The 144179-nt window shown below is 38.9% G+C and overlaps 6 protein-coding genes across 13 annotated transcripts in view; 4 read left to right on the top strand and 2 right to left on the bottom strand.

Annotated features, from left to right (window-relative positions):
- The window catches only part of TRIM67 (tripartite motif containing 67), a 33881-nt gene extending 16765 nt beyond the window's left edge, over positions 1-17116 (top strand). The window contains exons 2-10 of the mRNA XM_032216986.1: positions 1198-1293; positions 2832-2954; positions 4136-4246; positions 5008-5167; positions 7327-7484; positions 8639-8777; positions 13497-13800; positions 16035-16197; positions 17051-17116. Of these exons, the coding sequence (XP_032072877.1) occupies positions 1198-1293; positions 2832-2954; positions 4136-4246; positions 5008-5167; positions 7327-7484; positions 8639-8777; positions 13497-13800; positions 16035-16197; positions 17051-17116 (1320 nt within the window). The remainder of the gene's footprint in view (positions 1-1197; positions 1294-2831; positions 2955-4135; positions 4247-5007; positions 5168-7326; positions 7485-8638; positions 8778-13496; positions 13801-16034; positions 16198-17050) is intronic.
- Positions 17117-29670: 12554 nt separating this feature from the next.
- On the bottom strand, positions 29671-47466 carry C4H1orf131 (chromosome 4 C1orf131 homolog). Its single transcript, XM_032215245.1, has 7 exons — positions 47254-47466; positions 45068-45408; positions 36267-36323; positions 31807-31902; positions 30762-30848; positions 30491-30543; positions 29671-29905 (listed from the first exon to the last, which is right to left on the bottom strand). Exons 1-7 carry the CDS (start codon positions 47363-47365, stop codon positions 29779-29781), a joined length of 873 nt encoding a protein of 290 aa, XP_032071136.1. The 5' UTR covers positions 47366-47466; the 3' UTR covers positions 29671-29778.
- A 50-nt stretch (positions 47467-47516) lies between these two features.
- GNPAT (glyceronephosphate O-acyltransferase) lies at positions 47517-79699 on the top strand. Of its 4 annotated transcripts, none has more exons than XM_032215242.1 (16): positions 47517-47707; positions 54161-54349; positions 55948-56124; positions 60516-60645; positions 61569-61696; positions 61989-62064; positions 64440-64591; positions 66205-66335; positions 66755-66978; positions 68500-68745; positions 70120-70199; positions 73629-73769; positions 75017-75116; positions 75207-75300; positions 77029-77090; positions 79125-79699. In XM_032215242.1, the coding sequence occupies exons 1-16, from the start codon at positions 47657-47659 to the stop codon at positions 79166-79168; spliced, it is 2025 nt and encodes a 674-aa protein (XP_032071133.1). In that variant the 5' UTR covers positions 47517-47656; the 3' UTR covers positions 79169-79699. The 4 variants fall into 4 exon arrangements, with proteins under 4 accessions (XP_032071133.1, XP_032071132.1, XP_032071135.1 ...); XM_032215241.1 differs by having other exon boundaries at positions 54158-54349; XM_032215244.1 differs by lacking the exon at positions 47517-47707 and adding an exon at positions 49141-49248.
- Positions 79700-85947: 6248 nt separating this feature from the next.
- Positions 85948-91941, top strand: PDCD2 (programmed cell death 2). Its single transcript, XM_032215629.1, has 6 exons — positions 85948-86418; positions 87885-88127; positions 89743-89871; positions 90443-90558; positions 91296-91412; positions 91597-91941. The coding sequence occupies exons 1-6, from the start codon at positions 86124-86126 to the stop codon at positions 91753-91755; spliced, it is 1059 nt and encodes a 352-aa protein (XP_032071520.1). The 5' UTR covers positions 85948-86123; the 3' UTR covers positions 91756-91941.
- Positions 91942-93963: 2022 nt separating this feature from the next.
- Positions 93964-110184, bottom strand: TBP (TATA-box binding protein). 5 transcript variants are annotated; one of them, XM_032215634.1, is made up of 9 exons: positions 108535-109025; positions 101998-102229; positions 99373-99701; positions 98522-98609; positions 97487-97578; positions 97138-97305; positions 94955-95049; positions 94560-94683; positions 93964-94225 (listed from the first exon to the last, which is right to left on the bottom strand). In XM_032215634.1, the coding sequence occupies exons 2-8, from the start codon at positions 102049-102051 to the stop codon at positions 94604-94606; spliced, it is 906 nt and encodes a 301-aa protein (XP_032071525.1). In that variant the 5' UTR covers positions 102052-102229; positions 108535-109025; the 3' UTR covers positions 93964-94225; positions 94560-94603. The 5 variants fall into 5 exon arrangements, with proteins under 5 accessions (XP_032071525.1, XP_032071523.1, XP_032071524.1 ...); XM_032215632.1 differs by adding an exon at positions 104588-104700 and having other exon boundaries at positions 93964-94683; positions 108535-108552; XM_032215633.1 differs by lacking the exon at positions 108535-109025 and adding an exon at positions 109896-110184 and having other exon boundaries at positions 93964-94683.
- A 66-nt stretch (positions 110185-110250) lies between these two features.
- Positions 110251-116765, top strand: PSMB1 (proteasome 20S subunit beta 1). The gene is made up of 6 exons (XM_032215635.1): positions 110251-110438; positions 112138-112245; positions 113052-113133; positions 114088-114217; positions 115817-115923; positions 116452-116765. The coding sequence occupies exons 1-6, from the start codon at positions 110332-110334 to the stop codon at positions 116635-116637; spliced, it is 720 nt and encodes a 239-aa protein (XP_032071526.1). The 5' UTR covers positions 110251-110331; the 3' UTR covers positions 116638-116765.
- Positions 116766-144179: the final 27414 nt, after the last annotated feature.

The following is a 144179-nucleotide window of genomic DNA, read 5'->3' as shown; positions in this document are numbered from 1 at the left end:
CAGTAGCATTTAGCATGGAAATTACAAGAATGGCTAGTGAGCGAAAACTATTCTAGGCCAGGAACAGGTGGCTTTAGATCTGTCCATTCCATATGAAATTACATTCATGTCATTTGAAAAATACATTGAAGGCACATTTTCCATTATGTGGTCTTTAAATCAGCATTTGGTTTAATTTGGGGGGCCCTTGTATTGGAAAAACAGGGATTGTGTTATTGATTGGCCAATTGCTGTTGTTTATTCAGAAATCGTACAACTATTCCAAAACACCCGAGGGCAGGATAAGAAGCAATGGGTGGAAACTAATCAAGGAGAGAAGCAATTTAGAACTACGGATACATTTCCTGACAGTCAGAACAATTAATCAGTGGAACAACCTGCCTCCAGAAGTTGTGAAAGCTCCAACACTGAAAGTTTTAAAGAAGAGACTGGACAACTATTTGTTTGAAATTGTGTCGGGCAGTGATGGTTAACCTTTTTGGTGCCAAGTGCCCAAAGTGTGCACCTGGAACCCCAAAATGCAATGCGAACACCTCCTTGTACATGCGTCCCCCACATGCTCCCTGCCCCCCAACATGCCCGGCAGAAACTCAAAGACCAGCTGGCCTGTGGAAGGCGAACCTGAATGCTTGGTGGAGCTGGGCTGGGGTGACGGCTAGTGTGCCCACAGAAAGGGCTCTGTGTGCCACCTGTGGCACACGTGCCATAGGTTTGCCATCATGGGTGTAGGGTATCCTGGCTAATCAGGGGGTTGGACTAGAAGTCCTCCAAGGTCCCTTCCAATTCTGTTGTTCCGTTCTGTTCTATTCTATTCTATAGGGTTCGCAAAGCAGTATATCAGTAAATACATAAAGGAAATGCTGCTTTTTATTAATTTATTTGATTTGCTACCTTTTCTCCAGAAGCTTGAGGGGGCATACACAGTTTTGCTTTCTCCCATTTTATCCCACAAAACGCCGATGAGATGTATTGGACGGAGAGAACAAGTAGCTGAAATTATTCACTGAGCTTCCATGGTTGAAGGCGGACTTGAATCCTGGTCTCCATGATCAGGTTGAACACCCAGTCTTCATCCCCCCCATATGCCTTTTAAGTAAAATCTCAGTCTTTTTATGTACAATTACCAGGGCTTGTAATAGAAAGGCAGGCAGGAAGACATGAATAGTGGTAGCTAATTTCATCTTTTATTCCTTCCAGGCACAACTGTCCCAGGCTTTGAACGGCATTTCAGACAAAGCAAAGGAAGCAAAAGAATTTTTGGTGCAACTGAAAAATATTTTACAGCAGATACAGGTAATGTAGATAGAATTTGAGCTTTTATGTACATTGTTTTGAGTGGCCATAACAAAACTGTACAACGGCAAGTCTGCTGGGCAATTTTCTGTATAATTGCAGTGATGCTGTTTAGGAGGCTAAACCAAGTCAATAAAAGCTCAGTACAGTCCAATCCAACACTTGGAATCACAGATCATAATGGGGAATTTACCTTCAACCCCATTCTTCAACCCACTGGTTTTTCACAGTGGTCTTCAGGTTAATTTGCTGGGAGGGAGAATCTTCATTACTTCTCTTTTATTCAGCAATCTTGCTTCCTCCCTACTTTCAGGGATCACGTTCAGTTATGCAAGACATTGGCATCAAGTGTACCTATGTCAGCTTGTATATTAGAAAGAGATAAATGAATATGTATGAGCGGTAGTATGGCGTGAGAATATGCAGACATGTTTGTGTCTAATTGAACACAATTGTAAAACCTGCAGCTTTATGGTATTTTCAACTCAAAGCCTTCACTGCCTTACAAGTCTAGAACCCATGTACCAGGGGTGAGTTCCTGTCAGTTCTAACCTCTTCTATAGAAGAGGTTCTACAAATCTACAGTGCCGTTTAGAACCGGTTCCAGCTCCCTTTCCCCGCCTGTCCGCACATCATCAAGATGAAGAGTGAGAGGAGGAATTCTGGGAATTGAAGTCCACAAGTCTTAAAGCTGTCAAGTTTGAACACCCCTGGGGGGGTTTTTCCTAAAGGATTAGGGGTGCAAGGGTCTTGTACCTTGACAGTTTTGAGACTTGCGTGCTTCAAATGCCAGAGTTTTTGAGCCAACAGTTTGGTTGCTAAGCAAAAGCGTTGTTAAGTGAGTCTCACCACATTTTACAAGTTGTCTATGCCCACCCAGTCACATGGCTGGCAAGCCACTCCCATCCAGTCACATGGTTGGTAAACCACTCCCACAAAGCAGGTCACCCCTACAGAAGAGGTTGTAAAAAATTTTGAAACGCATCACTGCCATGTACCAACAATCCACAATATCCTGTATGAATTCCATTCAGATGAACAGGATCTCTGCATTATCATGGATATGATTCCAACAACTGAGCTTCTCAATCAGGAGCAAGATTTGCACAGGAAAATAAGGGAGATGGGCAATTTAGAAATGGATGGATGGATGGATGGATGGATGGACGGACGGACGGACGGAAGGAAGGAAGGAAGGAAGGAAGGAAGGAAGGAAGGAAGGAAACAATCCTGATTAATAACACCCAAGAATTTATACAAACATCACCCTAACAAAGCATGGAGGATGTTAAAATTTTAATGGTGCCAAAGTAGGAAAGGATATTTTTATCTTCTGCCAAAATCATCCTCTTAGTAGTATACTTACAGACATTTTATAGCAATAGGAAACTGGTTTCAGGACACTAATTAGTTATTAAAAATAACTGCATGATTCCAAAGTGTTTAGAAAAGAGCAGAAAAATAACTGTTGGCTACACACACTAATTCTGGTGCTCTCAGAATATAAAGGTAAAGGTTGTTCCCACATCTTTTTTCAGGAAAATGGCTTGGATTATGAAGCTTGTCTGGTTGCTCAGTGTGATGCTTTAGTTGATGCTTTGACTCGCCAAAAGGCCAAATTGCTCACCAAAGTTACCAAAGAGCGTGAGCACAAGCTAAAGGTGAGTGAAAACTTTATTCATACCTGCTGAATAGAAGAACCTGATCATTTTTTAAAACCATGTTCTTGAATGTGTAGTTCTAAAGCTTTACATTAATTATTTAGCATTATTACCGAAGTTTATAAGAAAAAAGGATACAAGAACATGCAAAAAATCCTTTGTAATCCTAGGTCCCAATTTGCCGTATTCAATCCATACAAGTGAAGCCACAAGTACACACCTCTGAGATTCAAATATGTCAGCCATAAATATAAATGGACCCTGAACCTTTTTAGAATCTTCCCCTGCAAGCTGAATTTGCCTTATATGCCATTGGCCTCCCTAATATCAGAACCTATGTAGAGCCTATAGTTGAAAAGAGATGATATCAATATGTTTGAGTCAATCTGAAGTGAACCTGGCTGAAGCCATCTTGTGCTGTCTCACAGTTGCCATGAGACCAGAGAGGGAAAGAGAAGCGGGGTGGGGGGAGTAGATAGCGCAGCTAACAGTCAAAATAAAAAGTTTTCTTGTGGGAACCAAGGTCATCGTAACGGGTGGCTGGTGAAGGAGAAGAGGAGCCTGCTAACTATATTCATTGGACAATGTCACTGATGACACTGGGGAGACGGGGAGTTTTGCTCTTTTAATTAGGTGAAAACCATGGGAACCTTTAGAGTTGGTTTTCACTGGCTGTGCCTATACGATGTATCCAATAAACATTTACTTTGAGAAATATACCTGCCTCAGATTTCTGCTTTCAATGGGTACATTACTCGGAACGCTGACAATTTGTCTAAGCAAATATTATTCCATGAAATTCTTTTCTCTTCTGCAAGTGTTTTGAAAAATATTTCCTCAGTTCAGTGAATGCTGGAGAGATCGACAGGCATTTTGTCAGGGTTTGTTGCAGAAATCACATCCAGAAAGCACACACAGATAACTGATTCAGCAGGAGTCATTAACTTCTTTATGTACATAATAACACATGAGTAAATGTACAAAGCAATAGTGGATTCTCCAACATGGTAGTAGTTACAGGCAACTACCATGGTTGGTTTCAGTTCAGAGTTCAGAGCTTAATAAAGAAAAAGACACACCCAGGCTCCTAGCTGTCTCAGCTCCCAAACAGCCTTCTTTGGCCGATTTGTTACCAGGTCTCTGCCAGTTTATGAATATTCTGACACATTTTCCCTCCATAGGTTGTATGGGACCAGATAAACCACTGCACTCTGAAACTGCGACAGTCAACAGGACTTATGGAATATTGCCTAGAAGTAATCAAAGAAAATGATCCTTCCGGTTTCTTACAGGTAAGTTATCATTTGTCTTAGGGATAAATGACCAACCTCTTATAAAGGATTCTAGTCTGGAAGTGATCAATGCTGTCATACCAGCCTCATATATTTTTATATGGCTTATTCCATCCAGTTTAGTGACAAAGATGGAGAAAGATAGATTCTTGTAAGCCTCATTTAAAATTGATTTGTTTATATAATGACATATTAGCGTTGGCTATGCATTCCACTTTCAGAAGCTAGCTGAAAATATTTGCTACTTAATTTAAAAGTCTTCAAGGGACGCCCATGGCTCAATGACTAAGACTCTGAGCTTGTCAATCAGAAAAGTTGGCAGTTCGGCGGTTCAAATCCCTAGCGCCACGTAACAGAGTGAGCTCCCGTTACTTGCCCCAGCTTCTGTCAACCTAGCAGTTGGAAAGCATGTAAAAATGCAAGTAGAAAAATAGGGACCATCTTTGGTGAGAAGGTAACAGCATTCTGTGGGCCTTCGGTGTTTAGTCATGCCGACCACATGACCATTGAGACGTCTTCAGACAGCGCTGGCTCTTTGGCTTTGAAACGGAGATGAGCACCATCCCCTAGAGTCGGGAACGACTAGCACATATGTGCGAGGGGAACCTTTACTTTTACCTTAAAAGTCTTCAGACCTAAATCTCTGAAAATTGACTCACCTGCCTCCCTGAGTGATTGGGATCACAAACCCTTGCCTTCCAGTAGATGAACTGGTTCTTCAATAGCTTTGTCTAGTCTGCAAAAAAGTGTTCTTTTTTCAGATTTCAGATGCTTTAATCAAACGTGTTCAAGTATCTCAGGAGCAGTGGGTCAAAGGAGCGCTGGAACCAAAAGTATCTGCTGAATTCGATCTAACATTGGATAGTGAACCGTTACTGCAGTCAATCCATCAGCTGGACTTCATTCAGATGAAATGTAGGGGTGAGCTTTTGTAGGCTGATTTTCCTTCCCTTTTGTATGCGATTGCAAAGAATGGCTGTGAAAGGGAGAGTTGTATAGACCAAGAGCTAGGGCTCAGTTCTCTAGATGAAAGTCACTTTTACTTAGAGGCTGAATAATTTCCATTTCTCTTTCTGTGATTCTAAGAAGCACAAGTAACAATCTCAATCAATGCTGGATATGTTAGTTAATATTTGATACCTTTCTATTTCCTGGTAGAAAGCTTCAATTAGGAACTAATATACTTTTTAAAAGTAAAAAACTGCTAACTAAGTTATAATTTTCTCAAAAGCTTTCCTTTGTAGAAAAGCATATCAAATACAACAATAAATACCAACCAATTACATATGAAGACCATCATGTTTACTCATGTTCTTAGGCAGCATGATAGGGGTAGACAAACTAACGCTTCTAGGTGTTTTGGGTAACAAATCCCCTAATCTCTTGGCAAGGACCAAGCAGTTTTGGAATTGATAGATGTAGACTCCAAAGCATCTTACTTATGACATAAGAGCCCATTTTCTGAACTGTGATGTTTTTCTAGCTTTTGTGCTTTAATTGTACAAGAGTTTTCTGAACGGACAGTTGATAGGCTCTCGTTGGATCAGTGTGAAAATAATTAACCACCAGAAATGTACTGGCAATTTTTCTGCTCATTTTTCTTTGTGTGGGTCTGTTTGCAGCTGGGAAAACAGCAGGAAACTAGCACATTTCCTGAATTCCCAGCCTTCTCAGACCTGGCTCTTAAAATGTCAGTAACCTGAAAAAAAATGTTTAATGTTTTCAATATCTGCTTTCTGTTATGTACAGCTATGGACAACTGTGCAATTAAAAATATACATCAGTTAGTTGCAGAGTTGTGCATAGCTTTATAGAAGGTTTCAAGAATATTAACAAAGGACAAGGTATGTGATAAAGATTACAATTCCCTTGGCACTGAGAAATGTAGGTGAATAGGAAAAGTAGGAAGTTTGCTAATAATATATAGCAGTTTCAGTCATAAACAAAATTAAATCTCAGGCCAAAATTGAAGAAAAGCCATTTGCATGTGTGCTTAAGAACAACTCTTATGATCTAAGAATCATAATCATCCACTCCTAACAATACTATGTGACATAGATCATATGGAACAGCAATTCATTTTGGAATTGCTCAGAAATTAATGTGCTTACAATGATTTACTAAAAATGATGTTAAATGTGTTACTGTTCTTTTTTTTCCCCTTTCCCTTTTTAAAAACTTAATAGCTACTGCAGGGAACCTGATACAAGAAAAGGGAAATTCGCTAAAATTTAGTGCACAGGGAGAATTTTAATATGAGTTCATAGAGAGATTACCTGACATGAAGGGCGCAAAAGATAAAATAAGAGATTTTGAGTTTTTAGCAGATCATTGCACCTGTGCAATTTTCAAGAAGCTTTAAAAATGAAACCAAGCAATGGAACTTTTGCAAAAATAAGCTTTCCCTCACAGCAGTTGCTCCATGGATTTTGCAAATGACCAAACAAAGACCCTCTTCACCCATAGAAAATATTGGGGAAAGTACAAGAAGCCTCTTCTGAACACTGCAATTGTTGTACAAGGCCTTGATATGGCACACACATTGCAATCACATTGCTTCTCCATCCTGACTGGGTGAATTGCATTGGGCAGCATTGCAGAGCAGCTTCTCAAGAAACGCAGCTCCCATTCCCAGGCCCATTAAATCCACTGACAGGTTGACTACTTAAAGAACAGCACTGAACGTAAACCAAAACTATTGTCTAGCTCAGTGTTTCTCAACCTTGACAATTTTTAGATGTGTGGAGTCACCTCCCAGTATTCCTTAGAGTATTGAAATCACACCTTAATGTTGTCAAGAAACACTGAGCTAGCTGAGTCATCATATGCCGAGATGACCTTTGCAAGATGGCACAATGGTGACTTTCTCAATGTTTGATCGCTCAACTCTTTCCACATTAGTTTAAGGGGAATTTTGAGGTAGTCGTGATGAGATTGTGGGTGTCAGGATTGCCATTTCAGACTGCAAGTTGGGTAGTCTAAGAGGGTCAATTATGCTTTTCTTGTGACGTGAATGTTGTGTGGCTCACTATATGCCCAGCCCGAAAGGTAAGGGCAGAGTTGCACTAATCTGTGCTCAGTTCCTCTTTCAGTACCCCCAGTGCCACTCCTGCAGTTGGAGAAATGCTGTACTCGAAACAACAGTGTGACACTTGCCTGGCGGATGCCACCCTTTAGCCACAACCCAGTGGAGGGATACATCTTGGAGCTTGATGATGGAGATGGTGGCCAGTTTCGAGTGAGTTTTTGTTCCTCTTATATTTATGTTTGGCTTTCTTGGGCAAATGCTGGTGTGCTTGCCCTATGATGGGCAAGCTTAGTATCAGAAGTGGGAGCCCAATGCTTCTTCCTTTTGCAGTCAAGGGAGATCCAAATAAGATCTGAAGGGAAGAAGGGAGGATTCTAAATTAAAGGGTCCCTCTGCAGGTCTTAGCCAATGCAACTGCTATGGTTTTTGTGCATCCTGCTCAGTGGTGGGTTTCAAAAATTGTTGGAACCTACTCTGTGGGTGTGGCCTCCTTTGTGGGAGTGGCTTGCCACCCATGTGACCTGATGGGAATGGTTTGCTGCCCATGTGACTGGATGGGAGTCGCTTGCCGCCCATGTGACTGGATATGAAATTATGAATTAGTACTTAGGTCGGTCCAAGTAGCTATTCAGAAGTTAGTGGTTAGAAGCAATCGTAAAGCAAGATATGGAATTAAAACCAGAAATATTTTGTTGGCTGTTTGAAAGGGATTATAATGTATATTTAATTTTACACATGTTAGCAGCTGCTGGAATTGTGTTTGCACAACAGTGGAAAAACAGAGATATGTAAATGAATAAATATTACAATGTGCAGGAATAAATAAATTGACAATTAAAATCAAGAAGGCTTTGAATATTTTTTCATGTGGGATTGGTTTTAGCAATTGCCAACTAACGGAAACAGAAATTAGAAATCCAAAAGTATGAAAGAAAACACCAATTATGTAAGGAAAGGTCCCTAAAATGTATAAGGAAATATTACTAGATCATTATTAATGTGTAGATAACTGCGGGACATTACACACCCACCACTGGTGTGTTTCAAAAATTTTTGGAACCGGTTCTACCGAATAGGTGCGAACTGGTAGGAACCCACCTCTGATCCTGCTGGAGCCTTTCCATTTTCCTCCTACATGCCTATACTTTGACAGCCCTTACAGGATCTAGCCAGACACCAATGAATCTCTCTTCTTAGAAAATAATTGCTTTAAAAAATAATGAAATCATACTCTTCAAGCTTTTTCTAATTATGTATAACTTTTTAGCATCATTTCTTCTTCACTGGGTCTTACAGTGATAATGGTCCAAAAGCAATTGACGGTCTTTTCATGGACATTTGTATCTTTTGTTGTTGTTGTTTAGGAAGTATATGTGGGCAAGGAAACCTTGTGTACAATTGATGGTCTTCATTTCAATAGTACCTACAATGCAAGAGTGAAAGCCTTTAATTCATCCGGAGTAGGCCCTTATAGCAAGACGGTTGTTTTACAAACTTCTGATGGTGAGTCTTTAAAAAAACAGATACTTTCCCTTCCTAAAATTTCTTTATATTTGGGAACAGATGAACTTTAAGAAAACTGTATTTGCTACAAAAGTAGTTTTGAGTTTTTAGATCAGGCTTCTGAAATTGAATGAGGAATAAATATCTGAATCATTTAACACCAACTCTCTTTAACATACAGTATATATGCTTCCTTCTTGAACAGCGACCTATACAATTAGGATATACTAGATTTTCCAGATTTTGTTGGTTTCCAGAATATTTCAGGATCAAAAACAATTCCTTTCCTCATAACTTTTGAGAGGACTCCCTTTCAGATAGAATTCAGATCCATCTGAACAAGCTTGATTCATTTGGGGATTATATATATAATCATAATGCACCAGTGATATATATATATATCATAATGCACCAGTGGTTTTTGTCACTTTCCATGGCAGAATCTGTCAAGTTTTGAAAACATTTCAGAACATGCTAGATTTTCTGATGGATTCTGAGTAGATAGACAGACAGAAGACAGATGATAGATAGATAGATAGATAGATAGATAGATAGATGGATGGATGGATGGATGGATGGATGGATGGATGGATGGATGGACGGACGGCAGGCAGGCATTCTACAAGAACTGCAGATGTTTTTGAAGTTAATTAATATGACTGATAATAATGTTCCTCATTGAGCTTCAGTGTATCTGAAGTTCCTACCTCCATTTTATTCAGGTGAGGAATTGCAGAATTTAATTGTCTTTCAACTCACTTCAAGGAAATTATTTTCTATAACGTCTTATAACATATGCATGCGAATTTAAGCTTCAGTTTCATATAATTAAATATAAAATTAATATTGATTAATGATACATAACCTTTATGAATCATAAAACATTTCTCTCTCTTCTTTTCTTTCTTACATTAACACTGCCAGATTGGATTAGGAGGGGAAAAAACATTTGTTCTCAAAGATCCTTTCTTTAAAAATCTACAGAGAATATTAGACTTTTGTAACAGACCTACCCACAGATAAAGAAGTATATTTAAAACCAATGTGCCAATTTGATAAAATAAATAATTTATTTCTATATTCTTAGTAGTTGTAAATTGGCACTGTGTAAGATAATGTTTGGTCTCCACACATAAATATTTCTATGTATTATTTACAGTATCTTGCACATCTCGATTTGATGCAAATCACACTAAAATATTAACTGCTGTATCCATAATTCATTTTTTCATTAGGTGTGTAGATATTGTTAAAAAGAGTCAGGCTTTCTCATAAAATATAGTGGATGTTTTCTAAACATGGAATTCTATAGTCTCTTAGATGTTGACTATTATAAACGTGGGTCAGCAGACAGAATGGCTAAGAGGATCATGGGTTTTGAAGTTTCATTTCATTTTTTCATTTCATTTTAATTTATTTGTATTCCTACAAATAAAGTCCTACAAATTTGGAGGAAACACCATTGGGAAAATTTGGTTTACTGATACAAATTGAAGTCATGTAAGGACGCGGTGGCTCAGTGGCTAAGACATTGAGCTTGTCAATCAGAAAGATTGGCAGTTTGGTGGTTCAAATCTCTAGCTCATTGTAATGGAGTGGGCTCCTGTTACTTGTCCCAGCTTCTGCGAACCTAGCAGTTCAAAAGCATGTAAAAATGCAAGAAGAAAAATAGGAACCATCTTTGGTGGGAAGATAACAGCGTTCCGTGTGCCTTTGGTGTTTAGTCATGCTGGCCACATGACCACGGAGACATCTTCCGACAGTGCTGGCTCTTTGGCTTTGAAACGGAGATGAGAATTGCAATGTTCCCTCTAATTTTTTTTCAGTGTGTGCGGAAAAGTATAGTATTTGAGCAGCACATTTTCATGCCTGAGCACCTGAATTTTTTTCACAGATGTTTCACAGAGCAATTGATTTATAGGGTCCGAATTGGAATGGAGAAAATGGTTTGTGCGTGAGTGTGTGTATGTGTTTGAGTGAGCGAGGGATCCAGTAAGGGAACTGCGCCTATTTAGGAAAGAAGGAAATTATTGCAAACGTGATCAGTCGAAGATAAGTATGGGGACAGGTTGGGCAGTAGAGAGAAAGTGATAAAAAAATGGGAGAGAGGAAGAAAAAAAGAGAGAAGAGAGACAGAGAAGGACAGAGAAAGAGACAGAAGAGTGGGAAAGAAGGAGAGAGAAAGAGAGACAAAGAGAAAGAGAGTGAAAGAGCCTGAAAGAGACAAAGAGGAGAGAGAAGGGAGAAGGAGAAAGTGACAGAAGAATGAAAAAGAGGGAGAGAGAAAAAGAAGAGAGACAAAGAGAAAGAGGATGAGAGAGACAGAGAGAGAAGAGAGGAAGAGGAAAGAGTAAGAGAGAACATCTCATTTCAACCCTGAGGTGCAAATATTCTCTTTGATTGGTAATTTTATTTGTCCATTTACTATCCAATACTCTCATTTCTCCTTAAATTCATCAAGAATTCCCTTCTTTTTATTGAATTTATCACAATACCATGAGAACAACTTTTTCAGCATAGCTTTACAGCTATTTAAAATATATAGTAATTTAGGTCAGGTTTTCAGAACATTAGTCTATTTATAAGTCACTAAGTGCAAAGAAACAGATTCAGAAAGTTGGCCTCCCTTTTTGTAATTGTCTATTGCCTGCTTAATTTTCTACCTACATTTTTGATAACTGATATTCAGTTGACCCAAAAAGCCCATCATAGAAAGAAACGCTCCCTATGAACTTCGTTGGGTTTCCATGGAATGAAGTTTGATCTTTTTCTCAACCATACAGTAGCATATTCTTTCTAAGGAGGATATAATCAAGATAGTCCATAATTGCCTATCAATCTAACAGTATGGCGATTAACAATCTCTTTATATTTCAACTCTAACTCTTTCAGTCTTAAAGGTTTGGTGAGGAGAAATCCAAAAATTCTTTTCAAGAGGAAAAAAGTGCTTGCACAATTGCACCCATTGAGACATGTATATACACAACACACAGAGAAACAAACGAGAGAGGGAGGGAGGGAGGGAGAGAGAGAGAGAGAGAGAGAGAGGAATCCCTCCTTCCTTCAGCCCAACACTGTTGCTGGCATCCTGGACGGATGAGAGGGACTGCAGAGGGTCTAGGGCAGCGAGTCATTCGATGGGAAAGTTGCCTCTTGGAAGGAATGACCCGGATTGGCTCTCGCTTCATCTCTCCTGCTTTGTCTCTCCTGCCTCTTTGCTTCTCCGTTCAGTCTTTGGGCGGCAGATCGAAAGCGGAAGCTCACGCTCTCCCTCCCTCCCCTCCTCCTCCTCCCTCCCTTCCTCTCTCTCTCAAATGGCAAATCCGAGCAGCCGCTGCTGGAAGCCGGTCCCATGCCTTCTCCCAACCCCCACACCCCTTCTCTCAGCTACTTCCTGCCGTGTTTGCTGTCTCCAGGCTGGCTCTCCCCTCCTATTATCGTCTCACAAAAACCACTGGGCGGCAGTTGGAAACTGCTGCGCGGTGTTTTGTTGCCACGTGCGCGGCCGCTCACTCTCGCACCTTAGAGGGAACAGTGGAGAATTGCCCCCTAGATTGGGAACGACTAGCACATATGTGCGAGGGGAACCTTTACCTTTACTTTTAAGGAAATCTACAGAAAGATCAATGGGATAAATTATGTGAGAGAAACTACAAACTAACAATGTCAGCTGCTTATAAGGAGAATCTCTATAAAATGTTCTACCGGTGGCATCTACCACCTACCAGATTGGTCATTAGATGTTCTTAAACTGATCTCCAGAGTGCTGGAGATGTGGGTATAAGCAAGGAACATTCTACCATATGTGGTGGACCTGTCCCAAGGTTAGAAAATATTGGTGTAAGATAAGAAAGTGCCTGAAAGAGATACCTGAACAGAGGATAGAGTTGAGGCTGGAATTGTTCCTCCTGGGTACTTTTGATGGGAAAATGGGGAAAAACTACAATATATAACATTACATATATTAACCGCAAGTAGAATCATCTTAGCACAGAATTGGAAACAAACAGATACTCCTGCAGACCCAATTATAAGAAGGAAAATCTATGAATGTGCAGAAATGGATAGACCACCTATGGAGATGAAGGAGAGGGAAGAAACCGAGTACTATCAAATTTGGGATAGATGGTACTCCTGGCTTGAGAGGAAACGTAAAACCTAACATATAAAATGTAAAAGTATAATATATAGAATGCAAAATTTATAAGAAATATATGATATCGATGTATGAGTGGATGTTATTATAATTTAAGTAAGGATATAATTTAGGATAGTAATATAGAGTTAGAATGTTTCTAAATAGGATTGTGTTTTCGGGGAAGTCTTATTATTTTTGAGGTACAGGAGGCAGCGAGCGTGGACACCTCATAGCTGCTGCTGTTTTGCAATATTTTCAGGGAGAGCTTATTTTGGGGGGAGGGCTTATTTTAGCAAATGTGCTCAAAATCCCGATTGGGCTTATTATCCGGGGAGGTCTTATTTTCAGGGAAACAGGGTGTATGTTTATATATATTCATATTATGGTATTTCTATGTGGTAATAATCACAACACTTTAAAAAGTTGATTGAGGTGAGCTGTCTGTAGGGGTTCCTAGATTTCAAAGAACTGTATCCTGTATCCTGAATAATCTTCATTTATTAATACAGTGCTACTGCTCATCACAATTCAGTTAGTTGTTGCACTGTTCTAATATACTCACCTCTTTTCTTTTTTAATAGTGGCTTGGTTTACATTTGATCCCTGTTCAGCCCATAGAGACATAGTCCTTTCAAATGACAACCAGACTGCTACCTGCAGTAGCTATGATGATCGTGTGGTTCTGGGCACTGCAGCTTTCTCAAAGGGAGTCCACTATTGGGAGCTGCACGTGGACCGTTATGATAACCATCCAGATCCAGCCTTTGGGGTTGCTAGAATCAATGTGGTCAAGGATATGATGCTGGGGAAGGATGACAAAGCCTGGGCGATGTATGTTGACAACAATCGCAGTTGGTTCATGCATTGCAACTCCCACACTAATCGGTAAGCATTCAAGAAGCTACTTTCTGGCTTAAACCAGGTTTCCTTCTTGTTCTTCAAGAGCTGTGCAGTGAATGTCCTGCCACCCCATCATTTCAGAAACATTTATCATACATCCCAATTCCTGCTGACATAGCTCATAAATTTGTGTTACCATACATAACTGTCCTGGCATTTGTCAGCATTAGGCTTATGGACCAAATATGATATGGCATTTAGCAGATTCTTGGTTTTAACCTGGCCCTGCTCCCATCACTTATAATGTAAATGACTGAAGAGGAAAAAAGGCCATTAAATGGAGTTTGCTAAATCAATCAGATATATATATATATATATATATATATATATATATATATATATATATATATATATATATATATATATATATATATATATATAATCTGAAATGAAGTTGGATGGCCTGCTTCTGAATCCGTCTCCTATTTTTAACTTCTTCATGTCAAATGGTTCATTCATTTGCTTGTTGGCTTCTGCTTTGCTTCCAAGAATTTAAAGCAGAATGTGTACTGCAACCTCATCCAACTCTCCCACACACACACACATAACAGGTTAATTAGGTGATTTTAGGATAACAAATGGCAATTGACCTTAGTCACTTCTATGGCTTCTAGGTATAGACCTTAATCACATGTGGCCATGAATCTGTTCTAAAATACTCTATGGAATTTTCTCAAATCTATTCAGAGATGTTTTAAAATATGTCAGTGAAGTAACAGTAAACTGTTCATCATTATATTAGGGAGGGCTTAATGATCATTTATGTAATCGGAAGAAATAAGGAATTAATAAGTATGCCTGTTGATTAAAAATACCCAATGAAAGTGTTCCCTTACCTGACTGTAAACCTTACAGCAACCGTGTAAGTTGTAAGTTAGTATTTCTCCTTAATATTGCAGGTCCTTGCCTTAAACCTAATAGATTCTGTATGATTCATTTGTAATCCATTTTAAACAATATTGGTAGTCCTTGATGTATGACCACAATTGAGCCCAAAATTGATGTTGCTAAGTGAGAGGTTTGTTAAGTGAATTTTACTCCATTTTATGACCTTTCTTGCCACATTTGTTAAGTGAACCACTTACGTTGTCAACTTAGTAACACTGTTTTTAAGTGAATCTGGCTTCCCCAATGACTTTGTTTGTCAAAACGTCACATGACCCCGGGACACTGCAACTGTCATAAATATGAGTCAGGTGCCAAGCCTCTGAATTTTGATCATGTGATCATGGGAATGCCACAACAGTCATAAGTGTGAAAATGGTCATAACTCATTTTTTTCAGTGCCATTATAACTTTGAACAGCCACTAAATCACTGTTTCTCAGCCTTGTCAACTTGAAGATGTCTGGACTTCAACTACCAGAATTCCCCAGCCAGCGAATTCTGGGAGTTGAAATCCGAACATCTTCAAGTTGACAAGGTTGAGAAACACTGCACTAAATGAACTGTTGCAAGTCACGGATTACCTGTATATGTTTTACCTTGGTATAATTGGATGATAAACAATGTAGCATGCATATTATTAAAAAAAAAACCTTATAAATTTCGCATTTTGTTTGGCTATAGCTGCCCTATCTGGATAGCAAACTCCTGGCCAACTTTTTCAGGCAATGAATAAAAGATTGCTATTAGCTAATTTTCTATTATTTTTGTACCACTATTCAGTTGGATGTTTTCACTAAACTTGCATAACTGAATTGTTCTCTAAACTGTGGTTATGTTAAAAGTAATCTTTCAACATAATTTTCTGCCAATGCAAAAGAAAGGGTTGGTAGGTAGCAAGGGATGATCTTCTCCCCTTCTCCTTATCTTCTTGTATAGTTGTGTAATCAACACTGTCTCTTTTAGAAGTCATTGTTTCCATTTCCTTATTCTGATTAATTTTTTCCCTAGAGTCAGGCAAATAAATTGCTAATATTTATTGGCATCTTTTTAAAGCAGCTGCAGCTTTTCTGGGGATCTATTGTCTGCACAAAAGCTATCACGTATCCTGAGAAAAGACATAACTGCTTTAAACAGGTACAAACAGGTTCTACACACATAAGACAAATTCTTTCCTATGCACTCTAAATTACATTTTTGGAATCTAATCTGAAGCCCAGCAGAGACCCAGCGATGAGTTACTTAGCATCTTGCACTTTTCTAAGAGCATTAAGAAAATTAAAATATGGCAGAGTCTAATGTTGTTAACATCATTATTGTCTCTTTGTTTTTTAGGACAGAAGGAGGTGTTTCAAAAGGTGCAACTGTAGGTGTTCTTCTGGACCTCAACAAGCACTCCTTAACCTTTTACATAAATGGGCAGCAGCAGGGCCCTCCGGCATTTGAGAACGTGGAGGGTGTTTTCATGCCTGCATTAAGTCTCAACCGAAATGTTCAGGTAAAAATTTTGTCCTACTGGATTAGGTCAGTTCAAAGTAATAGTTGAATAAATTGCACTGTGTGGTGTCCTTGTGGCTCTCTGAACCTGATTGCAGGCATTACCCAACTAGGGAACACCATCAATGCTAGTGAGTGTGAGGATTGCATTGCATTGCTCCCTATTGATATATGGTGGCTTGGCCTGCCAATATTGGTGACAGTGTAGTGTTCTCTGTGGGTAATTCCTTCAGGTTTTGTTTTCTGCTTGATTGTTTTTGTGGTGTTAATCTCTGCTTATCTGAATGTTGGTTGCTGGAGATGATGCATTTTAGACTTTTTGTTTCTTCTTAGCTTTATTTTTTAAATTGTCTCTTTTCAATGATGTGTAAATATTCATCTTGAAGTGTCTATTAATGCCAAACTTCCAGAAATTTCCTAAAGTTCCTGGATTTAGGTTGGGTCTGTTCAAGTTCAGGGAACAATCTGGACACTTGGCAACAGATTCATACTTATGACTAATTGCAGTGATCTGCAATCATATGATCACCATTTGTAACCTTCCCTGTTGGTTTCCCTAAGAAAGTCAGTAAGGATAGAACACAAGTCGCTTGGGTAGGTTTCCCCATCTGCACATTCTCTTTCAGCCCCTCTATACCCTGTGCTACCCTTGCAACTCTCACACACAGACACACCATGCACTCTGTACCATCATTTAGTGAATGCTGGGAAAGTTATGTCTATATTTTATGCTCTAAGGTCCTAGAAAAACGTTTGGTTTCAATGGGTTCCTGCAAAACTTGCCATAGCTAACAATCCCCTACTTTGTACATATATTTTTAGTTCTAAATTCTTGCTTTTTTCCCCTTTTGCAGGTGACTCTACACACAGGTCTGGAAGTACCTCAGACAGTAAGACCACCAAAGCTGCCAAGCAACTGAGTTCCTGCTACTTGTATCTCAGCTAGATTTTATAATCTTTCTAAATGATCAGTTTTAAAATAACACACTCATAGTTGAAATCAAAATAATGATGGTTAGATTTAGGGATGTTTGCTGGGAGATTAAAACAGCCAAGATGGCCTCTGTGACCCACTTCTTTTTTACATGCTTTATACACATAAAAAGGAGTGGGTTTCAAATCCACCGTTCCAGATGCCCTCTTGACTTTATTTTAACCTATCCTGTGGATACCCCGGTTTAAATAACTCAATAATTTCTTTCTTAGTTCTACATGCCTTTTAAACTTTTATATTGTTTCAAGAGTGCTTATACCACCGAACTGCCTGTGCATTTTGGCTTTATCCTTGTGTGAAAGCTTACCATCTGCCCTTTGAAGGTATCACATGCTAAAGTTTCATTTTCTTTTCACACATCGATTCTGTTTTCGTACAGCAAAAAAGAGAGAAATCAACAATATACAAATGCTGTTGATTATAGTGGGAATTAATCATCTTTAATCTTCTCTGGAACATATTTGTTCTGGGCACATTTTGCTTGATCCCGATCTGTGACTATGATATATTGACATAGAGGATTATAGCTATATCCTTTATGGCCTAATTGCTTGAAGGAGTTTCAGTATGGTAGAGGCTGCTGTCCTTGCGCAGATGTTTGGATTAAGTGCTATCTAGACCACTTTTATTCCAAAGATTTGGGCATAGCAGAATAAAAATAAAGTGGATTGGGTTCAGTAGCATCATTATCATTCCTTCTACTGTAAGGATTAAACTTCTAACGCAATATATACAGTACTGCAAATCTCCAAATGTTTAATCCAGATTATTGTAGCTTTCTCTTTGAATATCTGTTCTGATAACTCTGCCTTCAACACAAAGCTCATACTGTGCTGCTGTATTTGTGTGTGTTGACTTTGCGCTGACTTTGAGTGCCATATTGTAATCACATAATTTTTAGAGCAGATGTTTAGAAGAAACCAAAGATCCAGGATATGAAGCAAAGGAAGCTCAGAATCCATATCTATACAAAGATGACTCATTAATGTTTTGATGAATTCTATACTCCCATTTTCCTTCTTTGTCTTGTCATTATTCCACATGGATTCAGCTGGCAAAAGGAACTTTAGCTTGTATTCGTATATACTTCTACTAGTCTTTGTGGATGCAAATCTTACACTTGCAAGATCAAGGGTAATTAATCTCTTCTTTCCAGAAAACAAGTTGTTAATACACCCCTAACAAGAATCTTAGCTCTTTCACCAATTTACCAATTATTTCATTCTAAACTTGCCAATTTTAATTATTTCTCCCAAGATCTACGTCCAAAGCAGTTGTTGGGACTATACTTAATGTTCAGAAATGAACAGCACTTAATCAAATAGAAAATTTTACATTTGCTTTAGCTCTGTATTCAACAGTATTAAGTTAAAAGTTAAGCATGTGTTTAAATATTTGTTAGCTTTTCTTTATGCCAGCCAAATGAATTTTTGTAATAGATTTTAGCAAGCCAACAGCATGAGGAGAAAATAAATCAAATCTCTCTGAGCTGGTTTGAAATATCTTTCCTAGCAGAAGTGAGAAATTAGCCCAGGCTGACCAGTGTACAATTTCTGGTTTCCCGTTCATCCTCAATTAAAGCAAAGCAAAGTCAGGATTTTCATTAACTGATTTGGTTTCCCAATCTGGAAATTAACAAGTTCATGGATCTTATTAGCGTATTAATAATTATCCTTCAAATAATTCTATTTAGATCTGTTTCTCATTATGAAGATACAAGCGCACAGCTAATTTGTCAAACAGTATATCAAGTATGAAAAAGCTCTAGATGGCTGAATTTGTACTATTTCAAACAGTGAGTGGACAAAATAACCCTAAAGAATGCTTCCCCACATAATATATTCCTCATACACAGAAAGACAGCAGAATTAATTAAAAAGTTGGTTTAGCTAGAATCTTTTTCCTTAGCTGCTGTTTCATAAAATGTATATAAGGAATATTCTCTGTAGAGAATCATTTTCTTATCTGCACCTGAGTGGTGTGGCCCAAATTACAGCATAAGGGGATTCTACTTAACTGATTTGGAACCAATACGTTTTCAAAGTCCACATAAAATGCTTTGTCTTGTTTAAAATTTTAATAATGGGGCAGATCTTACCATATGACATTTGAGATTGTGTTGTTATGATAACCTATTGTAAAGTTTGAAGTGTTTCAGCGCATCTAGATCAACTTTTCAGAATCAAAGAAATTAGGGAGATCATCCAAGTTCTACATATTTGGCTCCTAATTGTTATTCTTAATTCAGTCCATGTTGCTGAAATTATGTCTGTGTTTCTTCATTTTGAGGTGGAGGCTGTTATCTGATCTACTTTATGATCATCATGCGTACATCAGCAATAGGTTCTGAAGGCTAGGTGCCATACTTCTGTTATAATGCTTTTTATGTGAATTAATCAAAATTCTTCCATAATATAAAACTTGGCAGTTGGAATTCAAGCATTCCTTCTGCCTATATCCTGGGGAATTGCTTTGGCAGTGATAAATACTTGGAAAACGATATATAAAAAGAGGGAGGATATTAGGATAATTATGCAATATCTGTACTATTTTTTTCCAGCTTGTTTCCAATAAGTCAAGAAACACTAGACAAAGATAATTTTTATACGGGGAAGGGCAAATGAAATTGGAATGGTTTTTCCCCCTTTTAATTCCAAAACTCTTTTAGAGAAAATGCTTTCTATTGCAGGAAAGAATATTCAAATTAATCTGTATTGCTTGGGCTGGAGATACCGTACTTTCTTGAAAAGTACAGAAATGGTTTTCTGAGTGTTTTAATTGTTAAATATTGATATGATGAGGCATTTAAAGTAGCAAATGTCATTGCTCTGATTTTTTTTCATGCTTAAAATGTGTTCCATCTTTGTCCAGGATTTTAAAATTATTAATATTTAGTAGAGTCAGCTTCAGGCCTACCTCAACAACTTCACATATTATGGACCTTGTTCACTGTGAACATGCCTTGTATAAACCTAGGCTTGGTAGTAAGAACAGTGATATTTGAAGTAGTTTTCTGTAGGCAGGGAACCCATTCTGCCTCTATGAGCCCCAAATCATTCATTGAAATTCCGAGACATATTTTTATCTAAACCATTTTACTAACAACTTCTCAGATGCTGTATGTATGTTCACCCAATGACATATAGCAATTCTCTGGTGACATGCTGCTTTCAAATATCAGTTGACTTATTCTTATTTTATATTGTGTAGAGGAGGTCTACCGTAATCTTAGATGGCTCTAAAACAACATAGGAAGAAATCCTTAAAACAGAACAGTTAGAACAAAGCAGCCTGTGATTACCAGATAACACATGTTACCTTGAATGCTTTAAACATTATACAAATCTCAATTATGATTGTTGATGTTTTTATTAAATCTACCTCTTCCAGCTATATCCAGATACCTTTCAGCAGAATAGGAAACAGCTGATTTATGTAGCTAATAAAACTTTAAAGTTTTCTTCTCTTAAAACAATCAATATCTTGTGGTATGTACACAAAGTAATACAGATTTGTTTTTAAAAAAATTAATAGTGATTCCTGCCCTAGATGGTTAATATGTTTGGATATACACATTCAGGAGGTGTTGCAAAACCATAAAAGTGATGAAAAAAGAAACTATTAAAGAGGAATAAATTAGCCGTTCTTGAAGATCCGGTGGATTTTTCTCTCAATATCTTTTTTTAAACCCTCATTAGTTTAGTAGAAATATTACATTTTAGTGGAAAGTCATTGTATAGTACAGTAATGCTAAAAACAAATTGTGGGATGCAATAATCTTTTTTTGTTTTATTGTTTTAGTCCACACTGCCTGGGTGGTTGGTTTTTTTTTTTGCGGGTGGGGGTGAGGGGGTTAATTGATTTAATTGTTTCACTGTTTTTTGGATTTTTTTTTGAGATCTAGATGGATCCAGGTAAAAATAAGTCTTTTATTACTTCTACAAAATATTTGTCACTAATGAAACAGATTAAGGAATATAGTTTGCAAAAATGGACTAAGTTATTCTAGCAAAATAAATGAAGTTTGATGTCTTTGGGCCTATTTTTTTTAATGAAGATAAAGCTCTGCTTTATGTATTTTCCATGTGTTTCAGTAAACATTAGTAACAAACTCAGATATATCTATGAACAAAACTAATATTCCCTGAATGAGTTTGGGGCCAATCTGTTTGACAGAACAAAGACAGTCCAGAGACCTTATGAATAAAACAACATGTTTTTGTTGTTTTGATTATTCATTTGGTTATGGAATTACTTTTTTTAACCTAACAATGCCAGGAAGAACAAACATTCATGCAACATGTTAATTATGAGTCTAGATCTCTTATAAGAATATTTTACAAGTCTCCTCCCTTGAATGTCATCTGAAAATGAATACATAAAATTCAGTAAGATTGCCACCTTCAAATTTATCCAGCTGTGAGGAATTATGGTAGTAGATTGGACAAGTTTGGACTCAATATCAGTTGTTTTATGTTTACTTCTATGATGAGTTTGCATGTGGCCCGCCCGAGTTCCGTTTTCGCTGGCAGAGGATTGCAGGAGGCCGTCCCAGTTGAAAATGGAGATTGGGAGCCTGTTTTCACTAGCAAAGCACTCGGGCTGCCACAGGTGCCCGACACAAGTGACATCAAGCAGACCATGCCCACCCCAGACCCCCGAGGTCAAACACCATCCTGATGTGGCCCTCAGTGAAATCGAGTTTGACATCCCTGCTGTAGGTGGTTCAGGCCAAAAGATATTTTTGTTTGAAGTGGTGTAGGATTTTCTGCCTATGCCGGGGGTTGGACTAGAAGACCCCCAAGGTCCCTTCCAACTCTGTTATTCTGTAATTTATATTTGTCAATATGGTTTTAGAGAAACAATAGCATTGGGCAGTAGAATGGTATGAGAATTACTCTCTTGATAATCTCAGAGAAAAGAGTTAATTTTTCTGTTCTGTTGAGTTCCTCTATAAGCATGCTATTCCCCTATCGATGTGATCTTGCTATGTGATCAAACATAGCAAGAAGAAAATCTATGTATTTTTTTAGGATTACACAAACATTACAGAGGATTTAGTGGTAAATGAGAAGGGGCTTGAAGACCAAAGCCACTTTTTAGTGCTTTTTTAAAAAAAGCCTTAAACCCTAAAACCACAACTTTAGATTCTCTTTTTCATTAAGAGAAAGATGAACTGACATCCTTAAGTCATAACATACCACTATTAAGTATGATCGTTTGTCATTCTTTCTTTAGCTCGTTCCGTTCCATGACAAACTTGTTTCCTGTAATATTTTTGCAACTAACTTGGAATATAATTATGACATAACATGTCAGAGAACTATGCAGTTGCTCAGTGGTTTTTCTATTCAAAGATTAAAACAGAAAACCCTGAAGTTTTGTTGATGTAATTTTGTCTGACAGTCTTTCATTTAGTCTGATGTTGAAAGTGAGGGGGGAAAAGATCCTTTTTTAGGGCAAAAGAACAATGGTGTTGCTGGTTTTATTCTGTTCTGCATGAAAATTGAGCTGGCCAGGTGAAAACAGAATAAAGAACATGCCAACACCCACTGTAAACTGAAAAATAAAAAATAGAAAGGCCATGATCCCTCAAACAGGTATACTGAAGACTATAGATTTCAGTAAGTGTGCCTAATTTTGTGTAGGGTTGTAGCTATTAAGCTATTTACAGAGTTTAAGAAGAGACATTGATATTTCATATTACACATGTAATGTAGTAATGTATGCATACCTATCATCTTAGTGTAAATAATGCATTGTAATGTAGTTAAGTTGTCTGTTATTGATCAGTGGTCAAGTTCCATTGTAGTGTTGTAGATTTTTTAAATGTCTTCAGCAAAAAAGAAAAGGAGTACTTGGTTTTCAAGCTACTTAGATGTGTAGAGCATGAGGAAATGCGCTATTCTGACTTTTTCCATCTGCTTTTAATATGGCCGCTATTTAGAGAGATGGGAGTCATGCACTGCAATTCAAGACACTGCACTGTGGTTACTGTTGCAATCAGACTGATTCAGTTGTACACAAACACAGCTGTTTTGCCTGTAGCAGGCCTGGACCATGCATGTCTCGGTCTAGTGGTCCTCTTTGTGTGATGGATGCCTATAAATTTTCCATTCCACTTGCACGCTCCATGCTGAGGCCTTTACACACAAAAGTTCATTGCAGATCCTCTTCAGGGGAGAGAGGGTCAGGAACCATAAAAAAATGGACCTCCTCATGAAGTAGAAAATTCCATCATGATGATGACCCATAATTTATTGTGTAAATAGAGGAAGCTTGAATAGCCTTGGAACCAATGAAGATGTGGAGAGTGGTTTGTTGGTTTATTTGTTTGTTAGTTCTTTCCTCTTTCTTAGACATAGCTATCCTGAAAAGGCTTCTAATATTTTTGAGGGCACTTCAGTAGCCCTGATGAGTGTGCAGAAACAGAAGCTCCAGGACTGTCATTTTGATTTCAGTCATGATGAAGAAGGAAGGAGTTATATCCTCCCCCCACCTTCATAATCCCAAACTTACAAAATTCATATGTGTAACAAATGACGTATATATTAATTGCATTCTTGCAATTCTGCACTTCTAGTTTTGCTCGTAATGTTCAAAGTGTGGAACGGAAATAAACAAAAATCCAATTTAGGATTTTTGTAGTTTGATTGTGAAGTTGATGATAGCTGATAGGAGAAAGTTTTGGTCCAGCTTGAAGAAGCTTTATTATGGCTTTCTCTTAACTTTCTAAAACTCTGAATAAAAAGTGGTGGTATTAATATATGAAAAAGAAACAAAGCATAGTATTAAAAGAACTTCATAATCTGTTTTTCCCATTTAAGAGAGTGGATCAATTTGAAAAAACAACAGAAAATGTGGCTCATTATTGGTGTTGTTTTAAGCAATTTCCTATTTTTATTGACAATATTGGAAATAAGAGAACAGTGAAGTGATGTAGAAATGTAGGGTGAAATAATCCTATCAGGGCTTCTTCAAAATTCTAGAGAACATTTTTATTCCAAAATTTGAATGAATGTAATTATGTGTTTCATTTATTAGTACTCTCTTGTTCCTCTTTTGACCACCCCAAGTGTTAAAATGTGCTATTCAAAATGCTTTGCTCACCATAGATATAACTGATTGCTGTTATATCCTTTTTTTAATAAAGAATTTTTTTTATTTTTGAATAAACACAAATAGACAAAACACAACCCCCCCCACACACACAACCATCTTACATTACAAATTGTCGAAAGTGTGTCGATTGGTTACAAAAACATCCGTGCATCCCTTCCACAGTCATCACTGACAATTCATATCAAATCATATATTTTAAATCAAATATATTTCTATATATTACTATCATCATACCTCAACCTTCATTTGACTATAATTGTTTTTACATCCTTTTATATAAAATATTCCAGATTTAAAGCAAAACCACATAATGGCATTCAATTAGTTCTTCCCAATATCATCCAGTAACATTACATCTTTATAATATGTTCTACATAAAATTGGTTATATTTAATAACAGAGTTTCTAAACCTCCTTTCGTAGTCACCATTTGCAATTTATATCAAATTTCCTCTTATCAAACCAATACATATATATGCATTATTATCATTATCAATCAATTATTTAACTGTATCCATTATCACTTCATTTATACATAATGCTCTAAATTTAACTAAATTTCACTTAATTTTTTATTATAAGCTTTCATTACATCAACCTGTGTCTTTCCAGTAATAGTGCAGTCTTATGTCTCTTGCCATTTGTGGCATTAGTATTCTGGTTATTTCCTTAGTAAGTTTTGTATGGACTTCTCTTTGCAACATATTGCTTATTGCATATCTTGTATAAGCTCGAAACCCTCCATCTGCTTCTTCAATCAGCTTATCTTTGGTTATCACTAGTGCTTCTGACAAAATTTCTTTCCTTAGTTCCATCAATTCTTCTCTCTTTTCTTCTTCTATACTTTGAAATCTGGGGTAGAGCTCCAGTCCATCTATCTCCCCTTTCCATATTCCACTCTTTCCATTTCCAACCACACTCAATTCACTGTCACTATTGCTGTGATATCTTTCTTGTGATTGCAGCATACATAAATTTGCAGAGGTCAACCATCAGTTGATAAGCCTAATCATAAAGTTTTTGTGAAAAAAGTGCAAGAGCTGGAATAAGCAGATGGAATCAATTCCCTCCCCCCACAAAATTCATTGATGGGCAAAAATGGTTTCAGTGGGTAAAGGAGGAATCATGCTTGCAACCAGGATTTAATTACAGTGGACTGTATGAACTCTCCACATTTACATTACAAAACATTTTTTTAAACTCTCATATAGATATAGGTTCTCATGTACTCATGATCAGCATCATGTAATAAGAGAGGGCCAATCAAGTACACATAAGTCAGTCATGATCAGCCAATGTAGCACTAGAATAAGAGTGGTGCTAGGATCAAATACTGGTATCATTGTCTAAAAACAGTTCAATTGGCAAAATCTGATTTAGAGAAAAGTATCTCTTAAAATGCTCTGATTTCAGGATTTATCATCCATTTCTTTTCACTCAGGAAGGAAGTCAATCCCTGATTGGGTTTCCACGTTCCATTAAGTCAAACCATAGCTTGTTTAGTTTTGACTCAATGTGTTGCATGGACCCAGCCAATTATGTTTCATTGAGCTGACCCCCACTGTTTTGAAAAGTTCATCCATGGGATGCCAAGCATTTGTTCCTGATCTGTCAAACTCTTGCTTGGATGACTGCACTCACCTAATCTGTCTCAGGGAAGTACAATGGGAAGTGACCAGGTGGGAAGATTCCACCTTACAGAATTATTCATTCTCTCCCCCCCCCCCCATACACCAGAGATTCACTGGTTTGATAGAAAGAACTACTTAGAAAGTAGCATCAATAGCTGGTTTTCAAGGGTAACCGGGGTTTTGATCGTAAATGGCAGAAAGCCATAGAGTGGGCTTTGTTCTTATAAATGGTTTTGTTGGAAGATGGTCAATCTAAAGGATGTCCTTTTATTTTCAATATTAAAAATGCAGGATTCCTCTTGGAGTTTCACAAGTGTTCCTAACCCTGTGTTACATAAATACAGTCAATAAAAATATAATGTTGTAAAAAAATAGTGAACGGAAGCACAGCCCAGAGACATGGTATGATGACAATGTTCTAGAATTAATGCATGAGGTAGAAATGCTGTTTTTTCTCAAGTTATAAAAGCATGGAAGATGTTAACTTAAATGTTGGCAAAAAAAAAAAAAAAGAAAAGAAAGTCACGTTATGTTAAAGTCTGGTTAAGTAAGCAAAACATTGTTTGCACTAGTTGTCACCCCTAATCACAACATGTTTTGTTTATATCCTTCGATTTGGTGGAATGTACATCTTCTATGACACCAGATCAAGAAAGGAGTTTAGAAACAAAAATAATAATTTTTTTCTAATTTTTTACCTGTAGCAAAGTTTGTATTTTTTGAATTGGAAGCAAAACGTTTTTGTCTTATTGTCTCAAATGTTTATGTACTACCTTTTTGAAAACATGGAAGTATAAGTTTATGCTGTTTTACAGATTTAAAATAAATTCTTACTACACTGCCAACAAATCCAAAGACATTGTCTCCCTTATTTTCTTTTGCTTAAATAGAATTGCAATTGTGTACTCTTCCCTAAACATCTGGATCAGTATTTCTCACTTTTGGCAATTTTAAGGTGCATGGGCCTCACATCCTAGAATTCCCCTGCCAGCAGGAAGGAAGCAGAAGCAATTAGATCATATATTTCTCTATTAAGCGGATTATTTACTTGACCAGCAATGGCTCCACCCAGGGTCCTTTTCCATGGAGGGATAAAGAATAAAACATGGGATCATTCCCATTTAAAGCACATGCTGTACTACTGAGACATGTCCCATATAATTTTACACTGTGAGCAGATTTCATGTCCTAGAACCATGATGGAGAACCTATGGCATGCCTACCACAAGTGACATGCAGAGGCCTCTCTGCAGACACACAAGCCGTCGCCCCAGCTCAGCTCCACTGCGCATGCGTGTGCCCACCTCCCACCAGCCAGCTGATTTTCGGGTCTCGGTCACACATGCAGGAGACACGTGCAAATGTATGGGGAAAGTCGTGTCCCCCCGGCCCATTTTTGGTCCCAGGAGGCTTCAGGGAGGCCTGTTAAGCCCAAAGCAAGGTGCAGGGGGGGGGGGGTTTCATGCACGAATTCATGGGGGCATAAGGAGGTTTGCACACACATGCGCAAGGGACGGGGCGCACGGAAAGGTGTTGTGCACACATTGCATTATGGGTGTGGGCACACATGCATCTGCTATCACGTGTGCACACATACACTTTTGGCACACAAAGACAAAAGGGTTAGCCATTACTGCCGTAGAACAAACACTCCAGAGAGAATAAGTCAACTGAGAGTGGACAGGTCTCCTAAGAAGCTTCAAAGAGCAATACAAGCGCACTTCCTATGAAATCTTGAAAACCACTAAGTTGGATTTTTGTTTCATTCCACTTTTTAGTCACAAGAGAATGCCAGAAAGGAGGGAGGGATGAACATATCTGTGAAGGCTACTAAATTTGAGCTGTGACAAACAACCACTAGATGGCCACAAAGAGATACAAAAAGTTCAAATTTCTTAGCAGCCATCTAGTAGTCTTGTTCTTGCAGCCCAAACCAATTACCTGTAAAGCACCTGGTATGATTCCATAAAAAAGTATTTACACTCTGAAAAGCCAGCAGTGATCATAATTTTGATTTTGAGAAAAGGCAAAAAAATGGTCATTTCCTGCCCAAATTCCTGGAATCGGGATACAAAACCTATATATAATGTTATATTTAGAATAGAATAGAGCTGGAAGGGACCTTGGAGGTCTTCTAGTCCAGTCCCTTGCTCAAGCAGGACACCCTATACCTGTGATGGTGAACCTTTTTCTTATAGCGTGCTATTGCGCATGGCCACATGCCCACACCAATTCAATCCTCTCTGCCCACCTGTGCATGCACGCATGACACCTCCCACATCAGGCTCTCTGCCCACCTGTGCATGCACGCATGACACCTCCCACATCAGGCTCTCTGCCCACCTGTGCATGCACGCATGACACCCCCCACATCAGGCTCCGGAGGCTTTCCTGAAGCCCGGGGTGGGCGAGAACAGCTCTCCGGAAGCTGGAAACGATCTTTGGGGCTGTTTTTTGCCTTCCCCAGAATTCAGGAAAGCCTCCGGAGCTTGGGGAGGGTGAAAAACAAACCCAACGAGCAAACTGGAAGTTTGGGAATGAACGTGCCAGAAAACATGGCTCTGCATGCCACCTGCGACACACATGCCATAGATTCGCCATCATGACCCTATACTATTTCAGACAAGTGACTGTCCAGTCTCCTCTTAAAAACCTCCAGTGATGAAGCGCCCACAACTTTCAAAGGCAAGCTGTCCCACTGGTTAATTGTCCTCACTGTTAGGAAGTTTCTCCTTAATTCTAGGTTGCCTCTCTCTTGATTAGTTTCCAACCATTGTTTCTTGTCCTGCCCTCTGGTGCTTTGGAGAATAATTTGACCCCCTCTTCTTTGTGGCAGCCCTTGGAATACTGCTATCATGTCATTTAAAAAAAAACACTGAATAGTTTCCCAAATTACAAGTCTGAAATGATGAAATATTTCTGAGAGTTATACAAATCATGGAGAAGTTCTATACCTTCAGGTCAGTGGTGGGATTCAAAAAATTTTGGAACCTCTTCTGTATGTATGGCCTGCTTTCCGGGTCCACTGGTGGAACCTCTTCTAACCGGTTCGGTAGATTTGATGAACCGGTTCTACCGAATAGGTGCAAACTGGTAGGAACCCACCTCTGCTTCAGGTCCAGTGTGGAGCACAGATTACATTGAAGATTATGTACCTTTTCTACGGAAAACTAACATATTTTACTCTTTGGCAGATAAGTTAAGCAGGCTACTTTTAAACCCCAACTGCAGAAAAGTTTGGCATACAGAAATAGAAAACAATGTTTCTTAAAAACCTTATTCTCTAAAGGTAAAGGTTCCCCTTGCACATATGTGCTAGTCGTTCCTGACTCTAGGAGGTGGTGCTCATCTCCGTTTCAAAGCCAAAGAGCCAGCGCTGTCTGAAGATGACTCCATGGTTATGTGGCCAGCATGACTAAATGCCGAAGGCGCACGGAACGCTGTTAGCTTCCATCAAAGGTGGTTCCTATTTTTTCTACTTGCATTTTTACATGCTTTCAAACTGCTAGGTTGGCAGAAGCTGGGACAAGTAACGGGAGCTCATATTCAATTCAGTATAAAACTTTCTGACGAATTCTTATAAATTCATATATGTTGGTAACCAGTTCAATCAATTCAGCGGTAAATAATTATGCAATTCAGTTGACATTTGCAAAATTTAGCTTTCAGATGTATTTCTTCTTATTGCACACTAATCAATAATACACTATCAAATTCCGATTACAAATGGAATCTTTAAATGAGTTTTTATTTTTTTTTAAAGGAACAATTAGATTTTTTTAAAAAGTAATTTTTTTACCCAGTTTCTTCATCCTATTCTGTTTTCAATATAAGTTCATTTATTCAACTTAGAAGATTTGATCCTCCTTATGTCACAACGTTGAAGAATCAATGTTCCGTTTTTAAATTTTCCCAACCGTCCTGTTGGCAAGGTGTTCTGTTTCGTTGTCTTCTTGGATTTTCTGATTTTAAAAAGAAAACATATTTGGGTATAAATGCATGTTAATATACTGACTGGTTTTTATTACAGTGCCGATCTTTGTGACCACATGGATTGATTCTCGTGATGTTTTTATATATACATACAAATCTATACCTGCTTCTACAGTTTGGCAAATATATATGTATGTATGTATGTATGTATGTATGTACGTACGTACGTACGTACGTACGTACGTACTCTCTATCTATCTATCTATCTATCTATCTATCTATCTATCTATCTATCTATCTATCTATCTCATAACAATTGTTTCAACATTTTATCCTGAAAGTTTCAAACTATCAAGAGATTCCTATTGCTTCTGAAACTGAACCACTGTTTTATATTTGCCCAGTCCCATTCAATAACAAACACTAATTATTTCTCTGTACACTTCATAAAGAAGAAATAAAACAGAGGCTAAAGGCTCAGTCATTTAATGCCAAAACTACATTATTGTTTACCACTAGCTGTGAAAAAAACTTAATTAGTACAACCAAAACAAATACAAAAATAAATCTAATTTATTACACCTTGTTTATATAAGATTGTAATCTTGGCTCACCTTTCTTCATGCCCTCTCTTTTTTCTCCTCTTCAGAGAATCAGATTTATTTTCCTGTTAATCAAAATAGGAATAGGAGCATGAATATTCTAAATGGTCATTTACCACATTTCCATAAATCAGATATGGTTCCCAAATGCAATGGGAACTGACTTCAATTTGTTGTTAGAATTATGCTAAATGCATAGCCCAGGTCTTATTGGAAACCATTATACTAGAGTTTTCTTACTTGATTTTACGTTTTGTTTTTATATAAAATATTTCACACAAACCATCATATTTTCTTTCTTCTTTGCTGCTTGTTTTTCTTTGATTTGCTCTTGAAGTATTTTGTAGTTTACATATTCCTTTTTTGGAGGCTGCAATAAGATTTTAATCACACTATTTCAGTATTTTGTAAAAAAAAATACACAAAAAAAGAGAGAGAAAAAAGTTCATAGTGATTATACAATAATGTATAATGATGGTTCTTTAAATGCTAACATGATTTAATTTGATGCTTTCAATAGATATGTGGCTATTTATGAAATGATTAGCGACTCATAATCACTGTTCTCATTTCTTTCAGAAGATGGGATGCTTTGAGACATTTATGTAGATAATGTTTGACAGAAATGCAAATACCACCTTCCCTATTTCTTAAGTCTTGATGTGAATGCATTGCTGGCAGTACAAATTCATGAGGCAAAAAGCTGAATTACAGTAAGATTTCTAAATATGTTCAATACTAAGGCAACATTTTAAAATAGTTATGCAACCACTCACATTTACGTATTAAGAACTCCCATATATATTAGTGAATAAGCCAAACATTTCAAGTGCAATATACCTCCAAACTTCAGGTTTGACATCTGTGGATGGGCTAATCCTTAAGTATATATGATAATACTTTTAAAAGTATTTTAATGTACCATATTTCTTATATATATTTGTGGATAAGTCCATCCACAGATAAGCTAATCTTTGGGTTTTTAAGTAAAATATCACAAAAATGTATGTTGGGTTTACCTATGGGTAGTACATTTTTCATACTTTGATTAAAAATTCAAGAGTTGGCTTATACCCAAGTATATTCGGTAGTACTAGTTTTAAATTTTTAAAAGGAATTTAATGCAGAAACTCTGTCTGAAGAGTGCTACATTGCTCATCCGCAATTTATTTTTGAAATCTCAAACCTCTACCATACTTTGACCCTGCCATTTCACCTCCAGTTGGGAAAAAAAACAAACCACCCAAAGGCTTTTGCAATGGGAAAGCTTTAAGGATAAAATCTCCTCTTCTGTAAATCATCTCTCGACTCACAAGGAAGTGTCATACCTTTGCTCCCAACATGACAGCACGTTCTTGCTCCAATTCCCTCTGTTCTTTCTTTGTAAATCCTGTAATTCCAAGGCGGTGTACTTCCAAGCGGGCCTAAAGCATTGCAAACACAACTGATTTTTTTTTTCCTTTGGTCTTTTGCAATTCTGCTTTCCATGAAGCATAAGCATACAAGCTGAAGTTTCATAAGAAACGCATTTGAAGAATTGCGTAACACATCATGCCACCATGTGGCATAAGCAGAAGAAATGTTCTGTAGCTGTTTTCACAGAATATAAAAACTTGAGGATTTTTTTTTTGAGTCAACAATCGTCAGATTCATATGTTAACTGCAAAATGTTATTTCAGATTGCGGTCCTGGACAATTGATAAATTGATACAATATGGAATAGAGTGTAATCTGCAGCATAGTAGATCTTTTTACATTCTTTAAGTCATTTAGATCACTATCTAAAAAAGGTAACACTCTGTAATGGTTTGTGAGAATGTCCTTGAGAGATAGGAAGTGGAACCAGAGACTAGGCAGATAAGCAGTATCTTAGGGGGATGTGTGTGAAATAGAATAGAATAGAACAGAAGAGAATTCTTTATTGGTCAAGTGTGATTGGATACATAACGAATTTGTCTTTGGTGCACATACTCTCAGTGTACATAAAAGAAAAGATACATTCATCACGAATCATAATCATAATAAATCCAAATTCCAGCAGTTGAATATAACTTAGATAATTTGTGTTATTGTCTTATTATAATAGTCTGTGAGAATGTCCTTCAGAGAAACTGGAGGAGAAAGAATAGCAGGCTAGGTCAAGTAAGGGGCAGTTTAGTCTCATAAACCAGACTTTCCACAACTATTTAGACAGGTCTGCAATATTTGAGGCCTGAAAATAGAGCCATATGCTCAGAGATTCTTTGTTAAATGCTTGACATTAGAGAGTTTCCCAGTGGTAAATCTATCACATCCTTTTAGTTTCTTAACATGGCCAAAATGAACAGAGATAGAGATAGCAATCTGTATCTGAAATGAATGAACTGTCATATAAAAAAATCTGGATGAAAACCTGAAATCTAGCATAGAATACGCCAGAAAAAGGAATTCCGATCCCTGCTGGACTTCCAAATGGCCTATCCTCACATCCAATATCTACACAAGCACACAGAAAGTTCCTGAGCTTCAACTATTAGGATGTCCAGTAGTACAATGACCTTCCATTCACCCTGTCTTCCCCTCTCAGAATGCTCAGGTGATGATTGCCATGATTTTATAAATAATGAAAGCTCAATTTGGATTTCGGTGGGGGAGTGAGGTGGATGTGAATTACATCCAAATTCAAGCAGTTGATATAACTTACAGCATTTGTATCATTGTCTAATAGTAATAGTAATAATCTATGAGAATGTTCTTGAGAAAAGTGGGAGAAATAGCAGGCTAGGTCAAGTAAGAGGGAGCTTCGTCTGCAGAAGGAATTGGGGTGCAGCAACCCGCTCAGAAAGACCCTCCCTAGTTTCTTGGACTATAGGTGGAGGAAGAGATGTACTTTCAGACCTGCAAGACTGATGTCAGTCCTTTGAGGTAATCCAGACAAGAAGCACCAATCATGAGCAGGTATCCTTGAATTACAACAACAATTGGCAACAGGATCCCATCACTAAGTGATATAGTTGCAAAACAGAATGTCTTGTGAGTGCATCAGTTTTTAACGGCAATCCAAGAAGTCCTGCTTGCTGTTGTAACCCTGAGATGCACAGGTTGGTGAGCAGTTAAGGTGTTGCAGGAGTGCTGTAGAGAGATTGGGGGGGGAGGCCTGAGGGAGGCTTGGGAAGGAGTTCATGGAGTGCATGTGAGTGCTGAGATATGTTAATGATGCATACAAAGGGGTGAAGGAGAACATAAAGCAAGGTTCACAGAGGGAAGAAACAAAGAGGATATAGGATATATGTGAGCAAAGGTAGGAATGAGGGTTCAATACGTGTGAATGAGGCAAGCAAAGTGAGCTAGAAGAGCACAGTGTATGGAAACAAAGAAAGGCCAGAGTAGGTGGGGAAGACTTACCCAAGTAACTTGCAACCTTCCATGCTGGCTTCCCCATTGATTTTCCTTGTGAGAAGCCAGTAGGGAAGGTCACACATGGTGATCATGTGAACATGGAATGCTGTAAATGTGGTTGGTTGCCAGACGCCCAAATTTTGTTCACACAACCGCGGAAGTCTTGCGACAGCTGGAGCTTCGAGGATCAGTCCTAACTCCCTTTGTTCGGCACCATTCCCACTGAACAAATGGTTGATGCTTGGAACTGTATCTTTATTGTAAGCTTACAGTAACAGAATCTTGCAAGTCTGAAAATGCATCCTCTCCTCTCCCCACCTTTACAGTTAAAGAAAATAGAGGGTCTCTTCTGAGACATTTACCACACCTCCATTTCCTCTACAGACTAAGCTCCCTCTTATTGGCCTAGCCTGCTATTCTTTTTCCTCTTGCTTCACACAAGGACATTCCCACAGACAATTGCAATTAGACAATGACACAAACAATGCAAGTTATATCAACTGCTTGACTTTGGATTTCATACACATTCACCTCGCCCCCACTTCCTAAACCCCACAAATTGAGCTTTCATTATTTATAAAACTATGGCAATCATCACCTGAACACTCTGGGAGGGAATGACAGGCTGAATCAAAGGTCCTTCTACTAGAGCAGTGTTTTTCAACCACTGTGCCGCGGCACACTAGTGTGCCGTGACATAGTGTAAAGTGTGCCGTGGGAAAAACACTTTATATATAGTCAATATAGGCACAGAGTTAAATTTTTTTAACATTTTCTAATGGTGGTGTGCCTTGTGATTTTTTCATGAAAAAAGTGTGCCTTTGCACAAAAAAGGTTGAAAAACACTGTACTAGAGGGCATTCTGACAGTTGAAGCTCAGGAACTATAACTGGATAGATGTTGGATGTGAGGATAGCAGTGGTGGGTTCCTAACCGGTTTACTACCAGTTCGCTGAGCACATGCTCAGAACTGGTTCTCTCCCTGTTGGAAGGCAGCACTACCTGTTCAGGAGAACTGGACCGAACGAGTAGGAACCCACCTCTGGAGGACAGGCCACCTGGAGATCCAGCAGGGCTTGGAATTCCTTTTTCTTGAGTATTCTCTGCAGGATTCCAGATTTCCATCCAGATTTTTTGGTATGACAGTTCATCCATTTCAGATACAGATACGCCCTCTGGAGTGGCCCAGTCAGAGTCCTGACCTCAACCCGATTGAAATGCTGTGGCATGACCTTAAGAGAGCGATTCACACCAGACATCCCAAGAATATTGCTACACTGAAACATTTTTGTGAAGAGGAGTGGTCCAAAATTACTCCAGATCGTTGAGCAGGTCTGATCTGCAACTACAAGAAACGTTTGGTTGAGGTTATTGCTGCCAAAGGAGGGTCAACCAGTTATTAAGTCCAAGGATTCACATACTTTTTCCTCCCTGCACTGTGAATGTTTACATGTTATGTGCAATTAAACCATGTCAACATCTAATGTTTGTATAGTATTATTTTCAGCAGACTGTGTTTTTCTATTGTTGTGACTTAGATGAAGTTCAGAGCACATTTTATGACCAATTCATGCAAAACTCCACGTAATCCCAAGGGGTTCACATACTTTTTCTTGCAACTGTAATTCTGATTTCAGGCCTAAAATATTGCGGACCTTCCTAAATAGTTGTAGAAAGTCTGGTTTATGGGGGAAAAAACTGGTAGGTTTGGGGCCTGGTTAATGATCTATGGACAATTCTATCTTTTCTCCATCAGACTCCATGCTGTGTGTTTACCTTTAAACAGGGTAGATAATAATCGATGGTTTTTTAAAAAAACAATAGATTTTTTTAAAAAATTATCTAATTTATTTTAACAAAATGCTTTTGGAGTAAAAATCTATCTAAAGATAGTTTTCTAGTTAAGATAATAATTTAGTTTATTGAGAATGAAATGCAGTTTGTTATGTAGCATAAGGCTGAATATTCTGCAATATTTACATTTTGGTAAACACATTCAATGACTCCAAACTCTACAAGCTAAATAGGAAACCTTCACTTTATTTGCAAATAATAATATTAAAGATTCTAACTATCAGCAAGAACGAGTCCTTACATTTAAAGAGCACCTGTCATTTCAGATCCGTCATGGCAGTGCCTGTTAGTGGGCATCCACCCACCTGTTGCCTATCACATCCCTCACTTTGTTGTGTCACTGCCACATCACCAGCCATCCCATTAAAGTGAATGGGACTGTCGGTGAGTCAACAGCAGGTCAGAGGAGCCGCTGCAGGACATAAATGACAGTTGCTCTTTAAAAATTATGATTTAAATCAAGTTGATTTAAATCAAGCCTTTTTACTAGTGATTCAAATTGACTTGATTTAAATCAAACCCACCCTGCCTTTAAACATACATCAAATTAACTTACTTTTTCCAAGTGAAATTCTTGGTTGTCCATACATGGTTGTTCAGCAGCCATTTTTGCCTAGATACAATTTAAAACATAAAATAGTATGTTTTGCTATTAAATAAGATTTTTGAAATCCATTAACAGAGCATCAATCTAAAGGAAATCTCAAGTATACAAATAGCTGGTACAAAGCCTGTACCAAATCTGATCAGAAAGTGGCAAGTTGTTTAATAATTATGATGTAACACCAAACAGGATGAGAACACAGATGCTGGCCCTAAGTACATCCAGCAATCCGGTATTAGCATTTAAAGTATTAGTATTTCACCACTTTAATAGCATTAACAATGAAATATTTATTAGCACATTGTCAGGGTTCCAAGTAATGTCCCCAATGAAAGAAGACTCCGAGGCTTGAAGTTCCTGAAAGTTCCATTTTATTAGAGATGTCAAATTGGCACATCTTGGAAAACCTAAATCTGAAAGCTTCCTTTTTCCCACCCAAATGAAAGTCCAAGTCCCTGCCCAGCAACCACATGTCCATCACATGGTCCAATCAAACCACTGTCCCAACTCGAGATGCCTTCTAGTCACACCCTTCCAGGTGCAGGGCAAGACGTCCTTGACTCTCTGAGAAAGGAATGTTATTTTGACTACTGTATATATCTCACATACTCCATATAATTCCCCCCTCCCATTTTCCCACAGCAGTAAATGTGGCAGGCCGGAAGACCCAATGCAAAAGATGGCTTCCAAGCCTAACACACATGCTCATTTCCCTTCCTCAGGGACACTGTGAGGAAACATACCTTTTTGTTTCCAATTTCTTTTAGACACAAGTTATTATGCAATCCAATTCCTTGACCATAACTAATCTTGTGGGATCCAATCTGGATCGGACATTGGAACCAGAGGTTTACTCTTCCGAGTAAATAACTAATCTTGACTTTGTCAGTATTATGCTATAATACAAGCTGGTTCTAGAATAAACCTTCTTAGAGAAAACTGCAGGAAAACTTCCAATATAGTAGGCTGTTTCTGCTGGTAGAACAGAGAAAAAGAAAGAAAAAAATACCTCAGGATCAGTTCCCTCTCCAATACATGGGAGATATACAACTAAAAAGAAAAATCTGTGAAAAATGGCTTTTCCAGGATGGGAACATTTTGACTGAACTGAGCTCTTTTTGCAGGGTGAACTATTAGAACAACAAAAATTCAATCAACTGGGGTTTCTCCCCCAAACCAAGCCATTTTTTAAATATTTTTTTAAAAAAACCTGCAAGTAGTCCTCAAGTTAGGACCACAATTGAGACTAGAATTTTGATTGCTAAGCAAGAGTGGTTAAGTGAGTCACCCCCACCCCCACAGCTTTACAGTTGTAAAGAGAATTACTGCAGTTAAGTGAATCATGTAGGTTGTTAAGCGAGTCTGGCTTCACTCATGGATTTTGCTTGTCAGGATGGTGATCACATGACCCTGGGAGGCTGCAACCATCGTAAATACATGCTGGTTGTCACTACCCCAACTTTGATCACATGATCATGGGGATGCTCTGCCGATCGTAAGTGCAAGGAACAGTTGCAAGTCACTTTTTTGAGTGCCATTGTAACTTCAAATGGTCACTAAATGAACGGTGATAAGTTGAGAACTACCTGCAATTGCACTAATGACAAACTGTTGCTCTATATTTGGACATAACAAGGAAACAGAGTTAAACTAAAAAGGAAGACAAGCTTCTGAATCTCCTTCTTATGAACATACCTAAATATTAGAGGGGAAGGAGATGCCCATAGCTCAGAACACGGAGCTTAAATATCAGGTTGTTTCACATGATTGGAGTGGCTTATAGTGGTTTACTTGTTTTTAAGTTCTCTAAGCCACAAAGTGTTAAGCAATGAAACACGCAATAATTTCAATCTTTTTATTATTAACCAAATGGCACTCAAAACAAGAGAAAGCTGGGGAGTGTTAGAGCAAGTAAGAGCAAGTAAGTAAGGCTGATAATAATTTTGAATTGAAGAAGAAAACTATTTCTTTTCGGTTTAATAGATTGACATGTTGGTATATTTAAACTGTATTTCTTGGGTGCTACTGAAAAAACTGTAATCATGTTGCACTCCGTTACCAAAAAATTGCCAAATGCAAAAGTGTGCAGGAGGTTTGTTTGTTTTTGTTGCTGTTATTGTATTGTTGATGTGAACAATACAATAACAGCATTCAGGAAGTGAAATGTGTTGCTGTTTATGTAAGCTATGTATTTAAGTGTTCCTAATTGGCGTTTCTTGTTAGCCACAGAAGTGTATTTATTTCTAAACAACAGTAATTACCTTGATCACGTTTAAATCAGGATAGGTAGCAGATCATACTCATCATAAACACCTACTTACTGCTATGGTCTTAAGATAGGAAAAAATTTTTAATCTGTGTAATTCAATGTAAAATTCTTAATGAATCTAATTTTAAAAACTTGCCTGAACCTCAGAAGCTGATGATAAAACTCTAGTAATTAAAGTTATTTGACTCTTGCTTAATTCTTTTGAAATACTGGTATTTGGTAATAACAGCAACCATGGAATTCTACTGAACTACCTGTTTGTGAGTCAATCCTAAACCAGTTTTGTAACAAGTGGATCCTATCTGTTAGTTTTAGATTTAAAATAGATACTGGAAAGAATAGGCTAGAAACACTTTGAAATGAACCAGTACCACATTACCTTGACTCAATTACAATTCTCATTGTCTCAATAAGGTTTGCAAGATTGTTGAAAGAAAAAAAAATCCTGTCAATAGATTAGATTGGACATTGGACCAAAAAAGCCAGGACAGATATCATAAAATATATTTAAAAAAATATTACAGAATTCCATTTTATCTCTGTTTGCCATAACTGCTAATTTCCGTGGAAGTCCAGTAAGTGAGTGATCTGATTTGGTCTGGTTTCAACAAATTTTGCCTTGACTTAAGAAGCTGAAATTTAAGTATGGCTAAGTGGATGTCCACTTAAGCATCTTATTTGAAAGCACAAACTACTCAGTCTCCTATTTTGTTTAATACAGAAAATTATGACTAGTAGTTGAGCTTTTCTAAAGAAAATTATGTAGTTACCAGATCTAGGCTGAAAAAAGCCATTTAGTCAAGAGATGGTAGCAAAAAGATAAATATTTTAATTTTGTATGGGTGGTTATGTGAATTTCCACAGACCAGACTGGGTAGGTCAATTCAAAGTTGAATTAATATATGGACCTCTTTTGTACCTGGTATAACATCTTAAACTCAAAGAAAATGAGAAGCTATGAATCAATCAGAAGTATCCTGATAGCGGGACTGTGTGATGGCTCAGTGGTTAAAGATGCTGAACTGACAGCTCAGGTTTGAGACCCAAGTGCCACACAATGGTGTAAGCTCCCTTTACTTGCCCCAGCTCCTACCTATCTAGCAGTTCGAAAGCATGCAAACGTGAGTAGATAAATAGGTACCACTTCGATGGGAAGGTAACAATGTTCCAGATACCTCAGCAGACAGTCATGCTAGCCACATGACCACGTAAATGTCTTTGGACAACGCTGGCTCCTTCAGCTAAGAAACAGAGAATACCACCCCCTAGAGTCAGACACAGCTGGACAGGGGAAACCTTTACCTATTCTGATATCACTACTCATCTTGCAAAGAGAAGAGCAAAGAAGCTTTGTGTTGTGGCAAAATACTTATTCCCATCTCACCTTGCAATTAAACGTGGTATAGCTTTAATACTGAATGTATTTACGAACATTGTATTATGAAGAATTTGTATACAGTAAAAGAGGCTTGCAAATATTAATTTACTTAGCCAACTAAATTATTCCTAAATGACCAGAGTAAATTCATAAAATGAAAAGTCTTTTCTTTCTCTTTAGTCATATGGTGATAATATAGGTAGGCAGACCAATAATGTTTTCAAGGTGACTTGCAATTATTTTTGACAAGTCCCTTTTATAAACTGAATGTTCTGTTTCCAAACATGAGGGAATTAATGCGCATGTGCGGGTTTGGAATGGCGGCCGGGCTTTTTCGCTCTTTGTAATCTGGCGAAAAAGTACTGGGTAGCCTTCCAAACGAGCCGCAAAGTTTCCAGAAAGAGCCTGGGTGAGATTAAGATCTTCAGAATCTCCAAGACCGGACGAAATTTCAAAAAACATCGCTCCCGAAGGCTTATTTCAGCCTCTATCGCGCCTAACAGCTGAGCAGCCTAACAGCTGATCCATCGAGCAAGGGCGGCGGCGGCGGCGACACGCGGACGATCGGCGTCTTTTAACATCCTGGATACCTGGGTGCCTTAGATGCCCCTGGTGGTCGCCTGCCTGCCCGATCGGGTGAGCCCTGGTCTTGGAAGGTGCCCTAGAGCAGCGGAATGGTGGCAGCGGGAATTGGACGGAAAACGGCTGCCTGAGCTTTTCGCTCTCACGATTGGGTTCCCCCCCACTGTTCTTCCTAGATCTAAACAGCGTGGGGCTTGGAGAGGAACCCTGGTCTTTTCACCTACAGCCAGAAAAAAAAGGAACGGTGAGCTTGGGGGATTTGAAATTGGCTATTACCACCTTCATTATTACCACCACCATTGCGGTAAAGAGGAGGAAATTATCGTGGCTTGAGCGAGCGAATTAAGTGGCGATTTAGCCACTACCATCACAGCTCGCCTGAACGCCCGCCCCTCCCCTATCCTGTATTTTGGTGCCTACCTCTCTCATCGTTGGAGCCTCTCCTTTTACCCCTCTCGTGTCTTGGACAATCTCTTTCCCTGTCTGCCCCCTGCTGCTGCGGAGCCATGCTTGCCTGCCTATTTGTTCTTATCTAACACGAGCTTTACTGCCTGGCCTGCGACCATCGGCATTGGCCCGGAACAACTGCCCTTCTCCACCACTTGCTACCACTGCTACTTTGGAACACCTAATATGAACAACGACCATCTGTTTAATATTTGACATCTTGTGGTATATATACTTATGGTGCATTTGGTTTGGGGAAAGGAGCGATAGAGGATGGCAGCTTCAGGGACAGGAACTTGGCATTTTAAAAACTGGGCACTAAGCTGGCACCCCCCCCTTCCCCCTTCTAACTGGTTCCAGTCATCTGTAGACTTTGGACATTTAGACTCTGGCCGTTCCAGGACTTCAGGAGAGGGGGAGGATAAGATACCCCCCTGTATACTACCGTTTTATCTCCTATGGACCGGTATTGTTTATTATTCCACGCTTTATCTGGACTTGGAGGGTGTGAGATTGCAAAGCTGGAGCTGGCTGATACCTGGGGCCTGTGCTTTGCCCCCCCTCCATCTACAACTATTTTACAGAATACGGATCTTGGACTTTGGCCTCGGATTTCTCTGGAACTGGAGGAAGGGAGGCTGGCTCTTCTGGAACTTATAATTTTTAAATTCTGTGTTGCGCAATTTTAAGCGGGTATGTTGGGTGCGTGGGATTGAATGTGTTAGTATGAAAGACCCACTTTTAATATTATTATTGCTGTATTCTTTTCGTGTTTTAACTATATTGTGGGGACTGTTAGTGTGAGTGTTTGAGTATGTTTGATTCGGAGGACCTGGCGGGGCAAGCGGGGGCCATTGGGGTGGTTGGGGGAATTATGCCCACGGGAGAGAGTCGGAGCATTGCGGTCATAACAGGGAGAGGCAGATATGGCGGGGACTTTAGGGCTGGCCATTACCGGGGAAGGAGGGTTCGCTATATCGCAGAGATCCCTCCTTCCGGCCCTATGAGTCCCACTCCAAGGTCAGATGGCGTGAGCAATCAGGACCCTGGTCTCAGGCTGCTGTCGCTAAATGCCAGGTCTGTTATTCATAAGGCTCCCCTCGTCCGGGACTTGATTGTAGACGAGGGGGCAGACCTGGCATGTATTACTGAGACATGGCTGGGCACGGAGGGAGGAGTCCCCCTCGTAGAGCTGTGCCCAGACGGGTTTCAGGTGCTTCATCAGCCGAGAGCCCAGGGAAGGGGTGGCGGTGTGGCTATTGTAGTCCGGGAGTCTTTAGCTCCTCGTAGGATCCCTGCTCCGGAGCTTGCCGGGTGTGAGTCCCTACTAGTGAAGTTGGACCTCAAGGGTCAAGCGGGTTTGCTGCTAACGTACCTGCCTCCCAACTGCGTTGCAGCGGCCCTCCCTGCGCTCCTCGAGTCAGTAGCCGAGCTAGCAATTGAGTTCCCTAGACTAATGGTTCTGGGGGACTTCAATCTGCCTTCGCTCGGTGAACACTCTGACGGAGCGCAGGAGTTCATGGCTTCCATGACAGCCATGGGCCTGACCCAGGTAATTCGAGGCCCTACCCACTCAGCGGGGCACACACTCGACCTCGTATTCCTCTCAGAGCAGTGGAGTTATGATCTTGGTCTGAGGGGAAATGAGATCATTCCCCTGTCGTGGTCAGACCACTACCTACTGAGGCTAGACTTCCGGAGGCCAAACCCCCACCGTGGGGAGGAGGAACCGACCAGGTGGTTCCGCCCCAGGCGACTGATGGACCCTGTTAGGTTCCAGACGGAGCTTGGGGTCATTCCAGATGCTCTCGCCCACAGTTCGGCGGAGACTATTGCTGCGGCCTGGCACTCGGCGGCATCGGAGTCTCTGGACCGAATTGCGCCACTACGGCCCCTCCGGGTCAGCGGCTCGCGGAGGCCCCCTTGGTTCACCGAGGAGCTCCGCGAGATAAAGCGCCGGAGGAGACGCCTAGAGCACCTGTGGAGGTCCGACAGGTCCGTATCGAACCGGGCACTGTTGACAGCTTGCACCAAGGAGTATATTTGGGCATTGAGAACCGCCAAAAGATCACACATTGCCTCCTTGGTAGCGTCCGCCGAGTCTCGCCCGGCCGCCCTGTTCAGGATAACCCGCTCCCTCCTAAATAGGAGGGAGACGGGGAACCCCCTGCAGGGTAAGGCTGAGGAGTATAGTCAGTTCTTGGCGGACAAAGTTGCTCGGTTTCGATCGGAACTGGACTCCACCCCCGCAGATCCAGCCGAGACACAGGGGAATAACTTGGTAGACCATCTCTGGGTTGAGTTCCAGGATGTTGCCTCCGGGGATGTGGACAAGGCTATGCGAGCTGTGAGTTCCTCCACCTGCATACTGGACCCGTGTCCCTCTTGGCTGACTGCCAACAGCAGAGAGGTGACACGAGGCTGGATCCAGGCGGTTGTTACCGCCTCTCTTCGGGAGGGACACCTCCCCACCGCGCTTAAGGCGGCGGTGGTGAGGCCCCTCCTGAAGAAACCGTCTTTGGATCCAGCAGTTCTTAATAACTATCATCCAGTCTCCAACCTCCCCTTTGTGGGGAAGGTTGTTGAGAAGGTGGTGGCCTTACAGCTTCAGCGTACCTTGGAGGAAGCTAACTATCTTGACCCCTTCCAGTCTGGCTTCAGGCCCGGTTACAGCACTGAAACCGCTTTGGTCGCATTGACCGATGATCTCTGGAGAGCCAGAGATGGAGGCCACGCGTCCATCCTGGTTCTCCTTGACCTCTCAGCGGCTTTCGATACCATCGACCATGGTATCCTTCTGCGACGACTGCGGGAGGTGGGGGTGGGTGGCACTGTTTTACAGTGGTTCTCCTCCTACCTCTCGGACAGGTCGCAGTCGGTGTTGGTGGGGAGGGAGAGATCGTCCCCGAGGCCCCTAACCTATGGGGTGCCGCAGGGCTCGGTTCTGTCCCCCCTGCTATTTAACATATACATGAAACCGCTGGGCGAGATCATTCGGAGGCACGGGATTAAGTACCACCAATATGCGGACGATACGCAGTTGTATCTGTCCGCCCCGTGCCAACTCAATGAAGCGGTGGACGTGATGAACCGGGGCCTTGAGGCTGTTAAAGACTGGATGAGAGCTAACAAACTGGTGCTCAACCCGGAAAAGACCGAGTGGCTGTTGTGTTTTCCTCCCAAAAATTCGGCCAGCGTTCCATCAATCAGGCTGGGGGGACAAAATTTATACCCCTCAGACAGGGTCCGCAACTTGGGAGTCCTCCTGGATCCACAGCTGAGTTTTGACCACCATTTGTCGGCTGTGACCAGGGGGGCATTTGCCCAGGTTCGCCTGGTGCGCCAGTTGCGGCCCTACCTGAACCGGGAGGCTCTCACAACAGTCACTCGAGCCCTTGTGATCTCTAGGCTGGAATACTGCAATGTGCTCTACATGGGGCTGCCCTTGAAGAGCATCCGACGACTTCAGCTAGTTCAGAACGCGGCCGCGCGAGTGATCATGGGCGCACCACGGTTCGCCCATATAACACCGATCCTCCGTGAGCTGCGCTGGCTACCTGTCGATCGTCGGGTGCACTTCAAGGTTTTACTTACCACCTATAAAGCGCTCCATGGTAGTGGATCTGGCTATCTGAGAGACCACCTCCTGCCAATTACCTCCCTGCGTCCCATCAGATCGCACAGAGTAGGCCTCCTCCGAATTCCATCCGCCAGTCAGTGCCGACTGGCGACTACGCGGAGGAGAGCCTTCTCAGTTGCAGCTCCGACACTATGGAACAACCTCCCCGTGGAGATCCGTACCCTCACCACAGTCCAGGCCTTCTGCACAGCCCTCAAGATCTGGCTATCCCGTCAGGCCTGGGGATAGGATTACTCTCACCCCGCCCGAATGTTGAGTGAATGTTGTGTTTTTATGGTTAATTTCTTTTATTCACGTTTCTTTTTCTTTTTAAGTCTTGTCTTGCACTCCCTTCCCTCCATTGTTGTAAGCCGCCCTGAGTCCCCTCAGGGAAAAGGGCGGCATATAAATGTTTAATAAAATCCAAATCCAAATCCAATTAAATATGAATGCCTTACCTTTGAATCATTACTTCCAGGAATTTCTAGTTTAGCCTTCTTTTTGTGTCGACTCTGGAATGTCACAACTTCAACATGTGTTGCCTTTTCTTCTTGGGCACTTTTGAATGGGAGTGGATGAGGGGAACTCGAACCCAAGACACATTTTTTCTCATTAACACTTGCCAATTCATCTTTCAAATTGTCAAAGAAATTGGGCACACTTTTCCTCTTGTCTGAAGAAGATGTACCATGTTCAGGATTGACAAATGATGTAGTAGGGCTGGCCACTGTTGCTGTTATCTGTTGAGAGTGTCTTTTCTTATTCCTTTTCTTTTTGCATTTCCCTGGTGGTGATTCACCTATAGTTTAAAAGCAAACATGTCCATCCCCTTGTTCCATTCAACCCAGAAAAATCAAAATAGCCCTTTTTCTGCAAATTTAAATTATACTGATATTTTACTTTGAACAAATAAAAATCAAGCAAAACCACTTAAATGGGTAGCAATGTACACACTTTATCATGCTCAGAACTCAGAATTCACTGTTCATATTCACAAATTGCAGTATTAAGTGTTACCAGTATAGCCTCAAGTTTAGCAACCATATAGGTAATCTCCAGAATGATCTGTCCTCAATCAAGCCTGTTATATCTTTCAATGGTGCATTTTCTTTGCTGTTGTAATCAAATCCATTATCTTGTTGCTTGTCTGCCTCTTTTTTTTTCTTTCCATTTTTCCCAGCGTTATAGGCTTCTCAGGGGAACTGAGTCTTCACATAATGTGCCCAGAGAATTATAGTTCGAGCCTCAACATTTGTACATTAAATAAGAATTTGGGACTGATTTGTTCTATGACTTAATTGTTTATTTTCTTGACTATTTTTGGTGTTTTCCGAATAGAAGCATTTTTGTACACTTGCTAGGAACTGATATATTGGGAATCTGTATTTACATTAATTCTTGTAATTTTAATTGCTCTTTATATTTATGTTTTCAAATTTCTATTTTTATTACATTATAAGCCGCCGATAGGCATTTCAAATATTGAATTGGGAGGCATATAAACTAAATAAATAAAATAAAAATGAAGCTCAATGCGACCTTATTTATTTATTTATTTAATTTATTTATTTATACATACATACTTAGATAGATAGAAATTCATATTTCTGTTATTGTATTTAAATTTTAGCTAAATTTGGCCAAATTTAAATGCTAAAGTTAAACTGTAGAGTAAGTAAAAACTTATTCTACAGTTCAGCGTTTTCATTTGTGCTATCGTATTCAGAACCTAGATGTAATAGCAATATAGCAATAGCAGTAGACTTATATACCGCTTCATAGGCCTTTCAGGCCTCTCTAAGCGGTTTACAGAGAGTCAGCATATTGCCCCCAACAATCTGGGTCCTCATTTTACCCACCTCGGAAGGATGGAAGGCTGAGTCAACCCTGAGCCGGTGAGATTTGAACCGCTGACCTGCTGATCTAGCAGTAGCCTGCAGTGCTGCATTTAACCACTGCGCCACCTTGGCTCATGTAGACACTTGGAATAATAAAGAACACAAAACTTTCTGTAAGAACTTAAAGGGGATCTATACATAGTATATGCAGAATAATGTACCTATTGTATCTCCTTATTATCAACAGATCATTGAGCAAAACAATATACCAAATATGAAAACAGAAATGATATTCAGTAATTCAAAAATAATTTTTGCAGATGTGGAATTGGCAATAAACCGAAATTAGGACCTTGGGTAAGTATTCGAACAGGGTTTCTGGCCGGAATGAACAACAGATAGATCCCATCGAGTATCTGTTACCTTGTTGCTTGAAAGCCCTCTAGGATTAATGGGTCTAATCAAGACTGGTTGGTTTCAATGGCCGGAAAGTGGGGGTTTCGGATCATTTCGCCTTCACTTAAAGAAACAGTGAAACATCAATACAACTATATAACACGTGAAGGCTTCTCAGTTCTGCAAGATTTCACTTCCGCCAGCTCCTCTTGTTTCCAGCATCCGTTTCATTGCGCCAGCCCCTTGCCCGCAGAAATATTGTTAGTACACTATTGAGAGCAGGAGATGGCTAGGAATCCGGAAAGGGGAAGAAAAAAGGGGAGCAGGCAGGGGGTCCCATGATAAGAATAGGGGGAAGCAACAGCGAAACCCATAGTCGCTGGGAAAAATCGGATTCGAGATCAACCCACCGAAGTCATACAGGGAACCGAGAACGGTGTCCAGAAGCCCTTCTGCAAAAGCGAAGTCCTCCTTCTCGTCCTCTTTGGGCGACGGGCTCGAACCGCCCGCGATTCCCACCATGCCGCTTCTTTTCCCTGCCCTTCCCCCAAAGGCGATCACACGCCCCAGAGGAGGTTTGGCCCCGCGCGAATACCGTCGCGGACAAGATGGCGGCGCCCGTCGGCTACTTCCGCCCTTCTTCCCCGAGTGACAGATTCCCTCCTTCGGCTGGCTTCGCAGAGCACGGTGGCGAGGGCGTCGGCGGCGAGCAGGGGCGGGTGGATGGGTGCTACCGGTAACCGGCGGGGGAGGGAGCCAGCCAGCCAGGAGTGAGTGCAGCCGGGCACCCCGACAGGAGAAAGCAGCCTGGCGATGGCCGCAGCGGTCGGGGCAGCCGCTCGGCGTGGCCCTCCTGTATACTCGGTAAGTAGCTGCCTCCCGTTTTGGGAATGGCGGAGGGGGGGGGGCAGCAGCCGAGGCGGGATTGCTTCATGCAGGCTGAATTGGGGGACGGGGAAAAGGGAGAGGCTAGGCGTGCTTGGAAGCCCTGCAGCGCCGTCGGCCAAAGGCCTCGCTCCCCCCCCCCCCCACAAAAAATCCCTTCCTGGGCATCCTTGCACTTGTGGTAACGGGACAGCCGCTTCTTTTGGGGGGCTAGAAGAAGCGGGTACTGCAATGGTTGCCTGACGCTCAGCAGGTTAACAGCAGCAGCGGCCTCCATTGTTCCCTGCCAGCATTTAAAGCATGTTCTGACAACCTTTCTGTTGTAGCTGTGTTGAACCACACTTTTTGCACCCTGGCTGGTGGGTGGGATGGTGGGACTTGTGGTTCCCCACTGCGGATCACCATCGGGCTGGGGAAGGCTGCCACATGCACCCGTGTGCTCTGTGTGGTGAGTTGCTTTTCACATGCCTGGATTCAAGGACCAGACCGCCTTGTAATCTTGTTCCAGGCATAAATTTGAACAATTTAGATACAGTTGATTCGACTAATGCTTTAATCTCAGATATTATGGTGATTGATAAAATGGTCATCCAGATTTATGTTCAAAATACATAATATGCTGAATATATTTTTTAAGGCATATAGGAAATAAATAGAATGCAATCATGTAGATTGTGGTGGTTTAAGATGTTAGACAGGAAGATCAGGCTAAAATCTACCCATGGCCATGAAAGATCAGCCACTATTCCTTAGACCAATTATTTCACAGAGCTATTGGTATGCTGTTTTCAACTACCGAAGAAAAGGTGAAAAATAAATCTAACAAATACATTAGTAAACTTTTATGTTGTACTTCTTTATATTGCCACCAAAAACAAACCATTAAGGTAGAGAGTATTGTTTTGTAAAGTCTGTTTTCTATTCATCATTTCAATATGTGTGATCTCGTTGGAATAATATGAGATTTATTAAATTGCTTAACTTATCAAAAGGTAATGACTCAATTATAATGTAGGATGGGTTCGTATCTGTAAATACTGATTCTTATGATCAGGAAATAATTTAAATAACATTTAATAACCACATCTCAAAAATAATTACAATAAGAGTAAGGAATGACATCACAAAACTGATGTATCCATATGGTCTTGGAACAATCTCTAGCAACCAAAAAGTCCTGACAATTGCTTCAGTGTCTTTAGAGGTATTTTTTAAATTATATAATAAGTTTATCAAGAGTATCTTTAATAATTTGGTATAAGATAGAGAGAGAAAGCAGTTTGGTGTGGTTAAGGCATCAACCAAGTTCTAGTCCTACTTTAGGTATAAAACTAACTGGGTCATCTTGGGCATTTTCTCTTACTCCTTGGAAGAAGGCAGTGGCAAACTACTTCTAAAAAACCTTGGCAACAAAACTACAGGGACTTGTCCAGGCAGCCTCTGAGAATTGGGTATGATTGAACAGAAGAAAAAATATATATCTTATTGTCCCTGTGGAAAAGGGAAGCTAAATACATATGGTAAGTGTCATACTGCTGGAAACTGGAAAATGTGTAAATACTTCTGGGGCCTTTTGCTCTTCTCAATGCTAAAGGGAATATGATTGTTCTTTAACTGATTGGTTTTTCAAGACTGACTTGTGCAATCCTTAATTCTCACATATTATCAATATGTATCGTATCCTTCCCTTCCCAAGAAGTGAATGCTGTAATATAGCATACAGATAGTCCTCGACTTACAACTGCAATTGAGCCCAAAATTTCTATTGCTAAGTGAGATAGGTGTTGAGTGAATTTTGCCCCATTTTACGACCTTTCTTAACACAGTTGTTAAGTGAATTACTAAAGTTGTTACTAACACAGTTATAAGTGAATCTGGTTTCCCCATTGACTTTGCTTGTCAGAAGGTTGTAAAAGAGGATCAAATGACCCTGAGACACTGCAATCATCATAAATATGAACCAGTTGCCAAGCATTTGAATTTTGATCACATGACCATGGGGATGCTGCAACGGTTGTAAATGTGAAAAATGGTCATAAGTCCTTTTTTCAGTTCTGTTGTAACTTTGAACGGTCACTAAATGAATTATTGCAAGTCAAGGACTACCTGTATTACACCCTCCCGGTTTCTTGTAAAAGGACAAGAAGATTTTAATAGTGCCACTGAAGGAAGCAGAACCATGCACCTCTTTGGGTATTCAATAATACAAAACTAAATTTTCTCTGGGCAGAGCAGTACAGTGACAAATGCAGATTATGCATCTCATTTGTGGGAAAATATATCTCAGGAACTTATCAAGACTTTTTTTATATGGAGTTGCAGTATTACATCATCTTGCAATCCTGTTTATTCTGATTAAGAACGGCTCTTCAAAGTTTTGGGCAGCAGTTCTTTCTTACCTTTTCTGTCTGTGATATTTGAAACTGGGAATGTCAAGGTTTGAACAAAAATACTTTCCATAACTTCTTGTGTATTCTATAACCAAAGTTGCAGAAAAAAGGTCTGAACCAGTGGTGGGTTCTAACCAGTTCGGCCAAACTGGTAGTGGTTTGGCGGCCTGGGTCACTGGAACCGGCAGTGACCCAGGCATGCCACGCCCCCCCTCAGCCTGTCAGGCCCCAAACCAGTTCACCATCTTGTTTTTCAGTTCTGCACATGCACAGAACAATTTTAATTGCACTGTGCATGCGCGCACAGCAGACATCAATGGTACACACGAGCGAACCAACAGTAGTGCCTGCCGGAACTCACCTCTAGTCTGAACAACGGATTAAAAGGGCCAGTTACATAATAGCACAAATGATGTGTTATGTCAACCACAGATATTTGAATCTTGCAATTGTTTAATAGATACCCATTCTTTCCAATGGACAGTTAAAGCTATATTTCATTGTGTCAGTATGCCATTAAACTCTGTGATGCCCAGAAACAATCTGGTATATCAATTTGTTATATTCAATCCAGCTTTGGGATTATTTTTATTGAAATAAGATTTTAAATCTGTTAGAAGTATAGATAGTCCTCTGAATTATGTGTGCAATTGAGCTCACAATTATGGTCTTGAGTAGTGATGGTTGCAAAGCCATGCGACCAGACCTGATTTTGTCAGCTTATTTATGGCCGTCATAAAGCAAACACTGCGGTTGTTAAATGCTATGGAGTGGAGTTTGCTAGTAACCAGAAAAATGCTGATTGCCAGCAAAAATGTTGTAAATCATAATCATGTCACCACAGAGAGCTTCTGTAAATTTGAGCTGGTTGCCCAACACCCAAAATGTAGTCAAGTGGTCAGAGGGTGGGGAGAGGGGTGATGTTGTTACTTCAAAACCAGGTTATAAGACCCATTTTTGGGATACATTGTAAATTTGTTATAGTGGGGCAAAAAAGTATTTAGTCAGCCAACAGTTGTGCAAGTTCTTCCACTTAAAAAGATGAGAGAGGCCTGTAATTGACATCATAGGTAGACCTCACCTATGAGAGACAAAATGAGAAAACAAATCCAGACAATCACATTGTCTGATTTGGAAAGAATTTATTTGCAAATTATGCTGGAAAATAAGTATTTGGTCAATATCAAAAGTTCATCTCAATACTTTGTTATATATCCTTTGTCGCAATGACAGAGGTCAAACATTTTCTGTAAGTCTTCACAAGGTTGGCACACACTGTTGCTGGTATGTTGGCCCATTCCTCCATGCAGATCTCCTCTAGAGCAGTGATGTTTTGGGGCTGTTGCTGGGCAACACGGACTTTCAACTCCCTCCAAAGGTTTTCTCTGGGGTTGAGATCTGGAGACTGGCTAGGCCACTCCAGGACCTTGAAATGCTTCTTACGAAGCCACTCCTTCGTTGCCCGGGCGGTGTGTTTGGGATCATTGTCCTGGTGAAAGACCCAGCACCGTTTCATCTTCAATGCCCTTGCTGATGGAAGGAGGTTTGCACTCCAAATCTCACAATACATGGCCCCATTCATTCTTTCCTGTACACGGATCAGTCGTACTTGTCCCTTTGCAGAGAAACAGCCCCAAAGCATGATGTTGCCACCCCCGTGCTTCACAGTAGGTATGGTGTTCTTTGGATGCAACTCAGCATTCTCTCTCTTCCAAACACGACGAGTTGTGTTTGTACCAAACAGTTCTACTTTGGTTTCATCTGACCATATGACATTCTCCCAATCCTCTTCTGGATCATCCAAATTCTCTATAGCAAACTTCAGATGGGCCCAGACATGCACTGGCTTAAGCAGGGGGTCTGACACTGCAGGATCTGAATCTGATGGTAGCCTTTGTTACGTTGGTCCCAGCTCTCTGCAGGTCATTCACGAGGTCCCCCTGAATGGTTCTGGGATATTTGCTCACCGTTCTTGTGATCATTTTGACCCCACGGGGTGAGATCTTGCGTGGAGCCCTAGATCAAGGGAGATTATCAGTGATCTTGTATGTCTTCCATTTTCTAATTATTGCTCCCACAGTTTATTTCTTCACACCAAGCTGCTTGCCTGTTGCAGATTCAGTCTTCCCAGCCTGTGCAGGTCTACAATTTTGTTTCTGGTGTCCTTCGACAGCTCTTTGGTCTTCACCATAGTGGAGTTTGGAGTGTGACTGAGGTTGTGTACAGGTGTCTTTTATACTGCTAACAAGTTCAAAAAGGTGCCATTAATACAGGTAATGAGTGGAGGACAGAGGAGCCTCTAAAAGAAGGTTACAGGTCTGTGAGAGCCAGAAATCTTGCTTGTTTGTAGGTGACAAAATACTTATTTTCCACCATAATTTGCAAAAAAGTTCTTTCCAAATCAGACAATGTGATTGTCTGGATTTGTTTTCTCATTTTGTCTCTCATAGTTGAAGTCTACCTATGATTTCTATTACAGGCCTCTCTCATCTTTTTAAGTGGGAGAACTTGCACAATTGGTGGCTGACTAAATACTTTTTTGCCCCACTGTATGTTGAGGACAAATTGTAAAGGCAGTACAGTAAGATGATCCTTTGATTTTTTTGTTTGGAGCTTGCCTTAGGCTTTTAAAAGCAAAAAAAATAGAAGACGCACAAACACTTAAGCTTATGTAAAAACCAAACATCTTCTTACCCCTCCTTTAAACCTTTAGAAACTAATCTCTAAATTCAGTTCTTTCATGTGTCATGTCAGATTATATTGTGAGTGTGTTCCATCTCTTTGTTAACCCATTTAGGAGGCAGTGATTGTTTGAAACAGATACATTAAATAAATTCTAGTAAAATTGGGTAATCATTTCTGAATCCTCTTTCACATGTTTATCATCTTTGTTCATATTTTAAGATTTTTAAGGAACTCTGCTAATGGTAGGGATTTTACCTAGACTCTACCAATGCAATCCTTTATGTACACTTACTTCTATGTACATAAATATATGTATAAGTTCCATTAAGTTCAATGCTACCTACCATCAGTAAATATTTACAGATAAGTTTATGATCCCAGAAACATTTGGTCCGAGTGTAATTTATGTCAGATCCTGTGCCCCCCCTCCCCGCAATGATTCTCTGAGTGTAATTGTGTTCTTCAGAGCACAGAGTTCTTCAGAGTTCTTCCAGTATGCAAGTAGGATGCAAGTAGGAATCTATTGCTACAAAACTAGCTAGGTTTAATGTTGTAGCTTCAGATGAAGGAAGGAGGACAATGGCAGTATCAGTAAGATATGTTTTGTAGAACATGTAGATACCAGTAATAATCCCTTGTGGCTCATTGGTGTGGGCTGATTGCATCTTACAAATTGACAGCAAATATTACAAAAGTATTACATAACATTTATCACTACAAATCTTAAAAGCTTAACAAAATAGTTAAAATGGCCATACCTACCTGAAAATAAATCTGTTGTGGTTTCTAGGACTTATTTGATGTGCCTAACTGACTTAAAACTTGGTTTCTGTTTGCTTGCCTTCTTGAATGTAGGGTAATTCTGTAAACCCAAATTTTTCAGATCCTGGTTTCCGGAGAGATACAATAAACCACAACTCTCTATTAGAACAGAAGGGCCAGTTTAGTGTAATGGTTTGAGGTACCATGTTAGAAACTAAGACACTCTGTGTTTTAGTCCCTTAGTCCCTCCTTTGGCACAAATACCTGCTGGCTAACTTGTGGCCAGTCACTCTCTCAATCCTAGGAAGAAGGCAGGGGTCAAACCAATTCCAAAAATGATGGCAAGGAAACTACGGGACATGTCCAGGCTGTCATCAACAATCAACACAGACTTGAAGGCAAGGAAGGAAGGAAACAAAACAAAACATAATGTTTACTTCTCTATCTTTATTTTGTTGCATACTCCTGCAGGTGGGAATGCAAAAGCTGGAACAATGCATTTTTATGTATAGAAGTGTAATGAGCTAGATAGTTTTACTTAAAACTCTGCTAATGTGGCCAGTGTCTAATTCTCCATTTGTATTATTCCCAGCAGAAAAATCTCACATCAAAGAAAAAATATGAATTTGAAGATATTTTGGAAGAGCGGCGGCAGTCCAGTGACCTCAGATATGCAATGAAATGTTATACTCCTGTTGTTTATAAAGAACTTTCTCCCTGTAAGCCAAGTGCCATTAAAAGTATTGTTCTACAGTCTGAACAGGTTCAGTATGTCATCAGTCAGGTGTGTCAACTTTTTATCTGCTCTTCTTTCAGTTGTTTATTTGTCAGCTGCTGTTTATAATGATTTGGCCAGTAACTTTATTACCCACCAATATCCTAATTATCCTGGCTCCCTAGTTTTTTTTTCCTCTTCAAGATTTGTGATAGAACTCTTCTGTGAAATAATTGTGCTTTTTCATTATAGTTTTGAAGCTCCCTAAAGACATATTTCCAAATCAGGGATATTTATTCAATTTGTGCTGAATGTAATTTATTAATTTTGTTAAAAGTTGATTGGAAATATACCACTCAAAGACATATAATTCTAATGTCTTGGTAATGTCTAATGAGGCTTGTCCCAATTCTTCTCTTGGATGGGATACATCCATCCATTCAGCTGCTTCTGTTTAATAAAAAGAGAGCATGTTTTGTACATGAGTGCTGTTTAGACCCAAATGCCAGAAATTTACTGCAATTATATATCATGATTCGTATATATGATTGAATTTTATAGTTGTTTTTTCATAAACTGTAGCTTATATACTCTATTTAGAGCTGTTTAAAGGTAAAGGTAAAGGTTCCCCTTGAACATATGTGCTAGTCGTTCTCGACTCCAGGGGTGGTGGTGCTCATTTCCATTTCAAAGCTAAAGAGCCAGCGCTGTCCAAAGATGTCTCTGTGGTCATGTGGCTGGCATGAGTAAATGGCAAAGGTGCACAGAATACTGTTACCTTCCCACCAAAAGTGGTCCCTATTTTTCTATTTGCATTTTTTACATGCTTTCAAACTGCTAGGTTGGTAGAAGCTGGGACAAGTAACGGGAGCTCATTCTGTTATGCGGCACTAGGGATTCAAACCGCCAAACTGCTGACCTTTCTGATTGTCAAGCTTAGTATCTTAACCACTGAGCCATTGCGTCCCTACAGTTTATACATTCATAAATAAATGCATTAAAAAGGCCTTACCGTTTAATCAACTACAGATAGTCCTTGACTTATGAACACAATTGAGCCCAGAACTTGTGTTGCTAAGTGAGAAATTTGTTAAGTGACTTTTGTCCCATTTTACAACTTTCCTTGTCACATTTGTTAAGTGAGTCACTGCAGTTGTTAAATTAGTAGGAATTGCTAAATGAATCTGGCTGCCCCATTGACTTTGCTTGTCAGAATGTCGCAAAATATGGACTCCCAGACACTGCAACCATCATAAATATGAACCTGTTTTCAAGCATCCGAATATAAATCACTTGACCATGGGGATGATGCAGTGGTCATAACTGCGAATAATTGTCATAAGTCACTTTTTTCAGTGCTGTTATAACTTCGAACAGTCACTAAAGGAACTGTTGTAAGTCGAGCACTACCTGTAATGAAAGTTAAGCTTATTCATGGCTGCTTTTATGGTGATTATGTATCTATTCATCCAGTACTAGTTGTTGGGGAAAATGAGCAGAAAGCACTGTTATCTCTGATGTCCTTTTTATGGGTTTTAATAGACATTTGGTGGGTCTCCGTAGCAGAAGTCTAGGTTTCAAAGTTTTGCTCTGGTTCAGAAAGTCCAGAAATTCAGAATATCTGAGGGATGTCTTTATTAATTAAAGCTCTTGATTTCTGTGCTTAGCTATCAAAAGAGACTGGTGAATCCCTTGATATTATACAAGAAGAGGCAGCAGAAATTCTGGATGAGATGGGACACAGCATGCATATGGGAGCTATTCGTTTTTTTGCTTTTACTCTAAGCAAAATCTTAAAATGCCTTTTCAAGAGCGTGTACATAAATGAAGATGGCATGCAAAAAGTAAGTATGTATGAATACTTCCTGATAAAATAGCATTTTATGCAAATGCAATCAGGATGAATTAATGCAAGAATCTCTAGTTAACAGTAAGCTTTCCAAATTCCTTGGGTTGTGCATTCGTTATCCCATTAACATACTCTTCACTGAAAATTCTTAATTGTTGAGGATTGTCATACCAAAATGCAGAACAAGAAACTGAAAGAAAAGTGACTGCAGGTGTCCATATGCAACAATAAATAAATATTAATGTTTGCAAAAATTATATGCAGTTCTTAATATGGGATTGGAGTAAACTGCAAAATAATTCCAAGGGTCTGTTTTGTTTTAAAATGTGTACCTTGCTACTGACAACTATAAAGGCATCAAAAGTAGTAACCTGTCTAAAATCCAGAAAGAGATGGTAAACCACTTATTTGTTGTGCCAGAAAATGGTGTAGATGAGACTGTATAAGTTACTAGAAATCAAGTTATTTCTTTTCCTACCTTCAGAAATGATAGTTGTGAGGTGAAACAGTGAATTCATTTTTACTCCAGCACATTTCCACTTAGTGCAGTATATAGTCTCTGCCCGTAACAGATGCCTTAGCACAGATGATTCTTTAAAAGGATTTCTTTATCCCAAACAGGGAAAGTCTCAAGGTATAAACAAAGCAGACTCCCACAGCCAAGTATAATAACTTCTGGGAGGTAGATCTTTGTTTGCTCAGTGTAACTAGTTGGTAAGTACTTGGAAGATTTACTCAGCTGGTAGAATATTAACTGAATGAGAGAAAATCTCAGTAACTAATTATGTGACTCAATCCTTTGTTGAAAAGCTGTAATTTTTCACTATGCTAGATATATTAGTAGTATCACAATTGGGCTTAGCATTGAGGGACTGAAGATTACTTTGTGGGGCATATAGAAATAGGTATAGTGGGTGAAGAACAAGTACGATAACAATTATGCAAACAAATTTTTTCTTGTATTATACTGCTTTCGATAGATGGTATCAAAGTTCCTACAGTTTTTCTCTATATGCAGAGCAACAACAAAACAAAAGGTATTTTAAGGTAGAAAAAACTTTAAAAAGCAAGAATTAGATTGGCAAATGAAGACAACTGTAAAGGTGGGATAACTCTGTCACCTTACAAATGGATGGATCTATTCTGGAAGTATGTAATTATGCCATGTTTTCATCATAAGCTATATGACTGAAGCAATACTAATATGGAAATCTGTTTTAACATAAAAATTGATACTTCAGGAAGATTTTTTCTAACAGTCATCTTTTTCATAGAAAAGGTTTTTTGCTTTCTTCAGTCACATGTTGAAACTGATTTCATTTTCTCTGGGTTTTTTGCTTTATCTTTGCTGTTTTCTAAAATAAACTTTTCAGCACTATGTGGGTAAATTGGTTTGTCATAGTATCAGGTGTATTAGTAAGAAAATGATCAGATGTGCCTGTTCTATTTAACCACACCTAGCCTATCAAAAGATAAATCTAGAATTAACCAAATTCATAGTTAGAAATATGTGACGAGGATTTCTTCTTAGAAGTATTACAAAACTTGGTTGCAATTGGAGCAGCCTGTAAAGTGAGGGGGTATTTATGCAAGAGGGCTTAATTTTGGAATGCTGTAGGCTTATGTCTGTAATAGAACTGCCCCATTTCTCAACTTCTTATTCCCTCCGCACTTTCATCACAAAATTTGTTGGGGACGATTTGAGTATTTGTGGAAGATTAATCGATAGATGATACGGGGTTTGAAGATGGAAACCATTGTGTTTTGCCGAATGGATCCTTTTTCAAGCGCATTTATTTACCTGATCTTGTATTTTTTTTTGTCAAAATAAGTTGGGATACAAAACTGATTGGTTTCATATTTCATATTGGCTCATATGCATATTTTTACAGGAATATTTAAAGATGGGAATAAGGGACAGATTGGTAACATTTTAGAAGTATGGCAATCGCTGTAATCAAAGATTTTGGTTGAAATTGTCACTTTTATAGGTAAAACTTTGACATATTCTCAAATAAGGGTAACAAATAGATTGGATTTTTAACGTATTTCAATTGTTAATTGATAAGGTACTTGTGTCTCTCACATGTAACCTTCATCTCTATAATCATCCCATGTTCCCTTCCCTTTTGCCTACCTCGTTCCATTGTACATCCTACATCAGCTTAACCTCTTCATGGATCTGATGAAGTGAGTCTTAGCTTATAAATTTCATAAATTTTGTTAGTCTGATAAGGTGCTACCAAACTCATTCTGAAAAATGGTCAGAGTAGACCATTTTTAATTATATATTAAAGTATTTGTAGATACTCTTGACCGTCCAGTTTTCTTGAATTCTGAACCAGAGTGATGAGACAAACTTTGCTTTGCTTATGCTGGGAGTGCATGGGGATGCTTAAGTTTACTATCTATCTATCTATCTATCTATCTATCTATCTATCTATCTATCTATCTATCTATCTATCTATCTATCTATCATCTATTTATCTATTTATCTATTTATCTATCTATCATCTATTTATCTATCATCTATCTGTCTATCTATCTGTCTGTCTGTCTGTCTATCTATCATCTACCTACCTACTTACCTACCTACCTACCTACCTACTCACTCATCCATCCGTCCATCCATCTGTCACATTTTGGAACCACCCATCTTCCCACAGAGGGACTCCTTGTGACTCCCTGTATTTTCTTACCACATTACCACATTTAGTGGTTAAAAGTCCATATTGTTGAGTAGCGTGATTTTTACAACTAATATAAGCAAACAAATTACTCAAGTTAGTACTCAGATCATTACCAACAAATGTCTTGTAGCTCCTTGATTTTAAGAAATATATCTGAATATGAAAACTATACCCAGAGAAATAGGTAAAAAGCAGCAAATAAAATAGTTAGCTATAGAATGGCAAAGCTTTTACAGACATATAGATGCACTTCATTCAGAACATAGCCTAAATTTTAAAAGCATTGGACTTTGATCACTCCGTTTCTATCAATCTTTGTCATGGAATACGATTACAATTTAGAAAACTATTTGGGAAAGGGTCTGGCTATTCTTATACAAAACAACCTCTGACCCATTGGATCATTCTTTCAGATATGCAGGTAGTTCTTGACTTATATACAGATAGTTCATTTAGTGACCGCTTGAAGTTATAACGGCCCTGGAAAAAGTGACTTATGACCATTTTTCACACGTAACCACCATTGCGGCATCCCCATGGCCATTTGATGAACATTCAGATGCTTGGCAACTGACTCATATTTGTGATACATGCAATGTCCCAGGGTCATGTGAACACCTTTTGCGACTTTCTGACAAACAAAGTCAACAGGGAAGGCTTCCCATTGACTTTCTTCCTGTAAGCTTCCCAGGAAGGAAGTTGCAAGTCCAGACCTGCCACTGTGCGCAGCCAATGATCACATGATCCCCATTGAGTTTTTCCCTTCAAGCTTCTCAAGCTTTCCCATTAATTTGTGCGAAGGTGTTAGACAACATTGTAAATGAGGGTCATGTGATCCCAGCAGCATGGCGGCAGCAAGGAAATGGCAAGAACTTTTCAAAATTTTATTTCCACGGGAGTCACAGGTGCCAACATTAGCTTATTTGAGGTGCCTTGTTTGAAAATGTTTTGCCCTGTGTTGCACCATTTTGCTCAGTAAAGATTACAGACACAAGAGTTTGAGCAGTATATAGATGACAGACTGGTACTAAGCACTGTTCTATACTTCAACTGAAGACTCAGTGAACTAATTTGAACTTTGGACAATGCAACTTGAGTTCCCCACCATTTTTTTCCAGATAGAAATTATTGGGAATTACCTAGTGCAAAATATGTTGGATGCTGGTTTGGGGGGAAAGCAAATTTTTTTTTAAAATCCAATCAAAGGAATTGTTATAGTGAAATATGGGAGAAAAGAGTTGTGAATTATAAACACCCCATAACTGTTGTCCTGTCAAAGTATAGGGCTAAATCCTAATTTTTGCAGGCATGTTTTTGTACATTTAGTCCCTATATAGTTGTTGGTTGTAAACTGCCCAGAGATCACTATGGCCAATAAATTTTATAAATAAATAAATAACTTAAGCAAATATGCCTTCTGAATTCTAGTCTTCCGGATTACATTTTAAGTTAAAGGGAAAGTCACATGTGAGTCATGGGAAATATAATTTGTGGCCATCATTAATGGTAGAGGGGTTACAGATAGATGTAATCCATGGATTTCAATGCAAAATGTGCATCTCTTGATAAAATTAGCATTTTAGCTTGTAGAAAACAAATGGCGTAGTAGAATGTGTTTTAGTAAAACATTGCCTTTTAAAACAAACAGTAATTCACAGCATCTCTTAAACTTAAATAACATGTTGTGTCCTCATAGTTACAACAGGCAATCCAAGAACATCCAGTTGTCCTGTTGCCCAGCCATCGAAGCTACATGGATTTTCTCTTACTGTCCTATGTGTTATATAACTATGACTTGACTTTGCCAGTCATTGCAGCAGGAATAGGTAAACATTTTAATTTTCTTAGCATTTGCTTTTAGTTCCCAGAATTTTATGTTAGTTGAAGGTGGCTTGATCTGTTATAAAACTGGATTGAAATATTTCTTCTTTATTTATGATCTCTCTGTGTTAAACCTCTGGGCAAAAAAACCCCCAACAACATTCAAAAAGGATGAATTCACAGTTTTCCCTGTAACTTGTTTTAAGGTAATTCAAATTTATGACTGCAAGTAATCCATATTCAGAAATTACTTTGAACTTCAACTTCTAATATATGTAAACTTGTAAACTTTAATAAACATGAGCTGCAAATGATCACATAATGCCACAAATAGATATAGAAACTGGAGCTCTTCAATAACTTTTTCAGTACTTTGTAAAGGTATATAAATTGAATATGTTAAAAAATTTAGCATGTTCTGTATACATACATTTTAGCTTTTTAATGAAAATCTGAATTGAAATTAACTTTGATTTAGAAACATTTAATGGCAGTTCAGACTTTATTTTAATATAATCAATTGAAGAAGCAGAAGCTATTAACTAAGCAGGGTTTAATTAATAGCCAGCTTCTCAAGGCAGAGATGTTAGTTAGGTCAACAACCATCACCCATGTTCAAAGTCAAAACACATAGCCCAAAAGTCAGTTGAACAGTCAGATAAGTAAGAAAAAAAAGGGCGGGGGACTATAATGGCTATAAAAGGGGGATTTTTATTAGCCAGGCTGTGTCTTATATATGTGTCTAATTAAGCCATGCAAAGTTTCCAGGAAACTGTACTAAGATCTAGTGAATCTAACAGACTTTCCTTGTTGGCCACATTCTATTAATGTAATTTTACAATAATGCTAGAGCTTCTGGACTTATTGGACTATCTTACAAGACTGACCACGACTGACTTCTTTCATCTATCTTCTGTCCTTTTGCTAGATTTCCTTGGAATGAAAATAGTTGGTGAGTTGCTTCGAAAATCAGGTGCCTTTTTTATGCGACGTACATTTGGTGGAAACAAGCTTTATTGGGCAGTGTTTGCTGAATATGTCAAGTGTATTTTAAAGGTGAATAACTTTAAAATAGCCAGTAATATTGTGTTGGTTTTTGCTCATGGTAGATAGTTCATCGGCAATATGTAAATATATATCTGTCTTGAGGAACAAGAGATTCCTTTTAAGTTTAGATGTTGAAAATCAGAGTTACATGTTTTCCTCTTAATTAAATTTTATAGTTATTTGCTGCTTCTTTTCCCCCCACAATTTTATGGATTGCTCGTCTGAAAAATGTATATATCTCACTTGCTTTGCTAATTGTTGACTTTTCTCTCTCTTTCTTTCTCTTTTCCCCTCTCTCAAGAATGGACATGCCCCTGTTGAGTTTTACCTTGAAGGTACTAGAAGCCGGACTGCAAAGACATTGTCTCCAAAGTTTGGTATGTAGGTCAAAAAGCTATAGCTGCTGCAGGCACAGATGATTTATTTTTGGTACAATGTGACTATGAATGCTTAAATTGATACTAGAAATCTGATAGGAGCATCTAGTGCAGGAGCATCTAGTCCCGTGGGCCAGATGTCTCATGCGCTGGTCAAGCCCACCTCCATTTAAGCAAAGGAAAAAAGTTGCAATATGTCACATGATGACATCGTGATGGCCCGAGTTTGACACCCCTGAACTAGAGGCTGGAAGATTCCATAAGATTATAGGGCCAGAATGTGTGCATATTCCTTCCATATCGGGGAAGTAAGTTGCAATCTCTCCCTTCTTCAAGAGGCAATTGGCATTACAAGCAATGGACCCTTACAATAATGAATATAGTGATAAGTGACATGCTAAAGAACATTTAATTTTCAAATTTCTGTAACTTCAGACTATAGTAACTCTGACTTATAAATTTTAAGAGAATCCAATCTTATTTCTGAACAGCTACTAGGGACTGATACATGTGCTTGAAATGAAAGATGTACTAAGTTATTTGCATGGTATAAACACATTGTGGCTTGGACATTTAGCCAGACCATTCCAGTGTAGGTGGCTGTCGAGCCAAACTGAAAACCAGTAAATATTGCTTCCTGATTTGAATCAAGCCATATCTGGTAGGGACATCTGGATGAGTAAAGCTAGGCTTGTGCATCTCATCCTCCCCACCTTTCTTCAGCAAGTGCCCACCTCCTCTCAAACTTTCCCCTTCTCTATCATTTGCTGTCATCCCACCACATATAGTGATTATGACGTTATCCATTCAGTTATGTCCAATTCATGATAATTCTGTGGACCAGATCTCCCCAGTCGGAAGTCTTCCGATCTCCCACTATTCTGAGGAGTTCTTTGCTCTGGCTGATGTCAGCTTTGATGGTGTCCATCCACCGTGTTCTTTGGTGGCCTGGTTTCCTTTTACCATTAACTCTTCCAAGCATAATTGCTTTTTCCAGGGAATTCTCTTGCATTACATCAGGGGTAGTCAACCTTTTTATACCTACCGCTCACTTTTGTATCTCTGTTAGTAGTAAAATTTTCTAACCGCCCACCGGTTCCACAGTAATGGTGATTTATAAAGTAGGGAAGTAACTTTACTTTATAAAATTTATAAAGCAGAGTTACAGCAAACCCCTACCGCCCACCATGAAAGCTGGAACGCCCACTAGTGGGCGGTAGGGACCAGGTTGACTACCACTGCATTACATAGTCAAAATAAGTGAGATACAGTTTTGTGATTTTGCCTTCCAGTTATATGTCTGGTGTTATGTGCTCCAGTACTTCCCGGTTAGTCACCTTTGCACAGGGGTGGGTTCCGACAGTCACTACTGCCAGTTTGCTTGTGGCTGCACTGCGCGTGCATCAGGGGTGGGTTTCAACCGGTTCGTGGCGGTCCCTGCGAACCGGTTGGTCGGCGAACCCGGAAGTAAGTAACTTCCGGGAACGGCGAAGGGTGCGCCCGCCCGCCCGCGGTCCTTACCCGGTTTTGACGAGTTCTGCGCTTCCACGCATGCGCAGGATGCATACAGCGCCTGTGCGATCCTCCAGGAGCAGCTGGAGCATCGCGCAGACGCTAGTACGCATGCGTGCACCACGCGCGTGCACGAGGACGCCGCTGGCCCCGTTCCAACCAAACCGGTTGGAACGGGGCGAGAAACCCACCCCTGGCGTGCATGCACAGAATCACAAAACAAGATGGCATTGTCTATGGCGCCACCCGGAGAATCAGTTTGGGGTGTGGCAGGCCTGGGTCGCTGCCGGTTCCAGCGACCAGGGCTGCCAAACCACTACCACTTTAACCAAACCTGTCCGAACTGGTAGGAACCCACCACTGCATTTGCTGTCCAAGGACCCACTGCATATGGTAACTGCCAATTACCTGCCTCAATTTTCCCAAGCTTCTTTTGCCTTATTTCCTTTTAGTTGGGAACTATATTTACCCCTGCTCCAGATACTCAGATGATAATAGCCCCTCCCTGGCTCTTCCCACTTCTTCCTTTCCCCTTCCCTTGTTTTAACCTCTCGCCTACATCCTGGGTAGCACTTGCTGTTTTGTCTGTTCTGGAACACCTTGTCCAACGTGTATATTCCAGTTCTGTGCCTGGATCAAACATATATATTTTGGATCTGTGTTTTAAAAAAAAGATTTACGGTATCTGAACGTGGACTGATAAGAACTTCCTGTTCTATGCATGAAATGGTTCATATGCAGAATTTTTTGCACAGCCTTAAAATCTAGGGTTGAATTCCTACAGAAAGATTAGGTATTAACTTAGACGTCTTTTAAAAAGGTTTTTTGTGCTTTATTTTTGAAGGTGTTCTTTGTATCTGCAGGTCTTCTCAATATTGTGATGGATCCTTTTCTTAAAAGGGAGGTTTTTGATATATATCTTGTCCCAATCAGTATCAGTTATGAGAGGGTGTTGGAAGAATTTCTTTATGCATATGAACTTTTGGGAGTCCCTAAACCAAAAGAGTCTACATCGGTAAGGAATCAAATTGGTGTATTTGTTCCCCTTGCACGTATCTGCTAGTCATTCCCGACTCTAGGTGGCGGTGCTCATCTCCGTTTCAAAGCCAAAGAGCCAGCGCTATCCAAAGATGTCTCCGTGGTCATGTGGCCAGCATGACTAAACATCGAAGGTCCATGTAACACAGTTACCTTCCCACCAAAGTGGTCCCTATTTTTCTACTTGCATTTTTACATGCTTTTGAACTGCTAGGTCAGCAAAAGCTGGGACAAGTAACAGGAGCTCACTCCATTACGAGGCACTAGGGATTATAATACTAAACTGTAAATGAGCATTATGAAAATAAAATAAGCTGGAGTGAGTTTAGGTGTCACCACACTTTCCCTTTTCTCTGTCCAATGCAGCTGCAAGAGGAAACCAGACATTTAGATTAATCACATTTAGATTAAACCATAGTTTATGATACTGCTTTATTTCAACTTCTTATAATTAGGAGACTGAACAATATACAAAACTGGTTAATCTAAAGTGAAGGCAAAAGATTCCCAATTCCTCACAGTTACACCTAAGAAGAAGAAAAAGAGAAAGCATTGCTTTCTGTTTTAATTCCTATTATGAAATATTATAGTGGTTACTCCCTTTAGGGTTCCCTTCTTCTTTTTGGGCCACTTCAGCTTTACTTCTGTTAAATAATTAAAATAATAGCATTATACCTCATAAACTTTTCGCGAGGATAAAAGCAGTAGGAATCATAATGCTGGACAAATTCAGAAGCAATATAGATAATTCTTGACTTACGACCACAATTGAGCCCAAAACCTCTGTTGCTAAGCAGGGAAGTTGTTAAATGAGTTGTGCCTCCTGTTATAACCTTTTTTTACCACAATTGTTAAACGAATCGCTGCAATTAAATGAATCACGTGGTCATTAAGCGAATCTGCCTTCCCCCATTGACTTTACTTGTTGGACCCGGTGAGCAGGTCAAAGGTAATCATATAACCTTGGAATAGTGTAACTCTCATAAATGCATGCCAGTTGCCAAGTGCCCAAATTTTGATCATGTCACCATAGGGATGTTGCAGTCGTCGTAAATGGGAAAAACGGTCATGTCACTTTTTTTCAGTGCCATTGTAACTTTGAATGGTCATTAAATGAAAAGTTGTAAGTCAAGGACTACCTCTACTGCAGAAATTCTGAGAAGATAAATAATACTTTATTATTAATAATATAATAAATGTAGCTATATGTATTATATTACATATAATTGTGTATGTAGTATACATATTACATATCATTATGTATTACATATAATTATGTATTTGATTACAGACATAATTATATTACAGATTTTCTATCTGTATATCTTAGGATGTGCTTTTTTCAGCAGGCCTAAGGATCCCTTGGAAACGGAGCCTGCAAGGTGACTTTATTATGGATGGATTTTTAAACACTCTTCCATGATTCTTCTCATATGTCTGTTTCTTGCTTTTTTATGGCTATTTTAAGATATGGTTTTTTTCTTCTTTTTCTTTTATTGCATGTTGTCAGGACTCACATTTGTGAAATCGGCTGCTGTGTAAAATCAGCCGCCCTTCAACATTTATTTTCATTTCATTTTTATTCTTCAGGGACTCTTGAAAGCCAGAAAAATTCTGAATGAAGATTTTGGATGCATACATATGTATTTTGGGCAGCCTGTGTCACTCAGAACATTGGAAGCTGGAAGAATGAATAAATATCCATTTAATTTAGTTCCAAGGTATACATTTAATGATTCAGTATTTTTAACAGTTTGCAAGGGGGAAAAAAAGGCTTTGGCACTTGTCTTTCATAGAGCTCTTATATTATCTGCAAAATTAACCACTGAATGTCAATGAAGAGAAACTCTTTTCTCTTCATTTGTTTCTAGTAATTGTTCAGATGTCTGTAACCAGATCTGGTAGCTCTGTTTTGTTGCATTTTGAAATCATTGGATAACTGGAACGTAAGGTGTGTGTTGTGTGTGTAATAGAAACTTGGAAAAGGCTTTGTTTATTAAGAGATAAGTTGCTTTTGAGCTGAAAGATTCTTTGAAAAAAAAAGCAAACCCAAGGACTCTTCTATGCTTCAATTAAAGCTGAAAAGGGATTGCAAGATAGCCATTATTAGTGCTTTGCTCATTGTACGTTTTCTTCTTAGGCACATTCCCCAAAAGCCATCTGAGGAAATACAGAAATTTGTCACTGATGTAGCCTACCAAATAGAGCTCTTGCAAATAGAAAACATGGTTCTGAATCCATGGATGTTGATTTGTACTATCCTGCTCCAGAATTTACCCGCCATAGATTTTGAACTTCTGGTGGAAAAGACACTTTGGTTGAAAAATTTAACTCAGCTATTTGGAGGATTCCTAGACTGGCCTGGTATGCAAGCACACTTGTACATCTTTTCCTTTTCTGAAAGCAGTATAGTTTGTATTATTCTTTGCTTCTATTTTAGGATAGTCAAAAACTAGAATTACTGCTGAAGAATATTTCTTTAGAAAGCTAAAGCTCTTCAGATTTTCTGATTATAATGGAGAATAAGGAACGTTTTGTATTTAAAAAAAAGAATTAGTAGAGTTAAATCCTATCTTTATATGGTTTAGTTTGAGGCAATGTTAATTATGTACCCACCTCTTATTTTCCCCACAACCCCGTTCAGTGGGTTGAGCTGAGAGAAAAGGACTTGCCTAAGGTCACCTAGAGAGTTTCTGTGCCTAAGGAGGAACTAGAATTCATGATCTCCTAGTTTCTGATCTAGTACCTTAACCAATGCACCAAAATTGAGTTGTGTCCTAGTGAAAATCCCAATAGAGATAGGTTTTGATTAATTTATCCAACCCTTGTCCAGTAGCTGATTTGACTTTCAATTATGTGTAAAATATTATCATTTAAAAGTAGAAGACACATTATAAATCAGTTTTTAAAATGTTTTATAAATCATGTTTTTTAAAAAGTATTTTGCCAAATTTAAGGAAAATCCTTCCCCCCAATAAGCCCATTTCAGTTTGTCATTACAATAAGGTTCTGAAAGTCAGAATTAATATTACTTGGGAAGAGGACAAATCTTCCTCAATTCCTGTTTTTCCTGATGCTTAACTGCAGTTCTTTTGGGTTTTTTTTGTTCTTTTTCACTAGTTTGCCATTAAATATTGTAAATATTTTTGATAGCTGCTGAGGGCAGGAAATAGAATGTTGTTGTACTTGCTGGTTGTTTGGACTGGTAAGGGGAAATCATTATTATTTTATGAGCAAGTTCCCAGTTCAGATATCTTTCTCCCATGTACAAAAATGTGGTGGTTCTTTCTAGTTTTGCCTGTATTTGTTAGAGGTTTTCTCCTATGTTTGCTTTTGATTTTCCTCCTTGCACTTTTGTAGATTTCACAAGAGGTGATTTAGCTGCTTCCAAAATGTATTAACTAATATAAAGTCTGGGAAGCTTTTCTTTAAAAAAAAAACATCTCCTTGCGCATTAATCACTTGAGCTGAAAATGTATTCCCCAGTATGCCAACAACAGCAAAGAATGTTTGTTTTGGATAAATCCTCATTTTTAAAGTTTGGAAACTTGAGGAAAAAACTTAGCCAGAAGTCTTGGCTGCTGTTTTCCCTTTAGTTCTTCGTTCTTTGGTAAGTTTAGGACGTTTTTTTTTTAAGGCTATTAACAACAGAGTAGCTCCTTCAAGCTGGGTCTTTTGGACATTTTTTTTCAACCCCCCCCCCCCCGAACTTCCCGAAAAGGTTCAGAAAGGCCCAGTCCATTCTGAATGCAAGACTGACCATTGTGAAAATACGTTAATTGCGAGACACCTCCTCCCACCAATTTATTTTCATAGTAAAGCAGAAAGCTAAAAGCATACCTTTGTAGGTACTGATACTCCTTTGCATTTGTTTATTGTTGTTAGATAATCTTTGTGCCAGCAAAGCTGTAAAATCTGCCTTGGCGCTGCATTCCAACATTGCCAGCTTGGTCAATGGGGAAGTGATCCTCAATGACAAAGAAATGGGATTTGTTACTACAGAGGACCCTGTGTTTCGGCGGGCCTTTTCCATCCTCCTGTGTGGGTCCTATAGGAATCAGTTGCTTAATATCTTTGTGCGACCAGCTCTTGTAGCAATTGCATTGGAAATCACACACAGTTCCAGAAAAGGTAATTTCATTTCTCTATTTTAATTACAAAGCTGCCACTAAACCACAGATAAACTCCATTGCTCAATTGCATAAGTTACTAAGTAAATGAACATTGAATTTTAATACTGTCCTCGGGCCCAAGAGCTCAAAGCATGGAGAGAATGTAGGTGCACCTAGATAAGCATGTTTTGTGAATAACTATAAAGAAGCTTTTCCACATAGAAATTTTCCTTGGGTTAGGTTTTAAGCCTATGAGCTAACCAACACTTTGTGAATAGATTTGAGCTCAGTTACTTTCTGAGCAAATCTATTGTCTTTCACTCTAGACCAGTGATGGTGAATCTTTTCGCCACCGAGTTCTCAAACCGGAACACATATGCATGTGTGCTCGCCGGAGCACCAAAAACCCAAAAACCAGCTGGCTGATACGCCATGCCTGCTTTTGGGGCATTTTTCGGGCTGTTTCCAAGCCAAAAATGGCCTTGAAAAAGGGCCTGTATTTTGGCCATTTTGGGGGGCATTTCCGGACTGTTTTCAGGCGCTCCAGTGCACACGAAGGCCCCTACGGACTGGAAACCAGAAGAGCAACTGGCAACAGCACGTGTGCCCACATAGAAGGCTCTGCATGCCACTTCTGGCACACGTGCCATAAGTTCGCCATCACGGCTCTAGACCTTCTTTGGTGGTTAAAACCTCTGTAGCAGATGTGAGTTTTGCAGGAAGAGGGGGAAATAAATAAATCTGTTGGGGTATTAATTCCAATAGTAGGAGAATACAGTGAGACACAATCATCTTTTTTTTCTTTCGGCTTTTTTGTTGTCTTTATTCTGCATGTGAATAAATTGTATCAAATCAATTGTGTCCAGTAAACCATTTTAGCAAGCCTTAGCATCCATTAGGCACACACATTAATTTAGCATAAGTAAAATATGAAGCTTGGGTAAGTTTGAACCTTGTAGCATTGATAGGGTTTTATGGTCCACATGTACTCTTCCCATAATCTGACTAATTGGGGCTCTGGGCCGAAGTAGGTCTAAGCCTTGTAGATTCAATTGGAATAATTCCTGTGCAGCTGTAGCCATGATTCCAGGCTTGATTCATCAAAGCATAATTCTGCAACAACAGTTTGCTGAAGATAATAGAAAGCTAGAAATGTTATTTCCATTGTTTGCCATTGGAACAACCTTGTTTCTCTGGAATTCTGAAGCATTTCAGTGGCCTCGGAGTGCATTTCCAAATTAGGTCCACAATGTGCCCATTTTCATTTATCAAGCAATGGTTCCACTGTGTATTTTTGTTTATGTGTACATTAAATTGTATCTTTTACCTTTATCTTTTAATAGCAAAATTATTGGAAGAAAGGTCTTACTCATAAAAAAATTATGTTTTCCAGAGGAGGTCTATAACCAGTTTTCATTCTGGCGTGATGTTTTTTCTGAAGAATTTATCTTCTTTCCTGGAATATCCCTGAAGGTAAACTGTTAAGTCTTGAGTTCTTAATATTTGAAGGAATTTGTCATGACTTACTTGAGATAGTTAAGAGGGACAGACTAGGGATAGTTTCCTACACGGGGGGTGGGTGGGTGGGGGTGTTTTTTAAAAAACTTTTCAATATTCTTTTCTATGAAAACTCCCCATTTTGAGTATTTTGAGCTTGAAACAAAGCTGATCCAAACTTACAAACACTGAATTTCAAGCTCAAAGCATTTCCAGAGCTCTTAGTTTTTAGTTTCTCAGTTGAACAAGCAGTTCTACAGATGGAACACATTTCATGAAATTTCAGACTCAAAACAGTCTGAAGATAACATTTTGCAATTCTCAACCATTTAAAAGATTAGAAAATGGAAACAAAAAAGAGCCAAGAGGTCATCTGTTTTCAGGATCATTTTAAATGGGTGGAGTTAAATTCTTGTCCCCTAAGAGCTCTTTCCTGCATGCCCTCAACCAACTTTGTAAACTTCTAGTTTTTGTAATTTTCTTCTCTTCTCTTATAACAGTCTGTGCTCTTTTTCTTCATTTTTGTTGCAAATCTGGGGAGCTTCCACGGCCCCCATTCATTTCCTCATCCTAGGGGTGTTACCTCCTCTGCCCACTGCTTGGATTTGAGGCCTTGCCACATTTAATTCATATCCATTTTGACCCAGAGGAAAACCATAATGAATAAGCTGGCAGATAAGTACCTGCACAGCTACTTAATCTAGTTTGGTTGCTTTTTTTGTTTTTTGTTTTCTTAAGGAGAGGTTACTTCAGCCCATGTTTTCTCCCAAGTGTGGTTACTGGGCCATAAAGGCCCTTCACTTTACACTTGCATAAGCCAATTCACAACTGTTTGCTATTGTGGTGTAATTCTGTTACTCTGCCTCTTCAGGTTGAAAAGGCACCTCATCTTATCTCAATATAATATTTCAAGAATCCTCAAAGCAGCACAGAGTGCTGAGTTCCAAAATGCTCAAATTCATTTCAAGTTCCATGCACCCTTTGTTTCTAATTTTGATACGGAAAACTCTTGATAAACTCCTTTTTTTCTGCACTGGAAAAACTGTGCTTCTTTGAAAGAGCACTTGGGAGCAAAACTGCCAATGGAAGACCCAGAATTCTAGAAATGGGGGGGGGGGGGGTTGTGTGTGAAAGAACAATTGATCAGATAATGACCATGATTCCAGAGCATTCCTTGATTACAGTGCAGATTTTCAGCTATATGATTTTTCTACAAGTTTTAGAAAAACAAACATGCAAAATAGGATGATTAAACTTCCAGGAGGTTTAGTTTCTTCTGTAGCTCCCTCCTGTCCCCCCCCAAAAAGTAGAAAAAGGCTACCAACTAAACCCTTTCTGCCCTGAGGGGGCTGCAAAAGTCACATGTAAAAAGCTTGACCACCTGTGTTTTAAATTGTATTGGGCACAGAAAGTGTATCAGTGAAAATGTGGAGGAAATGAAAAATTAATCTACTACTAACATCCAAACCCAAATTGTGAATATTCTTAATTGCAGCTGGTTAAAGGAAACTATTTTCATTGGTTATATTTTGGATTAAAATGGACTTGTTTCAGATAAGCAATAGTTTGCTGAACTGATCATCTGTAATCATTCAAAGCTGCAGGGAAGGCCCTCAGTAACTATCTTGAAATTGTATTGGAAAGGATATAAGTTCCTGCCTTTCTGGAGCTGATTTCCACCCCACAATCAGGTTGTTCCAATTAGGTCAGATGCATTCTGGGTTATAATTCTTCAATCAGTATTAACTGGGAAAGAAGAATGTTGTAGAGCAATAGCTACAATTGAACATTACAGTATAAATAAGTGGCTATAAAACCGTTGCAGCTACCACTGCAGCTAGAAAATAAATACTTGGAGGATTCTTAGAGATGTGCGTTATTACATCTGCACTACAACTTTTAACAGTCCAACTTAGCTAGTGGTGAGGTCTGCTAGAAGATGTAGTTTGATATCTGAACTTGCAACTGGTTATTTACCAGCAAGTTTTCTGAACCAGACCTTGCTCATAGTTACAGAAAGTCTATCTTCAGTTAGCAGGCACGTAGGCATTCTCTCCCTTTCCCTTTCCCTTTCTCTTTTTGTCCTTCCCCTCTCAAGGGAATGGATGATGTAGGTGCCATTGAGGCCAGGAATGTCATGGTCTTATCTGTCTGCAAACTATTCTTTTTTGTTTTTGTTGTCAGCCCACTTTGTAAAGTAGTTCATATTCATTCTGATTGGAAGGTTTCGTCTTTGTATTGAATCTCTGCATTGTTAGATTAGATTAGATTTAGACACTAACAGATTAGAGTCCTCTCTGTTTCAATATATTGCTATTTTTATGATTTGATGTTCCTGCCATTTTATTAGAACATGTATTGTTCTTTAATACACTTTATCGAGGTTGCTGAGAATCATTTGGGATTGGAGTAGTTTTATAAGCCAGGTAAAATAAAGAAACAAACAGATATAAATTCTTCATGTCATGTGAAATGCACATTACATTGCTAAGTTTTGGGGATTATTTTGTAATACTGTATTCAATTCCCTCATAAAAATATATCAAATCATGCCCACAATGGCTTGGTTAGTTTTTAAGGTGCTGTTAGAATGTAGGTGTGTGTGTGTGTATACATATACATGGTGTAACAATTATTCAAAAAGTGTGTGTAATCTGAGTATAGAAATGGGGTTGTGTGGCAAACTGGAAGTATCTATGTAACTTGCATTTCCATTTCCTGTTTAGAAATTGTTCAATACCCTAGCAGAGATGAGGCAGAATTTTTTTTAAAAAACCAAAAATCTTCTGGCAAAAGGACTGTACTAGTCTGGGGGCATATCAGGTCTAATGTTTGTTATCTTGAAAAGCAGGTTTTCATTTAGAGACCTATAATTGGATTCTATTTCCACCTTATCATCTTGCCTCATATGTACAGCTTGGCTTTGTTTATGATAGGTTAGAGCAGTGTTTTCTCAAGTTTGACATCTTTAAAAATGCATGGACTTCAACTCCCAGAATTCCCCAAACACTATGCTGCTGAGGGATTTTGGAAGTTGAATTCCACAAGTTTTAAAAGGTGCCAAGTTTGGAGACCCCTGGTTTAGAGTATATGAGGTAGCTGGGCTCCCATAATAGTAAATGCTGCTAGTGATTTTCAGGATTAGATTCCTGATTTCCCACCCTCCCTCCAGTTACTTTAAGTAATGTTTGTTTGTTTGTTTGTTTGTTTTGTTTGTCCATCCGTCCATCCATCTTGCTGTCACATGACTCTGGACTTTAATAAAAAACATGGAGGTGTTAACATGATCTGTTGATTTATTTTTTATACTCTCTTCATATTGGTTGACATTAGAACAAATTATAGATGTTACATTTGAGTTTACAGCCACTAAAAAAAAATAACAGAGATTTATTTAATCTCTAGGATTTTGAAGAAGGTTGTTTCTTGCTTACAAAATGTGGAGCCATTCAAGACACATCACAGCAAATCTTTATCACAGACAAAGGAAATACAGTAATTACTTTCTTGAGTGAGATGTTTAAACCATTTGTGGAAGGTTATCAGGTATGTGTTTTTCAACATTCTTTTCACTAGTTGTCATCTTTGTTGTTGGGAGTGATAATAAATATTATATGTCAGTGCTGAGCTTCTGTCTTTAACTCTTGTTGTAAATATATTGTCTCCTAATTCCAGTAGTTTTTGTACCTGTAATACATATATGCTTTCTGAGCATAAAAATGAAGAATCTCAAAGTCCCATCTTGAAAACAAGGTTGCAGAGTTTTACGGATAAGCAAGAAACGAACAAAAGAATGTGAAAATATTATACCTAGCATTGGGTTAAACATCTGGCAAGTAAAGAGGTCTTTGCCCAGCAATTACAGTTCATCAAGTTAGGAAAGAATATGAATTTCCCTGGGGAAGAGTTGAGGGCAATGCCATGAAAAAGGCCTTTTATTTCCTTTCCTTCTATCTAATTTATGATGGCCAAGGCACCTGAAGAAGGGCCCCCAAGTGATGACCTTGATTTACAATATGTTCAAATGAGAGCAGGAAGTTTTGTTACTTTTCAGATGGCTGAGTCTTTAATTCTCACAATTTTATGCTGTGCTGTCTAGGTTTGGAGCTCAACACCCAATACTACCAGGGAGCCACCATGTGACCTATTTGAAACTGTTTAGGGCTTTAAAGGTTAAATTTTAAGTTGATTCATTGAATGATAACTTTTTCCCTCCATTACACCATTTTTTCTAATTTAAACAAGGCAACTTTAGTATTAACAGTGTGCTCTAATTGATTAGCACAGATATGTTCAAAGGAAAATGAAACATGCACACCCTATTATATAAGATTGCATCACCTCACTAAGCTGATATTTTATATGTAATTGAGCATTATTATATTATAGGATTACAGTGTGCCCATGATGCAGTGAAATGAATATTGTTTGGAGGGCTGAAATTGTCTTATCAAGCCTCTTCCTATTCGCTTTCTGGCTTTTTTAATTTATCCTTATATCACTTATGACACAGTTTACAAGGTGCTTTGTAACGTAAAATTTACAGAAACAGATTGAGGTATGAGAAAATTTCCATTCAAAAAAGAAGAAAGAAAAATATATTTTTATTGGGATTTTTTTTAAAATACCTCTTAACCACCAACTTCAACTCTTTCAAATACATGGAAGTTTTTTTTCAGCTCAAATGTTTTCAGTTTCATTGCATGCCTACCTTCCCGTAAAAAGAACAGTGGCTATTTTGTGATGAGCTTAGTAACACCAATGTAACATCAGTTTAAATGTGTTTTTCTTAGATAATCTGCAAATACCTTTTTAATGAAACAAATGAAGCCTTTACTGAGAAGCACTTTGTATTTGGAGTCCGAAGCCTTGCTTCCCAGCTTCTGGAGACAGGTGTGGGATTTGGACATTACAATGCTATACTGATGTTAGCTCTTAAATAGAAGGACAGCATTTTTCATTGTCCCCATTCCTCCTGTTTAGGGAGCACTCAGTGTTATGAGGTCCTGTCTTCGGATATGCAGAAAAATGGTTTGGCTGCTTTTGTGCGACTAGGCATGGTGACCAGAATGAAAACGTGAGTATATATCTAGAACTCTAGTATGGTCCTTGCCCAAGTTCCCTAGAGCTGTAGCTAAAATCATGAGCATTTTTTTTTTGCCCATGAAGGGATCTTTCCTTGTCTTGTTCTCATTTTCCACCCAGTTTTGGAGACATTATATTTGACAGTACCATATACTGACCACAAAGAAGATTAACTAGCAAGTTTGTATATGTTTTTTTCTAAAGATTTATATTAATTTGATCCCTTTGAGAGCCAGAGTGTGTAATGTACAATCAAGTACCCATGAAAATGATTATTCAAATTTTAATAAAAAAAATATAAAATTTCCAATAAACCATTAAAAGATTGTGTGAATTAGGTTTTACGCCCCATCTTAAACTGCAGTAAGGAGGGGCTTACTTCTTCTGGCCAATTGTCCCATAGCCTGGTTTGTATAATGGGGAAAAAAAGACAACCATTTTTGGCACTAAAGGCAAAACCATGGCAACATCCATAAGAATATGCCTTCTTAGGACTTGGGTATGTAGGAGTAAGCATGGTGTAGAAGCTGGTGTTCTTGTACCTATAAGTATGGTTACACATCTAATAGATTGGATTGAAACTGAAATATTTAAGAGAACTGCTGGAAAGTTCCTGCAAACTCTACCACTACTGTTGCTACCACAATCTGGAATACCAGATGTAGTAGAGCATCTGGGAATTCCATATCAGGAAAAGTGACAACTCTCTTCAGTGGTCCTAATTTGAAAGCCAGAGCAAACACTCCAATATGTATTGTATGACTCACGGTATGAGATCAGATGTCCATTATTTGACAGATATATAATGATGACATGAAGGACAAAATTCAGACTTGCTGTATTTATTCCCCATAGAGTTTGGAGCAATATTGCCTTGGCAGGCAATATCAAAATGACCTGAACAACGATTAGGGTATTCCAAACCCTTAAATCAGATAGCAAATGTTGCCTATGGTGAATTAATTGCTTAATACCTTCTACAGGCTGAGCTTTATTTACAAAGTATTGCGGCCAAAGGCATACCTGAAGCAAGTATTGTAGAAAAGTTATATTAATCTATGGTGACACAAAACATCTTATTTCATTTTTAAGACTAACAATTGTTATTATATGGCATTAGCATATGCCTTATAATAAAATCTGCTGCTCTTCAAAGTTTCTAGTGTATGATGTTTATAAGTTGTAAGCTACCCAGAACCACTTCATATGGAAAACAGGAGTCATAAACATGTAATAAAAAATAAAATTGAATAGAGAAATAAAATACATTGATCTAATTATTTTGCATAGTTAAACTAATGACAACATCAATACTTGACCTGAACCATACCAACAAGTGTGGCACGGATTCTGATGATATCATAAAATAGTTTAGAAGATAAATGTTTTTTATGTGCTATTTGTTTTTTTAGATAATAAATTAACAACTATCCCCCAGATTAAAATGAACAGTTACAGTTGTTACTTTTCTTTTAAAAAGACAATAAAGGTGTAAGTTTGAAACAGTAAGAAGCACTGCCAGCTCTATCAATGTGCTAAATGATGTACTTCAGCATTTAATGTCTGGAAATTTTTGCACTGTTGGCATGATTAATAAGTTTAATGTTGTTACATGCTCAGAATAGAGAATTCATAGTCCCTTTCCCCCCCCCAATAAAGATTGGATATTACAGAACCTCATTCAAATTGTTTCTCTTTCCCTTCTCACTTCTACCCCCAGGATCGATGGATTCACTTTCAGAGTAAATAAAGAATCCCTGGCTAAGACTGCAGGAATGTTTGGTAAGTGTGTATCTGAATAAATTATAAATCTTCCTGCCTTTCATTGCATCACTCTGTTTATATAGATTGTTCATTTAATTCCATGCAAATAAAACCAGTTTTAACTGAATTGTTATCATGTCATTCCCATAAATTAGGGTGGAACACCTTGTTGGCAATTGCCAATGTCCAACATTCTTACTTGTGTATAGCCACAGACCTATTCACCTATTCAATAACTATTCACGTTATTACATTAGTTTGTCCTTCCAGGTTTTTTATTTCCTGTCAATTAGATGATGGGTGGAATTTTATCAAAACAAAACCTCCTTTGTATTCTGCATGTGTTCCTATAATTAGGGATGATCTTATGTTAAGACCTGATAAGTGCTGCATAACTGATATATAGGAACCTGGAAACGGGAACTATGACCTAAGATAATATTGTTGATATATTATTATGTCTAATTTTTTAAAATTGTTTTGCTGTTGATGAAAAAAACACACTAGAAGTTAGAAATGTTAATATGATTTGAAAATGGATGCAGCAGGAGATACTGAATTATAGAGACGTTGGGGTGGAGAAATTTCATCAAATGGCTTATTTGCTCTATTTGTGCTGGAGTTTTTAAATGTAATAAACCTACTACTACCATTTGTCGAGTTCATGGCAGAAAGCAGGGAAAAATATTTCTTTAATGGGTTCCTATGGTAGCCTGGCATGCCAGATTGAATGTGGCAGAAGGCAATTGGGTATTGTAAGGAGATGTATTATCCATATTGACAAAGCTGTTTCTTGTAGTACTTTTTCGTATAGCAACTTACCATTCCTAAGGAACGTAGGAACTTGTAAAATATCCTTAAATTACAAGGAATGATTTATCCTTTTGGAATGATTTTAGGGAGAAAAATATTTTTAAAACTAATAAAGCAAGCTTTATAAAACAAATTAATAGTCAAAAGCAATGTGTTGACTCAGATTTCTCTGCCTACATTTTTATCTGCTTGAGCTAAGACATGAATTTCATATACTGTATGTACATCTTTAGCTGCTTGATTGCTTTGATTCTAATAAATAGACAAGATAATGAGGAACTGGGGCTTCTGTTATAGAAATTTAAGAGCAGTCTAAAGTTAGCCTTTTTCTTAAGAGAGACAATTGTGTGGGCTAAACTTCCTCTCTGGCTACATTGACTACTTATAGCAATTCAAAATTTGTCTGGATAAATGATTCCATTTTTATATTATTTGGCTTCCATGACAAAACAAGTAAACAATTCATAGACTTGCTAATGGTAGTAATGGATAACAATACATGCTAATGACCTTAGCAGTGATCAAGAGTTTTAGAAATTCTGGAGGAACTTTAAGGTCTCTATGGCTTTAGAGGATTTACATTCTATGAATGTATTTTTTTTTTAATTGTAAGCTTTTATCTCAACTGGAAAAAATCAATTAAAATCTTGGAAATCTACTTCCTATTAGTGCGGGCAGAGTACTAAGTTAGATGAACTAACTTTTTGGTTCAGTAAAAGTTAGCTTTTTATTATACTCTATTCACACTGAATTAATATTTGATCCTATAGAATAAGGGAACTTATGTAAACCTCTTATGTTTTTAAAGCAGAAATCAGAAGGTATTATATTTTAGTATTTTTACATTTCTCAAAGTACAGTATTAATATAATCTGTTTTATTTGTTGCAATGAAATGGAATTGGAGCTCTATTGTGGTTTCAATGATGTTAATAATTCTACCATTATTAATAGAAATAATTCAAGACAACAGTAAAGAAAATACATTCTCCTAGACAAAAGTTTATTTGTTCATGATTATTTGTGACTCCCCATGATTTATCAGACTATAAAAAACAGTTACTTTTATGGATACTAAAATATCACCACTTCTGACAATTAGTTTCAGTTCATTAAATATTTCTCTCTCTCTCTCTCTCTGTTGCATACTTAACAATGTGCACTATTTGGAATGTTTCTTGAGATCTTTTCTTCTCTCTGTTCAAAACTGTTGGCACACTGTATTCCTTCTTTTTTTTAGAATCTAGGATACCTGTAAGGAACTCAATGACTGCAAGGCTTTAATTGAAGAAGGCTACAATGATTTGCCTTTATGTACACTGTTAACCTTGGAGCCTGGCTGGAAATGAGGCACACAGTGAGGAAGACTACAAAATACCTTTTCCATCTTGACATGTTTTGTTACACAGTGGTGGAGAAGAATTCCAGAAGTCAAACTGTTTACACCATCACTTGAGGAACTTTATCAGCATTAATGCTTAGGAGTCTTTGTACGTTCAAGTTCCCTGCAGTGAATATCACCTGACTCCTTCTTCCATCCAGATATTAATATTTGAATAGTAAGGTAATATCTGAAATGTTTGTCATGATAACAAGCTGATTGCTTTTCTATGGTTGTTTTGTGGTTGTGAAAAAAAAGTAAGCTAAGGTTATATAACGTTGAAAGCAATATTTAAAGAAAACGATGATTGCCATTGTATTTATGAAAGATTAATCTGTTTCATGGAAATTAATACCCACAAAATGTTAATGATGTAACTGATTTTTAAAAAAGTGGTATTTGCAACTCTTGGAATATTAAAAACTAACACAGAAGGCATGTGTGCTACTTGCTGTTCTCGGTTGTCGCACACAGTCTTAAATGTGCATGGCATTTTTCCCCCTTTCCTTGCTATTAGGAGCAAATATTCTATCAACTCCCCATTACAATGTCTCTAAAAAAATTCCTAAAATCTGATATTTGAAGAAGATGAGGTCATGCTTTCATTCAATGTCACCACACTCTATATCCATAGATCCAGAATTAGTGAAAGAATCCATGGCAGAACTACTATATAATACAACTGACATAACCAAAAATACACTAAGATTGAAATACCCAGAATCAGGGACCTCATCAGCTTTTGCTTTACCATCTACTGTATTTTTCGGAGTATAAGACAACTTAGTTTTTCGGGGGGGAAATTTCCGTCTACCAGGTATTCATTTTTATTCCCATAGCACCAGAAAAGTAAGCAAACATAATCTATATAAATAAAAATGTAAATGTCCACTTGTTCAAATCTTAAATCTCCGAAAGTTCTTCACCGATTGCTTTGAAATTTTGACACAACATTGCATTCGAATACGCACATGTTTTTATATACCTATATTATATACCGTATATACTCGAGTATAGGCCGACCCGAATATAAGCCGAGGCACCTAATTTTACCACAAAAAACTGGAAAAGTTATTGACTCGAGTATAAGCCTAGGGTGGGAAATGCAGCAGCTACCGGTAAATTTCAAAAATAAAAATAGATACCAATAATGTTTTTGAATATTTATTTCAAAGAAAAACAGTAAACTAGCGGTGTATTCAATGAAATACTTCACTCACCTCATGATGCTGATGTCCCGCTGTGATGATGATGTCCCGTGCAGCCGCGGGAGCGATGTCCCGCCTCCTATGACACACGGCACAGTGATTCCTATCATTGGATCACTGTACCAGAGGAGGTGGGACATCGCTATGTGGCTGCTTGCCATAACAAGGAGGAGGTGGGACATCGTTGCAGAGCGGCAGGAGGGGGAGGAAGGGGAATCGTAAGACAGCCCTGCATTACATTAGAACGTGAGGAGGGGGGATGGTGCGGTGCGCGCTGCGCGGCAAACTGACACAGAGGGAGGAGAAACTCACAGGGGCACTGGGCCATTCACGAGTGTCACCCAGCGGCATGGCCCCGCCCCTTTTTCTCCTCCATTTCGGGCAAATTTTTCACTGACTCGAGTATAAGCCGAGGCGGCTTTTTTCAGCCCAAAAAGTGGGCTGAAAAACTAGGCTTATACTCGAGTATATACAGTAGATGTCACACCTGTGATAGGTAAAAACATGCTTTTTTGAAAACCAGTGCCATCTGTTGGACGTAAAAGCAACACACGCTATACTAAATATTTCACGATTCCATTTCAATGTTTCCCATAGCATTGTTATATTGAATTTTCATAGATTTTGATTTATTTTCATTGATTTCGTGTGACATTGTGTTGGAATTGAGCTGTGTCGTTTACCATAGCGTTCATTTCGTGAGTATAGTATATTCGGAAGAGTTCGGCCTCTCTCCAGCTTCGTCCTGATGGTCCCTTTATATGTGTGGCTGGGCTCCGGCTGCACCCTTTCCCTTTTCCGCCCCTCCTCCGACGAGCTTCGGCCATTTCCACCAAGAGGAGCTATGGCCTTGCCAAGGTGGCTCCGATGGGGCAGCGGTGGCGGTGTCAGCCTGAGGCGCAGTGGGGCTGGGGCAGCCACTGGATGCCCCATGAGACGGCGGCTGCAGCGGCAACATCTCTGGATGGGGCCGCGGCAGGAGGGGGCTGCCTTGCGTCTGCATCTCCAGGGGCGGCTCCTTCCCCCTCCTCGGCCTGCTCCTCAGGGGACGCCAGATGCCTCCCCTCGCTGCTGCTGCTGCTGAGGGAAGCTGGGTTGGAGGCGGTGGCCACCTCCTCCCGTCCTCAGCCCGGCTGGGCTGGGCCTAGTGCAGGAGTAGCTTCAGCGGCGGAGGCGTGAGAGAGGAAGAAGATGGCACAGCCCGCGATGCTGCCTCGGTGGGCCAGCAGCAGCAGCGGTGCCAGCTTGGAGGACTTCCCGCCCGGCCTGCTGGCACAGCCCGACGCTGCCTCCTCCGGCCTCCTCCTCCACCTTGGTCTCCTCCTGCCCTCCCAGAGACCTCCGCCGCAGAGCCTGGCGCTGCTCTCACAGGGAGGAGGAGGTGTTGGGGGTTTGGCAGGCACCCAGTTGAAGAAGAAGAGCAGCTTCCAGATAGCAATAGCAGTTAGACTTATATACCGCTTCATAGGGCTTTCAGCCCTCTCTAAGTGGTTACAGAGTCAGCATATTGCCCCCACAGTCTGGGTCCTCATTTTACCCACCTCGGAAGGATGGAAGGCTGAGTCAACCCTGAGCCGGTGAGATTTGAACCGCAGAAGTGCAGCTAACAGTCAGCTGAAGTGGCTGCAGTATAATGCACTCTAACCACTGCGACACCTCGGCTCTTACGTGACCCCAGCACTGATCTTGGCCAGCCTCAGATCCAAGAACAGCATTGCTGAAGACACGGAGAGCTACGATGACCTGGACGAGTCGCACACCGAGGACTTCTCCTCCTCCGAGATCCTGGACATCTCGCTCTCCCAGGCCACCGACTTCAGGGAGCCCGAGCGCAGCTCCTCCGAGGAGACGTTCAACAACTTCCACGAGGCCGACAGTCCCGGCGCCGTCTCCCCCAACCAGCCTCGCACCGCCCAGCAGCCCCGAGGCCTGACCAATGGCAGCGCCCAATCACCGCCCCACTACGCCCACAGGGGTCATCCCCAGCCTCCCTCTCATGCTGGGGTCCCCCCGCCCATGTCCGGAGCGGCCCCATCCAGCCCGTCGTTCCGGAGGCTGCCTGTTCGCAGGGAGCTTGGAGGGTGCCATGCCGGGGCCTATGGGAGCGTCCTCTATGGCAGCTTGCAGGGGCCACCGTGGCTCACTTCCAGGCGGGGGCCGCCTCTGCCAGGGAGCCGTGGCCGGTGCAGCGAGTGGCAGGGCCTGCCAGGTGGGCAAGACCCTCACGAACCTTGCCGCTGCTGGCAACAGCATGACCCTGCACGGAGGGAACCACCCTGGGAATGTTTCTTTCTTCGCATGCCTTTGGTAAATGTGCCCGGTCCAACGTCTTTCCAGCAAATGGAAATTGTTTCTCACATGGACAATTATATGTTGCGTGTTCTAGAGTCCACAAACCAGACAATCTCTATATCTGCAGAGACAATGGACCACCAAAAAGTATTGTATACCCTAAAGCACTGTGAAATTAAACATACTAGAAACTTGCGCTTTCTTTTTTCTTTCTTTTCCAATTAACCAGACTGGGCCACAGCAACACGTAGCTGGGTACAGCTAGTAGTATAATAAAATGATACTTTTTGCCATTCTTTTCTTTCCCCAGCAGCTGGGAAGGGGAGGGATCTCAACTAGATCTGGGCATTCAGCCAAAAGCATTCAAACACTTGAAATGTAACAAACATGAATCAACAAACCAGCCCAGTGCTTGCCTGAAGGAAACCATTGAGAAAACTCAGATAGCCATCGGAAAAATCCCTGCCTTGCCCTTAAAGGGATTATTCCCAAAAGAATAGAAATCACATAGCCAAAGGAACTATCTGTCTTGCCCTTGAGAGGATTATCTCCCAAAACTAGAAACTGGACAAAAGAAGTACCTCTTAAGGCAATTTTTTTTTCCAGTCCTAATGCCTGAAAGGGAGCTTCACTTGTTAGCACCTCATTACGGCTGAAAAAAGCTTCCAAAAAGCTACATTAGGAGTATAAGATGCACCCAAATTTCCACCCTCTTTTAGGGGGGAAAAAGGTGTGTCTTATACTCCAAAAAATATGGTACCTTCAACTTGACAAATAACTATACCAACAAATCAGAAGAAATACCCGTAGCATCATCATTCTCTGGACTTATAGCAGAAACCATAGTCCAACACCTAGAAACTATAGCCAATTATAGAATTATAGGTTCCACATATAACCCAAAGTATGGATCTGGTATGTGATGACACCTTTGTCGTAAAAAAAGGAACAACTAGAGAAGACACATGAAGCTATCAGCAACATCTTCAAAGGACTAAAATTTATAAAGGAAGAAGAAAACAATGCACTGCCATTCCTGAATATTATTATCAGCAATGATGGCAAATTAGAAACATGTCTATCATAAAACCAACCACACTAAGCAAGTGCTCCACTAGAAAATAACAATCCAACCTCCCACAAGTTTAGACAAGCATAAATACTCCAGCGACCCTGGACATCAAAAAAAAAAAAAAAAAAAAAAAAAAAGGAAACATCATCTATACCAACACCTTCAAACAAAATAGATACACATTTTATCAAAACATGCTTGACCACTTAGCCCACTACAGCACAACTAACACAAGCTGTGAAAAGCTTTGCCATACATTAAAAATGTCTCAGAAACAACCCACAGAGTATTACAACCACAGGACATCACCGTAGCACACACATCAACTAAAGCCCCTAAAATATCTTAAGTAAACCAAAAGATCTAATAGCTTCAGAAATAAAAACAGGGGTCATCTACAACATACAATATAAGAGCAATTACAGCCTTTATGTAAGATAAATTAGCAGAGCACATCTATGACCACCAAGTGGCAGAACACATGATGAAAACTCCTTAATTGCACAAGACATGGACAGACTTCACCATAGTTTCAATTCTAGACTAAATTAGGTCCCAAAATACCAAACTTCCTGGATGCCTGGCACTCATCAACAGGCACATAAAGATAAACAACATCTACATATCATTCAAAACAGAGAATCAAAGAGGGAAAAAAAAACCACAACACCACCTTAGCAGCAATTAACACCAAAACCAGATCACAATCAAGCAGTAAACAATACCCTAAGCAAGGAAATACCAACATACACAAAAATCAAACTAAACAGCTTAATCAAGGAACCACCAAAAACAATCCCATCAACACTGTCAGCGCAGGTCACATATATATAAACAGTGCAAACCTCAATCTCTTCTAGCACTGATGTTGCCCAGTTGGTAATGAAATCTCTGCAAGAAAACAAACAAGTTCAGAGATCACCAAAGACCCCCACACTATAAGTTTGAGTAAACAGAATATTAAATATTGTAAAAAGAAAAAAGTAGCACATTCCAGGTCCTTTATGAAAAAATACTGCAAATCCAAAAAGTTCTATGCTGTTTCAGTTCCCCAGTTATCACTCCATTCCTCATAAACAATTTAAAATCGACATAGAATTACAGTGAAGCTTTCATAGAATCAGGTTTGAAATACTGAAGACTGGACAGGGCACATCTGCAGGCATCAATACCTCGCTCTTCAACTGATAACAAATGTGATGTAAAAGTGGCCAGCCAGGCTCCTGCCTCTGAATTGCTGCTTATCTTGGAACAACTTTCTTTTAGCCTCACTTTATTTGAAAGACAAATAAACATTATTTTACTTTCTACGCAAAAGAAAAATAAATGGCCACCTGTACTATTCTTATTTCCCACACCTACAGAGGGCAACACCTACACTCAGGAATTTAAAACTATATACATATATTTTAAGGACTCTGGTAATTTTTTTTATGACTCAAGCAACTGTCTGATGAAGTGAACCGTAACTCATGAAAGCCTTTTACTATAGTAAAAAGTGCTTATCCCTGTTTTGGGGGGTGGAGGTACCTCTGACTAACACAGCTCTCCTATCTGAGCTCTCCTGTTGTTTTAAAAAGATGGGGATATAAATAGAACTGCAAAAAAGAAATCACACTGATTAAATCACACAGTCGGTGTAAGGATGATCCTAAAAACTGCGGGGTCTTTGGTGCCCTCTGAGCTTGGTTGTTTTCTTGCAGACTTTTCATTACCCAACTAGCTTCCCCATCATGATCCTAAAAACTGCCCCAAGACGCAGCAAGAATCCAGTCTGCATGAACGGAAGACAATTTGATCTCGCAGCGAAAAGACCGTCTTCCTTTCCCTCCAATATCTGCTACTCTACCCGAGTTGGAAGAGAGCATCAGAAAAGCAAAAGTCCCTGTATCGAACTGATTGCGCGATTCACAAGTCCGATCCATGGGACAAGCTTTGTCCTTCAGTTTTCATTCGGAAACCGCTCGGCAGAAAGCGGACCCTTTCTCTATACCAGGAATGAGCCACTATGGCCATTTTGACCCCGTGGACTTCAAGTCCCAGAATTCCTGAGCCAAGCCAAGATCAGGAATTCTGGGACTTGAAGTCCACAGGCCGTAAAATTGTCAGCGTTGCCCACACTTGCTGTGTGGTGAAGTGGGAACCGACTGCGAAGTGCACCGGGATAGAGAAGCCGCCGCCCCGCTAGAGGCGCTCGCTTCTCTCGTCGCAAAGTTGCCTGGCTGCTGACATTTTCCGCCGCTTCTGGAGGCGGCTGCCGCCGAGTGCTTAAAAAAAAGAAAGAAAATGTGCTCGCACCAAGTCGAGTTGGGCTTCGTGGAAGAAGCGGCACCTTGGCGGCTGCGCAGTGACCAGTTTCCTTGCAAAGTCGGGGGCAGGCCTGCTTGGCTGGGCGAGGCCGGCTTGCCGGGACCCTCCGAGCTTCGGTGCGGGGTATGCGGGCAGCCGTGCGCGTTCCTCTTGCAGCTCTACGCGCCGGTGCAAGAGCGTCTTGAGGCCTTCCACAGGAGCCTCTTCCTCTTCGGCTGCCGCCAGCCTTCTTGCTACCGCCCCGCCGGCCCAGCCCCGGGCAGTCTGAAAGGTGAGGGGGCGCTGCACGTGGGTGGATCATCCTTTGCAAGAGTCCCACCCGAGAAAGAGTCGGGGGCGCAACCCTCGGTTGCGACGACACAGCTCGAGCGTTCCACGCGCGTGCGTGCTTGCGTGTGTGTGTGTGTGTGTGTGTGTGTGTGTGTGTGTGTAGTCGAAGCATCTTCTGTTTGTTCATTTGGGAGTAGCTTAACATCCCCAGGGACTGTGCAGCGGGCTACCTCCTGAGAAGGAAACAGCTGCCCGTCTGAGGAAGTGGCTTGTAAATAGGTGGTAATAAAATAATGTTAGGTTTCAAGATGCAAAAAGACGGTTTTGGTTTTGGTAAGCCTGTTCTCAGAATACTGTACAGGATAACAGCGTTTGGATGGGACCTCAGAGGTCTTCTAGTCTAACTTGTATCTTCTGTCTTCTTCAATCTTGTAGTGCAAGTAGGAAACTACCGTTTCAGACAGATAGTGATTCAACAACCTCTTTGAAATCTCCATTGTTGGAGCACCCACAAGTTGGGGACTCACTTTCTTCTGCTTGGAGATTAATAGTGGACAATAGTGATTAATAGTGGACAATAGTGAATTGTCTGGAACAGGACACAGTTTGTGGTATTAAGATACCACATTATAACGTTATGTTATTTAAGCACCCATAAACCTGTTGCCTTGAAATAACTACACTGTACATAAGGTAAAGGTTCCCCTCGCACATATGTGCTAGTCGTTCCCAACTCTAGCGGGTGGTGCTCATCTCTGTTTCAAAGCCGAAGAGCCAGCGCTGTCCAAAGACATCTCTGGGGTCATGTGGCCAGCATGACTAAACACCAAAGGTGCATGGAACACTGTTACCTTCCCACCAAAGGTGATCCCTATTTTTCTACTTGCATTTTTAATTGCTTTCACACTGCTAGGTTGGCAGTTCATAAAGGAACATGATCACATGTTCTGTGAACTGCCCAAGCTTTCTTAAGCAGTGGAGCATACACAACCTGCTTTTTTTTATTATTTACCAAAAATTTTGGCCAGCCCCTCAAAGAATGCGGTTTTGCTCATTCAGTTGGCTCTCCCCAGGTTTTCACCATCCATTCTACAGATCTCGCCTTCTGCATGGCCTTGCCAAAAGGAAGTACTAAAGATGATTCTGGCTTTGACTAGAGGAAGATGGGAGACAGAAGTTTCAGGGCAACACAAAGCATTACGTAAAAATGTAGCAAGGAAGTGAATGAAATAAATATTATTTATTTCTATTAGTGTGGCAAAACATCTCATTTATATGCTGCCTATTATTCCATATTCTGGACAACATTTTTTATATAGAGCCTTCAAGAATTAAATAGAATACGCAAAGGTTAATTCCAGGACATCCTCATGTATTGTTTTGGCGTGGGAAGAGATTAAACTAGAATTACATAAAAGTAGTATGTCATGTGTATTTCTGTTAGATAATATTTTTTTCTCACTTAAGTTTTTAGGAATCAGCTTCCAAGAAAGAATGATACTTACTCTTATAATCCACCACCTGAAGAGCCACCTTTGGAAGAGTTACCTTCTGTGAATCTGCAGCTAAAATGCGGAGCTATGCTTTGCAGAGTTTGTGGTTGCTTGGGACCCAGCACATGTTCCAAATGTCATAAGGCTCATTATTGTAGCAAAGACCATCAGATCAAAGACTGGAAAGCAGGACATAAGGTATCATGTTTGCAGCCTGGTAGGTAGCTAGAGATACCCTTGAACAATAAGAGCGCACCAAAATAAAATAAATATAAGAATGTATGTTGGAACATATAGTCTTTTGATTTGTGTGCATTAGCACTCTAGTTATAAGAGAGTTTATTTTCTATGTTACTAGCACCAAAAAATTGGACGTGATTAATAATGTTTTATGGCAATGTCCTTTTAATGTTCTCTATTGGTATCTTTCTTAGAAGAAGCACCATGGTCTTTAAAAAAAAAGACTTCTAGTGGAAAAATAAGGAACACAGTTATCTACATGCCTAGTTAATGGCTTAGCTGTGGTTTTATAAATATTATTTTCTTTAACTTGTTTATTTTTTTAAAAAAAGCAAAAATGCTAGGGTTAGCATTGTCAACTCCAGTTGGCCCTGCCATGCTATAGGTCCTATTTGCTGCTGCCCAATTATGCCCTTTGTTCATTTGGGAGCTTTAGCCAAAATGGTAGTTTGTTTTGAAGCTTTTTGGAAGAATCCTCAATCTTTAAAACATAAATCTATTGTTCAATTAAATAGGCATACTATGGGGCTTTTTTAAGGGTTACTTGATTTGGCTCTCTGGACTTGGCTGACACATAATTCTAGGCCAGAAGTCATTATTTTTAAGATACAAGGGTCATATATACCACATCAAAGGCAAATAAACATTTGGCTTAGTACAATTCTGAATGTAAACCATATTTGCTGTCTAGTAATTTTGAGATTTGTTGCACAACCTCACAAAGACATATTTGTGTCAGGAAAAGTTGCCCTAATGTATGTGAAATAATGCAGTGGTCTCAAAGTTAAAGGATTTCCTACCACCACCACAGGCACCAAGAAACATGCTTAATTAAAACATCTGTTTCCTAATTCTAATCAGAGCAGAAATATTGAGTAGAGGAGAATGATCAGAGGTGGTATTGGATTGGTTCTCCTGAACTGCTAACGGAAATCGTGGGTGGCTGCACCCACTTGCCCCAGCTCTATGCCATCCCATTTAGGCCCTTTTTTCACCAAAGGCTCATCACGGAAGACTATGCACGTAGGTGGCGCATGCAAGTGAAGCACATGCGTGCTCACATTTCTGAACCGGTAAGTCAATACCACCCCTGAGGATGATATTGTTGAACTTGGTGTGGATTGACAATTCTTTACATGTCAGGGAGAAGGAAACCCAACTGGAATTAGCAGAACTCAGAGAGAACTGAAAAACAAACTATTTGGTGGAAAGGATTGTCATTTTTGGAGAACAGATTAGATGCCAGCAAGGAGAGCTTGAGAAACATGCTAGGATCAAATTATTTTCCCCTGTTCTCATTAACTTCCCTGCCATACAAGTGAGCCCATAAGTGAAAGCCCATAAAGTAGCTGAGAGAGGGAGTGGAATAGATTTGTGGGAAAAAATCCATTTTAATTTTCTTTATTTGTTTAAGGCTATATATGTACAGTTAAAATAAAGCCATAGTATATGGTCAATATCATTGTAAGTAGAGAATGGGGTTTTCTGGAAAAATTTTGCCTTTTCTCCACCTCTGACAAATGTATAATAAAATCTAGGAGAAAGTAAATGAAGACTTTCTTCATTTTCTTTATTGGCTTTTTGTTTTATAGAAGATGTAATTCCGGATCATAAATTTCTGTTCCCCGAGTATGAAATTGTAAGAGAACATGAGGAGTTGGATTCTGTTGCTGTCAATGACACAGAGCAGGAAGATTTAGAGAAAAATGATGACACAACAGGTAAATCTAGTGAGAAATATGAATGAGTCCATGTTTCAATACTGTAAATTTTTATTTTAAACTGAAGTATATCTTAAAGAATGTATAAATCTGTCTTTCAGATCAAATGATGAGTTTTTTAAAAAAAATTACTTAGAGTTTGCTTAAAAGTTAAGAGTTAGCCTCAGACATATAAGTATGTTGTGTCAGAACTGTATTGAAGTGTAATTGCTAAAAAACATCTGGTTCATTTTCCTCTCATTTTGACATTGAAAGTACATACCACGATAATAGAAGCTATAAGGTGGATTTAGCATTGGTTTTAAAAAGCACCACCAAATTCTTCTATCCCAGTTCAGATGAAAAGAGAAAACACTTGCAACATCAATTTTCAGTTTTGCTCTGCGCAATGCAGATCTCATTTTCTCTTCTTTTTTGCAGGCTTCTAAGATGGACACAATATTTTTCATTGTTTATGAGCTTTTTAAAAATCAAATTTCATGAATACTGACTCATCCCTGACAGACTCAGCCAAAAACATTTTTTACAATATTTCAGCGTTACAACTTAAATACTGTTATTTTTCCCCCAGATGAAGCTTCTGAATTATTAGAAGAGATGTCCTTAGAGATGATGGCAAAACATGAAACTCCAGAAGATAAAATTTTTCAAATATTCAAAGAAAGAATATCTTTGGAACCAGAACAGGTATTTTAAATGTATTGTTCATGTCCATTAATGCGATATACTGATATATTACTATGGAAATGGGATATGAATAATCCAGCCCAGAATTTTGTCACTTTGAATTAATTTCGTACTTTGTGCTACCAAAACGTTTAGATGGAGACTAGCAACAAATTAAATGAAATTTAAAAGAGTTGAATGTTGGAAATTGAGCCATTAGTACTGTTCTCCATGGAAATGCTAGTAAGACAAAGGCCACAACATACTAACATATTAACAAATGTGTGCATATTATGTCTCATCTTTCAACTATGCCTTAATCAAGAAAGGAAATGATGTGAATCATGCAATCTTGGACTGGTTGTCATTTCCATTTGCCAAATTGGGATTTGAAAACCCAAAAGCTTGAGCTTCAAAATATGGCTTATAGTTAATAGCAGATGTTCCATATTCATGATTGTTAAGCTTTGCACATAGAAGGATAGAATGCAAGATGGTGATGTACTTATTAACCCTTTACAGTGGCTTAGAAACTAGAACAGGTTTTGGGGGAAATTACCAAGATGATAATCACTTTAGTGGAAGCATGTTTCATACAATCCTGCAACTTAAGTAAATACATGATACATAGAAATCAGTATTTAATACAAGATACTTCTGTCAATTGAAAAAGAGAAGAATTTCTTAGTTCACATGATATATACTCCTACAAAATCTACATAATTCTATTTTCAATTCTGATTCTTCTTGAATTTCAGATTATCAGATACTGCAGAAATGGAGAAGGGCCCATCTGGATATCAGGGTTAAATATTCCTCAGGACACAGATATTCCCAACTGTCAGTGTGGTAGTAAAAGAGTATTTGAATTCCAGGTATGGATGTTTGGCAGGATTGCACATAAAAGGCCATAAAGCTTCTTTTTAACACAATTTCTTTGTTTATCTACTTTTCTCTTGGATATTTCAAAAAATTGATAATAGAATAATATGGTTATAGATTAAAGTGATTTGACCACTTAGTTTTAAAAGCTCACTTAAAGTATTTTGTCTGTTTAAGGTGATGCCACAGCTTCTAGCTCACTTAAATGTCGACAGTCTTGGAGAAAGCATTGACTGGGGGACACTGGCTATCTACACATGTACTGTGAATTGTGATCTAGGAAACCACTATGCTGAAGAGTTCATCTGGAAGCAGGACATTTCCAATTCTGTTTAATTTCTGCAAAGCTTAAGCAGCGAGATAGTTTTCTTCCATATCATAATTTTTTCTTACTTTTTATATTCAAGCTGATAACAATGATCACCATGAGACTAGAGAGGTGATTATTATAAGAGCCGAGGTGGTGCAGTGGTTAAATGCAGCACTGCAGGCTACTGCTAGATCAGCAGTTCAGCGGTTCAAATCTCACCGGCTCAGGGTTGACTCAGCCCTCCATCCTTCCGAGGTGGGTAAAATGAGGACCCAGATTGTTGGGGGCAATATGCTGACTCTCTGTAAACCGCTTAGAGAGGGCTGAAAGCACTATGAAGCGGTATATAAGTCTACTGCTACTGCTATTGCTATTTTACTAAAACTTTGAAGTGAAAAAAAAATCATAAGAGACATGATGTGGTGATACATTCATTATAATAAAGGCTCAGGTGAGAAATGAATTGTTGTTTCCACTGTTTATTTTCCTCTATTCATCCCTGAGACCATTCCCACTGCCACCCTTAGTGAAGGATCTTAAGGGCCTGTCAGAATTTGCTTTGGGTGAATTTGCTCCTGTCCCATAACCATTAACCATCAGTTGCATTGTGGGAGAGATCCTCGTCAACTTATTTTTCATTGTGCTCATTTTGGATGCCACCTTAGAATAATTTATATCCTGAAGTAGAACGTAAGTAATGGTAATAACCATGGCTTGGGACCAAGTTATCTGAGGGACCATCTCTGCTGGTCACATGTACCTGTACCATCAGAGCGGGGAGACAGGGAAAGTTGCGGTTCCCATTCTCGAGGGAAATACACCTGGTGGGACCCAGAAGAAGGGTCTTCTCTGTGGTTACTCCTTCTCTCTGGAACATCATTCCCCCAGAGATTAGAATGCTCCCCACTCTAATACTCTTCCGAAGTGCGCTGAAGACCTCATTCTGCCAGTGGGCCTGGGGAGTGGGATGGAGCCCATTAAATGGCTCGTGTGATTTACTGTCACGGGGGAGGGGGAGTGATTTTGTTACATTGTACTATATTAATTTATTTGATTATTTTGATTGCTTTAAATGTGGTCTTATATTCTGTAAGCTGCCGTGAGTCACCATGGGCGAATAGGCGGCAATATAAATTCAATAAATAATAGTTTGTTTCAAAGGACTACTTACTTGGAAATTTAATTTTACAAACCAGGAAAGCTTTGGCAAAATCAGGTATGGAATGAAATTTGAAATATGGAATTCATAGTTTATTCCATTATATAACTATGGAACACTATAGTGAGATCATCCAATCCAGGAACTGATTCTTTAGTTTCTTTGATGAGAAATGGAAATAAAAGATTAGCATCTTGGAAACATATAGGTTGGGAAAAAGCAAAGCAAGCAATTTTTTAAAAATAATACTCTTCAGTACAGTATGTTGGCTGGAATATGCTGTTCATATGTGAGAAGACATCCACTTATTCAAGAGTCTAGAATTTTCACATTCATCCTGTTGTTTTCATTATGAAATTGGTTGGCTTGTAGCTGACAAGTGACAAAATGAATAATGGATAATTGTCATTGCAGTGGAAAGAAACCAATGGGATGAGTCTCGAAGTGCAAACAGGAAGCTTTACTTTTGAGTTCAAAGTTTCCATGATACTTTGCAATGTAATTCAATAAAAATTGCAAGTAAGCTGCTATGTATATTTCTGAATACAGTATGCCCCATTCTTTCATTGGCTGTGATCTGAAATCACACATTATGCTTTATTGAAATTATTGATCAATTCATACTAAAATAATGATGGAGGTAAAGTCATTTTGGTATTGAATAGCTCAACCTCTTCTTGGCCATTGTAAGAGGAGGAGAGAGGGAGGGAAAGGAAGGAAGGTGAAGAGAAATTATACCTGAAATTCACCTAGTTGCTTTATAGGAGAGGGATGAGGAAGAAATGTTTTTTTCTTTGGTACTTAAATGTATGTAAATCCATCTCCAACCCAACCTAAAAGGAATACAGTAGTGTGGGTGGATATATTGACATCTCTTTGGAGATACAAAATTCATTTTCCTTTCTACTACAGCACCCGGTCTGCTTTTTTTTTGGGGGGGGGGGGGGATAATGGAAAAAATCAATTGGAAACAAGCTATTTCTATCATTAACACATTGTTCCTCTGTAGCTGTAAGTCCTCTTGGAGATAAGAACCTTAAACTAAGACACAATTAAGAAAAAACACAAAAATAACTGAAATGGCAAAACATTACTTTAATACTGGATTGTTAATAAAAAATCTTATAAAAATCAAGTTATTTTAGCTATATGCATGCAGTTAGCACATTAAAACAGCAAAAGCAAAGATTGACCACAAATTTTACTATTCAAATTATTTAGTCAAGTAATTATACATTTAGAATTGCTTCACAAAATAATATATACAGCCATCTGTCTTCGCTAGCAAAGTTTCTGTCCTGCTGAACACTGGAAATGTAGGGAATGTGGAAGTAGGTCTAAAAGCATAAAATTAACGTTTCTGATTATAAAATCCACGGTTGAAAGAATACTGTAAGTAACCCCAGAGTTTTAAATGTTGGATAATACAGTTTAACCAGTTTGCCAGCATAAGACACTCAGATTTTAAAAATTAGCCATTTTAAGAGCCAGAAATATAAATAAGCTCAGTTTTTCTTGTGTGAGAACATGGTGAAGCAATGCACAGTAACTTAGTGCAGACGAAACACACAATGATATGTTCCCTTCCCGTGAAAAACAGGGAAAGAGGCACTATCTGGGAAAAGATTCCAAGTCCTGATGTGTGTGTTACTGCTGTGCCATAATCAATACCTTTAAAAATGTGCTCCAGCTTCATGAATAAACACATGGAACTGTTACGTCGTTTTTCTGAATCCTTTTAAAATAGGATAAATATTTTCAAATGCTTCATAAATTTCACCTCTGACTTTTGCACCTAAAAGGAAAGAAGAGAATATTTAACCACTATGTTCAGAGATTCTGTAGCTACCATTATCACTAGTTTTCTAATTTTCTTAAAGCATTAACAAATTGTAAATGTGGAATTCAAACCTGTGCACCAAATTCATAGAGCTTTTGTTCAGCTGTTAGTGGTCTTTAAAGGCATACTATCCCATTTAATTGTTGTTAATTAGCTATTTGAAATCTTTATTGGGTACTTTTCAGTTTGCTACAGTCAGTGCACAGAAATTTCAAATATGGCTTACCTGTTAAAACTACCTTTCCAGAAACAAATATGAGCAATACAATTCTTGGTTTGATCATTCTGTAGATTAAACCAGGAAACAATTCTGGTTCATAACTGAAAGAAAAGTTCAATATAAGTAAAACGTAAAGCTAATGTAGACTGATCAAAGTATTTGCTCAGAAATAGAAATATATTTTTTTCCTTCTGCCACACGTAGATTAAGCTGAGATGATATTAAGTCATGTCTTATGTATCCCAGGGCCTATCATTATTAGTGCTAATTCCTCAATATAAAAGTTGAGGATATAGTAGACAGCATATAAGAATTATTGAACTATTTCTAATAATATAATGTAAGGCCAAGAATATTTTAAACAGGTTGGGCTAGTGTGAAATTCAGTTTTCACTTTTAGAGTTGTTCAATTAGCATACCGTATATACTCGAGTATAAGCCGACCCGAATATAAGCCGAGGCACCTAATTTTACCCCAAAAAGCTGGAAAAGTTATTGACTCGAGTATAAGCCTAGGGTGGGAAATGCAGCAGCTACGGTAAATTTCAAAAATAAAAATCAGTGTTATTTGAAACTCAAAGTTATGTTTATTCAAGGGACCCGCTTAATTAAAGTGTTCTATAATATCAGTATGACTTATAATACTGCAAGTCTGCAATATTAAAATACTTGTATAGGGGATCCCCGGGATCCCCCGAAGAGATCAAATCACAACCAGTATGCCACCTTCTTGGTATATTGTTTTTATTTTCACTGAGTTTTTTAAAATGAGCATTATTTCATCCTTTTTTTCTTTATGTTTGATTGGTATCTGCAATTTGTGTTAATTCTGTTCATACATATAATATAAATGAAAAACCCAGCTCTCTTAAAAAATATTTTAAGTTCTTTCTGGTGCTCCCTTTTAGAATTGGCCAACTAATATTTCTGTTCACCCAACTAATGTCAGGCAGAGTTAACTGAAAAAGTAATTTTTCATGAAAGGACATTTTCCTAGGATTTTAATTGTTCTTACTGTCAGATTTCTCGTTATTTCCAGCTTGAGTCTCCTTCTGACAAGTTTCCATTGCTTCTTGTCCTGTCCTCAGGTGCTATTGCTGCCACCGCCTCCTCCTCCTCCAACAGCACCAGGACATTTGCTGCCCAGCGCTGCGGCTGAGGTGAAGCCGCCAAAGCTCCTGCTGGCGCCCCCGCAGCGTTGGGCGGATATCCGGCAGTGCTGTTGGAGGAGGAGGAGGCGAACCAGCCTGCCATCGCCAGCCACCGCTAGCCCTGCTGCTCTTCCCACCCCCTTCCAAGCCCCACAGTCCAGCGGATGGAGCAGCGAAGCCCCGGGGCTTCGCTACTGCTCCCCGCATTTTCTGCACGGGGATCCCTTGGAGAGGGGATTCCAGCCTGCCATCGCCAGCCACCGCTAGCCCTGCCGCTCTTCCCACCCCCTTCCAAGCCCCACAGTCCAGCGGATGGAGCAGCGAAGCCCCGGAGCTGCTTCTGCTCCGTCCGCTGGACTGTGGGGCTTGGAAGGGGGTGGGAAGAGCGGCAGGGCTAGCGGTGGCTGGCGATGGCAGGCTGGAATCCCCTCTCCAAGGGATCCCCGTGCAGAAAATGCGGGGAGCAGTAGCGAAGCCCCGGGGCTTCGCTGCTCCATCCGCTGGACTGTGGGGCTTGGAAGGGGGTGGGAAGAGCAGCAGGGCTAGCGGTGGCTGGCGATGGCAGACTGGTTCGCCTCCTCCTCCTCCAACAGGCAACAGCACTGCCGGATCCAGTTGTAGACTCGAGTATAAGCCGAGGCGGCTTTTTTCAGCCCAAAAAGTGGGCTGAAAAACTCGGCTTATACTCGAGTATATACGGTAGTATCTTATCTACTTTCCATTACTACTCTTAAAGATTTAAATTACACTAATACATATTACACCAATACGTATTAACAAATGATCAATTTTCTGTTCAAATAAAAAAGCTTTTTGTTTCAGTATTGAAGAATTGAGCACAGAATCTTACACAAATTTAAAATTGTTTGAAATTATCTATACATTAAAGATATATCAGAACTGCCTACGGCTGCCTCTCTTTTGCAAAGAAGTACATAAATGACCCAAAACAAGTATGAGACATTTTAAATAAAACTAAGAAACACAACAGAAAATGTTTTCAATATGCATTTAAGATAACATATTTTTTTGTCTTACCTGCTAAACTGTTGATGCGTAAGAACTAATCCCTCAAGTCTGATGGGGAATTTTACATCACAACTGCCCACCATATTTTGAATTTTAAAATCCAAGAATTTTGCAGGAAAGCCCAACTTCTGTACAACTCTAGCATACTTTCTCGCAGCCAGCCTGGACTGTTCTTCACTGGAAAAAATATAAGATGCATTGTATTTCATCAAGGAATGTCTGAATGATATACATACAGTTTGTAAATTACATACCTATTAGCTGGCTTTTAACAGATTACCTATGTCAAATGGCCATATTTGTTGGGCCAAATGCTAATAAGTTAAATGGCTGCAGACAGTTGCTTCAGCTTGCATACCTTTTAGCTCCTGTGCACACCATTTTTCCAGAGCTGAATATGAGAGCTGTGGTACGGGGCTCTCTTATTCTCATAATTACAGCAGCAAAACGCTGAAACACAAAAAAACAAACACTTTTATAACTACGGTACAACAACAAAAATCCCTAAACATACATTAGTTAGTAAGCTGAAGTTGCATTAATCTCCATTCTTCACTTTAAAAAAAAATCTACAGTTACAAATACAATGTAATACAATATATTAGTTCCTTTTGTTTGTTTAAGGAAAACACATTTCTCAAACTTGATAGCCGAAACATTGCAGTAAGTTTGACTTGAATTCAAGTAGAATAGACAGTACTTTCTGAAGACGTCTCTGTGGTCATGTGGCCGGCATGACTAAACGCTGAAGGCGCACAGAATGCTGTTACCTTCCCACCAGAGGTGGTTCCTATTTTACTACTTGCATTTTTACATTCTTTCGAATTGCTAGGTTGGCAGAAGCTGGGACAAGTAATGGGAGCTCACTCCTTTACGCAACTCTAGAGATTCAAACTGCCGACCTTTCTGATCAACAAGCTCAGCGTCCTAGCCACTGAGGCGGTTTGCCTTCTTTTACAAGAGCGTTAACAAGATTTTCTTCCCACAATTACTACCAAAAGGGAAAGTCACAATATAGGTTGCTTGGCCTGAGGTATGAACCCAGCCAGTTTTGTAAACCATTCTTTATGGCCAACTAGAAATGGGATCTAGTAGTTCTGTCAAATTTTACCTTTTATTTTACCAAAACTACTGTATATCACAACAAATGCTTATGTATTTTGCAGCTTTTAGTATAAAATGGTTTGACACAACATGAATGCACAGTGGCATTGTTCTTTAAGGTTACTACTGCAGCCCCCAAAATCTTTTCTTGGCTACATTTAAAAAGCATACTCAGAAATGTCCTTTGCAATAACTGAAGCAAGTAACATGAGCTATCAGAAGCAAAAATAGCAAAAAAACCATCATTGATTAATGTAACTTTAATTGTCACCTCTCCGTTATATCTTACCTTGGGATTGTATTCAGCATTTCGAGCACGAAGGGCAATGGTTTTGAGGTCGAGTTTGCAACCAAGATTTACTGTAGACACAATATTCCTGGAGATAATTCAGAGATATATTAGGTAATCTTAAAAACTTCAAATAAGGACACTCTACAAAAACTAATTACAAGAGTAATCATGTGAGCAATAGTTACAAGCCATAATACCAGTAAAAATCTAAATTAAAAAACCTCAGAGAAATCTTAAAATGACTGAAAGAATTTTTAAATCCAACTTAATGCATTGGCATTCTGAATAAATGCCCGCAAGGTACCTGCATTCAACACAGCAACATATGCAAGTGAAACAGAGCCACTTGGCAGCATGAACTCAGAACTTGCTCTAAAAAAAAATCAATATAGAATTCCCCCTTAAAATGTACCATTTTTAAAGTACAGGTAATCCTTGAGTTATGACAACTGAGCTGAACATTTATGTTGCTAAGTTAAACATTTGTTAAGTGAGTTTGTCCCATTTTTACGACCTTTTTTGCCACAGTTGTTGAAGTGAATTGTTGCATTTGTTAAGTTAGTCACACGGTTGTTGAATGAATCTGGATTCCCCATTGACTTTGCTTGTCAGAAAGTCATAAGAGGAGATCACGTGGCCTTGGAACACAGCAACAGTCATAAATATGAACCAGTTGCCAAGCATCTAAATTTTGATCACATGATCATGAGGATGCTACTATGGTCGTAACTGTGAAAAACATTAATGAGCCACTTTTTTCGCCGACGTTGTAACTTTGAAAGGTCACTAAATGTTATGTCAAGGACTACCTGTACAGGATTTGCGAGCAGAGTGGAATCTGCACTTACTGCAGCTGTGGTACAATCCCAGAGCTTTCGGAAGCAGGGGTGGCAGGCGTTATGGGGGTCATGGGAGTCATGGGAGAGGTATAGAGAGGTGTGGTTCCCGGTAAAGGGGCAGTTGTAAGAGTCTGTGAGTGGAAGAGCTGTGGGGTTTGACCAGATGCTGCTTGTGTTGGTTGTGAACTGGACTGCTGTGCTGCTGCTTGTTGTTGCTGCTGCCTCTGTTGTTCTTCCAGGATTGATAAACTGTTGGTACTCTGAGCAGGTTGAGGTGTGAGCCCAGTGCCATAGGGCATCATAGGACTAAAAATAGGGATGCCTGGAGTCATTGCACTCTACAACATGAACACAATTTTTAAAAGTTAAAGACTGCAACATACATGAGTTATCATAAACAAGATTAGGAATGCATAGAATTATTTACAGAATGGCTGCTGTATTCTGGATATCATAGCAATAAGACTTATATACTGCTTCTCAGTGCTTTACAACCCTCTCTAAGCAGTTTTCAGTCACCACATTGCCCAACAATCTGGGTCCTCATTTTACCCACCTCGGAAGGATGGAAGGATGAGTCAACCTTGAACTGGTGAGAATTGAAGTGCTGGCAGTCGGCACAATTATGCTGCGCAATAGCATTCTAACCATTGTGTCATCATGGCTCATAAAACACAACTGCAATCCAATATATATTTATCCTAGAAGCAAATTCAATTGCACAGCAATTTGCTTCTGAATAACCATGCAGAGGATTTTGTTCAAGATATAATAGAACAAAGATGACCAAGCTGCTTTTGCCACCATATTTTACTTTTGGATCTTATTCTATAATTAATTCATATTCATAAGTATCACAATCAAATTTTCAACAGTGAAACAATCAAAATTTGATTTTACCCGATTTGCTTTAACTAATCCTGCAATGTCTTTAAGCCAACATTTCCAAAGTTGAAGGTAGCAAGAACACTGCCCGGTTAAATGAAAAAGGGATGTTCACATTACACTATTCATTTAGAATTGATGCACATATCCAATATTTTTTTGGGTTCGTGAAAATGGATGGGTTTTGCTGCCAAATTAAGTGCTATAATTTAAAAGTATTCTAGTGGATCACAAAAATTGACTTGTGAAAGGGACTTTTGGGGAACCAATGAACTGAAGGTCTAGAAAAAGTGGATCTGACGACTGCAGTAGAATGAAGAGCCAATGAGCAAACTGGCTCTATAATTCCTCTCCAGACAAAGAAAGGATGTGAGGTTGCCCACAAGTGCTTCAGACAGCAACTTCTTGCAAGAAAACCCAAGACAGCAGTCTCCAGCAAGTTTACAGCTCTGGAACAGCCATCTCATTCAAACTATGGTCAGGCAGCTTTCAAAAGACAGTATGTTCATACTTTCTTTCTAATTGCTTTTGGAAATTGTTAACTGTTTCTCGGCTATTAGGCACCCTTGGATCAACAGGTTTTAGAGCACCAAAATGATTTTCCTTCAATCCTTAGCAGAAGAAGCTTTTAACTACAGGTTTAGAACATTTTTGTTTAGCGGGGGGAGGGAGATACAAACAGCAAACAGATGATTAAATCTTTGTTTTTAAAAAGTTACAAATGGACTAAGGCTTCAGATAATATTCAGTCTGGAATCAATTTATAAAGAATCCTCTCTGTAGGAAAATGCTTCTGTTTTGATTTTTTTTAAGAAAAAACATAAAACTTTAAGAAAAAACATAAAATTTGGATACTAGAGGGTACTAAAGATTACAATTAAAGAACACTCAATTTACAGAATGAAGAAAAATATATGGAAAGGGAGATGATATACTTGTGTTATTAGGTATTTTGGCTGTATGTTATTGGACCTCTGTTGATTGGATAAGGAGGGCTGAAGATTTAGAGAAGATAGATAGAAAACAGCTTGAAGTATGGATTGAAAATGTATTTGATTATATTTTAACAGACAGTGATAAGCTGTTAATGCTGAATAATACTTGCTGGTGATGAAGGGGAAACTTTCCTCTCTTTTTTTTTTACTATTGTTAGGTTTTTTGGGGGAGGGGGGAGTTCTCTCACTTTTTTCTTTTTTAATGTACATTTGTATCAGACTTTTGAATTAGTTTTATTTGATTAAAATAATCTTTAATAAAAACTATTGGGAAAAATACAAAAAACAAAGCAGGAGAAAATGCTTTCTGTTCTGGTTCCAGTGAGGTTAGAAAGCTTTAAAATAGAAGGACAAAATCAAGAACAATGTCCATATATCTCAAGCAGATAAACCTGAAGAGTTAGTCTGTCAAGCAATTACTGTTCTGTTCACGGCAGGAGTTTCAATAGTGAAAACTATATTAACAATGAACAGTTCTTACTGCCTTAATATCCATCACTCATTCCATCAAAAAGATAGCAATAAGAATTAACCAAAACTTGCCCTAACCTGCAGAGGCTGGCATGGCGAGTAGCAACCAATATAGTGTTGAGGTACAGAGAGGTTATAAACACAACTGTTTTAAAATTCAAGGAAAAGAAACAGCAAAGGAAGGTTAAAAAAAACCCATCCAACACTGCAGGTCTCTAAAAACTGTTTTGAAAGTTTTGTTTTTCAATAAGTTAATTAGTGTATATATATATATATATTTTACCTGTGGGGATGCTAAGCCCTGAGCATAGGGTGGTAAACTGTTGTTTTGATCCATTGCAGCAATCAGGTGTCCAGTCAAATGAGGACTACTTCCAGAAATTAAATCCAGAAATCAAGCTTCACAACATCTACCTTAAGGAAGTAGCTTTCCTTAAAGCATCCCAAAAACTAAATTGCAGTCTGTATTGACATATTTGATAAAACATCAAGTATGTAAAATAAAGATTCCAGACCTGAAAAAGAGAAAAAGTCTCACATTACTGTGTTCAGGTAAAATTCATAACATATATTACTCCTATGTTGCAGTAACTATTTTCCATAGATGAACTAATGTTATCATGTTTGCTGTTTCCAACACCACGGGAATGGAATTCAGAAATTAATTACATAAATATAGTTAAATATCAAAAAATCAATTAAAAATCTGCAATGATAAATCTTACCTTTAAAGCTTTCAATTAAATAAACAACGTATTAGTGCAATATAACATTTAAAATTACAGCAAAAAGTACATAAGAGAGTTTGTGGCAAGCTTTTTCCTCAGAAAATGGGCCAAAAAAAATAAATTACATTACCCACTTGACTCAACTCTGAAAACAAAGGATATACACATAGAAAAAATATTTAACTTTTTAGTTTCTTTTTCCTGCCTCAGTAATGACCTGAATTAAGGAATAATTTATAGTTACATTTTGGAAGCATAACAAGCAACAGCAAACCAGTTGTCACTTTTATATTTCATAACTATTAAAGAAGAACAAACCAAACAAAATAGACTAAAAAATATCAGGTAAATTCCTAATAAAAGGAAAAACAAAACTGAGTAAATTAAAAATACTTAAATTAGTTCTGTCCTATTTTTTATTTCACACAAGAAAGTCATCTACACCTTCTCTTGAAGCAAATTTCTAGATAGAAAGGATTTTGCCTAATCCTTTCACTTATATCACTGCATACACCCATTTCCTTTGCATACATTTAGCTACAAAATGCCTCAGAAAAATCAAGACAATCACATTTTATTTTAAAAGAAACGTTTGCATTCAAATAAATGTTCACATTCAAATGGATACAGTCCTGAGCAAGAATATAAGGCAAGAATCCGCTTTAAAAAGAAGAAACCTTATCAAGGAGATTAAATATACCCAAAGCAAGGTAAAACAAAATATTGTTAGTTTTTTTCCTGTGCCAGCAATTTAATAGCAGTGATTCTCTAACCGTGTTTCATGGAGGTGGCCTATCGCAAACTTCAAACATTCACCAGTCTGCGTGAATTGTTGCCTCAGCTTATTGCTTGCCAAGCCAGAGTGTGTTCATCACCTCAGCTCCCACCTCCCTATGTTCAGGACTAGTCAATGGCTTACAAAAATGGATTAGTGGCTAAAAGCTGGTTTAGTGAAAACAACAACAAGAGGCCCTATTCACACTACCACTTCTACTAACATTTGGAAAACTTATTATAGTAAAAAAGTCTCAAGACAGTTCCTGACAATGAGTCCACATGTGCTGTGTTAAATGGCACTATGATTTGCACAAGCAGCTTCAAAAGAAAACTACAAATAGGAAATAGGATGACAAGTATCTAAATGGGGCTTCATTGGAATGGGAACCTGGTCATTCCTCAATTATACAACTATAATTATTTCTTCCCAAATATGTATAATGTTTTTAAAGACAAAAATGTAGAGAGAGGGTGTTTGATCGGATGATTTTCAATTACAAATAAATTAAGAAACATTGGCTCATAAGTTAATGCCTGTTTACTCCAAGTAATTGATAAGAGCCTAATGCAAAGGCTGAGTAAAACAAGATATCAAAATATTCTTAACAGTAACTGTTTCAAGACATGTTCTGGCCTCAAAAAGTCCATGTTCAATCTCTTCCAGAACACACTGAACCATTGCTGATCTGAAGGATGTATTTTTGCTACTGCTGAATTATCCCAAGAGTGATTCAGTCCAGAAAGAAGAAATAAATATAGCAGCAAAAAGGGCAAATGAATATTGTCCACTGTTTTGGTTTGCCTGGGTTGCATTAAGTCAGTGTTTCTCAACCTTGGCAACTTGAAGATGTCAGGACTGATTAAAAATGGTTTACAGTATCATAATAAGGATGATTCAAGGCTAGAATTAAGGTTAATAAAGAGAAATTGAAGGAGCTATGAGGACTATAAAGCAATGCAATACTACTCTTCAAAAACCTGTAAGTACACCACAGAGAAGAAAGTTAAGACTTATAGAGTACTGTGCACAGAATAACAGATTTAAGTTATAGGAAGACTGATTTGACTTACAAAATCTTCCTAGCAGTAAGAACAGTTCAACTGGAAAACTGACTGCCAGAGAAACTGCTGATTCTCTTCACTAAATGTGTTTTAATATGAGCCTAAATAACAAATGATTGGAGATTATTAAATTTGAATTCCTGCACAAATCATAAATTGGCCTATGTGGATCTATCCTACTGTTAAGATTCACTTTTAATAAACAAGAATCAATTAACCAAGGCCTTTGGATTACTGTACATTGTTCAATTAAATAACTCATCTGTATGTCACTCTTAGCTAGTATTCTGAAGAATTCTAGCTTACCATGACTAGTTCAGTCAGTCTCTTTGTAGTGTTCCTTTTAGCAGGTGATAAAGAATCCATGAAATCTCCTTTCATTGTATATTTAGCACAAATGGAAAAGAGGATCCTTGTCACTTTCTCCCACCAAGAACAAGTTATAAAAAAATCAAGAACATGGTTATCGAATTGTAATTTGTTACAAAAGTAGCACAAGACTTCTCTATTTGCACATCCTGTACACTTTGTTTAGTCATCCCCACTAGAGAAGTTACACTAATGGTCATTCCCGCTACCGTACTAGGAGTAGTCATTTATTTTAAGAATTATGATTTAGCAGTGCAGTAGTGAAAATTAAAAATAAAATTTAATGCTTACTCAATTGGACGCATAACTTCAATAATCTAAAATTATCTAGCTAAAAACATAAATCTATACTTAAGAAATTCTCTTTCCATAAGAATTTTTATCTGCAAAAATTGTAATCAGAATACATAAGGTCTAAATATCCTACCTGTCAAAAGTGAACAAAAAGATGTGACAAACAGCAAATATTCCAATAGAGGAGAATATTTGTAGCTCAGGCTTGAAATGATGGGTCATTGGTGTCCTCTTGCTTGTTTTCTTGCAGACGTTTCATTACCCAAACTAAACACCATCAGTGATAGTAAGAACTAGAGTTTGCTCTCAATTTATATTCTAGGGGCATGCCCTGTGATGGGAATGGTCTTGGTCTGATGTTAATCTTGGTGTTAATCTATGCTCATCAGAGTGATGAATGACAGTGAGAGCCTGGGTTTTTGTTCCCTTTTTGGCTTTTGCACACATGTAGATATTGATTATGTCTATTGATGGCCAATTTGTTAAAGTGCCAGGCTTCTAAGAATTATCTAGCATTTTTTAATTTGGCTTGGCCTAGGATGGTTAGTTTCCCTGTTGAAACTATGATAATAAATCTTAATCAATCACAAGAATAAAAGATCAAAATACCTCCCCATCACCAATCAGTACTCTGAAGAGCATAGATTAACACCAAGATTAACACCAGATTTACAATCAAGAAGTAATCAATACCCCAATCAAGGAACTGCCAAACAAGGTAATAGTGAAGGGTTCAACCAAACACCTTCCAAAACCACTCCCACCAACACAGATAAGGCAAGCACTGATGTTACTAGTCTGGATAATGAGACCTCTGCAAGAAAACAACTAAGCTCAGAAAAAAAACAGACTCATCAGCAAAATATTCTAAATTTGAAAGGACTTATTTCAACCCATCAGCAAAATGTTCTAAATTTGAAAGGACTTATTTCCTATTTTGTGGTTTATGTATGGTTTTGTGTCTATAAGCAACATTAGCCATAGAATGTATACATACAGAGGACTGAACTATAAATAAGAGTTGTTACAGTTTGGTTACATTTTATCAATATTTGGAGGAATGTATGTACTGGCATTAATATTTAAACTAATATGTCAGTAGTATAAATGGGATTAAGAAATCTCATCTATTTCTACACAAATAAAATCAGAGCAAATATTAAACTGTCACAATTAACTACAGTTCCTCTACATTTAAAACATATAAATTTATTCTTTAATTCTCAGTTTCATGAGAAAACAAAGCATGACCATGCTCATTGGGGATAACCCTTTCATTTTCCACAGAATCTCTACATTGTGACCATTTATCTGCAGTGATTTCTAAAATACTGTAAGAGGATAACAAGAATGCCTCTAATGTATAGCAGATTGCAGAAGTGGCTAAGAGATGACAACAGAAGTGGTATAACATTTTTCTTTCCTCCCCATTACAAATAGGCGGCCACCCACCACAGACAGCATGAATATAATAAGCTTGAGTGGGGGTATGATGCCTATAAATACCACTACACTTTGAAGTGCATTTAGAGGAAAATTGCAAATGGGTGAGTCTCAAAGGCATCAAGCAGATCTGTCTGATGCACTGATCTTCAAAAATTATTTTACTATTATACTACGTTTAAAACAACAATGTAAAAAATTCGGATTTCTTTATTAGATTGATCCATTTACATTTAAGTACCTGAACTAGTACAGAGCCACTGAAAACAGGTTCATGGCTACTGGGGCTATTAAGGGAAGAATTGTGGAACAGGATTCCAATGTTCCACTTAACAGAAAATTTCTCAAACATAACATGACTGTCTCACCAAGTTTTGAATAAGCTAAATTACATACATCGCCATCTAAATATGGGGTATTGTATTGTATTGTATTTGTATTTATTTGTCTTGTATGCCGCCCACTCCCGAAGGACTCCGGGCGGCTCACAATAGATAAAGGAAGGGGATAAATAGACGAAGACAAAGACAACACTTTAAAAACACAACATTCACAATTTCTGTGGGGCTGGATGTTTCACAAGCCCCCCGGCCTGCTGGAGCAGCCAGGACTTGGTGGCTTTGCGGAAGACCGGGAGGAGGAAGGGTCCGGATCTCCACCGGGAGGTCATTCCAGAGGGCTGGAGCTGCAACAGAGAAGGCTCTCCCCCGGGGAGTCGCCAGCCAACGTTGGCTGGCAGATGGAATCCGGAGGAGACCTAACCTGTGAGATCTAATTGGTCTGAGGGAGGTAATCGGCAGGAGGCGGTCTCTCAGGTACCCAGGTCCGATGCCATGTAGGGCTTTATAGGTTACGACCAGCACCTTGAAGCGGATCCGGAGACTAATGGGTAGCCAGTGCAGCTCACGGAGGATAGGTGTGACGTGTGTGTACCTAGGTGCACCCACAATCGCTCCCGCGGCTGCATTCTGGACTAACTGAAGTCTTCGAACACTCTTTAAGGGCAGCCCCATGTAGAGCGCGTTACAATAATCCAGTCTTGAGGTCACAAGGGCGTGAGTGACTGTCTGAAGAGCCTCCCGATCCAGGTAGGATCGCAATTGGTGCACCAGGCGAACCTGGGCAAAGGTCCCCCTGGTCACAGCCGACAAATGATGTTCTAAAGTCAGCTGAGGATCCAGGAGGACTCCCAAATTGCGCAGCCTCTCTGAGGGGCGTAACTTTGTGTAAGGGCAAAGTCTAAAACTGCAAAACTATGCCATTCGACGGTTCGAATCTCTAGTATAGGTCTCCTGCGTGAGCAGAGGGTTGGACTAGATGACCTCCAGGGTCATTTCCAACTCTGTTACTGTTAACATTCTTAAGAGCCCACATTATAGATCCATGTTAGCCAAAGCCCTTCAACCATTTCAAGAGAGCTGAAAATCCATTCAAATTACCCTGAATGAGTTGTTTTGAGACACACATTCATACATACTCTACTACACCTCTTTGTTCAGCCCAAGCATATTCCTTTCACTGGCCAGCAAATCTTGCAAATCAGCCCTACATACACAGAGGGATGTGATGTTTTCAGACAACCCATGCCCAGGGATCGGTCTGTGTGAGTGTACACAATAGCTATCCGAGGAGTTTTATTTTATTTTATTTATTTATTTATTTATTTATTTCGTCAAGCATGTATTAGACAACATATGCATGTATGAACATGATTTTGGATACAAGAAATGGATACGAATAAAAAGAAACATTTGGACAGGGACGGTAGGCACGTTGGTGTGCTTATGCACGCCCCTTACTTATAAGGATCACCAACTGCATTGTGACTCTTCAAGGTTGGCACCTTGGCAGAGGAAAAAAAGGGGGGAAGGGAGCGGGGAGAAAAAGCAAAGCTCCCCTTCCTGAGTTTTCCCTTCGAAGCGGCGCAGCCATTCAATCTCCAAGCAACACTCAACGGACACGCTGACTCCACGTCCCGAAGTGACCGGGAGTGGGGGGCGTTAAGGGTTTGCAACCGTTTTCGGCCCACACCTCCTCCGCTTTTGTAAAGCCCGCTAAATAAGACCCTCTCCCGGGGGCCCGGGCCGGCAGACTTGAGTCCCCCCGCTAGAAATAAAGGCGCAGCGCTGCCGGGCCCGGCGACTTACCGCTCCAGAAGTTCTGCCGACCTGAGCCGTGCCCCCGCGCACGCCTCATCCGGCGGCGCACCTCTTCTACGTCATCAAGCCAGTCGCGGACATAACCTTCACAAAGCCGTTACTGCGGGCGCCACATCTCTTAAGGGCGGCAAGAGAGGGCGTGGAAGCCGACTTCCAAAGTTGTGCCTGGAAGAAGTCCTCCCCAGCTCCCCGCCCGAGTCAATACATTGATTCATGCAAGGGGGTGGGGGGACGGAGGGGAGGCATCGGGTTAAGAAAAACGATGAAGAGCTGAAAGGTGGAGGGGTGGGGTGGGGAAACCATCAGACCCATCCCTCGAATTTCTAAGCGCCACTTCCTGCTCAGGTGCAACGAGATAGATGGGCTCCTAAAACGCAGAGTTTAAGGGATCAGTGAAGGAGAGCACAAAATATGAAAAGATCCTCCGGGACAGGCAGGTAGAATTGTTCCTCTCTATTCAAGTCATCCTCGATTTACAACAGTTCGTTTAATGACCATAGCATTGTTACAACAGCATTGAAAAATGTGACTTAGGACCGTTTTTCACAATTACACTTTGCAGCATCCCCATGATCATGTGACAAAATTTCCGATGCTTGGGTCATTTGATCATCTTTTGGGACCTTCCGACAAGCAAAATCAATAGGGAAGCCAGATTCATTTAACAACTGGGTTACTAATTTATGAACTGCAATGATTCACTTAACAATTGTGGCAAGAAAATGGGACAAAACTCAACAAATGTCTCACTTATCAACATAAATATGGGACCCAATTGTGTTCATAAGTTGAGGACTACCTGTAGTCCTTAGGCAGGTTGGCTTTCAGTGTTCAGAATGTTTAGATGTTTAGATGTTTATTAACATTTGTAGGCCGCCCTTTTCCCTGAGGGGACTCAGGGCGGCTCACATAAAATCAGGGAGGGGGAATACAAACAATACAAACAGAAAAGCTATGGTGTGTCTTAGTTCTGCTTATTGTATGAATTTTCTATCAGCGATTCCTGTGTTCTAATTTTAAAATGCAGATTTCAAGAATTTATAGAAAAAGTAATGAATCAGTTGAAGTCTGCATATACACCAGCAGTTGAATTTTTGCCCACATAATTTCCATTTTCTGATCATTTTATTCCAGTGGCTTATCACAGACATTAAGGAATGCCTACATGAGCCATCTCTTAGATAGTACAATAAGGTTGGAAGGGATCTTGGAGGTCTTCTAGTCCAGCCCTCAGTGCCCTGATCCCTATCCTGGAGAGATATGGCATCGCTTTTTAATTCACAAGTCAACAGTTGCTGGAAAGACAGGGAGCAATTCCCAGGTGTGTGCTCTTTTCCAAAAATACTCACTTCTCTATTATGGCCAATTCGATTTTACCCTGGCTGACGCCGTCCTCCTCAACCCTGATTCTTACAGCTTTGAGCCAGCAAGATTAGCAATAGCACTTAAGACTTATATACCGCTTCACAATACATCACAGCCGTCTCTAAGCGGTGAGTTGCGTTCACACCACCAGCCGACCAAGCTTTAGCCCCGCGTGTTGTGCAAAAGCAACTTTCACGGGACTTGCCAGTCGTTAAAAAGTTCCGCGTCTCGGACGAACAATCGGAGGACGCGTTCCCCGCCCAACCCCACAACTGAGCTTTTTCATATCCCGCCTAGTCAGAGGGGGCGCTGTGACGAGTGAGGACGATCGTCGCCGGGTGGCGACATTTTCCGTTTCCGCTCCCACCATCTTGCCGTGAGACAGCAGCAAAGCGGGGAACCGGTGCATTTGGAGCAACGATGTTGTCGGCCGGTGCCTACGCTGAGCCTGTGTTCGGGTTGCCCAGAGAGGTTAAGCAGAACTCTGCGGTGCAGCGTCGCTTCTCTCCATATACTTTCAATGGCGGGTAAGCGCTTCATTGGTCGCGCGCCGGTGTTTTTCTTTGGGTACTTCGTCTCCCTTTAAGACCGATCCTGCCTTTCGACAAAGCATTCATCCCCCACCTGCGGTTTTACTTTCTTTTTCTCATCTCCCTGCGAAGTAGTAAAACAGCAGTTAGTGTTGTTTCCCCCACCCTCAAACTCGAGTTTCTTTCATAATTTTCATAACTTGTTCTATAAACACCTCGCCGTGGCTTCTAACTAAATGGATACAAAGGGTGGTAAAACTCAACAAGATCACAAAGGCTTTACCTGGACGTTAGAAGTAGCAGCAGAGCATAACAAGGTGGGTTTAAGTGATGCATTAAATGTAAGGATTCTTCCAAAGGCGACCCAGAATTTTAAGCGAGGCTTGAATTACCACTAGCGACTGGTTGAAATTATCTTGTGCCAGGGCTATACTTCAGGATTGATTTTCTAAAGGCAGCGCAATTCCCCCCTCCCCCACAAAAAGGCAAACAAAAACTACCCTACATTCTTTCTTTGTGCATTAATATTTGGGCCAAAGAAGCTTCTCTTGGAGAGTGATAACTATTTAGAAATTAGGACTCGGTGGCTAAGATGCTGAGCTTGTTGATCAGAAAGTTCCACTGAACAGAGTGAGCTCCCTTGTCCCAGCTTCTGCCAACCTAGCAGTTCAAAAGCATGTAAAAATAAAAGTGTAAAAATTGGAACCACCTTGGGTGAGAAGGTAACAGCGGTCTGTGCGCCTTCAGCATTTAGTCATGCCAGCCACTTGACCATGGAGACGTCTTCCGACAGTGCTGGCTCTTCAGCTTTGAAACGGAGATGAGCACTACTCCCTAGAGTCGGGAAGGACTAGGATATATGTGTGAGGGGAACCTTTACCTTTAAATAGTTATCACACCAACAGACATTTCTTTGACACAAATGTTAATGCACAAAGTAAAGAATGTAGGATAGTTTTTGTTTGCCTTTTGGAAACTGACTTAATAGTTTTATTTGCAGCAGTGAAGCAGTCCTGCTTCAGATTCCACCTTCATTTTCTTATATGCTGCTTCTTGTTCCTTATCCAGCTTACTTAAGGAACCCCAAATACTAGGAGTTTTAAAACATATGTTTTTAAAAAAGGCAACAGTTTTCCTTAAAAGCTTTCCTTCTTAGTGGGTTCTGTAATTTTTAAATGTAGATAAAAATAATAGGGAAAACTTCCAAATTAATTAATCTAAATCTAAAAGACGGCCTCTTGGGGCATCAGTGTGCAATGTGACCCTGAAATTTCCATCTATGCATACTTGTGGCAAATTGGAAGAACAGTTTCTTATCAACTTGAGGTGAGAAATGGACGCTTAGGACTAACTTTATATAGGACGAGTGTTGGAGAAACTCCCTAATGCTCCTAAACAATAAATGTTTTTGAGACAACCCTCTTATCCCCAGCTCATACTGTGTGCCCATATGTATCATCAATGGGAAGTGTTGCCCCAGCTTCCTCAAAGCTATTGAACCCGGACTGAAGCCATGGATTTTTTTTTTCATTTTATGGCTATGAGCCACTAAGCATAATCCTCCTATGTTTTTGAAAAAAGTAAGAAAATGCACAGCTAAAGCTAAAATACTAAATTTTCAAGGTTTCAGAGTAAATTTAAATGCATGAAGGCTAAACAATTACAAAAAAAATAATTATTATTTTCTTTTGCTTAGGACCATATTGGCAATTGCTGGTGAAGATTTTGTTGTTGTTGCTTCAGACACCCGACTGAGTGAAGACTATGCAATTCATAGCCGGGAGAGCCCTAAATGTTATAAACTGTAAGTTTAAAGTGGTAGATATTTTGATGAGTTTGATACAGATGTAGTCATATCTAGAACAAACCCATTAAAACATCTATTTCTATGTCGAAATACTGAAATTGTGTTAAAGCAATCTGATGTTAAATTGATCTGCTAAATGGAATAATGTTAGATAAAATAAGATGCTTTACTGAAAGCCTGTTTTAATACTTCTGCTAAGATAATGCATTTTTCGGTTACTCCAGATAAAGTGTATTCTTTTATCAGAGGGCTTGAAACTATAGATTTCAGCACCCCTGCACATTCAGCATTGCATATCAAAAATATTATGAAAACTTCATGATGCTGCTGCAAATTTGTTAATTTTGGTCATCATCCAGAATCATTTCAATGACTCAAATAAATAAATGAATGATAGTTGACAATGAATATATAATCAATAAAATTGGTCAAACCATTCCCCCCTAAGCCGTCAAAGTAAATAAAATCACATTGTGTGTCAGTATAATCATATAATGGCATATTCTATATACAGGCACATGTTCACACTTTGTGATCACCTTGCATTAGTGAACACAGATCCTATATGTGTAAAATCATAGCACTTGAGACCAAAGCAAACTTTTAGTTCTAGAATTTTAAGTAGTAAACTTTAATTTCTCCAATGGTTTATAAAAATTTGAACAGGATGAATTGACAGATACTTTTTATATTTCACAGACTGCAGTATGGGAAGAAATATATAAATAAAATAACTCTAGGAAAATGTATTATTGTAGTCTGTCAAAATTATTTACAATCTTATCAATACTGTGTTTATACAGGACAGATACAACAGTTATTGGCTGCAGTGGATTTCACGGAGACTGTCTTACCCTTACTAAAATCCTTGAAGCAAGATTGAAGGTAGGTTATTTTGTATGACTTAGTGTTGGAAGTTGTACTCATTTATTACATTAATTTGATACTTTTAACACTTAAATCTCAGTTTCATCCGTGTACACATAATGAATTCTGTATTTCTGCTTGCTCAGATTGTTACTTAAGTGTTTTTGCAACTTTTTCTGCTAGTGTTAATTTACATATAATTTGCATCACAGCAAACCCTTATAAAAGACCAGAAAATATACAAACAAATGTCTAAAGTTTCTTACTGTCTCTGGAGATTCTTAGTCATCCAGGTCATGATTGTCCCAAAGGTGCTTTTTCAAAAGGCAACTGGACTTAGTTTTTCATAAAACAAAATTCAGTTGCCTTTTGAAAAAGCACCTTTGGGACAAGGTTTCTTACTCTTCTTTTTTCCAAGTTTCATCTTTTATATTTTGTAAACAATCTGGTTTATTATTCTATAAATTGTTAAGAGATCCTTTCAAATTGACATGTAGCATTCAGATGAATATTTCTTTAAGGAAGGTGCTGGAATATATTTCACTTGTATAGTGTTGTTAAAAGATAGTGCAAGCCACAAAATGAATTTGCTGCATTCTTTTTGTTAACCATGATTGAATAAATGAAATATAGTAAGCATGTAATAATGATGATCATGGCTGCTTAAACAGCTTATTGCAAACTTGTATATATGAGCTGAATTTGCAACCAAAATTAGAAATTCAGTGCTAGCTGTAGCAGAAGAAGAAAATTAATCTTCTGCCTTGGAGAGTGTAATATAATAAATACTCAGCCTTATTTGTTTTTTCATTAATGAATTATGTTTTTATTTTTCCTGGCTGCAACAAATGAGTGCTCTTTTTGTTTTGTTTTGTTTTGTTTTTTTCAGTGGCTCTCAGCTTGTTGGTTATTTTTTGTTAGGAACATTTTCAGCAAGAACATTTGCTTACTTCTGTTATAAATATGTTCCAGATGTACAAGCATTCCAATAACAAGACCATGAGTTCAGGTGCAATTGCAGCCATGCTTTCTACAATCCTGTACTCCCGACGCTTCTTCCCTTATTATGTTTACAACATAATTGGTGGATTGGATGAGGAAGGTAAAGTTGTGTTTGAATCCGTGTAAAAGTGCAAGGAAGTAACCTCCCCTGAGATATTGGATAATAGACAACTGGGAAAATAAAGCAATTCTTACAATATAATTCTAAAGTTACTATTTCAACAGTAAAATCTTTATGATGTGAATTGTATTTTAATATGAATATAGCAGTATTTGGTTTAGCACATATACTATAATATAAAGATTATTTAAATTAATTATAGCTGTCCACTATGGTGGACTCTCAGTGCTTCCAAAATATAATGCCGAATGAAAATAATTAAAAACAAAAGGTGGCCTAAACTAAAAACAACCATGAAAATAAAGCATGACAAGTCCACCTCCTGTACATCTCAGATAGTAATTGCATATTTATAAAAGGGTAAATCTTTAGTAGAGCACATGGTTTCACCATAATAGTTTTCAATTGTGGTATAAATCACAGTTGGTGGTTAAAGTGCAGTCCTCTGATGTTAAAACAGATTCATTTGAACTTATTCCATAGTGGAATACATTTTAAATTTTTCGGAAATTAAAATGAAGAAAAACCCACTTTGGATATTTATGTTCAATTTTCAAAGGAAGGGATTTTTTTTGTTTTCTTGAAGAGAGTTCCATCTTTCTAGACATACAGTTCAAACACACAACTCTAAGGTTGGATCAAAAGACAAGCATTCAACAGACAAGTGCAGCTGGCTTTTATCCTCAGCTTTTCTCCCTTGAAAAGCCTCTTCCAAGTTTGAAGCACTCAATGGAGTGTTATGCCCTGCAACAGGCCCAAAGAAGAACTAAACAAGGAACAAAGATTTCCATTTGAATTGTTATATTCACAAGGGCAGATTCAGAATTTTCTTTCTATTCATATGATGATTCCTCTTTGGAACCAATTATTTTTTATTTTGTAAACAAGCAAGAAAATCTAGATCTAAAAGAATAGGTAGAAATATTTAATAATTATTATTGAATAGTAAGCATTTAGTATGCTCTTAGCTATTGTTACCAGTCTTTAATTAAAAAAAAATTGGGGGGAGATCAGTCATTGTGATTACTTATGTTAAAAAAAGAAGCAAAGAGATTCTTCTTGTTTTCATTTCTCCAATTACAGTAAAAATTATGTGGCAAAATTTTGGGAACTACGATACAGACTTTAAATTATACTTTTACATAGTGCAAAAAAAAATTTAGTTCTTTATTTATATCCCTTTCTTGTTGCAATCAGTTAGGGGTAAAACCTATTCATATATGTTGCACCTGTTTAACAGATATATCTGTTAAAAATGCAAGGTTAAATTAAAATTCTGTTTAAACTAAAGTTTGTCTAGGACAGTGTTTCTCAACCTTGGCAACTTGAAGATGTCCGGACTTCAACTCCCAGAATTCCCCAGCCAGCATTCCGGACATCTTCAAGTTGCCAAGGTTGAGAAACACTGGTCTAGGAAACACAAATCTTTCCCATTTGCATTAGATAGTTTAATCTGGTTCATTATTTTGTACTGTGTCCTTGCTTTATTAGTGGTTATCATTTTGAATCAATTTTGTTACATTGTACTTAACTGTCAGGCCCCCTTATTCCAGCATTTGAATGTATTTACTCTTCTAGGGAAAGGTGCAGTATACAGTTTTGATCCAGTAGGATCCTACCAGAGAGATAGTTTCAAAGCTGGTGGATCAGCTAGTGCTATGCTGCAACCTCTGCTGGACAACCAGGTAAGTGTTCTTCCAATTATTGTGCATTTATTGTGCATTGATTATTGTGCAATTATTGTGCATTGATATAGAGATGTCTGGGGCCTTAATTCTAAAATACTTGAGATTATTTGGGAGCTGCTATCAAGTGAAAGGACAATGAAAAGATACATCACCTTAAGCCATAATGTGATTTGTTCATTTTGAATTATATCTTGTGAAAACAACGTATGTATATTTTCAGATGATAGTTGTATTAATGCATCTGAACAGGTGAAATTGTTATAATGCTGAATCATTACTGTTGTAATCAACGCAGTAGACTTGTTCTACCAAGCTATTCTTGGGGGCAATAGGCTGACTCTAAACCGCTTAGAGATGGTTGTAAAGCACTACGAAGCGGTATGTAAGTCTAAGTGCTATTGCTATTCACTATTTAAAATGTGAGGTCTTTGGTGCTCTCTGAGCTTGCTTGTTTTCTTGCAGACATTTCATTACCCTAACTAGGTAACATCATCAGTATTTTAAATGTTTTCCCTTCTTTAAAAGGTTGGCCTCAAGAACATGCAGGGCATGAAACAATTGCCTTTGTCCTTGGAAAAGGCTCTGCAGCTGGTAAAGGATGTCTTCATTTCTGCTGCAGAAAGAGATGTCTACACAGGAGATGCACTAAAGGTCTGCATTATCACAAAAGATGGAATTAAAGAAGAAAGCTTTCCATTGAGAAGAGACTAACCACTGCACCCTTCAAGTTAAAATGCTTGGTCCCTAACAGTCATTTTTATGCAGATTGTTTACAGATAGCATGTTAACATTTGATAAATTAAAATAAGGAATAAAAAACTCCGATGCTTAATTTTTAATGTTTCGTGGTATGTTTAATAAATAGACTTTGGGTTATGTGACTCTAGTTTGTGGACAGAATGTATTTGTTGTACAATCTAAAATTTTATTTGATGCAGGATACAAAGAATTTCTTAAAGGCCACAGGATTCATTTGTTGTGTATTTCTATAGGCAAGCTGGCTGGAATTCTTGAAATTTCAACATTTCTAGAGGTCACCCTGCTTAAAAGTAACTGTGTGGAAGAAGAACTTATATGCATATAACATGCATTTAAAAAAAACAGCAGTTGAGGAACTGTTATTTCTTGGTACCAATTTATTAAAACAAAGAAAATAGATGATGTGTAGTTTTCCTGTTAGCCTTATACAGAAGAAGTAATTTTCCATTGTCTTCCCTCCTGGAATTTTGTTTTAAGCTTCCCTGCCTTGACTAAACCCTGGTATTCCCCACTGAGCTCCTATTTAAGTAGTAATTAGGCCTGACCTTACTTAGCTTCTAAGCATAGATGCCAACCATATGATGCCACTTGCTGAAACTATTGATGGATAATTCCTCTCAAATATTGATTGCATTCTTCAAAAACAATTCAGAAGTTCTTTAGGATATAAGTGCAATGTCTCTACTAAAGTAGTCACATCTTCTAGACTTTTACAAGAGCCTAAATAAAGCTGTGGCTACTATAGTTGGTAGAATAAAGGAAAGGTGCTATGATAAGGTTCAGCACTGCTCTAGAATCATTTTTTTAAAAGCTGCATCATCCCGCAGAATACTGTTGCACTTTCGGAAGTTAAATTTGCACTTTTAAATGCATCTGCCTCTGGTAAATGCAGTGTAAAGGTATTTGTTTGGCTCAAAATATTTTAAGATCTCTAATATACATGTCTTTCCCATGAAATACACTCTAGGTAAATTAGAAAGATTAAAATAAAATGATTTTTCCCCTAAGGTTAATTATTCAAACATTGCTTTCTAATGTGCAGTTAAAACGTTCAGCAAACTATGATACGGTGCCAGGAGTGTCTGCAGAAAAGGCAAGGTTTTGTAAAAGCAATAAAACTTGTATAATTTCACCATAAAGCAAGCTCCATCCCTTACATACTGGGAAGCAATGTGATGAAGCAAATACAGAAGGAGTAGACTTTGCATTTGTGATACTGCAGTGTGTATTTCTTCATTTGCCTTTTCTTCTTCCACTCCCCAGATTTCCATGTACAGTAGAACCTCTGGTTACAACCATAATTCGTTCCATAACTTTGGTAGCAACCTGATTTGGTTGTGACCCAAACTGAATTTTGGAAATTTGGCACTTACAAAAAAATGGCGCAGAAGGAGAAATTGGCTGCAAAAAACCCCCAAAACAATAGTGAATTTTTTGGGTTGGAATCTGATTTGGTTGTGACCAGAGGCTCTACTGTACAATATCTATCTTACTCAGTCTCTTGCTTTGAAATTGTTCCAAAATATTTTTATAAATAATCAGCAAACTTCTGATTATGTGATCAAGGTGCCTGTCACCTTTGGTAATCTATTAAGGAATATGGATATAAGCAACCTGTTGTTGCCTAATTGCTAATTGTAGCTAAACCATGCATGGAAACAGCTGCAAATTGGCAATAAAGGTCATGCTATTTGTGCAGAAGAACTCCAAATTAAGTGTGTAGCAACTCCAAACAAAACTGGACAACTGGTCTGAGTGCCATCACTTATCGTTGTTGATAATATTGGGCTAGATTAGGCAACTGGCAACATTGCGACCTGTGGACTCCCAGAATTCAAGAGCCAAAATGCATAAAGTTACCATAGTTGGTCACTGCTAGGCTAGATGGTTCTTTATTTAACAGGAAGGACATCTAGTGCATTTCTGCTTTTGTAAGTAAAATATGAATGAAATTCATGTATCTTTTGCCTGGAACTTCGACTTACGTTCTCCTATGATACTGTACATGAAAAAAGAGAGTAAGATCTGTGCCTTTCTGAAAAGGTGATTCTTTCGTTAAAATTGGAAACCAGGCCTTCTGTTCTAAAAAGATGGCTCATCTGAAGTTAATCTGAAGATAATCTGATTTAAAATGAATGTGTATTTCATGCATATGGCATGGCAGTTTCACTTGTTCATCTAGAACGATGAAGGTGTTGAACAGTCTGAGCTGTTTTTACACATTGCCATATCTTAAAACCATTATGAAAAAAACCCGGATTTTTCTTCCTTTGGTTAAAAGTGACAGATGAGAAAATTCTGCGTTCACCATATTCTTTGCCTTGTGTTGCTGCTCAAGGACAGTTGCTTTTCTTCCAAAGGGTTTGGCAAAGCTTTTGCATTAGTGGCCATTAGGTGGCAGCATTGTTATTTTATAAAGTGAAGCGGTCCTATGATTAAGAAGCATGGAAAATCTTTCTGAATGGTAGTTATCTAAACATATGATGAAAATTTAATATATTATGCCCCTATATCACTATTAATGCCACCTTAGGCAGGTATTTCAATAATATGAGAATATTTGTCTTAGCATGAAGCTCTTATCAGGAGAATATAGGTGGTATCTTTATTTTTCATAGATAGTAATCACAATGATGTGATATAAATACAATATTGCCTTGAATTGCTACCAGTCAGTTTTATTTGGTGAACCCAAGTTTGAATATGGCAATGGAAGTCCGAATTTCTTTCTCCCTAAATATGTATGATTTTATCCCCATCTGCCATACATTATCTTACTAATACCAGTATGTCTAAATACTAAAACGTAGATTTTCTAACCTTTCCTTTCTAGCCTTTTATATCTTATTCTTTTCCATATGATATCATTTGATGATTTGGAGAAACCCAGAACTGAGTGCAGTACTTCAAATATGTATATTGGGTTTTCTTCCCCAGCCTGCTTTTCACTTGACTAGTTCAAGTGCTTTGTGTACATTGTAAAAATAAAAGAAAAATAAAATCAAGGTGCTAGGAAGAAAAATAGGTAAGGGAAGAGCTTTTCCAAATGATATAGTAAACTCCAATGGACCTAATCTAATATATAGTATTTTTAAAGTTGGTTCATGTTCACCAGAATAGCACCAGGATTTTTGCTAAGTGTCGTCTATCATGTCTGAGATTAATCAGTTTCAGCTCTGGCACATTTCCCCTGCATACTAAATTCTGCTGTTAGGATCACCGTGTGTGTGTCTTCTTTCATGCAAGAGTTTAGGCAACATTCAGGAGTTACCTCTCCAGCACCTTGACTAGGGAGAAGCCTTTGTCCCATCAGATGTTGCTAGTCTCCACTTCCGACATCACTTTCCATTGTTCCTGGTTGAATTTACGATGTTATAATTCTGAAACGTAGGCAGAAATGTGCCAGAGCTGAAACCGATTAATCTCAGACATAGAAGACACTTAGCAAAAATCCTGGTGCTATTCTGGTGAATATGAACCAACTTTAAAAATACCATATATTAGATTAGGTCCATAGGAGTTTACTATATCATTTGGAAAAGCTCTTCCCTTACCTATTTTTCTTCCTAGCATCTTGAATTTATTTTTCTTTTATTTTTACAATGTACACAAAGCACTTGAACTAGTCAAGTGAAAAGCAGGCTGGAGAAGAAAACCCAATATACATATTTGAAGTACTGCACTCAGTTCTGAGTTTTCTCTAAATTCATGCAATTACTCTAACAATCATGTCTTGTGATTTCCCCCCCTCTAAAAAAATAAATAAAAGTTCACTGTGAACCATGCCATGAAAAGCTAGGCTCTAATATAAATTAGAATGAGCAATCCTTCCAGAGGTTGCTGTATTATACCTCCTCCCAGTCCTAGCCAAACAGTCAAGGATAAGGTTCCCTGATAGGTTTAAATCCACATTTTTAACACAACTGAATAGCTGGATGCTATGTGAAAGGTGAAAGTGCCAAATGCATAGCATTTCCTAATCTAATTTCTTCTAATTCTCATTGGCTGGGAATTCCAGCAATTGCGGCCTAATGCAGTACCAAGAGGAAGGTGGGACTAAACTTGATTAGAATAAGACGTCATACAGGTGGTCTTCATTTAATGATCACTCATTCAGTGATCTATGATGGTGCTGAATGAGTGGTACATGCAATGGATCCTCAAAGATGTGGCCATCTCATCTGTGGTCATGTGATTGTGTTCTGGGTATTCAACAACCAGTCTGCACTTCCAACTATTATAGTTTCCTGCAGTCATATGATTTCAGTTTATGATCTTTTCTGCTGGCTTGCCATAAGCAAAGTCAATGGGGAAGCTAGCAGGAAGTTGCAAGCTGCATGAGACCAAGTTATGTGATGGTGCAGTGGTTAGAATGCAGTATTCCACGCTAATTCTGCCAACTGCCAGCAGTTCAATCCTGAGAGGCTCAAGGTTGACAGCCTTCCATCCTTTTGAGGTGGATAAAATGAGGACCCAGATTGTTGGGGAAAATATGCTGACTCTGTAAACTGCTTAAGAGAGGGTTGTAAAGCACGGTGAAGTGGTATATAAGTCTTAAGTGTTGGTGCTATTGCTACTTAACAGCAACCAGGACTACATGAAATATGTATACCACATTTTGCCAACCTGTTATCACAAGGTTTTTCCACTTACAATTGTGTCAATAATTGTCATATAATGGTGGAGTTTTCAGTGCCAATTAGTGTTGTAAAATGAGCGCCACACATACAGCCATCAAAACACCTTAAATTGAGAGAGAATGACTGGTCCATGGTTATCCAGCTGCCTTTGTACCTGTGGTGGGACTAGAGCTCACAGTTTCCAGCCTGATGCCTTAACTATTACATCAAACTGGCTTATTGAATATTGCTTACCTAATTTAATTATATGTTGGTCCCTTGTAAATGCAAATCTATGAAGCTTTCAGTTCAACAAATTGGGAAAGGCTGGTATGCATATTTCAGAGACATCTTTTTGCAATTCATACGGTCATCTTTTTGCCTGATTTTGTTTTATTGTGGTAAAGATCTATTTATCACACACTATTTATTAAGAAGATTGGAAATTAACACTTGCTGCTGTTCATAAAGACTTAAACATAACAAACTCCATCACCTAGTAATGTCCTTTCTCAAACAAGCTCAGCCATTATGATCAAACAGCTAATAGCCCCTGAATTATTGAAAGTTCAGCAGCTCATCTATTCTATGTAAACACCAAGGAAGTCATATTCTGGACCAGAGGATTCAGAAATCCCCCATTTTAATTGGATAATGAGTTTATTTTTTGTTCGTGGATCATCTTCCTAAGTAGGCCATCTGGTATAGAAATCATACAATGCTCTTTCACGTTTGTATCATGTCAACCCACAGAGATATCCAATTTTAATCCTAAGTAGTTTTCATTCAAACACATAAATGTTCAGTTATCAGTGCACAGTTTAGAATCTCAAAAAGAGCTTACAATTATCTTTGGCCATGTTCTCATTGTCAGTTGCGAATTGGATGTTCTCAGAAGAGCTACTGAAACCAATTTGCTTTTACTGCATAACATATCCTTGATCCTAAGTTTAAGTGTGTGGTTTTCAAGCATTATTCTGAGGAAATAAGTTATGTACAGGATTAAACATGGTTCCCATATTTTGTGTAACTTTAATGAAAGTCTTACAATATACCTGTCTTTATGATACCCAGAAGCCTACATTAGGGCTTCAGTACAATACCAGCTGACAATTCAATCAGGAGCCTATTATCTCTTTTCCACATAGGTTAACATTTATTTCTAGATATAAATGGGAAGAAGGAAACATGAATACTTTAATGTAGTCTTTGAAAGCCATAGTTACCACAAATGGGGAGGCAATGACCACTTTAAATTTGATCCGAAAACAATCCAGAACAATGAATGGGTTAATTTATGCTCTTCGTTGTTCAATATTCCTCAGAGTTTTGTGGTTCATTCTGCGGGTGGGAATTTTTAAGTTTAGCCCAGTGTGCAGTTTGCCATTTAGCTAATAAGATTTCGGTATGCCAGAAGGTGGACTCCTGCTCTGTCTTTCTCTCTCTCTCCCTACCTCCCCCTCCTCTCTCCCTGAAGGTGTATTTGTTTGCTAACTGAGCAAACAGTTATAGTTTAACCCTGCCATAGTAGCAGCAATCCCTCTGCTAGCTAAATCTGAATTAATCTGGACTAATATTAAATGTAGCTTCAGGGAAAAAAAACCTCCACCCCTATATGTTTGTGTCATTTTGACAATAAATGAATGAATATATGTGATCATAAAAATCAACCGTAACGATGATTGTTGATGGGGAAAATACCTAAATTTTTAATCCATAGTGGTGTGGTATCTTTAACTCCAACTCAGTTTGTTTGATATTTAGGAATCACCTTGTAATGCATATTCAGTTACTCTTCCTGTTCCATTCCACATTAATGGCATTCATACATAAAGCACACTTCTAAAAAACCTCACATAAAACTGCCTTTACTTTTTTTTTCAACTTCATTTTTAAATAAGGTTCTCAAGGCAAGTCTTTTACAGGATAGGATAGTTAGAATTACAACCTGCTTGATCTCAGCTCTAGAATGAACATTTTTTGAAAGCCCTTTTTCCAGATTTATCACACACAAAAACCATTTTCTATTTGAATGTACATTTGGTTCAGATTATTTTATATCAGATCAGATAAGTTTTTCTTAAATGGTGGTGGTTTGTCACAATTGATCTGTTGCTTGCCATATTCGAGGCAGAAAACTTGATTTGCCTGTTCAATAGTGGCAATAGTTAGTTCCCTGACTAATAGCTCCTGTCATCTGCTATCAGATCCTTTCCAATACCGTGATAAATGCCTCTGAGATGGCACTGATAGAGACTGAAATCTTCAATTTCCAGAGCATGTCCTATGTTACTGAATCATGTTTCTTTCTCTGTAGTTGAACATACATTTAGAGCATAATCTTGTGTATACAAAGTTGTGATAACTACTGATTCAAATGAACTGAGAATGGGAGGTAGAATGCACCATCCTTTGAATCTGTCATGTTTCCACAGTAGAGGCCTCCTCCTCCTCCCCTCAGACTTCCTCTATATATTTTTTTCTTAGAAATAGTAAATTGAAGTGATTTCAGTCTCATAATAAATCTTAATATGGGAGGATGTGATCCAAACATGCAGAAGATTAAATGGAAACCAGAGCTCTGAACTACCCTATACAATGACTATGGAAGGTATTAAAAGTTACCGGAAATGACACTACCCCCCCCCCCTCCGTGTCCTTCAGATCCTGGTCAGTTTTGATCTCTATCTCTACCATCATTGAAAATAAGATGTTTTTCTAATTTGAAGGGATTTGGGGGGGAACTTGATATTGCCTACATGCCAGTAACAAAAGCTATTACCGTCCCTTCCATGCATGGGGTATTTCTGTTCCGATTAGATTTCAGGAAAGCCACCCTTCTCACAAATCTCGTGCTTAGCAATTGGTTTCCCCTCTCAAATTTGGCTGGAAGGATCTTTTAAATGCAGGATAATGATGTGTGACATTAAGCAGATAGTTAATCCCATCCCTTAAGCAGATGTGGGAACAAACATAGAGGGTGATAAGTGTTTATTTGCTAGCTGTAGAGTAGACTCACAGTCTTCTTGGTGCTACATTTACTCCTTCAGCCAAATGGAGAGGTAAATGGACAGTTTTAACAGCTGCCCAGACTAAAAGTTCCCCTAACTTCTTCCTCAGTGGCAACCTCTATGATGTTTGAGTAGGCAGAATACACTTGTAAAATAAATTTTAGAAAGACTTTGCTTCTCTTCTCACAACTATTTTTTTCCATTGTTGTGCAACATTAAAAGCAGATTCAGTTTCACACCTCAAAGGATGTGTTAGGGAGAAAAGGACCCTAACATGTTCTCCCTAAGTAAAGAGAGGAGTAAAGAAATTACTCCTCTAGCACTGTCAGTCAGAAACACCAGACAGGTATCATTCTTTTAGAGAAGATCATAGTGAGGATATTGAAGAAAATATTAATATCTGCTAATATTATAATAGAGTTTTGGAACAGCCCTTTATTTTACTTTATTTGCTCAGTTTCTATAGCTGCTCATATCAATATCAAGTGCAACATTAAAACAATTAAAGCATATACCAACATTAAAAGAAAATGCAAACTAACAGCAACCAGAACATTAACAGAATAAGAGTTGGAAGGATCTTGGAGGTCTTCTAGTCCAAACCCCTGCTCAAGCAGGAAACTATATACCAGGGATGTCAAACTCACGGCGTCACAGTGGCGTCACTTGATCAGATTCTGAAAAATGATTCATATTGTTATCACCCCATAGGCTAAGATCAGGCAAAGATTGTATGCATGGATGAATTGCTGCGGACTGAACTAGTAATTGCATGTAGTTATTGTCAATAGAACCAACCTAATTATTCCACGGAATATTACTCAGGAACTGAGTAATATTGCATGATCCAGTATAGAGCCAAATCTGAATAGGCTAGCTTGGTATTTTTGAAATTTAGCAACTTCAATATCTGTGGGCTTCAGCTCCCAGAATTCCCTAGCATGCTTACAGTTGCCAAGTTTCAAAAACACTGGGTTAGATGAAATTATTGGAACTCCATGCTATAATCTTTGCCAAGCTCCAGATAGTCACAACGACCATGATGTCTTTCTACAATATCAGACATATAAAATGTACAATAATCTGCTTATGAGAGCATCATAAGAACAATGGAAATATTGTGCAAAGGAGGTAAGATGCAGATACTGTATGAATGCAAGGTTAAATCAACTCTACTGACTGAAATAACTGAACTAGAATTGCAACCTGCCCCGCAAAGTTCACTTGTATAAAGATAACAAATCCTGTTGTAACTTGCCTGACTTTACTGATACCTGTTGGTAACTCAATAGATTTTTCTGAACTTTATATACGTATCTCGTGGATAGTTACAGTTCTTGTACACAATATATGTGCTTATCTAAGGCTAATTTAACTCATGGCTTAGTCTTTGATTCTCCTACAATGAACAATAAAGTAAGCACAGAAGTTGGGTTCAGATAACATGCTAAATGCTAGTTCATTGCTCAGCAAGTCATTTGCCTGTTAATGCACTCCAAGCTCAGCACATTATTTGCTTGTCAATATACTTAGAGCTTCCTACAGGGGTCTTTTGGCCTCTCCTGGAACACAATGTTGGATTAGTCAGGTTTAATCCAGCAGAATTATTCTTGTCTTTCTGAAAAGATTAAAAACCATATAAGGCAGCAAATAACACAAAGCACGCCAGGTTAAAGAAGCCAACAACTAAATAAATGGGATACAGACTCATCGAGCCTAACATCTGTGTAGTGTGTGTAGTAGTCACATTCAGATGTATACCTTTGTTCCACTCCTAGATCTATTATTTAGATCAAGCCAAAATCAGCTTTAGAGAAATGGCAGGGCCTCTCGTCCCCAGGGGCTTTCCTGTTTGAAATGACATGTCACGACACATCAAGACACATCATCACATCTGCCTCTTTGACAGAATTTCATTTGGGCTGTACCCCCACCTCCCCACCCCCACAATCGCTGCCCTTTAAAGTTGTATGGTCAGCCCAAGTAAAGGAAGATATGATTTCCTCTGGGGCTTCACAGTAGGAGGTGTCCCAGTTCAGGTATCAATATGTAGATGTCAAGGAGAGCAGAAAAAGGGAGGGACAGGAGAGGAGGGGGCGGGAGGCCTTAGAGGCTCTGAAGCCAGGCCTGCCTTGAGTGAGTGCCAGAAGAAGCAGGGGGAGATTCAGAAATCAATAAGCTGATGGATCACAAGGCCTGGTGACTCTTCGGAGGAGCCGTTCCATGTACCCGCACAGAGGCTGAACATCTGTCAGGCAAACAAAAAGCAAGCCGGGTTGAACAAAAGGAAGGATTATTTTCACTCAAGTTCTTCTTCAGACTCAGCAGGCAATGTTCAAGTCATTCTAACCTTCGAGCTCTGCAGCCTTATGGAGTCCAGGCTGTCCAGGAAATGCCAAATGGTGTTATCCTAAGACAAAAGGAGGGATGAAAAGGGGAACAGAGGCTGGAAGTTCAGAAAAGCTGTAGTACTCAACTGTAGGGTGCAGAATCAACTGAATGGAACACTGGCCTAAAGTTGATATAACTTCTTAGAAGGGACAGCAACACGTATTTCTTCTTAAATATAAGTCTCATAGTCTACAATGAACTTTACTGCATATATTTTAATGTTGGTAATGCCTGTAGTCTTTCCTTTTTCTGTTTTGAATAATGGCCCTCAAAGCACTTACATTTATCTCCAATAAACTGATTGCATTACTGAAACAGCAATTGTCTATGTATCCCATATTTCCCTTTTAAAACAACCAATGGTTCTAAACAGTTTGCATTTAGAGTGGATATTTTTCCCACTATATCTGGGGCAGGGGTAAAATATACTTACCTTCACTACTGGTTTGCAAATGTGAGCACATGCCCCCTCTGCGCATGCACAGGGCCTGTCTGGGCAGATGGGCGGAGCCTGCTATTGAAAGGTAAGTAGAACAGTGGGGGGGGGGGGGAAAACAGCTGTGCCATGCGATTTAGATCCTGATTTCTAGCTAATATAAATTGTGCGTCATAGCTGATCATCGGAAATACTGGTTCGCCCAAAAGGGTAGCATTTTTTTACTACTAGTTCAGGTGAACCGGTAGCTTTTTTTAAACTACTGGTTCGGGCAAACGGATCCAAACCGGTAGCATTTCACCCCTGATCGGTGGATCTATTTCCATATATTCTTATCAAGAATGTACATTTCTCTTCATCATTTCAGATGCATGAAGATTTGCTTTCACTTGAACGCAAGGCTCTTTTAACTAGGTTAGAAGTTAACAGAATATGGGTTTTAGACCACAATCCTTTTTTTTGGTCATGTTTCCTCAGTCTGAAAGTTTGTACAATCAAACTTGGCTTAGTCAGAAGTGTTTACCAACAATCCTTTCCTCCTATATAAAAATGAAAGAGATTCAGCAGGATGGAATTGTTAATCAAGCTTTCCTTAATTTCACATATTTAAATAGCTGCATATACTGTCAGCCAGCTTGCACAAATCTATGGAAATTCTTCTTCGAAAAGAGAAAAAAAAGTAAGCCTCCCATTCATGCAAAAGTATAGAATCTTGCTATTAAGGAAAAGTAAAACAGTTTTTATGGAAGAGAAAAAACAAATATGCTTTGGCTTCCACTGCATTAAAAAAAATCACTCCGTTAGAAAGAAGCTAAATCCAAGTGAATTTTTTGCCTATACACACAGACACACACACACACAGAGAGAGAGAGAGACAGACAGACAGACAGACAGACAGACTCAGGTGTGAACAACTATTTTCTTTCTTTTGAGTTTTGTGATATGCTTTTGGTCATATCTATGTATTAGACTATAAGAGCAAGGGTCCCCAAGCCCCGATCCATGGACTGGCATCGGGCCATGGCATGCCAGAAACTGAGCCACGCAAACAGGCGAAGCCCCATCCATGGGATGCAGCAGCACACAAAACCACGGCCCATCTGGTGTGCAGAAAAACTTCTCTCTATGAAACCGGTCCCTGGTGCTCAAAAGGCCCACTGTACTAGAGAGTTTATGCGACACTTTATTGACAGCAATATCCTTCAAATTGTGGAAATGCCATATAATAATTACTAGCTAAGAGTTCCACATTATTGATATGAAATGATCATATAGTTAATGTATATGGGTGAATTGCCTTCCTTGTTTTTTTGTTTTTTTGTTTGCTTTACATACTCTACTATTGCTTGCTCATAGTTCTTTCTTGTCACTGACATACTGTATAGTCTACATATAATTACCCAGATGAACAGAAAAGAACATGAATAAACCAAGTGTGGGGGAGGAGGAAGAAGGGAGTCAAAATCTTTTAAGTAGCTTCTGAAGTTTATTTGATAACATTTCTCTACTAACCAAGTCCCAGCTTACCTCTACTTGGTATTTTTGTTCCAGTTTTGCTCCAACACAAGGTGCTCCTATTTAAGTACCCTGAACTGATGGCAGGGAATGTAGAATTAAAATGAGAAAGGGATAGTTTCAATTCTGCACCATATTGGTTGGCTGTTGTTTTTATACTTTTGGTTAAATAGCAGATTCCTTTGCCATTGACAAACTGGTATCGGCAGTCATCTCATTGCAGTTTAAGGAGTGGCATGTCATGTGGAATGGCCAAAATGAGGGCAAGATTTTTTACTGTTTGAAGTGAAGTTCCCTTAACCCCACTTCTGCATTCCATACAGAAAAATTGAGTTGAAACGTTTGGTTTTGGCAGAAGATAGCATCCTCTACTATAGTTGAAGTAAGTTGGACCATAAGAAAGGCTGAGCACCAAAGAATTGAGGCCTTTGAACTATGGTGCTGGAGAAAACTCCTGTGAGTTCCTTGGACTGCAAGGTGATCAAACCGGTCAGGCCTAGAGGAGATCAACCCTGACTGCTCTTTAGGAGGCCAGATCTTGAAGATGAAACTCAAATACTTTGGCCACCTAATGAGAAGGAAGGACTCACTGGAGAAGAGTCTAATGCTGGGAAAGATTGAGGGCAAAAGAAGAAATGGATGACAGAGAATGAGGTGGCTGGAGGGAGTCATCAAAGCAGTAGACGTGAGCTTAAATGGATTCCAGAGGATGGTAGAGGACAGGAAGGCCTGGAGAAACGTTGTCTGTGGGGTCGCGATGGATCAGACATGACTTCGCAACTAACAACAAACAAAGCTTTAGGGCAGACCTGCAGAAAACACAGTTCTGTCCTCCAAGGCTTCTTGAAACCCATTCTCTCTGCTATCCATCAACGTTTATCCAGTCTGAGGTAGTCATTATATTCTGTTCAACGATAGAACCTACATGGAACATATTTATTTGGATCCTTGTTATATTACTGTAGCTCAATTAGTCCTCAACCTATGACCATGATTGAGCCCAAAATTTCTGTTGCTAAGTGAAACATTTGTTAAGTGAATTTTGTTCCATTTTATGACATTTTAATCACAGTTGTTAAGCAAATCACTGCAGTTGTTAAATTAATAACATGGTTGTTAAGTGAACCTGGTTTCCCCATTGACTTTGCTTGTCAAAGTGTTGCAGAAGCTGATTGAGTTAGCCTAAAGCATTGCAAATGGCATAAAAATGCCATTAGTTATCAAGCATCTGAATTTTGATCAATGTGGCCATGGCGATGTTGCAGCAGTTGTAAGTGTGAAAAATGATCATAAGTCACTTTTTTCCAGGGCTGTTGTACATTCAAACGGTCACTAAATGAACTGTTGTAAGTCAAGGATTACCTATATTACAGGAGTAAATAGTAATGAGACTTTAGCCTGCCTACACATTGTCTAGTTCTTGTGTTTGCAAGAAACACAGTTTTGTTTACATCTAATTTGGTGGGTAAAACCTTTTGCAGAAAATGCTAATGATCATTTTGTGGGTAAGATCAACTCACAATGAAATAGAGTTTGTGAAAAACACTTCAGAGGTCAGTCTAAATCAATTAAAAGGCAGCTGACTGGCAAATCTGAACTGTGGTGAATAAACCACAGTTTATTCTGAACTGTGGTGGGATAGGATATATAATAACTTCCTTTGCACTTTAGGAAGTGACTTTTGGGAAAGCTAGAAAGGTTGGTTTGCTTAAAAAAACACATTATTATTAAATCAGCAACCATGGCAAAGAAAAGAGGGGCTTTCTGAGCTGGAAGCAATTCTTCTTAAGTGTATTTCATGGTAATTGAAAGGCAAAAGAATAAAGGAACTGTGAACAGCTGGTAGATGGCAACCCTGTGCCAACAAGGGGGCAGGGAGAAAATGTGTGGGGGAGGTAAGGAAGAGGATGGTATAAAGGAAAAGTGGCAAAAATGGATGACTCCTAACTGAATTACTTCTTAAAGTTCAGCTTTGTGCAAAATTGTCAGTCACCAGGGACTCGACCAGTAAGAGGGCCATTGTCCTCTTTTAGGGGTGAGGACACATAGCAAAAAAATTATCATGCTGGGCTGGGAAATGAAAATGCTCTCACTCCCATTCTCCAATGAAAAGCCCATGGAAAAAAGCCCTCATTATGAGTGAGTGGAATATTTCAGAGAGGACATCTCTCTTCTCAGGAATCTCTCGGCAATTCCCAGCAATCTGAAAAAAATTCTGCACCTTTAATAATTGGCGCATACTTTTCAAAGCCTTTCTACCTTGTAAAATATATTTCTTCATTTTTTTAATAACTTGAATTTTCCTTAGTTAATTCTTTACTTGGCCTATAACTTTCTCTTCCCTTCAGACATTATTTCGTTGAGTTGGTAGACTGGCACTGGTGTGGCAATTTTGCCAAAAATGATGGAGACCCCTTATTTCAGATTTCCCAGCTCCGTAACAATATAATCCTATATATCTCCAATTTAATAATAAGTAATTTAGTAATTCCAATTTAATTACACATATTGAAGCTTGTCAATAGGAACGGGGTATCACTGCATTCTTCAGGACTCCAAAACATATCTTTCTCTACAAAATAGGAAGATTAAATTACTTTGAATAAATGTGTCAGTAATTTCTTCATTTTATTATTCAATGAACAAAAATCAAGTATTAACTTAAGTGTGAATTGAATTTGTTGTGCCTGTATTTCAAGTCTTCTCAGCCTTGTATCCCTGCAGCTCTGATTGGTAATAGTTATCACATTCCACATCTCTTGATGTTGGTGACTGGGGATAATGGGAGCTGTAGTATAATATATCTGAAGAATGTTAAGTTGGGAAATTTACTTCAAGTGACGGGCATTTTTCTTCTTAATTTCCAAAATGAACGTTAAGGATGTTCTCCTAAAAGTGCCTTTGCAGAATATTATAAAGCTCACATCAGTTAAACTAAGTAAAAAAAATATTATAGTAAAATCATTGGAAAATAATTCCTTACAATATCCTGTTGTAAGGAAATTCTACTAGGTTACCTTATCTGGGGTGCAAAAACTATTATGTATCTTTTTTCAACTAGAGTCTACTAAGGTTACAAAGTTCTGATATAATTGGTCTCGATTGCACATTCTCTCTCAAGAAGTCTTCTAAACATGCACATCATTTTCTCACAGGAGAAAGAAACTTTCTAGCAAAGAAACATTATACCGTGGAGAATAAATCATGTATATCAGAATATGTATGGCTAATCTATTTGAACTGATAAATGTTGATTTATTAATTAGCAAGACCATATCACAAATGGACTAATATTCCTTTGAGCATGAACAAAAGGTACCTGCGGTCATTGCAGCTTTCTCTTTTGGCTTTTAACTATATTGTGAGGAAACCCTAAGAAATCCAACACCTTTTCCTTTGCCATCTCTCTCTCAGATCATTCAGCTCCTGGGCCATATCCATATCTCACATGGGTGCTAAACCCCATCAGTATCTCAGCCAAATTAGTATGAAAGGTGGGGGAAGGGTAGAAGTTGATCCTTTGATCTCCAAAGGCTCTTTCATGGTTCATTTGAGAGGCAATGACTACAGAAGGTGAGCATTCCCAGTTTATCCTCAGTTAGGTGTTGATGGCCTTTAGATAGGCTGGGAACATAATAGAGGGAAAATATTTACAAAACAAAGACCGGCCCAGCATTAACATTGTTAATGGGCTTTGGAAAGGATGGATGTGTAAATAATATGTAAACTTTAGCCTCTTGGGTCTGTACTCCTTAAAAAGATGGAACACCACCTTCTTTATTCTGAGCCACCACTGACAGCTCATTATAATTTATATGTGAAAGAGTAAGTGTATACTTACGTCTTCTGTCATGGGAAAATGGGTGGAGAAATGTTAAAGATGTACAGGTACTGGTGGAGAGGTAGTAGGTCTTTTGTGAGCAATGAATGTTTGCTGAAAGAGGCAAAATGGTTCTGCTCAGGTTGATATAGGAAAGTAAAAGCTGGGTGTTTCAGGGCAAACATAGAATTAAATAGAATGCAACAGGAAGGAGTTACCATAGTGAAAACAAATGAGGAAAACTAAGAAGCAGTAAGATCAAGGAGAAATGGTGCTGAATGGACCAAATATAAAAATGAAGGGTGGGGGAATAAGATATTGAGCTGTGTATTTGGTTATACAGAAACAATGAATGAGGCTCATTTCCCCAAATAAATGTACGAAGCCCAAGGAGAGAAAGAAGACAGAGAAGGTTGTGAGTGGATGAAATTGATGAACTCCTCAAACAGAGAGGTGAAAATTCAAGATAAAATAAGAAACAGTCTATGACAGAAACCAGGATAGGAATATATCAGCATATAGGTGGCGCAGTGGTTAAATGCAGCACTGCAGGCTACTGCTAGTTCAGCAGTTCAGCGGTTCAAATCTCACCGGCTCAGGGTTGACTCAGCCTTCCATCCTTCCGAGGTGGGTAAAATGAGGACCCAGATTGTTGGGGGCAATATGCTGACTCTCTGTAAACCGCTTAGAGAGGGCTGAAAGCCCTATGAAGCGGTATATAAGTCTACTGCTATATTCATGTCAATTGAATACTAATTTTATTAAGTTCAATAGGATTAAAGGGTGGAGGAGTTCACTGCTGAAGTAGCATTTAAAAAGTTTCTATAATGAAAGCTGTTCAGTGCCATAAATCCATGTTTTTCATATATAATTCAAATGATATTAAATTCAAATTATGTAGCGATTTCCAAAATTCCTTTAAAAATAGAAGTATTAACCCAAATTGGAAAACTATAGGACAAGTTTAAATGAAGCTGTGTCAAGAAGGCATGTCACATTTTCATTCAATAAACTTTGCAATATAGATGAATTTCATATATCCTTGCATCTTAAATATGTATTGAATATTGCATATACCTCTGAGTTGGTGGGGTGTAGGCAACAGTGTGTTGGTATGTAAAGGGGTCTATGTAGATTAGAGGTCCCAGGTTCTAGATTTGTGGAATAGTATGAGCATGATATGGGGGGGGGGGGGGAAGGATTTTGGTTGAACTTGTGGCATGCCGGCCAAAATACGTCAAAGTTGACTGGTTCTTTTGAAGTTTGGAATGTATAAGGAGTAACAAGCAAGATTTAACACATGAAAGAAGTGAAATAAGAAGAGAGATGCTGAGAGACACTCAGCATCTCTAAAGAGAAATGTATTATTTCTGAATGAAGTCTGATCTTATGGAGTGGAGTTGACAACTACATACAAGAAAGTGATAGTGATGTTTTAAATATGAATGAAAACTTTCAGCCATGTGTCAGAAACTTTTCATATAGCTGCATGAAATTATGTCTAATAATTTAGAGTATTTCCACGCCTTTTTTTACTGAGCAAATCAAAATTTAAAAGAAAGTAGCCTGCTTCAGGTGCTGCACCAGCCCAAGTTCCCTCACCTCCACTCTGCACAAGGCAGGAGGCAGATACCTTTGCTGAAACTCACAATACACTTGTTACTTTCAGTTTTGCTTAATGCAGCTAGGCTACTGAGAGGAGTTTGCAAAGCCATCAAGTTACCATTTCTCTTATAGGTGATGGAAAGAAGGATAAGGTAAGAGTTCCTCCAATGGTGTGGGGGAACCATATAGTACCTTTAAAAACAAAACAAATCCCACACCAAGCATAATGCAGCTGAAATAAATCAACTTATCTTTCTAACACAAAGGTTCAGAGTTGCTAGCAAAGAGGCTCGAAATCTTGTAGAATTTACAGACCCCTATTTACAATATTGGCATATTCAGGTTGAAACAAGAGGATTTAAATCCTGATAAGGGTGCTGAGTGACTGCTCTTTCGAAGGCCAGATCCTGAAGATGAAACTCAAGTACTTTGGCCACCTAATGAGAAGGAAGGACTCAGTGCTGGGAAATATTGAGGGCAAAAGGGGATGAAAGAGAATGAGGTAGCTGGATGGAGTCACTGAAGCAGTAGGCATGAGCTTAAATGGACTCCAGGGGATGGTAGATGACAGGTAGGCCTGGAGGAACGTTGTCCATGGTGTCGCAATGGATCAGACACGACTTTGCAACTAACAACAAAGGGTTGTGATCAGATCAAACATTTTTATATGCACCTTCTGATGCTACATGGTGCTTATTCCATATCCCACTAGCAAAAAACAGAACTGCCCAATTATATAGCATGTTTGCTGTCAGAAAAAGTGCAGAGAAGAGCAACAAATATGATTAGGGGACTGGAGACTAAAACATATGAAGAACAGTTGCAGGAACTGGGTCTGTCTAGTTTAATGAAAAGAAGGACTAGGGGAGACATGATAGCAGTGTTCCAATATCTCAGGGGCTGCTACAAAGAAGAGGGGGTCACGCTATTCTCCAAAACATCTGAGGGTAGGGCAAGAAGCAATGGATGGAAACTAATCAAGGAGAGAGAACTAAGGAGAAATTTCCTGATAGTTAGAACAATTAACCAGTGGAATAGCTTGCCTCCCGAAGTTGTGAATGCTCCAACACTGGAAGTTTTTAAGACAATGTTGGATAACCATTTGTCTGAAGTGGTGTAGGGTTTCTTGCCTAGGCAGAGAGTTGGACTAGAAGACCTCCAAGGTCCCTTCCAACTCTGTTATTCTATTCGATATATCTGGTAGGTTATGGACACATTTTTGTTATCTGAGGCATCTCAGGACCAGGTGACATGTTAAACATTTTTCTCTCAGAAGGTTCCACCAAATGGACAAGGAGCTTATTTTTGGATAAACATACTTAGGATTGCAATATTAATCTTCACAACAGTGGATTTTTCTGATATGTATAATATGTAGACCCAAGGGACTGAAAGCTAGCCCTTACTCTCCCAATGCCACTAATTCAGACCAGTGATGCAACTTGCTACATTAAATATACCTTTAATATGCAGGAACAGTTGTATAGGCTATATCTATTTTATTTATGGTCTCCAGTATCAGATTAGTAAAGGATCACAGAGCCATTAATTAATCTTAATAAATATTTATGTCTTGGATTAAATAATTGTATGAAAATACTGTGTTTTTAAGTTCAGTTTTGTTCATAAACCTTTGTTTCTAGCTTTCAGGGATCCTTGGCCCTCTCTGAGCTCAGAGAGTATCAAGAACCCCTCTTTTCTGCCCTGAGCTACAAATATTCTCCTTTATCGTCTTTTTAGCTTTGCCTAGTTATCAGCCAGTCTTGGGGGAGGTAGGAGAACTTTTCACATCCTTGTTAAATGCTTCAGACCACAAAGCTTTCTATGAATTCCCTTGATCATGTCATTGCTATGGTGTAAAATTGAATTACTTTTTACAATGCAAGCAGCACCCTGAAAAACCATGGGTTCTTTTTCCCACACTAAGAAGAAGAGAAAGGTCTGAGAAATAAATGCCTACAGATGAAGAGAGAAGAAACAGAATTTTCATTTTAGGGAGGAAAATTCTTTAAAAAATTTACCTTAAAAAATGAAGATAACTAGATTTTTTAAAAAAATATTCCCAAATTCTATAGCAGTGCAAAAGTTCTTTCTTTATTATAAAATGTAAAGTAAAAAACCCTAAACCATACATCCTAACATTTATAGTTAAATGTTATAGTTAAAACGTAGTGTGTCTGAAATGAACAGGGGGAAAATATGCCTACACACAACTGGTAGCAAGTTGAAGAGACCTGGTTCAGACAACCCTGTAAATTGAATATAGTTGGCCCTGTACCAATTGGAACATTGCTTAGACCCCAGTCGCAGCAGCAAAATGTCTTGAGCGAGTCCCACATGGTGTCCTTGAAATGTGAGATAAGCAAATGAGACTTTGCTTCAAGAGACTTTGCTCTTTTCTGTTTGGATGGTTAAAAGGGGGGGGGGTTCAAAAAAAGCAGAATGTTTTGATCAGTATTCTGTGCTGTGGTCAATTGACTAATTCGTTCTGTTTGTTAATGGCTGTGTTCCTTATATTTGTTTTATTCTTTAATTAGAATGTTAAACAGAGTTAAGATTCTTTCCCTTTTGTATTTTTATTTAGTTTTTTTTTAAAAATCCAGATACAATTTCTCACAACAATTTTATGAATGTGCAAGAATTGCAATATTCTCCTCCTTCAAGTCCAGTCAAGGTTGATCCTGGGTCTGTCCTGACTAAGATACGGTTTGAACCTCAGCACTGCTTGTTTCACATCTCAGATACTCCAGGACACCTCGAGTTTCATTTCCAGAAGTGAATTGCTCAAAGGAATTTTGGGAGATATGACAAGTGAAACTATTCTGTGCCCCTTCAGAAGTTTCTGTCACCTTCCTCTTAGTAGGAAAAGGAGAACAGGGGGAAAATTAACTTGCACCTTTCTTTTCTTTCTGTGTTTCTTTCTTCCCTCGTCACTGTCCCCTTTTGGCTCTCCCAAGGAAAGTTGTGAATAATGAAGGGTCACCAAAATCTCACCTTTAAGCTTTGTAGGTGATGAGATGTTGCTTGTTCACACTGATGTGAGAACAGCCCCTCAGCAGGGAACTGTGTTGTTAGAAAGTCAAGATAAAGTTATAATGCCCTAACACCTCTTTCAGTTTGCATCCCTCCCTTGAAATTCACACAGTGAAGATTTGATGAACCTGTGTTAGCCTTAATTCAGATTGAGAGGGATGAAACAGTTCTTCTAAACCGGCATGAGGCTCTTTTTACTAAATTTAAACATCGTGTTCTGTTTCCATTTCTCATTTCAATATTGGATGTTGAGGCCAGATGGCCTATCATAAACCTGCTCAATAGAAACTCTTCTGTACCTGGTGCAGAATAAGAAAATAAATACGAGAAGCTGTGAGAAAGCATTGTTTCTTGTTCAGAAATGCTCCTGGTGTGGATATAGTGCAGGCTTCATCATGGAAAGTTATGGAGAAGTTGCTTTCAAGAGGTGATCCCTGTTGAATACTATTTGCACATTCCACAAAAGGAAAAGAAAATTATATTTTTTTTCTGCTCTGAAATAGATTCAGCTTGTGCAGAAAGTAAACATATTACGGTTACTTTTAGGATAGAACTTTCCACAATGTGAGGGTTTTTTTTGTATATGAGTGAGGTCAATTAACGTTCCCCAGGATGAGTCCATGTATGGATTAAATTCTTTCTTCTCTCTCAAATTCTCCATTCTCTCACAACGAAGGCTACTTCAATGTGTCTTTTTTTAGTGGGGAACATCACGAAGACTTCAATGTATGCATGGTGTTTCTTCTAAAACGTACGACCATAAAATTTATAAACAAACAAACAAACAGTCTTGAATTTTCAGAAAAGAGGAAAAGGCCTACATTGCTAGGTCAGGTAATCTCTCTATTGTAGAAGTTTATGAATCTATTAGATTAACCAGCCCCATCCAATGTAATCTGACAATAAACAGCTTGTGTCAATTATTTTCTCAATTTTTTTCCAGAGCATTTCTGCTTCTTTCATGCTCCTCCTTTCAACAAATCAAGCTAGTATCTTTCTTTTTCTTTTTAGCTCTTTGGGGGTGGGGTGGGGGAATGAAAGAAAGAGTCAGCTTCAAGCTGGCTATTCTATGTGGCTTGAGTTCTGATATATCTTGTCTAGGCCAGAAAGACTTTATATTTCTGAAAGTGTGATACTCAGTTGTGTGCTACAGACTTTTTAAAATTCCACTTCCAATAGTCTATTGGCCCTTGGGGTAATGGGAGGTGCAACTGGGAGCATTTCAAAGCTCCGGAAGTCCTCTAGTGTGAGTCCAAAGGACAAAAAGAAGTCATCAGCACAAGAATGTTATCTAACACCTTCCAATAATGGTGATCTGTACCACCACAAATGTAGACAGGTGTGTTTTCTTCTACATTTGTTTTAAATTTCTCCAGATGTGAACAGGGCCTAGAAATACTTACAACCTAACAAATACATCAGAAGGTAATGGCAGAAAACAGTTAAGTTTTTTTTGATCTGAGCAACTGATAGGAACATATAGTGTAGGATCATACGATCTAGTACTAAATTGAATTGCATTTCTATCATGCCATTCCTAAAATAAGATAAAAATGATATTTTAAGCTCACAGTTACACACAATTAATTCATTTGTTTTATGTAGACACATTGGGGCTATCAAATCCAGGCCACACAAATTAAGATCACCACTAGATAGCTACAAAGACATTCAAAAAATGAACCCAAAAAATGATGTAGTGGTCATCTGGATTTTTGCACCTCAGGCATAGTTGCCATTTTATATCACTTTGTAGTTAAGCCATGCCATTATTTGAGTCCGGAATCCCCATATTTAAAAATGGTACTCTAGCTATTGAGTCACAGGGCCTGTGTAAATTCAGATGTATTTCAGCTCTTGATAGGGCTTGTTTGCCTGCCTCTCAATATGGCTTTTCAAGTAATGCCTTTGCAGGTTTATGGAAGCTGCAGCCAAAGAGCTGATGATTTTTAGGGATGGTTTTTAGAGAATGATCAAAATTCAGGTAATAAATCACAGAGGAATAAAAATGGCAATGTCTTAATCCAATGCCAGAACAATCAACACCATGCTACTTAATCAAAAATATTACTATACTGGTAATGATCTTTGCTCTCCAAATTCATTGGTTGCTCTGAATTGGAAAACTCATGGGGCATGGAACAAGGAATCATGTACCCTTGTCAGTGTGAGAAGTTAATAAAAATAATATACTCGTGGAGGTTCCAGGATCTCTGGAATTGAAGTGGGGATGGAATAGAAGAAGCATTACCTTTTCAACTGTTTTATAAAGAGCTAATAAAAGATAACAACTGTGACAATAAATGCCTTTTAGATTATATGACTAAGAATAAACAAGTGAATATATGACTTAAAACACACTTCCAAGTATATTTTCTATTTTTTTTGCTAATGAAGAGTTAAAAAAAATCAGTGTAATTCTCAGTATCTTGTATTAGCCTCTATGATGTCCAAGACAACTATTCTATTTTATAAAAAAGCTGAACTTTTTCCTCCTGAATCTGTGGAACTCTATACAAACATCCCCTCTATCATCCATCCATCCATCCATCCATTTTCACTGATGTCCTCAGAAAGTACAGTGGTTTTCATAAATAAAGAATTGGCATTCCATATGAACAAAGGCCTGTTAAATTGCATATGCTATTAAAAATCACAGCACACAATAGAGCTGAAATAGTGGCATATATAATGATTTCATAAAGTAATTACTTGTATGCTGCCCAGTGTCCCTCTGTGATGGGTGGTTTTGATAAATCAATAATACAAAAGAACAGGAGTCGACTACTTCATTGTTAGAAGAACTCTCATCATCTGAACATCAGCATGGTAAAGGTAAGTGGAGGACACCACGTTGAGAAGATGGGGATAGATCATTCGCTCAGCTGGTTTATTTATCAGTATGAAAAACTCTGCCATTACATTTTCAGTTGCCATGTAAATTAGGCCTGCCTGTTGTGATACATCAATTAAGCTGTTTGAATAAATTAATGTGAAAATTCTATTAGAACGTGTCTTTGCTTTGGGATTAGATGGGGAAAAATCAAAACAAAGCACAATAATCCTGACCCAGTCTCTTTGGCGGGAGAGATCTGTTTTGTGGTTTGTTTTCCTCAGCAGATAATTCATGGGTTGAACATCTTTCGTGCATATATTGTCGTGTTTAAATAAGGAGTCAAAAGCTTCACCATTTGGTTTAAAAGGCCTCAAACACTTCTCATAATTTAACTTAATAGACTTCAGCAATGTGCCAGCTAAACAAAATGCCATGTGCATATTGAAATGGCGCAGCAGTTTGCAGCTGACTATTGCTTCATTATTTCTACTGATTACATATTCATCCCGCCTCATGGAGCAGCCTTGCTGATGATTTGAGTGAAAACTCTTTATGCTGTGCCAAGTGAAATGGCTGCCACACTGGCTTCAAATCCCAATTTTAACGATGAATGTAGAAGTACAGTGAGGTACAAAATCCAAGTGCAGTTCCCTGCGTGAAAGATATGGAGGGTAAATGGGTTTAAGCTATATCATGCTAGCAGATTAAATCAGTGCAGGACCCACAGATCTTGTTCGGCAGCCTATAAGACTCCATAAAAAAAATAATTAGCCAAATTATGCAGTCTTTAATTATAAGGCCCTTGACTGCCAAAAAAATATTTTGCTTTGGGTCTTCTGTCATTGTGATTTTGGAAGGGGAGCTTCAAAGTCTTCAGTGAAGATGGAATTTACTCAGCACCCATGGAACTCTTATAAGCATGAAACTGTAGTACCGAGATGACGAACCTATGGCACATGTGCCACAGGTGGCATGCGGAGTCATTTGTCAGGGCACATGAGGCGTTGCCCTGCCAGCTGGCCAACACACATGCACACACTGGCCAGCTGACCTTGGCCTTCTTTTGAGGCCATTTTTCAACCTCTGGAGGCTTGAAGCCTCTGGAGTGTAAAAAACTGCCCCTATAGGCAAACCGGAAGTTTGGGAATGGTTTGCTCATAAGGCCAGTTTTAGCCCTCCAGAGTGTTCAGGAGCTTTCAAGAGGCTTCCCTGAAGGCTCTGGAGGATGAAAAACAGCCCTATGGACAAACTGGAAGTCCCTTCCGGTTTGCTCATAGGGTCTTTTTTGCCCTCTGGAGCCTTCAGGGAAGCCTCCTGAAGGCTTCAGGAGGCTAAAACTGCCCCTATGAGTAAATCGGAAGTCAATTTCCAAACTTCCGATTTACCCATAGGGCTGGTCTGTTGTGCTCCAGAGGCTTCAGGGGGTGGGGGACACTGTTTTTGCCCTCCCCAGGCTCCTGTAAAGCATCTGAAGCCTGGGGAGGGCAAAAAAGCATGCCAAAAATGGGGGGGAGCGCTGGTCATGCACGTATGTGCACTGGCATCATGCGCATAGCATTATGGGTGTGGCATGTCTGCGCATGACTCCCCTGCACTCCCCCCGCTTTTGACACGTGAGCCAAAAAAGGTTCGCCATCACTGCTATAGTAGGTCTAAATCATACGACTATCCTAAGAAGAGAGAATAGCATTTCAGGTGTTCAGTGATTGTCAATGGCTACTAGTGGTGACAATAATATGAGTCCTCCAAAATCAAAGATTTCTAATTTGTAGAGTACTGAAAATTCCACAGAGTCCCATTTTGTTGCTTCTAGGGCTAAAGGATCATAGTGGCTCATCACCAACTACAGGCAAGGCTGAGATTTCAACAGGGTTAGGGAAACCAGGAATTATGAGAAAGTTTTAGTGGAGAAAAACCTGACCAACAAGCACCGCAATAAGTTCACTGGGCATTTAGTTGGCTGAGCATTGTAGTGTGGAGGATGGGGCGGAGGGGCAGGGGGAAGTGAAGTGACAGATTTATTTTGTTAGTATCTTTTCAACCTATCTTCCTTCTAAAGAGCTCAAGGAGGACTTTGATGTAACACAACAAGCCTGTGAGAAGAGTTGGCCTAAAAGATAGCAACTTACCTAAAGTCACTGAAGGAGCCCCATATTATGATGCATGGAGTTAATGTTTGAGTAGCTAACCAGAACTCTTAAGAGGATGTTAAGTGTAATCTTATGTTCCATAGAATAGATATATCTACCATGTTTCCCTAAAAATAAGACAGGGTCTTATTTTCTTTTGACCCCAAAATAACTGCTTGGCCTTATTTTCGGGGAGGTCTTATTATTTTTGAGGTTCAGGAGGCGGCAAGTGTGATTACCTCATGGCTGCTGCTGTGTTGCAATATTTTAGGGGAGGGTTTATTTTGGGGGGGGGCTTATTTTAGCACATGCACTCAAAAGCCCAATTGGCCTTATTATCCAGGGAGGTCTTATTTTTGGGGAAACAGGGTATATAAACAAAACTTGAGAATAAGGACACAGATTATTCTTTGATGTGGCATCATAAGATCCATGGTAACGCAGTGGTTAGAATGCAATACTGCAGGCTCCTGACTGACGGCTGCAAACAATTTGGCAGATCGATTCCCACTGGCTCAAGGTTGACTCAGACTTCCATCCTTCTGAGCTCAGTAAAATGAAGTCCCAGCTTGTTGTGGGGCAATATGCTGACTCTGTAAACCGCCTAGAGAGGGCTGTAAAGCACTATGTAGCATTATACACAGTAAGTCTAAGTACTATTGCTATCACCAAAATTAGCCATTTTACTAAAATCTCAATCAAAGTGGTTTTTACATACCCCTTTTGCAAAAGAGGATAATTTTAAAATCCCTCCTTTTAAAAATAATTTGTTACAGACCCACTAGAAGCAAAACAGCATGTCTAATAAAGCAAGCATATCTCTGAATCTTTGCCCTTGTGAATTAGATTCAGTCCTCTACAGGTTTGCTTATGGTCCAGGATCAGGACTGGGTAATTTTTTGCCCAGGTAAAGATGTATAGTACATGCCCCATCTGATTTCAGAAGATCCAAAAGTAGTTGTAATGTGCATTTATACTAACAAGGTGCACATATACTGATCTCCAGAGATGGAGCATAGCTGTTTATATTTTCTGTATCTCTGATTATTTTGGACACAGTTATTTGGGTTGGGTGGGAAATTACTACTAAGATTAATTGCCAAAACCCTCATTTTAACACATGAAAGATTCCCCCCGGAATCGTGTCTCTACATCACATTCTGGCAAAATAATAAGCATGAAGGTTGAGAAACAATGCCTGCTTTGGAGAAAAGGGTGGTGTCAGTAAAAGGGTGGTTGGTAAATATTGCAGACCAATTATTCAAATACCCCATTCACAGTTCTTTATTAAAGCCAGACTAAATTAGCAGGTCACCTCCCCACTCAAGTCATGTCTGTTTACTCTCAATAATGACAAAATGTAGACGACTGTCTGCTAGGACCAGGCTAGAGTTGGCACAGGCAACCCAGACTAGCAGAATGTTGTGGGAAACAGAAATGGAAGCATCTTGATATATGAGAAAAAATTGTCATGGGAATTGTTGTTTCTCAGTGCAACAGCTATAATAAATAGTTGCCATATGCTAAGCACAGATGCCTCTTTGAAAAGCATCTCAGTGGCAGCCTAGCCAATGTTCTCTAGAGTCTCGAGTCTTTTATCAAACAATTGCCTCATTGCAATATGAGCTAGTGCCCCCAAGGAAAGGTATCTCTCCATCTCCCCCCCCCTTCCTCTTTTTTCAGCTACGGAGCATATTACCAGTTTAGTACCAGTGGCAATGCTGAGTGGGTTTTCTGTAGGAATCTGAAACTGAATCACACCAGCAAGGTGGAAGATGTGGCAAAATGTATCCTTACATTTCCAACTATTTCTTAGCATATCTAAGAGAAGGGAAACAAGGAGAAGACAGTGTTAGTTTTCACTTTCAGAATAGGAAAAAAAAACCTGTAACCAAATAAAATGAGGGGAAGGAGAAATGCCAAGTTTATTTGGGAATACTTTACAGGATGATGTAAAGCCTAAGTGAAATAAGATTACATTTTGGAAACTAAGATTTGGAGCTTAATAGAAAAAATTATGACTTGTCCTCAAGAATCTATCCATAGCTCAGGGTTTAAATACACTTCTCCAGAAAGTAAGAACTGCTACTGGTCACTAA

Source organism: Thamnophis elegans, chromosome 4, assembly GCF_009769535.1.
Source record: "Thamnophis elegans isolate rThaEle1 chromosome 4, rThaEle1.pri, whole genome shotgun sequence".
Classification (NCBI taxonomy): Eukaryota; Metazoa; Chordata; class Lepidosauria; order Squamata; family Colubridae; genus Thamnophis; species Thamnophis elegans.
The sequence above is the reverse complement of the archived record's forward strand: the minus strand, read 5'-3'. Positions and strand labels throughout refer to the sequence as shown.

Coding starts and splice junctions, on each gene's coding strand:
- C4H1orf131 (XM_032215245.1), bottom strand. CDS start 47,365: ATGGTGGGAATCGCGGGCGGTTCGAGCCCGTCGCCCAAAGAGGACGAG. Junction 45,409..47,253: donor CGGTTCCCTGTATGACTTCG/GTGGGTTGATCT, acceptor TTTAAACTATAG/GTGAATCACCACCAGGGAAA. Junction 30,849..31,806: donor CTGTCATGTTGGGAGCAAAG/GTATGACACTTC, acceptor ATCTTATTGCAG/CCTCCAAAAAAGGAATATGT.
- TBP (XM_032215633.1), bottom strand. CDS start 102,051: ATGGATCAAAACAACAGTTTACCACCCTATGCTCAGGGCTTAGCATCC. Junction 99,702..101,997: donor AGGGCTTAGCATCCCCACAG/GTAAAATATATA, acceptor TTCATGTTGTAG/AGTGCAATGACTCCAGGCAT. Junction 97,579..98,521: donor ATGCTGAATACAATCCCAAG/GTAAGATATAAC, acceptor TTTGTGTTTCAG/CGTTTTGCTGCTGTAATTAT.
- PDCD2 (XM_032215629.1), top strand. CDS start 86,124: ATGTGCTCGCACCAAGTCGAGTTGGGCTTCGTGGAAGAAGCGGCACCT. Junction 88,128..89,742: donor GGTATCATGTTTGCAGCCTG/GTAGGTAGCTAG, acceptor TTTGTTTTATAG/AAGATGTAATTCCGGATCAT. Junction 91,413..91,596: donor AAAGAGTATTTGAATTCCAG/GTATGGATGTTT, acceptor TGTCTGTTTAAG/GTGATGCCACAGCTTCTAGC.
- GNPAT (XM_032215241.1), top strand. CDS start 47,657: ATGGCCGCAGCGGTCGGGGCAGCCGCTCGGCGTGGCCCTCCTGTATAC. Junction 73,770..75,016: donor CATTTGTGGAAGGTTATCAG/GTATGTGTTTTT, acceptor TGTTTTTCTTAG/ATAATCTGCAAATACCTTTT. Junction 75,301..77,028: donor ATGGTGACCAGAATGAAAAC/GTGAGTATATAT, acceptor TTCTACCCCCAG/GATCGATGGATTCACTTTCA.
- PSMB1 (XM_032215635.1), top strand. CDS start 110,332: ATGTTGTCGGCCGGTGCCTACGCTGAGCCTGTGTTCGGGTTGCCCAGA. Junction 110,439..112,137: donor CCATATACTTTCAATGGCGG/GTAAGCGCTTCA, acceptor TCTTTTGCTTAG/GACCATATTGGCAATTGCTG. Junction 113,134..114,087: donor TCCTTGAAGCAAGATTGAAG/GTAGGTTATTTT, acceptor AATATGTTCCAG/ATGTACAAGCATTCCAATAA.